The sequence below is a fragment of the Peromyscus eremicus genome, chromosome 7, assembly GCF_949786415.1.
Source record: "Peromyscus eremicus chromosome 7, PerEre_H2_v1, whole genome shotgun sequence".
Classification (NCBI taxonomy): domain Eukaryota; kingdom Metazoa; phylum Chordata; class Mammalia; order Rodentia; family Cricetidae; genus Peromyscus; species Peromyscus eremicus.
The window spans coordinates 39,756,431-39,898,447 of NC_081422.1; the positions used below are offsets into that span (position 1 = coordinate 39,756,431).

General features: G+C 49.9%; 3 protein-coding genes and 1 long non-coding RNA gene across 7 annotated transcripts in view; all 4 read left to right on the forward strand.

Annotated features, from left to right (window-relative positions):
- Nucleotides 1–19,709: 19,709 nt before the first annotated feature.
- Fxyd6 (FXYD domain containing ion transport regulator 6) lies at nucleotides 19,710–50,508 on the forward strand. 2 transcript variants are annotated; one of them, XM_059267745.1, is made up of 8 exons: nucleotides 19,710–20,312; nucleotides 44,085–44,144; nucleotides 44,723–44,761; nucleotides 44,866–44,940; nucleotides 45,763–45,799; nucleotides 46,468–46,517; nucleotides 47,394–47,443; nucleotides 49,269–50,508. In XM_059267745.1, the coding sequence occupies exons 2-7, from the start codon at nucleotides 44,090–44,092 to the stop codon at nucleotides 47,420–47,422; spliced, it is 285 nt and encodes a 94-aa protein (XP_059123728.1). In that variant the 5' UTR covers nucleotides 19,710–20,312; nucleotides 44,085–44,089; the 3' UTR covers nucleotides 47,423–47,443; nucleotides 49,269–50,508. The 2 variants fall into 2 exon arrangements, with proteins under 2 accessions (XP_059123728.1, XP_059123729.1); XM_059267746.1 differs by having other exon boundaries at nucleotides 19,712–20,312; nucleotides 44,726–44,761.
- An 8,609-nt stretch (nucleotides 50,509–59,117) lies between these two features.
- Nucleotides 59,118–66,192, forward strand: Fxyd2 (FXYD domain containing ion transport regulator 2). Of its 2 annotated transcripts, XM_059267743.1 has the most exons (6): nucleotides 59,118–59,239; nucleotides 63,960–63,998; nucleotides 64,155–64,229; nucleotides 65,442–65,478; nucleotides 65,628–65,658; nucleotides 65,918–66,192. In XM_059267743.1, exons 1-5 carry the CDS (start codon nucleotides 59,221–59,223, stop codon nucleotides 65,650–65,652), a joined length of 195 nt encoding a protein of 64 aa, XP_059123726.1. In that variant the 5' UTR covers nucleotides 59,118–59,220; the 3' UTR covers nucleotides 65,653–65,658; nucleotides 65,918–66,192. The 2 variants fall into 2 exon arrangements, with proteins under 2 accessions (XP_059123726.1, XP_059123725.1); XM_059267742.1 differs by lacking the exon at nucleotides 59,118–59,239 and having other exon boundaries at nucleotides 63,775–63,998.
- A 17,566-nt stretch (nucleotides 66,193–83,758) lies between these two features.
- On the forward strand, nucleotides 83,759–84,882 carry LOC131914938 (uncharacterized). 2 transcript variants are annotated; one of them, XR_009380220.1, is made up of 3 exons: nucleotides 83,759–83,816; nucleotides 83,995–84,026; nucleotides 84,333–84,882. It is a non-coding gene; the product is annotated as an uncharacterized LOC131914938 (long non-coding RNA). The 2 variants fall into 2 exon arrangements; XR_009380219.1 differs by having other exon boundaries at nucleotides 84,348–84,882.
- A 22,262-nt stretch (nucleotides 84,883–107,144) lies between these two features.
- Dscaml1 (DS cell adhesion molecule like 1) overlaps nucleotides 107,145–142,017 on the forward strand; it is a 316,656-nt gene continuing 281,783 nt past the window's right edge. The window contains 1 exon segment of the mRNA XM_059267747.1: nucleotides 107,145–107,262. Within this exon segment, the coding sequence (XP_059123730.1) occupies nucleotides 107,160–107,262 (103 nt within the window). The 5' untranslated portion in view covers nucleotides 107,145–107,159.

Genomic DNA, 142,017 nt, shown 5'->3' on the forward strand with positions numbered 1-142,017 from the left:
TTAGTCCATTATCATCATGGCGGAAAGCATGACAGCATGCAGGCAGACATGGTGCTGGAGAAGTAGTTGAGAGTTCTACATCTGGATCCTCAGGCAACAGGAAGATGGCCTGGCTTGGGTTTTTGAAACTTCAAAGCCCACTCCCAGTGACATACTTCCTCCAACGAGGCCACACCTCTTAATCCTTTCAAATAGTGCCACTTGCTAAGCATTTAAATATATGAACCTATGGAGATCATTCTTATTCAAACCACCACAACCTTCTAAAGGTTCCACAATTCCACCCCCTACCCCCATCCCCTGCCCCAATAACATCACTACCAGCCAACGGCTTGGGTCCTAATGTTCAGATATGTGAGCCTGTGAGGGACATTTCGTATGAAACTATAGCAGTGAGCTATACTCGTGCTCAGTGCTCCAGGGTTCATATCATCTTCTTCCTGGGTTTCCAAATGATTTCTATAGAGCCATCAGGAATTTGCTTCAGATCACTAAGGTGCAAGAAATGTCACAAATGCAAAAAATCTTAAATCAGATTAATCTGACTGAGTTGCTGCAGCCTGACTGAACACTACCCATCTTCATGTTCTTCCCTCAGAGAGTACAAGGTAGACTGCTTTCCAGGTTGGGTGTCTTCACAGGCATCACACAGATGAATGCCCAGGCGGAGGAAGCCTCCAGTCTCTGAAATTCCATACTCTGGTCAGACTCAGGCTGCTCTCCTCTGTCCAACCCCCAGCAGCCAGCCACTTCTCCGGGAGCCACACCAGCGTGCTTCTCTTAAGAGCTTTACACAAAGATGCATAACAAAAATCAAGATGAGCATAGATTTCAATAATTATGCACAGACTTTTAGGCAAATAGAAGTTTTCATTGCTCTGAAACAAATAACTGTAGGTGGCATTCTTGAATCATCTTGTTTTTGTTTTGTATGTATGGGTTTGTGTCTGTGTGTGCATATGAGCATATGAGTGTATGTGCCAGAGGAGTCCAGAAGAGAGTGTGGAATCCCCTGGAACTGGAATTATAGGTGATTAGGAACTACCTGACTTGGGTGCTGGGAACCAAACTTCAATTCTCTGCAAGAACAGAGTGTGTTCTTAACTGCTGAGCCATCTCTCCAGCCCTTCCTGGGCCATCTTGTAGTTGCATCTTTAACAAAGAAACTTCCTGTTTCTGTAGTGTCTGTACTATAGTTCATTGCTACCTGCGATGTAGGAGTCTAAGTTGTGCTGTATCCTCTCCAGTGCTAGGTGATGTCAGCAATTTTTAAGTCATTCTAATAGATGATTAACGCTGTCCCAGATGTTTTGATTCATGTTTTCCTGAAGACTAATGATATTGACAATCCTTTTTGTGTGTCTATTTGCTCTCTGTATATCATCTTTGGTGAAGTACCACTTAATTTTCTTTTAACCGTTTCTTTGGTTGCTTCTTATTAAATTTTGTGATGGTTAATCTTCATTGTTTACTTAGCCAGCTTTAGAATCACCATGGAAATACCTCTGAAGTGTTTGTGAGGGTGTTTCCATGAAGGTTTAAAAGAGGATGGGAGATCCACCCACCCTGAATGTGTCTGGAACTCCAGCTGTATACATGAGAAAGCAAGCTGAGTATCAGTTCTCATCTTTCTCAGCTTCCTGGCTGCAGACATGTGAGCAGCTGCCTCACACTGCTGCCATGGTGATGTCTTCACTATTGTGGACTGCACTCTCAGACTGTGTATCCTCAGGCTGTGCACTCTCAGACTGTGCATCCTCAGACTGCATCCTCAGGCTGTACATCCTCAGACTGTGCATCCTCAGACTGTGCATCCTCAGGCTGTGCATCCTCAGGCTGTGCATCGTCAGACTGTGCATCGTCAGACTGTACATCCTCAGGCTGTGCACTCTCAGACTGTGCATCCTCAGACTGTGCATCCTCAGACTGTGCATCCTCAGACTGTGCACTCTCAGACTGTGCATCCTCAGACTGTGCATCCTCAGGCTGCACATCCTCAGACTGTGCACTCTCAGACTGTGCATCCTCAGACTGTGCATCCTCAGGCTGTGCATCCTTAGGCTGTGCATCCTCAGGCTGTGCACTCTCAGACTGTGCATCCTCAGACTGTGCATCCTCAGGCTGTGCACTCTCAGACTGTGCATCCTCAGACTGTGCATCCTCAAGCTGTGCATCCTCAAGCTGTTCACTCTCAGACTGTGCATCCTCAGACTGTGCACTCTCAGGCTGTGCATCCTCAGACTGTGCGCTCTCAGACTGTGCATCCTCAGGCTGTGAGTCAATATAGACTTTTGAGTTCTTAATTTGTTTTTGTCAGGCATTTTGTCACAGAAATTAGAAAAGTAATCAATGCAGATCTTCAGGGTGGTACACACACACACATACACACACACACACACACACGCACGCACGCACAGCACAGGAGTCTTTTTTTGGAAATATGCTCTGCAGATACTTTCTCTGTGTGACTTGCCTCAGTCTCTTAACTGTGTCCTTATCTGAACAAATTATTTTAACCTTGTGATTTCAATTTATTAACTTTGTCTTTTTGGATTGTGTTACAGCCAAGACTGCCACATCCAAGTTCATGAGGATGTCATTTGATGTTTTTTAAAAATTTTAGTGTTTTAAGTCTTACAATCAGGACAGTGATCTACTTTGATACTGTTTAGATATAGATTAAAGTTTGGTTTTGCTTGTTTGCAAATGGACATCCAGGGATCCCAGCATTCTGTGTTGCAAAGTCTACACTTCTTCATCCAATCGTCTTTGTACTTCATCAATAACTAATTGAAAATGTTAGTACACACATATATATATGCACTCCTCATTCTGTTCCATTGAGCCATATGTCTGTTGTTGTTGTTGTTGTTGTTGTTATTATTATTATTATTATTCAGTGCTAGGAATGAAATTCTAGCATGCCAGTTACCTCAGGCATGCTAGGCAAGTACTCCATCGCTGAGCTATGCTGCCCCAGTCCTACATGTCTATGCTTTAATCAGCCCTGCCCTGTGTTAATTACTGTATGATTCAAAGCTGAGCGAAGTGAATCCTCCATGTTCATAATATTATACCATTTTTGCTTATGTTTGTTTATTTACAATCACAATATAAATTTTAGAATCAATTCATTTGTATTTATGGAGAATCCTGCTAGAATTTTGGTTAAGATTGTGTTAAATCTTTACATCGTTTTGAAAAGAATTAATCTGTCACTGATAATTGAATTTTATAATCAGTGAACATGGTATGTTGCTATATTTATTTAGGTACTTTTTATTTCTTTCAAAAATGATTACAGATTCTTTTTTTTAAACAAATTATTTATTTAGTATGTACAGTGTCCTGCCTGCATGTACGTCTGCACACCAGAAGAGGGCACCAGATCTCATTATAGATGGTGTGAGCTATCATGTGGTTGCTGGGAATTGAACTCAGGACTTCTGGAAGAACAGCCAGTGCTCTTAACCACTGAGCTATCTCTCCAGCCCACAGATTTTGTAGTTTTCAGTATGCACATCCTCCATCTAGTTGGTTAGATTCACAGCTAAGTATCTATGTGCTAACAAAACATTTTTAGTAAAATAACCATTAAAAAATAAGGGAATTATTGAACATTTTTGTAAAACTCTTTAATATATATATATATCTTTTTGAAGATTTATTTTATTAGTTTTATTAATGTATGTCTGTGTGAGTAAGTGTCATATGTTCAGGTGACTATAGAAGCCAGAAGATGTCAGGTCCCCTGGAGCTGGATTTACAAGTGGTCATGAGCCATCCTATGTGGGTGCTGGGGTCCTCTGGAAGAATTGCAAGCTCCCTCAATTGCTCAGCCACCTCTCCAAGCCTGTATGTATCTTAACAAAAGAAAAATGGATTCTAATACTTGCTTCTGGATTCAATGTATTGTGGTATATTATTTGGTTGGCATACATGAAGAAAATTCAACTTCATAAAGAATTGTTAAGTAGAAAGGTATTTGAAAACTTTTTCAGATAAATGTGAATACTTTTATTTACTACTATACACACACTCGGCAGCATGGCAGCTGAAACCATACCAAGGACCCTTCCCTAGTTATTTTAAATTGAAGTCTCTCGCTCTGTGTTATGCTCTGACTGAGTTTCACCCACGTCTAGTTTTGTGGCATCCTTTGAATGGCCATTTGGAAAACATCAGTTACTTGAATTTCAAATGTCTTTTAGTGTTGATCCATTTTATTATGCAATATCAAAATTACATGTATTAACATCTGAAAAAAGCTTTAGAGATTAGACAACTGTCAAGTCTGTGGTGAAAGAGGCATGCTTCCCTGAAAATTCCAATTTCCACCCAAAAAACCCTCTGTGATTTGCTGTAAATATTATCAGTTTCTTTCCCCAGAATGACAAGCCTATTTTGTTCATTCTAGGAAAATGACTCCCAACTATCAGGTCTAAATAATCACAGTTTGTCTGTCAATTTTCATTCAAGAAAAAATAATGTTTCATGGAGAAAAGAGGCTAGTTCAGCATATGGCTAAAAAAAAAAACAAAACAAAACAGTGCTTTTCCTTAAAATAAACATGATACTTGGACACGCTTCAGAAATGCTTTGTGCAGACATCCCTTTTTGTCACAGCAAATACTAAAAAAACTATTTGCTCAGTGTTGAGACTTAATGATAGTAATAATAAGTTTATTGCTTCACCGAGGATGTTCTTCAGTAAAACTGACAAGCACGTGAATGCGCAGGGCATAGTAATTACAGGTCTGATTTGATGCCCTGCCTTGATTCATGGGAAGGAGCCAAGACTTTTGTCTGTCATCACTTTTGTGCCATTAGTGCCAATGTTGACCAAATGAAGAGGTCAAATGACACTGGGATGTGAACAGGAAAACAGTTTTGGTCCCTGGAAAATGTCTGTGGCACTCCAGTAGGTCTCAGGCTCTAGTTTGAGGACCACTACACTGAACCCCACCACTACACTGAACCCCACCACCACTACACTGAACCCCACCACTACACTGAACCCCACCACACACTGAACCCCACCACCACACTGAACCCCACCACCACACTGAACCCCACCACTACACTGAACCCCACCACCACCACACTGAACCCCACCACCACACTGAACCCCACCACCACACTGAACCCCACCACTACACTGAACCCCACCACCACTACACTGAACCCCACCACCACTACACTGAATCCCACCACTACACTGAGCCCCACCACAATGAAACCAACTGAGACTGATTTCAGATCCTTCCTGGAAATTCTACTGGAACTGTGTTCTCTTTCCATGGATTCCCAGTGTTGTGGGAGAAGTGGATAATCTAAGAGGTCAAAGACTTTGTTGAAGAACAGGAACACTGATGTAATTGTAGCTTCACTGAGGGCACAGTTGGGGGTGGGAATGAAGAGTTGACTAGGAATTTGAGTGTTCTTAACTTTCTAGTCTTGATGCATTAGCACCCAGGTGAGTGTGCTAATACTAGTCAGAAACACTTGAATCATTTCCCCCAGACCTGGGGAAAGCAGGATTGATGTTCTCAAAACCTGTGGGAGGGTTGGGTAACATCTTAGTGGTTGGAATAAGAGATCAGAAAAATATTTTTCTCTGTTACCTGCTAGTGTTAATTATCATCTTGACAGAATCTAAAATCACCAGAGAGATAGATCTCTATGTAGGCCTGGGGGCAGGGATTACCTTGATTATGTTCACTGAGATGAAAGAAAACCTCCCCACTAAGGGTGGCACCATTCCCTTGGCTAGTATCCTAGACTACATAAGTGGGAAAGGGGAATCAAGCAGCAACTTCCATTCATCCTTCTCTATTTCCTGGTTGTGAGTGCGATGTGCCTAACTGCTTCCAGCTCCTACCTTGACTTCCATGCCATGATGAGCCAGGCCTTGAACCATGGGCCAAAATAAACTTTCTGTTCCTTTAGGTTGCCTTTTTCAAGGAATTTTATCAAAACAACAAAACACTAAGACAGTTCCTCACTGATAATCCTTCTGAATGGTTAATTTTGATATCAATATGTTGGGATTTAAAACCACCTAGGCATGTCTTCAAGAGTGTTTCAAGAGAAAGTGAAGGTTCAAGATGACTCTCCCTGAATGTACATGGTACCAGGCCATGAGCCCTTCTTGTACAGAGTACAATGGAGGAGTGAGCTGAGTAGTGTTCATCTCTCTCTGCTTCCTACTGTGGATGCAAGGTGACCAGCTGCCTCATGCTTTTGCACCACACCTTCCCCAACATACCGACCTACTATGAGCCATGACGACATATACTCTCATTATGAGCCTAAACAACCCCTTCCTTAAGATGCTTTTATCAGTTATTTTGTCTGATGTATCCTCCAGCTGAACTAATTGATGACCCTTATCCGGTAGTATTGAGTGAGTTATCACAGGCTGTAGGAAATGCTGGGAGCTGGGTAGAGAACACACACCTCTAAATAATTTACCATGGTGTCACCTCACTGGCTCTGTGTGTGTGTGTGTGTGTGTGTGTGTGTGTCTGTCTGTCTGTCTGTCTGTCTCTCTAACTCTCTCTGTCTCTCTCAGTCTCTCTCTGTCTCTCTGTCTCTGTCTCTCTGTCTCTGTCTCTGTGTGTGTGTGTGTGTGTGTGTGTGTGTGTGTGTGTGTGTGTTTTCTAGGAACCACGTCCAGGCCCTTAAACTAGGCAAGCTCCCACCACTGAGCCACCCTCCCCAGTTTGTGTTGTTTTAAAGTTAGACTGCATCTGTAATGTACTTTAGATCTCATTGCAGAAGCACTCGAAAGAGAGAGGTCTCAAACAATCCTGAAAACTAGAAAGAAAACATAAAAGTTACTGTTTATTGTGCAATAAACTCATCATATTGTCCCATATTTCATTTCATTTAATCTCTTAAAATTATGAAGTCTGTATTATTACAAGGAAGAAATTAAATTCCTTCCAGGCCTCACCATATAAAAGGAAATATTGTGAGTATTTGGGTGAAATAGTTTGGGAACTCCTTCTACATATTCATAGATAGAGGTACATTTTTATATCTGTAAGTTCATATTATATGGATGATTTGATGCCTTGATTGTTTTGTTTGTTTTTGCAACAGGATATCTCTGTGTAGCCTTGGCTGTCCTGGAACTCAGGCTAGACTGGCCTTGAACTCAGAGAGAGTTGGTGTTGGAGTGGTGTTAGGGTAGTAAGTAGTATGACTTATACATGAAACATCCCCCTTAAGAGCTCCTGATCAGAGTCTTGGTCTCTAGCTAGAGCATCCAATCACAGACAGGTAAGCAGATCATAAGGGCTCAGACACACCAGTGGACTAGTTCACTGAGGGATCCATAATTTGACAGCATTATTGAGAAGCTGTGGCAAAGTTTGGAGTTCGGGACTGATTGGCAGAGGTGGGGTCATTGAAGGTGTGTTACTGAGCTCTCTGTATGGTCTTGGGCTCCTTCCTGTCTGCCTCGTTGCTTCCTGGCTGCCAAGGAATAAGCAGCTTTCCTCCACCAAGCCCCTTCTCCATGAAGTTTCTTCCTTGCCACGGACCTAAAACCCAGAGTCAGCCAATTAGGAGCCAATAGTTCCAACTTCATGATCCAAAACACACCTTTCCTTCATGAAACCTAGGTCTGACACAGTGACGAAGCATTTGAGTAATGCGGCAGGAGAGCTCCTGATTTGAATAAATTTTAACAAACTAGGTCTGAAGCTGTGAGAAACCCAATGTGATCTCAGCTCTCACAGAATCAAGCAAACACATATCTAAAAACACAACAACTAAACTAAACTAAACTAAACCCTGCCATCGATACATGAATAGGGAGGGGGAGACGACACGGGAGGAGGTGGGGGAGGAAAAATCCTAATCACAATATATTGTATGAAAAAAAACTAAACAGAAATTTTAGAAATATATGAAGAAAAATTATGCAAAGATCGTCCTTGTTTGGCGATGGTGTTTGGAGCAGTAGGGGAGAGCAGAGAAGGTTTCATTGGAAGGTAAGACAAGAGCCAAGAGCTGGAGCTGTGGAAACATTTACAAGACAGACAGCATGAGCTATACTCAAGGCAAATAAACAATATCTCTTGTCCCACATTCACAGGGGCTCTGCTTGTCTCCTGACTGCCACAGAGCGAGCATCTTGCCCAGAACTCTGTCCAAGCAAAGGGGTTCCTGCTTTTAGCCTTAGTTCTGGTTTCTACATTTCCCCTCCAGAGGTAAGAAGCCACAGGGTGAAGAATGTAAAGAATGCTGGAGAGGTTGGAGTTCAGATGGTCCCAGGAAGCATGCAGCTTGAGGATATGGAAGAGGCAGTCAGAATCTCTTCTGTCTGAATCTGCACATCTGGATGGGTACCGGTGTGTGAGTACAGACTACCTAATTGAATAGGTTCCTACTTGAATACCTAAGGGCTGTTGGGAGGTGTATGAGTACACTGGCTCTCAAACTGAGATCTCTTGGCCAAGCATCAGGCTCCTTTGGGGGTAGATCTAGCAATCTGTGTCTCAAGCCTCCTTCACGAAGACAACACACACTCAAGCGTAGGAACCCTGGCTTGGAGGTTGTATTCGTCTGAATGCACCTGTGCGGGCAAGGCTGGGAGCTAATTTGCCTTGCAGGTGGAGATTTGCATGTGTGCATCCTTGTGACAGGGGGCCCACTCCATCTCACTTTGATCTTATCCTCTCCAGAGCTCTCCTAGTCTAGGGCAGCCGCTCTGGGGGTGCTTTGCAAATATGAAATGATGCTGATGATGGAAGCCAGAGGTGTCTCCAGCCAGCCTCCCCTGTCTTCTGCGCAAGACTTGAGATAGAACAGCCACAAGGCTCCCTCCTTTTATCACAGACAGAAGTCTAACCTAACAGTGCAGGAAGCAGGAACAAGAGAAATGACCTATTCAGAGTGAAAAAAAACCTTGTTCTTCCCTTAAATTTTGCTGGGATGAAATTAACAGATTCTATCCATCCTTGGTAAATGGCTTGGTATAGAGGTAGGGGGCGGGGAGAGTGGGAGCCAAACCTTAGCCCTGCACTGGGCAGGGTTTGGAATGGCTGATGGATATGGAAATCTGTATAGAAGAGCCCATACGACCTTCGCCATGGAAGACTCAAAACAAGGCTTTCTTTGCACCAGATTTCTCTTCTAATACTTGCCAGCTGACTGACCTTGTACTCACTGCTTTATCTCTTCCATGCTCTTTATCTCTTCTGTGTCGCCTTGTCTCTGGAGCACAGACGACAACAGGAGCCACACGACAGGCCTGTTGTGCCAACTAAATAAGAACCATGAATTGATGGGCATCAGATGCACAGTAAAGACCCAGGTCAGCTGCCTGGTGTATCTCTGCTGTTTCCTTGGTGCTGCCTGCCCAGAAAACGGTATCAGTTTCTTGAATCCACCACCTGAGCCAATTCAGAGAGTTAAATGGGGTTCTCCAGGACTCCCCAGACACAGGGCTGAAACCAATGGCTATTTCCTCCCTCTTGGAACACTCAGTTTTCAAGCATTATGCAACGATCTGACCATATAGACCACTGTCCTGCAGCTTGCACCCCCTCCCCATGACTTAATGTTTAAGCAGATGCACCATAGACAGAGTCATGGGAAAAAAACCTAGCTGCCAGGTTGCTGTGTGTGGTCAGGTATGCCACAGACCTACTAAGTACCTGGCACATAGTAGGTGCATATTACATGAAGCTCTGTCTTGGTTCTGTGTTTGCTAGTATAGGAAAGTCAAGAACAGTTATTGGGGCTGGTTAGATTGCTCAGTCAGTAAAGTGTTTGCCTTGAAAGCAGGAGGTCATGAGTTCAATTCCCAGGACCTCCATAAAAATCCTGACACAGTGATGGGTGCTTCTATTCCCAGTGCTGGAGAGGTAGAGACAGGCAGATCCTTGGACCTTTCTGGCCAACCTGCCTACTTGATGAGCTCCAGGTCAGTGAGAGACTCTGTCTTAAAAAAAAAAAAAAAAGTCACAGACAGTGCCTAAAGAATGACCTGCAAGGTTGTCTTCTTCCTCTCACAAACATGCACATGTACCTGCATGCACACCACTCATGCGTGTGTGTATACCCACACACATCCAAATGCACCTCAACATGCACATACATACATTTACAGTCCCAGTCCTGCACACAATAGAAGAAACAAATACTTACTGTGCAATTACCATTGTCCGACACTGCAGCAGCTATGTTATTCATGTTAGTCGATCTTCAAAAGTCCATGGACTAAGGATTACATGTCATGAGTACTATCGTAACACACGGAGAAGCCGAGTCACTTATCCAGGACCGACAGTAATTAACAAATTCTAAAGAATGATTACGTGAGCTCATTCCCCTCCCCTCGACAGCCTCTGAAAGCACCTTGTTCTGTGACATGGAGTCTGCAGACAAGGTTATTGATCTCTCCAATGAACACGAATTATGTGCCAATGAGGGCTGGGGAGACGGCTTAGTGGGTAAAGTGCTTGCGGCGTGAGATTGGGGATCTGAGTTCAGATCCCCAGTACCCACCTAAAACGGGGCACGGCATACCTATGTAACCCCAATAGGGACAGAAGAATTCCTGGGATCTGGCAGGCCAGCTACCCAGATGCAGTGGAGAACAAGATACTCTCCCTGCCACGAACAAGGTGAAAGATGGAGATGGACAGCCAAGGTTGACATCTGTGCTTTACCCGTGTGTCATGACACACAGGTACCCGCATATATACGGAGAAAGAGGGAGGGAAGGGAGGGAGGGAGGGAGGGAGGGAGGGAGGGAGGGAGGGGGAGAGGGAGAGAGAGAGAGAGAGAGAGAGAGAGAGAGAGAGAGAGAGAGAGAGAGAGAATTATTTACCAAGGACGTAATTATTTTGCCTATCTGCCTATCCTGACCAAAGGGAGAGTTTTTCTTGCTTCCCAGCCTGACCTTTCCTGCTACAGGCAAAAATTCCTTCTCTCTTACTCAGCCTTCAGCAAAGGGCAGCTGAGGCCAGTTTACTAGCTTGTTCCATGGCCAGTGGTTCTTAAGAGTGAGACACCAGAGACGGACTTGACTGGGTCATGTCTAGAGTCCTCCTCCAAGGATAAAGGGAGGCTAGACTTGGAAGGGAGAGAGAGGCAGGGAGACGCCCCCCTGATAGCTCATGGGGTTCTGTTCCCCATCCTGGCTGGTTACCTTCTTGGCCCTGAATGTCGTTCTTATCAGCACAATTGACCCTGAATGTCTCAGGGTAGTCTGTATCAAGGTCCCCCCACCTGGGATGACGTTCCCCAGGGAGAAGTGTACAAATCCAGCTCCGCAGCAGGGCTTTCTTGACTGCAGCACAGTAATAGCCTGTAGATCCACCCACCAGGCTCCTACTCTGTGCCTCAGCGGGCTTGTCCCCATCCCAACCCCTATCCTCCAAGAGTCACTTCTTCCAGGAAGGTGACCCTGATGAGTCCCACAGCAGAGTCCTATTCTTCCATTTTGGGTGCTATGGGTAGACACACGTTGATTGAGACAGCAATGAGCAGGACTCTCATGTCTGAAACTCATCAACAAATAGTTTCACACATTTAGGAAAGCATTGTGTTTCCTCATGCCACAAAAAGCCTAAGAAATGTGTGAATTAAGAGAACTGGACTAATTTCAGGAGACTTCACTCTAGTCTCACTGCAGCCAATCACAACCATGTGACTCTGGGAAAGTCACTTGCTGTCACAGTTAACTTCAGTTGTCAACTTGGCACACCTGGGAAAAGGGGACCTCCACGGAAGCTGCTGTCATTGGTCTGTGGCCATGTCTTTATTGCTAGTTGATGGAGGAGGTTTGGTGCACTGTGGGCAGTGCCATCCCTTGGCGGGCAGACCTGGGCCGTATAAGAAAGCTGGCTGAGACATCTGTGGAGAACATGCCAGTAAGCAATGTCCTTCCACGGTTTCTGCTTCAGTTCCTGCCTCCGGGTTCTTGTGGGAGTTCTTGTCCTGAGTGATGTAGTATGACCTGTGAGTTGTAAGATGAAATAGACCCTCTCCTCCCCAAGTTGTTTGGTCATGGTGTTTATTGCATCAATAGAGAAGCAAACTAGAACACGTGTCCTCTCTGGGCCTTGGACTCCTAGTTTCCAGGATGTTCTCTAAGGCTGGATCCTGTTGCAATCTTTCTGGCTCTAACTCCGCTGTTTCTCTTCATTTTGTCCAGTTCTGAGCCCCAGACACAGAAATTTCTTAAGCCTTGTTCTTTCTCAAGCCGTCCGATCTCCCTGAACACATGTATCCCTGACAGGCTGCTGCAGGTCAGGTCACTCTATTCCAGACTCACAGTGTCATATGTGACAGTTGTAGCAGAAGTCACTGGAACCTCAGCTCTTCGTCCCAGGGAGCGTTTGTGAAGATGCAGATGCCCTGGCTGCATCCTTGGCCCAGGTCTTGACTCACAGGACTGAAACAGGCCCCTCTTGCCCATGTCAGTCATCTGCTGTGGTCCCTCTCGTTCATGTCAGTCATCCACTGTTATGAGACTAAGTGCCCTCTGATATAGTTTAAACAATGGCTACCTTCCATCGTTAAGGTATGTTCACCATACATATTTAAGGAATTGGGATAAGGCCCCTGAACGGTTCCCAGTCAAGGTCATCCAAGAGACCTGGCTAAGAGCCTGGCTGGCTGGAAACATTCTACATGAATGAGACATCAGGACTCTCCCCTGCAGGGAATCTGTGTCTGACGTCTTGGAAGGCAGCTGCCTTCCACGAGACAAGTCTGCATTCCAACACGGAAGGTAGAAGTCACACGGTTGTCCAAAGCCCAGATTAGAAACTCAGGGATTGTTCTACCTCTTTGTTTCAGGCTCAAGTTGAGTTACAGGCAGGGATGTGGCGGTGTGTGTTGGTAATCCCAGCATTAGGGAGACAGAGATCCCTAGGGCTTGTTGGTCAGCCAGCCTGGCCTGACTAGTGAGCTCCTGGCCAGCCAGCCTGGCCTACCCAGCAAGCTCCTGACCAGTGACTGACCAGTGACTGGCCAGCGACCAGTGTGGAAACTTTATGTCAAAAGAAGGAGGAGGAGAGGTGGAGGAGGGTAAGAGAAGGATGGGAGAAGGAGGCAGAAGAGGGGGAGGAGGAAAAAGGTGGTCAGCTCCTAAGGCTGTCCTCTGGCCTCCACAGGCATATCCATACATATACATTCTCATAGTCATGTACCCCCGCCCACACACAATAATAGTGAGTCACATAGCCTAGGCTGAGGGATGGGCAGACCCCCCTCGAAGAGAGAATAGTGACAGTGTGTCATTACAGATGAGTTGGAGAGATGAGAAATGCTACTGAGGCCAGCTCTGGGCGTTTAGATCGTCATCACTGTAAAAACACTTTCCCGGTGAGCCTGATGTATCCGAAGTCTGGCAGCCATGTCCTGAGGACCTGCTTGTCATCTTCCCCGTTCTCCTCCCGCCAATTAAGGTGCAGCCTCAGACCGCATCCCAGCACTGACACTAATGGACTAATGATTGATGTGTCCTGTGTTCTCTGGTGATACCAGTCTTTGTGTTCAGAAAGTGGTCATTATATACCAATGGTCCTGATGAAGGGGGAGGGGAGAAAGGAGGCTAAAAGCGCACCAGATGTCCTTCCGCCTTCCTGTCCTCAATTTGCTCCTCGTCTAGGAGCAGGCAACTTCGTCAACTGACTCCCTGGCCTGAATCGTTGCAGCCCTTCCTTGCTTCTGAGTTAGTTCTGAATCAGGCTGAGGGAAGTAACTGAGTTCTCTTTTTGGACAATGTAGCCAGAAGGGGAAATGTTTCAGGGGCAATGTAAATGTTTAATGGAGAGAAGCAGGGTGGGGGCTGCTTTACACCCATCACTTCTCACCTGCCACATCTGAGATCCTTAAAAGGCCTGAAAGTGAAAATTACTGGAGGATGATACTTTAAATGGTGGTCATAAAAACAGGCCCTGGTCTGAGGAGTGATTATAGCATCATCAAAGAGATACTGATTACAGACAGCTGGGAGGCGGAGACCCAAGTCCTTTCTACACAAACAAAAGAGACAGGGCCCCTAAGGCCACAGACGGTGTCTGCTGAGCCCTTCTCCTGCCTCCCCATGTCCCTTCTGGATATCCTATGTCACTCAGATATAGGCTTGCCCTATAGGTCCTGATGGAACACTGGGGGAGGGGAACTCTTCTCTGCCGTGGTGGCAGTTCCTCTCTCGACTCCCTGTGACTTCCTTAGAAATCACAGCCACCAAATGGTTATTTGTTTTCCTAAATCCTCAGCTCAGAGTTTTGGGGGTGGGGATGGAGTTGGGAGTAGAAGATGCCAGAGAAAACAGGCAGATTCACATCAGCCTTCCCTGCCCAGCAAACAGGACCCGGCTGACATGTTACAGACTCCATGCAAAGCTATGGGGCACACAGAATGGAGAGGGCTGCTGAGTTGCTAGCTTTCCACCTGGCTCAAGGACTCAACTCAGGCTTCCATTCTGAGTCTTCATCCTGTGAGCCAGAAGCAAGTAGATGTTGATAAACAGGCGCATCTCCCCATGAATGCTAGCTCCAGGCACTCTCGGGGTGAGGCAGGGAGTTCAGGCACCTGAATGTGTTCACAGGCTGTTTCCCTGTGCACGGGGATGGCAGGAATAGGAAGCTATTCTGGTCTTGTCTAGGGAGCCATTATGTCTTGAATTTCCAACATCGTTATCTCCAAAAGGCAACATTGTTTCTTGTTGCTTCCATTTGCATGTACAGGAAAACCAACGGCTGAGGGATTTGCAGCGTGAAAAGGCTTTGGAGGAGTGACCGTAGACTCTTATTTGGATAACCAGCCTTGCTCTCTGGGAAATATGTGCTCCTAATTGGAGATCTTAGCAATCGGCACCTAGGGGTGATATTTCACACTTACAAGCAAGTTTAAGCTAATCAGGCAGCAACCGGCCCTCCAGACTAATGGGATAGTGGTGGTTTTTCACACTCAGAAAAAATTTCATCCATGTTTGACTTGCCTGGTGTAGTGCTGTTTGCTAGCCTGCTTTAGCTCTCTTGAGGGAAGGGCGAGGCTGTGTTAACAAAGCTGATACATGGCGTAGATGTGGTCTAGGCTAACAGTACCAGTGCTCGGGGCACCAGCTTCAAAGGCCTTTAATGGCCTCTGGTAAGGACCGTTGGTTGAGCTTGGCAGTCACGGGCTGAAGAGACAGCAAGGAGGAAGGTGTCCAATACGAAGATAAAAGTTTGTTTAGGGACAAGATCACACAAGGAGCTCATGAGTCAATAGTTACAATTATTTAAATTGAAAAAAGTTATCAAAATGGATCACCCTGCAAGACGTACTGTGAGTGGACTGATATGCTAAATCTGACCAAAGAGGCCCCGTTTCCATTAGGGCGGTCAACATACTCCTTTGAGCATAAAGCAGCCCGTGCTATATGTTGTTACAGGAGAAGCAAAGTGCTGCTCATGATGGCGGGGGCGAGAGCCTTAATTTCAGCAAGGCAGTATCTGATTTAGTTTTGCAGTAAGGGTCCCGCATGAGGGGTGTTTCAAATGCAGAAGGCCACGTGAGCCAAAGTCAGAGGGCAGGAAAGCAGGCAGTGAAATAGAAATGTGAACTCTAGGGTTGGAGCTCAGCACCTTCGGGGGGGGGGGGGACGAGGGTAATAGAGGGGTTCAGGAGACGAGGTAAGAGCAGTTGGTGGCCACTAGCTTATAAACACTAAAGGCGAGGCTCAGAGTTTGGTCCTCAAACTTACAGGAATTGTAGGAATTAGGTCCCTTTGGGACGGTTGACCTTCATTGTCAACTTGACTGATTTTAGAGTAACCATGGAAACATAACTCCAGGAGTGTCTATGAGGGCGTTTCTGGAGACCTTTAACAAACCGGGGACACTCACCCTGAACATAGGCAGAGCCATCTTGTAGGCTGGGGTCTGGATGGGATGAAAAGGAGAACATGACCTAAGCACCAGCTCTCTCTACTTCCTGAGGGTGGATATGGTCACCCAGCTGCCTCACGCTCCTGCTGTGATACCTTCCCCACCATGAAGGACCTCACCCTCGATCTGTGAGCCTAAACCACCTGTATTTCCTTATGATACTTGGCCAGGCATTTCACCACAACCGTGGAAAAAGTGACTATTACCTCTACCATACAGGAGTCGATGGAGGTAGAGGTGAGGAGACAGAAGTGGAGCCAGCGGTAGGAGGCTGGTACCGTGGATGCCCGATCAGTCATGGAAACAATGGCTCCAGGAGTGCACACAGCCGAGAGAGGACCTGGGGGAGAAGAGAGAGTGTGGTGTGATTTATTGTGGATGATAAGGTAAGCTGAGGGCAGTGCTGTTGAAGTAAAGAAAGATGTAGGGCATTTGGAGAGGTGGTGCTATGGTTTGTAGTTTAAACACGGAACGCCCCACAAAGACACGTGTGTCAAAAGGCTTGGTCTCCAGCCCGTGGCACTGTTGGGAGGTGGGAGGACCTTTACGAGATGTAGCCTAATGAGAGTCTTCAGTTCACTGAGCGTCCTTGAAGGAGCTAGTGAGAACCTAGCAGCTCCCTACCCCCCACATCTTTCCTGTTTCTCCCCTTCCTCTTCCTTCTCTTCCCCCTTTTCCTTCACCTCAGATAGCAGGAGCTGAGAGGTTCTCCTCTACCATGCCCTGTGTTCCCCACGTGATGCTCTGCCCTAAGCCCTCCAAAGCCGTGATCCAAACAACCCCTTTCTCTTTCTAAGTTGACTCGACTTAGGTGTGTGTTACATGGGGGAACGCTGACAACACACAGGGAGGCCGGAGTTGGTATGTGACATCCCTGGAGTCTTTGTTCAGAGAAGAGGACTAAGTGGAAGCTGGTGCCAAAAACGTGGCTGTTGATCAGATTGCTTTGAAATCACAGAAAGGGACAGAGGGCCCTGACACAGTTTCACGAGGGAGAATCCGGAGGAATGTGGGAAAGGTGGGGGAGGAGGACGAAGGAGCGGTTGGGAATGAGCAGGGAATCTGGGAGCTGCCCTTCTGGGGTGACAGCCTGCATAAGGAAGGGGGTGAATGAGTACACAGCAGCAACTGGTAAGGGGAACGTTTCCCTTTCTGTAGTCTGCCCCCCCAGGAAGAAACAGCACCCAATGACTTCTGGGTCTTTCTTGGAGAGCTACGTGTTAGGAGGGCCAGGGTAACTAAGACTTCTGGTCACCCCCTACCCCTTTCATTGCCCATGTGAGCCCCGTGTTCCTGGGACAAGGCAGCCTTCCCACTGGCTCTGGGAGGGCTACTTCTGCCATAGCACAAGGACCTAGGCAACTGCTTTGAGGATGGGGTTAGTTATGTGGCTTAGTGTAAGCTCTCCAGCATGGAGCAGTCGGGACCCACTCAACAGTGCGTTGTCCTCACAAGCCTGGCACTGGGCCTTTCCATGGCTCCAGACTGGGGACTCTCATGTACTTTTTGTGCTTGCTCCCAGCACCATGTGTGTGTCTCGGGGTCTGGTGTGTGTGTGTGTGTGTGTGTGTGTGTGTGTGTGTGTGTGTGTGTGTGCATGTGTGTGTGTATGTGACACCCGCTCCTGTACCTATGCTATTTAGAAAACTTTCTGTTCGTTCTGATCTGACTCCCACCCTGGCATGCAGTCCTGCCTCAACTGCCCCTTTCCTCAGGCTTCTAGAGAAGCAATTGCTTAGCAGGGATCCAAGCTCATTTCTCCATCCTCTTTCCAGAGCCTTCTAAATCCCGACTGCAGATCCCCCAGGAACTTTTTGAGCCAGCCTCTCCCTAGTTCTTGTTCAGAGCAATTTTCTTATGCCCTCAGAGGCTTCCTATTGCCCTGAAGACAAAAGCTGGAATCCCTGGCCTGTCTCCTCTGTTCACTGCCATGCGGGGATAAACACCCATCCCACGCACAGGACCTCTGCACACACACACAGCTTCTATTCCAGAGTTGGAATCATTTCCCAACCCTTCTCCACACCTCAGTTCTTGCTTCTTTCACTTCATTTCCTTAACACTCCTGAATCTCCAGCTTGCTTTGCAAATGTTATATTCTCAGGGCTCTGAACCATGGAGCCACTTGAGAAATACCCATTTCACCCATTGTCTATAAGGGACGACGCCTTTCCTTTCTCTGTCCTGCCAGCAGAGCTTGACCCAGGGCTCATGGGAGAGTCGTCCCCCACAGGGGTGTGCTGAAAGAGTGGAGCAATTGGTGACCTCTTTTAACCCCTGGACACATTGATCCCAGGAGCCAGATGTGTCTCTGTGTCTCTTTACCCCCTAGAAGGGAGATGTGACTCTCCCAGAGCGAGGCTCTGTGTTGCTTTGTAGCAGGAACAACCCGAATTCCACCTGGATAAACAAAAAAGAAGTGTTATTTGAGAGGCAAGCCCTGGCCAGTCCTCCTAGGCTTGACTCCCAGCAGCATCGGGCACAGGCCCGGGAAGTAACCTGGCCACATCCTCTGGCAGGAAGCAGCCTGAGCCAACAGGTGGTTGGGCTTTGGAGTTCTGACCCATTGGCCTGTCCTTTCCCAAACAGGCCTGCAAAGCTTGGGCTGGCACCCACTTACAAGGAGTGACTCCAAAAGACAACTCGTAAGTGGGCGAGTGGCAGGACTCAAGGGCACTGGCAGGGAGGGGCCGATCTGCTTGCCCAGGACACGGGACTAGCCAGGGATGTGGTATCATCTCTCCCACGCTGAGCACGTGGAAAGCAACAGGAGGTTAGTCCCCAGCCTCCAGAGGAAAAGATAGGGACAGAGGGTCAGGCAGCTGTCTGTAGCCACGTGGATGGGCAAGGCTTGAGCCAGACTTTGATGAAAGTGTTTTCACTGTCACAGAAACCCTAGTGACTTTGGAACTGGGCCAGGGTGGAGTCCTTTCAGCCCAATGTCCTGTGCTCAAAGGGTCAAACTATCCTCCACAGACTCCCCTGAAGCAGGGGAACTCAGTCCCTTCCTGGCAGCCGCCAGCTCCAAGGTCTCCTTGATTTTGTGTCTATTTGCTGCCTTGGGCTTTGGAGAGCTGACCACTTATTAAAATAATCCCATTAAGTTGAAGGGCCACAGAATTACCACGTTTCCCTCTTTTTATTATTTTTTTTTCTTTCTGTTTTTTCAAGACAGAGTTTCTATGTGTAGCCTTGGCTATCCTAGAACTCACTCTGTAGACCAGGCTGGTCTCAAATTCTCAGATCTTCTCCTCTGCGTCCCAAGTGCTGGGATTAAAGCTGAGCACCATCTCCGGAGACTGTCCCCCTTTTTTCCCCCACAAATGAGAAGCTGGCCTGGGCCAGGGGTGCTGGAGAGGAGGGGCGGGCTCTTGCTAGCAGTGCTCATTACTTCAGGCGGCTGGGGGGTCGTCAGGGAGTCCTTGTGATCAGACCTAGAATTAGAGATGACAGCTGCTCTCCTCAACCCTTCAGCACACGTTGACTGGCTAGGACAGCCTTTCTCACAGCAGGGCTTCCTCGATACCAACCTGCTGGGGTAGCCGACCTCTGTCCATTCTTGCAAGCTCTGACCTCATTACTTAGAGTCATCGAGTCAAACACATCCTGGAGGTTATTCTCACCCCCCTCCCCCTTTCCCAGGTGAGAGAATGGAAGACTCCATGTGTGAGTGTTCAAGGGGACGCTACAGGTAGGATCACAGAGCTATGGTGTAAACCTTCAAATCCACTTGTCATCTCGAATTTTGACTCTTAGTGACTAAACTGAGGGAGGTACTCTTACAGCCTTTTCTGACAGAGTCAGTGTTTGAGGGGGGTGTCTTGAAAATGGATTCCTGAGCAGTAAAACCTTGCTTCAGGTGAGGGCCTTGTCCCTACAGCCCACAGCTCTATTTGAAAATGACAGCTCCACCCACCTCTGGCTCCGTTCATGCAAATTGCTAACACACCCAAAGAACGCAGGTTGCGGGTGGCTGATGCACCGTGGTTTCCTCCCTTTTTTTCTGGCTCCCTCCCCCCGAGTTTACTATTTCCAAAAGACACCAGCCCTGTCACGGTGTTAGTCTACCCTCGCCAGAGGAGGAAAATCAAGCAGCTGTTGCTGGCAAATTCGCTCCGGCGCTGGGCACCTCCTCCGCGCGCGTCTCCTGTTGCTTCTTCCAGCCTCACTTCCCTTTGCGAAGAGCTCGAGAAGAGGAGGGCGCCGGCGACAGTAGAGGGGTCTGAGAGGGTCCGAGAAGCCAGCGGACGAGGGCGATCCCGGAGCCCAGCCCGTCGTCAGCCCGCTCCGGGAGGCGGGAAAGCTGCAAGCCGCGCCCACCGCCCTGCCCCCAGCGCGCCACTCCCGGCTGCTGGGACTCTGCACATCCTCCCGGGATCCGCTCGGAGGGGACCCAACGCCTAGGTGAGCAGCAGGGGAGGTGGGCAAAGTTGGCGCCTTATTCCGAGGGGAGGAGGCTCGGGTGGGGACCCGTCCCTCTAGCGCCAGGTTCCTCCGAGTCTTGTTTGTTTCAGTGGGTGTGTGCCCACGTCCTCTCCGGGGCGGCGGGAAACGGCTTTGAGGATGTAAACAAGGAGGTGAGCATCGCAAGGCCAAGGGTCCAGGGATGGGGACTCAGGCAATGGCGGTGGGCGATGCTAGTGGCTAGAAAATGCTTTCGAGGCTGCTCTGAGCTTGGATCAGGAGCTCTAGGAAAAAGGGGAGAAGACCTTTTGACGGGGAGCTTCCCTTTTGTTACTTGGAAGCTGGGGATCCTACGGAGAGTGGATATGCAAGGAACTGATAATGTGGCTAGATGTGAACGTGGACACACGAGCCACACAAAATGGAACTTGCTGGCTTGTTGCTTGTGGGGTGTGGGCGTGGGCTGGGGGAGTGGAGAGGGGGGCCTGGAGAAGGCGTTGTTGGGTTCTATGGCCAGGGGATTCATCTGACCGCATTGCCTTCCCTCGGTCTGTCAAGCCCTGTATTCCTTCCAGGGCCACTGGTACCCTATCCCCACCGTTCAACAGCAGGGCTGGCCGTGGCGGAGCCTCCCCCTTTGTGTCTGCACCCGCTTTCTTATAGAGTTGGCTGAGAGCCTGGGTCTCTGGGCGCCTGCTCCGAACAGTCAGGTTGGAAATATGGGCCCACCCAAGCTGCCACCGACCTCCAGACCCAGAGGTTGCTGTGTGGCTGGAGGCTTGGCCCCACCGATCGCCCTCAGTCTTTATTCTCTTTGTCTAACCTGGCTTCACGCGCTGTTGGAACTGGGATTTCCAGCTTTGCAGAGGGACCAGTGGGCATACCAGCCCTCAATGAAAGGATCTCTGGCTCTGGGGTTCTGTCTGCCCTCATATTGTAGATGTATGAATATGTGTATCTGTTTTCCAACTTGGCCTTTTGCACGTGACCTGTCTCATGGTTGCCATGGAAACCCCTCCACTTCCTCCTCCCTCCTTTTTCTGCCCATTCCTCACCTCCGATTGCCTCCCCTCCCCCCAATATGGTTGCCTAGATACTGGTTACCCTTGGCTTTTAAGGGAGGACACCCTATGTCTGGCCCCCACCCTAAACTGCCTGGCCCTTTACCCACCCCATCATCACAGACACCACAAACACAAACGCATACACACAGTACACACAATATCATCACAACCTCACATACCTATAACCCCACACAGTCAGTCCATTAACATAATCCACACACATAACATCATATACATTTATATCACGTGTACACTGAGTACACCTCATGAAACCACAACACATAAACACTAAAGACACCAAATGCACATCACACCACATAAACACCTAATACATCACACACCCTGCACACCACAAACACACCAACTACACCAAACACACACCATAAACATCCACACTAAATGCACTATATGCACCCCCACATACACACTAACATGCATATCACCTATATTCAGCCTTCGCTCTGTGTGTGCACACACAAACTCCACCTGTAACATAAACCATCACTTACCAACACACACACACACACACACACACACACACACACACACACACACACACACACAAGGCTGGGTGAGGCAAAGCAGAGAGAGGGTGGTTTCCTTGCTGTTCAGCCTTATCCTGGATCCCTGGAGTATGAAGAGGGAGAGGGAGAAGTCCAGAAGGGAACCTCTAACATCTCCCAGGGACCTTGCAGGAGGTGAAAGAAAGGCTTCCAGGCCTCCTTAGTAGAGGGGCACCTCTGTTAGGTGCCAGACTCCAGGGGTGAGACTGGGCACAAACCAGAATTTAAATCTCCGCCGGCTGTGTTCTTCCCTCCATGAGCCCAATAGCCCCTTCCTACTAGAGGGGGTCTTTGGAGGGGAGAGAAGTCTGCCTGCTATGGAGAACACAGGTGGACAGAAAGAAGAAGCAGAGATGTGTGTGTGTGTGTGTGTGTGTGTGTGTGTGTGTGTGTGTGTGAGAGAGAGAGAGAGAGAGAGAGAGAGAGAGAGAGAGAGAGAGAGAGAGAGAAGCCAGAGATGGAAGTCAGGGTACTCGGCTGCATTGAAGTTCAGGTCTCTCCCTCCAGCCATTTTCCGGCTTCCTGATTGCTCCTCCGATCATTCCTGTGCATCTGGGAGAGTAAAGCTGCATTCTCATGGACTGCTGCATCATAAAGACACCTCCAGGACTTGTTCTCAGATGGCAGGAGCTTGAGGGAAGAGTTCCCCTCCGGGATCCACCTGACCTTTGTTCTGGTGGAGAACCTGTTTAGTTCAGTCATTGAGCGGTTTTCAGTATCTGTTAACTTCTGGGAACACGACAGTGAGGAAAGAGACACAGTCCCCGACTCCAGAGCCTCAGGAGCATGACACAGGTGGGAAACTGAGGCAAAGGCTCACGACCAGTAGTGGTTGAGGACAGACTTCACAGGCAAGATTTTGGATCCCACACTGCCAGGCCTGCACCTCTTCCCTTCTTCCCTTGGTGGCTGTCAGTCCTTTGGAGATCAGGATGTCCCTTACAAAGTGAGGGTCCCCTCGTAGGTGTGGATGAGAGAGGCATCTGCCCCATTATATTTCCTTAGAGAGTGAAGTTGGAGGATGTGGCAAGGAGAGGTGAGAAGAACAGCTTCATGGACCATAGCCCCTCCCCCACCACATGGGAAATCAACCCACCTAAATTCCCCTCATGGAGAGCACACAGTCCTCAACCTCCACTCTCTTCCTGTCGGATGCACCAGGCCACCATCTGGGTGCAGACAGTGTCAGGTACCCCCTAGGATCACCATCTAACAGATTGCTCCTATCTGCTCCTCCTGGGGTGTGCTGGAAAGGCACAACTCACAGGAGACAGTGCCTGTGGCCCACAAAAAGCCTGGTTCTAGCTACCTGGCCCACCCCCAGTGCTATGCTTCCCAAGGGCAAATGCATTGATTCCACAATATCTTGTTGAACGCACCACAGGTCTCTTGGTGCAACCTAAAAATGGCTTGGGCTGTGCTCAAGTAACCCGAGGCCTCCAAGATCTTAGACATTTGTTTCCGCATCTGTCCATAGGGGATTTAGTCATTTCCAAGCCCTTCCTTCCTCTAAATGTGTATGGCTTCTACGGTCTTGAATAAGATTGCTTTTCTCTGTAGGTACCAGTGTGGCGGGGGCGCGGCTAAACTGAGCTGGAAAGAGACTGTCTGGCTACTCTGGAGAAAGGTGCTCTTTCACCACTGGCCAGGCAATGGCTGAGAGGCCAAGGATAAGCTGAATGGGGGAGGGACCTGGGCAAGAGTCACCTGTCCGTTCTGCTAGGACACACATGGGGCCTACAGCACGTACAGGGACTAAAGGGCCACCTCTGCAGAGTATGAGACTGGGACCAGCATTCAGTGGGTCTCTGAAGACCTCCGGACAGTTTAGAGAGGTCAGGAACACAGTGTCTTGGGTCTCTGTCCTTGGCAAGAAGCTGGACCTCTCTGGCCGAGGCAGAAGCTCGGGGCCCACGTAGCAGCGTCTTCCTTGTTTTAAAATGGAGAACTTGACCTGGGAAATATAAAGCCAGCTTGAAAACAGCATAGGAAAACATTTGTCACAAAGATGTCTGTCTGGGGTGAGGGGACAGGAAGGAAGAGGTCTGGCCACCAGGGATCGAGTTGGGAGTGTGGGAGTGCCTCTGCCCAGTCAAGAACCATGATTTGGGTAGAAAGAGTCAGAGAACCCCCACCCTCTGCAGCTTGAGAGTGAAACCCGGCCTAGGTTTTACTCGCTCATCTTTTAGCAAATACCAAGTCCCTTCAGTATGGCATGCCCTATGAGTTTCTCAGAACCCTGTAGAGCTGTGGAGCCACACTTTCTTAGTCACTCCTGCTCAGGCAGATCTAATGATTTGGCCTATCCTTCCCCCTACCTGCCCACCTCACCTCTATCTTCCATCAGGAAGGCCCTGTAACCCTCCACAGGAGGGCTCATGGACAAGTACACTTGGACTCTCACGCACAACCCCTTCTTCACACATACATAATCCTCTGTCGCTGACACATAAGCACATGCTTGCACGTTTCCACACACCTTCCCTCTTTACCTAGCAGCAGTCTGTCACCCTTGTGATGGCCTATTAAGTTCATCCTCTCAGTCACCAGATCTGTTATCTGTGGCTCCTGCGGCACCAGGCTGGTCCTGTCACAGCCTTTGTGTGTGACTGTCCACCACTGAGTAATGACAGGTACATGGTCCTACCCTTCAGGCCCTTCCTAGTCAGCTGCATCCAGGTGCCCACCCCAACCCTGTGCTCTGTCCTCTACTTGAGATTTGTTAGAACATGCTGTTCCTGCCTGTGGAGTTGGGGATGAGAGCCTTTGTAGAACCATAAATTTAGGCTCTGAGGCTTTCTGGTTTTGCTTGTTACGTCATCTTTCAAGGCTCCTCTCAAGTGCACATTCCTCCAAGAAGCTCTATCTGATTCCCAGTCAGCATTTTAGTGAGCTTACAGACATTTCTCCCCCTCCCCATAAAGGCAGGTTCCCATGGAGGAAGTCCAGAGAGCCCCTAAGTGGAGTCAGCCTCCACTGGGAAGTGTTGAGTCCTTGCCCTTGTTCCCACCTAGCCCATGCCTAAGGTGTCCATTCCTTTCTTCCCATGTATGGTCTTGGAATGCCTCTTCCTTGGCATTCTGGCAGATGCTGAAGGCTGTAGTTAACAGAGGGAGCTGATTCACCGTCCCTTTTGGGAGTTTGACGAGACCCAGATGGCAGAGATGAGGACATGAAGGCCTGGAGTTGGGGGAAGCATGATGGAATGCCTCAGAATGCTTAAAATATGCCATTGAGATTCTCAGGTGTTCTGAGCTTAGGGTGGATTATGACTTAAAGACGGTGATGCTGCCATGTCAATTAATTACTTGATCAATCAATATCTGTAGAGCAGCTGCTGTACCCAGTTGCTTGGGATCCAGAGATGTTGGCAAGTGCCTTTGGCCCAAGGCATTTATAGTTTTTTTGGGATGTGAGGACGCGTGTGCGCACGCGCGCCGCCCCCCCCCCCCCCCATATGAGAGTGTGCCTGTGCAAGCAATACATGGAAAAGGGGTAAGCTCTGTCATTCTGGGAATGGAGTGACAAAGGTCCAAGGTGAGAAGGGAGGGGACAGTTTCCTAAAACAGACAAATAGGGTCAAGTCAAGAGTCCCCTGGCCTCTATACTCTCTGGGTGTCTAGACCCAGAGGACCTTCTTTGGTCCCTCCCATCTCTGGGAAAGAATATGAATCCATGCAGAGTGTAGGTGGAAACATGAAGGCCAGAGCTGTGCTTCCAGAAGTCGGCAGCTAGCAGAGAGGGGATGATGATCCCCTGGAATGTGCTCTGCTTATGAGTAGGATGGCATGGGCCTGGTCTCTGGGCCCTTGGTCTGACAGTAACTTTAGGTTTCTGTCTTTGCTAGTGGGACTGCTCTTCTGGTCTCTATGAATGGGTATTTGTCAGCAGGTGTGTGTGTGTGTGTGTGTGTGTGTGTGTGTGTGTGTGTGTGTGTGTGTGTGCGCGCGTGTGCCCATGGCTTCTGTGTAATGCTACTGGTTACCTAGACTTGCTGGAACCAGACACAGTTGTCCTGGACAGGCAGGATCCTTGAACTGTGCTGTTGGACGGGATGGTTGGGCCTGGCTCGTGCTGGGCAGCTCATGTCAACTACCTGTGTTTGAGTTGGCTATAATGCCCTGATGTTTACAGTATTCCTCTGGGGACTAGCTAGGTTGGCACCATGAAGACTGTCTCAGTTGGCAGTGACAGTAAAGTGACCCCCCAAGCCCTAGGCCCCTGCTGGTAGGTCAGTTTGGAGTCTTCCCAGGAAGACATGTAGACATCAGGCCTGGGTTTGAGTTTTGTGCTGTGCTTCCCTTTCTGAGGAAGAGCCTAGTCCTCCAGGTCTCCTCTCTCTTTTGTTTCTTGTGGCCAACTTCCTCCCTCCCAGAAGTAACTCTGGGTTAAAGGTAAAGGCTCCTAGAGTTTAAGTAACAAGTGCTCTGCTGTGTAATACAGGGCTTTGGCCTCTGGCCCTGGCCTGCAGAGCCAGCTGGGTGTGGTGCTGGGCTCTCAGAGAAACTCTTGGGGGCCTGGGGGTTCCCCCTCTTCTGTGAATGAGGCATGGTGGAAAAGAATCCCAAGTCAGTGGAATCTTGCCAGACATGAAGGCCTCGTCCTGAAGGGGCTGGGGTTAACTGCTAGGCTGCCCAGGTGCCTTCCAGGTACCACAAGGAATTCAAGACAAAGTAACTCAGGCCACCAGATTTCCAGGCCCATCCGAATGCCACCACCCTCTACTCTCCCCTTTCCCTCAACAGCTTTGAGGTCATCTCCTTTTCAGTTCTGCTCTGGAATGCTGGGGGGATGGGGTGGGGTGGGCAGTCTGTGGAGAGAGCAATCATTTCAAGCCAGGCTCTTAAATTGAAGAATGGATGTTTAATTGTTTATTCAGTGGGTATTTAAAAATACAGGGCAAGAAAATAGGCCACAGATTTATCAGTGGCCTCTCTGATTACAACCAAAACCACTTGCCTTAAAAGACAGCTTTAAAAGCCTTGCCAGCTCTTGGCTCTGTGGCAGTGAACCAGCCATGCACTGCCTATTACAGAAGCATGTGGCATGGGAACACCTGTGTTCTGCACTGTGCCAGGGAAGTGAGCTGATGGGCTAGGCATGGATAGAGATGAAGGACTGATTTGGTTTTTTTAACTGAATATTTCAAATTCAGCTAGAAACAGACTTATTTTTTATTTTTTATTTTTCTAGAACAGTTTCAGGTTTGCAGAAAACTTGAGTGGACAGCACAGAGCTCAGTGCCTTCCTTTGTTCACAGCCTCTGCTGTCACTCAGATATTATTTTCTCGTGCCACAGTCTTTACTTCATTCTAGCTACTGTTGATACACTGTAAGCTAAAACTGACACTCTACGCGGATGTCCCTAGCGTTTATCCAACGTCCCCCTTCTGTCCCAGCATCCCGCCTCTAGGACACCACTGTGCATTTAGTTATCATGACTCCTTGGGCTCTTCTTGGTTGTGGTTGTGTGTTGGTGTTGATGACTGCGGCCATTAGAAAGAGCACTGGTCAGGTCACTGTAGGATGTTCTGCTCTGGGATCTGACCAGTGTTTTCCCATCATAGACTGGGGCATGGGTTTGGGGAAGGAAGATCACAGCGGCAAGGAGTCACTGTCATCACGTCATGTCACATTGAAAGCACCAGGTCTCCACCCAGTCATGGCCCAGTAACACAGTTCTGACCCTCCACTCCGTGAGGCAGACATACTAACCCATCAGTTCCACTCTCTCTGGCCATCTCACTGTCTAAGTCTTGCAAGTCTGGGACTGAGTGGCAGGAGAAGGTTAAAGATGTGCGTGGTGGCTACAGAATGAGGCAGGCTGTTGTACCAACCCGGTAGGTGATAGAACGCAGGGGACAGACTAAAGGGATGTTTCCCTCTAGGTGACTACAGATGAGCTCTGGAACTAGACTGGAGTCAGGGAGGGAGAGGGCAGCCTGAGAACATGGCTAGATCATAGACCCATCGTGCAGGGTCTGTGTCTCTCTTGCTTGGTGGAGTACTCTAGCTGATAAGTGGGGGGTCTAAGCAACAGTAGGTGGCCATGGTTATTGGAATGATAAAACTGATATTCTTTCTCAAATCACAGCTTCTCCCACGATGACTCTCTGCATCTCAGCCATATGGAAGTCAATTTTATTTTGTGGTTTTTGTTTTTCGAGACAGGGTTTCTCTGTAGCTTTGTAGCCTGTCCTGGAACTCCCTCTGTAGACCAGGCTGGCCTCGAACTCACAGAGATCCACCTGCCTCTGCCTCCTAAGTGCCGGGACTAAAGGCGCGAGCCACCACCGCCCGGCTCAGAAACCAATTTGAATAAATACCCTGGGCTAAGGCATCAGCAGGTGTTAACCTCAGGAATATTTCTCTTTCACAAGTAGATGTGACATTAAAAAGACCGTGTTGGGGATGGTATTGTGGGGGGAAAACACCTTCATTTCAGCTCCATGCCCTAGAATTCTCACCGGATGGGACACAAGTGATCAGTAGCTTCATGATCCTTATAGAAGGCTGTTAGCTGCCTTGGCTGCTGGTTCTGTTGGTATCAGCTATGGGCTGAGGGCCAATGGGCAGTATCCCCTGCAACTGTTCAGGACCTCGGTCCAGCTTCAGCTCACTGGAGGGTTCAGGGCTAAAGGATACGAGTCTGTGATCTGTTACATCAGACTCCTTGAACCCAAGTGACACCTTAGGAACAGCCCCCAGGTCTTAGAGAAGTCAACTTAGCCTGACTCACGCACCTTGGGGCCCAGTCTTCCCAGGGACACACTGAAATAGCCCCTTGCAGAAGGCAGTCGTTCTGCAGGACTTTTGGAAAGGAAGAAGATTGGCCTTCCTAGCTGGAGAGGAGCCCGAGGACCTCAAGAGTTGGGACACTGCTGTGCCTGACACTGTCCAGCTGCCAGGAAACGGTGTGAGAGCCTTTCTCCTGGACACGGCAGCTGTCTGTTGACTTTTCCCGTGCAGGCTCCACCCTCGTGTGTTTTCCTCTCTCTGCTCTTTAGAGAATCGTAGCAACTAGGGAGCCAGGGGCGTGGCAGAGGGAGCCCAGTGAGATGGTCCGGCAAGGACTCTGTTGGGAGGAGGATGATGCCAGACTTGGGGTTCCCTCAGATGCAGATTTTATTTTTCCCTGCAGTCTACTTTCCCCTCCACCTTTCCTGTCCACTCTGCTGGCTCAGTTTCTGTTGGGAGCACTGTCCCTGGGCCCGCCTCAGTCCCAGCTTGCGACCTTTTTCCCTGCCTCTTGGTCCTGGTCAGCACCCTGTTTTCTGGTTCCTCCTCCGGCGTACTCTCTGTGCTTTGAGGCCCTGGGGGCAGCTGTTGATCTGGAGCAGAAAGCAGTGCCTGGGGAGCCAGTGTCAGCTGCGGATCAAGCCCTCCCTGACTCGTGTCAGCGTGGGACACTAGAACCTTCCAGTGTTTATAGGAAGGAAGAAGGGAGAGGTGACAGGAGCGTTTTCCTGGCCCCTCTTCTTTTCTTGTCCCCATTTTCTGGGAAAAAGCAGAAAAGGAGGAAGGGAGGAGAGGACAGGGCAGGGCAACACTAACAGTAACGAGTCCAACAATTGGTGCCGAAGGAGCTGGTACGATGCCAGCTGCTGAACCCAGGCCCCTTCTCTTTCCGATAGGGTCTCATGGAATCCACGAGTCATGAGACTACTGTGTAGCTGAGGCCTCCAACTCACTGTTGTAGCCGAGGGTGACCTTGAACTCCCGACCTTTCTGCCTCCACCTCCTGAATGCTGGGATTACAGGTGTGGGCCACCGTACCAGGCTCCATAGCAATCTGTCTTCGTTGCAAATGGCTGAAATGGAACCTGTCCTCAATCAGGCAAGGCAGGGGCGTCACTCACAGAGCTGAACGTCAAGATTGGTAGGTTCTGCTCCCTGGGGGGCAGATGGCCTGATGCCCGTCAGAACCCTTTCCCTGCCCCCTTTTTTGCAGCTTCCTGCTTAGCTGCGCGCGCGCGCGCACACACACACACACACACACACACACACACACACACACACACACACCATGCCTCCAGCCCTGCATTTTACCACCAGACTCTTCTATCTCTTCTTCCTCGATTCTGCCGTCTCAGGCAGCAAGGGGACACTGAAGACCCCTATTCATTCCTTTTGGCCACCAGAGAGAGACCGTGAGGGGCAAACTTCCGCAGACCACAGGCTGAGGGCAAAGGGGGTCAGGCTCTCTTCCAGGAGGGGATACCACTGGTAAGAGTGGGGCTGTGGAAGCCAGACAGCAGCTGTGCCCACTCAAAGGCCGTGGCATCCATTCTCACAGACCTGGGATCGTGTCACCCGCCACCTCTTCTTACAGTCACAGGAGGAAAGCCTCCTAGAGCCCCTGTTGCTTTCTGGAGACCTAGGGCTCCCGGGTGGCAGACCCAGGAGAGCTGAGTGGTTCCCAGCAGGACACTAAGTGGTTCCCAGCGGGAACTCGGGGGCCAGGGTACTTGGGACTGAAGCTGGCATCTAGAGCTTTGGGAACGTCACCATACTTTCTCTCCTTAGTTGGCCTGTTTGTATAATGGAATCATCCTCATGGTGACCACCTCCCGGGCCACAGTCCGATTGTTGAAGGACTGCAAGCCGCATGGAACCACCCTTGTACGACATGAGCACCCGATAAATGTTGCATATTGAGATCACGGGGCTCTGCAGCTTTCAAAAATCCTTCACACATGTTATCTCACTTAACCTTTATTACAGCCTTGAGAAGTGGGTGGGATGGGTCAGTGGACTCTGTACTGCCCACCCCATGCTCCCCACCCCCTCCTAGTGAACTGCATGGGCCTGTAATCTGTCTTGAAAAAAAAAATCACCCTTTCGAGCAAACAGCTCTCGGTTCCCCCTCAGGGTGAGCTGGCAGACGTTCTGTACTCCGCAGTCCCTCTGGCTCTCTTGTGAATATGGATGAAGCTGGCGACGTGGGGAGCTTGGCTGGGAAAAGCAGGGCCCTTTCCTATGGAGTTCATTTGACCCCCCTCCCTAGGCTGTTAGGTCTCAGAGCCTGCTGGATTGGGGAGGAACAAGGAGTGGCACCTGCCAAGGGGATCTGGGTCCTTCATAGAGCCACAGTGCAGGTAGCCCACTGTGGGGGATGGAAACCCTCCTCTGTGATCTGGGGCTGGATCCCCACAAGGGCAGACTACTCTCTCTCCACCATTGGAGAGGCAGACAGGGCAAGATAGACATGTAGAATCCGGCTCTCACTCACTTTCTCTGCCCCAGTTTCTCTCCCTGTAAAATGGGTGGGATGCTAACAAGGGGGCTTCAGGAGGTTCTTCCTCATCCCACAGAGAAGTGAGTGGAGGATGGGAACTGGACTTCGCCATAAGTCTGGCTGCCTAGTGTGTGTGGGCTGGGCCAAGCGGCTGTCCCATATCATAGCTGTAACTAGTGCAAGGCCAAGCTGCTGAGAATAACAAAGAAGCTAAGGGCTAAAACCCAGAGACAGGCTGGCCACACACACACACACACACACACACACACACACACACACACACACACACACGCTAGCAGAGACTTGACGTCCTCACGTTCCTAAGAATGGTCTGTTCTGCATGTGTTAAGTGAGAACTCCCGGCGGGGACCTGCTCCTTTTAAGGCCTCCTCAGCCTTGCTCCTCTGTGGAAGAAAGCTCCCCGGGCTAAGTTGTATCTCTAAGAGGCACTTTCTGGACCAACTCCCTCCCTGTCCCAGGAGCCAGCAGTACCCCCTCAGCCTGCCTCCCAACTTCGCATCTCCAACCCAAGCTCATTTTCCAGTCAAAAGAGCCTGTCAATTGCTTCCCTCCTGCCCCTCACTGCCCTGCCCTGGCGTCCGTCAGACTGCCTTCAGTACCGCCCGGCTCTCCTGATACAAGACTGGCTGTTCCCAGCCTCCGATCACCAAATCAGCAGGCAGGGTCGGAGGTAGTCGGAGGTATGGGTTCTTGAGCCAGGCCCTACCAGTGACTGGCAGCTAAATCAGGCCTCTCTCATCGGACCTCAGTCTTCCCAGATTAAAGGCAAATATCCCAGCCTGGCCTGCTGAGATACCACATCCATCTGGAAACCTCACATCTTGGTTATTTGCTATACTCGGTGCATCCTTTTCCCACAGCATCTTTGTTGAAAGATGTGGAGATTCCCTAAGCTAAATCATGTCCCGTGGTCTCTAATAACAGCTTAGGTGACCTGTAAACTTAAGCCGTGGGGCTCAGGAACTCTGTGGCCCTTTGAAGGCTGCCTCTTGGGTATGTCCTGTCTGTCATCTCACTGGGATATCCAAGCAGGCTGTGATGATTCTGGAGTGCATGGTCCAGGGTCTGAGTCTGCAGAAGGCAGGCAGGCACCATGCAAGGGAAGGGAGGAGGGTCTGCAGGTAGGGTGAGGCAATTTTACACCATTTGGAACTTCTGCCTTATAAGGAGAGACGGTTGTCAAGTTATATGACAATAGTAGCAGGCATCCTGGTATATCTCATGGCTGCATGGAATCAGAAGTAATATAGCATGTTGCTATATCATCAACTGGTGGCTTCTCTTTCTGAGCAGCTTTTACCCAGCAATTAAGTGAAATTATGTGACTCAGCGTGGAAAGATAATCGCTGAAGGAACTCTTCCGATTGTGCTCTCTGCACGTGCGGTGGGTGACTGTGCAAACAGCGGGATGGCGGGAGAGGAGATGAACATGGAAGGGTTGCTGTCAGCCGCAGGGTGCCTGGGCATGGATAGAACGGCTCACGGAAAGGAGAAGGAACAGAGATGGAATTCTTCCTCACACCGGGCTGTAAAGGCAGCAAGCAGAATGGCCTAGTGCAGTGGCGATCAGGACAAAAGGATGTAACAGAATCCTTAACTCCAGCAGTGATGCCTTCTCAGGTGCCCTGTCCCAGCCAGCCAGGTCTTCAGGGCTCTATGCAGGGGCCCAGGGCCACAAAACAAGACAGTTCTCATATGCAAGTTGAGAGTCCCAAAATGTTCTTGAGCCTCCCTCCCGGTCCTATCCACTTCTGCCTGACTTAGTCCCCCACCTGACCATTCCTCCCTCCTCCCATCTGTTCCCCAAACTCTGGGCCTGGAAGTGAGATGACTATGCCCCCCCACCTATCTTAGTCCTCCCACCTCAGCTGAGCGCCAGGCTGCCCAGTTTCCGCCCTGTAAGGAGGAGGAGAGGAATGTGGAGATTGGGAGGCCAAGAGAAGCCAGGGGTCTTACCGTGGGGGAGAGGAGGTCAGGATAGAATTCCTTGGTTAACAGACAAACAAAGTCATCTGTGTAGGTGGTTGGCCACCGGACTCCCAGCCAGTGCCAGCTGTACCACTGATGTGATCTTTCAACGTGGTCTGGCCCGCCAAGAGGCAGTCTTGGAGGAGACTCACGCTGAGGGGGACTGCTGGTGTAGCCCAGGCCCCGGCAGCAGCTTGGAGGACGGAGACTCGGCCGCTTCTCAAATTCATGACAGTGTTTCTTTCAGCACTCTGCAGCTTGGTCGCAGTGTTTACTTTAGAATACAAAGGCAGGTCTTCGCTCTGGAGCTCGGCATTCACGATTCCCCCTAATCTGATTCCAGCTGTCTTATCAGGATTCTCACCGCCCACCCGTCGTGCTTCACTCAGACTGGGTTATTCACTGTTTTGGAAGGTGTCTGCCACTAGAAATGGAAACTCTGGGGTTGTTGTCTCAGTTCCCTCTTATGCCATACAGACATCACTGGTGGACCCAGCTTCATTTAGATGTCTTCTGGGACGACCCTGCAGGCAGCCACTGTTGAGTGAAGTACCACCCCGAGATCCGACTTGAATTGTTTGCCATCCCTCTTTGCCTTTGTTCACGTGTCTCTCTCTCTCTCTCTCTCTCTCTCTCTCTCTCTCTCTCTCTCTCTCTCTCTCTCTCCACCCTTATCTACCAAAATCCCATCCTGCTCTCAAGGTTTGGCTACAATGTCAGCTCCTCCATGGGCAATTCCAGGTCCTCTGTTATACTGTCCTTTTCACTGATAATAGCAGGGCCTTTGCTCTCAAACCCCGTGTCCTTGGTAGCCGAAGCCAAGCCTTGATCACTTTATCTATCCTGCAGATCTGGAATTCATGGCCCTCTCAAGGAGTCCAGTGTTTGTGGAATTACCTTGAGCCGAGCGTTTGTGGAGGTGACTGTTGAGGGTTCACAGAGAGTGGATGGCCACACCTGGTAGTCTGGAGTCCTTGCCATGGGTAGGGCTTTTCTTCCCCAGGAGGGCTCTACCTGCCCAGTAATTCCTCTGCTGCGAGCTGAGATGCCCAGCCGGTTCATCTAGAGATCCAGGAAGGCCCCTAAGGGTTGATTTAATTTTGTTTTACCTATGAAACAAGGTCTCTCTATGTAGCCTGGGCTGGCCTAGAACTCATGAGAAACCTTTTGCCTCAGCCTGCTGAGTACCAGGATTATATGCATGAGCCACATTTGAGGGTTTTAATGTCAGTTCCAGTCTCCTTCCAGTTTTTCAGTGTGGTCTTCTCTGAACAAGGCACAGGTATATTTTGATTGTGTGGTTTGAAAAGGAACTTGGTCTGGAAGTAGCAATAAATTTGACAGAAGAGAGAGAGGGAAGAAAAGAAGGAAGGAAGGGGGGAGAAAGGAAAGAGGATTTTATACACAACAGGTATACACTTCCTTTTTTCCTTCCTTCCTTCTTTCCTTCCTTCCTTCCTTCCTTCCTTCCTTCCTTTCTTTTTTGGTTTTTCGAGACAGGGTTTCTCTGTGTAGCTTTGGCTGTCCCGGAACTCACTCTGTAGACCACGCTGGCCTCCAACTCAGAGAGATCCACCTGCCTCCTGAGTGCTGGGATTAAAGGCATGCACCACCACCATCCGGCTTATTTTCCTCTTTGGGCAGTATATTTAAATCAGTATGACTGTCTGAACACTGATTTTTTCTGCTGTAAAGTAGTGATTCCAGCTTTGTTGTTGCAGGACTTGCCCTACAAGAGGGAAGAGAGGTACCCCTTACCAGTCACTCTTTTCTGCATATCAACCAGCACCTAAACTCCAAAACCAAAATAAATCTTCCAGCTAAAATCCTATGAAATCAAAGTAGCACAATTATGTAAAGTGTGAAGTAAATTGAAACAGAGCTGCTGAGCGTGAACGTCAGTAGGTACTGCTGCCTTCTGGAGACCCATAACACTGAGCCAGCAGGGCTGGGAACCAAACCTATGACTTTCTCATTAAGCTGAGGACCCATGGGAGGGCCTAACCTTTCTTAGGCTGGTATTGGCTACTCTCAGTCTCCATGGAAAAAGAAAAACAAAGTCTCAGAATTTCCCACAGATTTAATATAGCAAATTTGAGCTCATCATCAACAACTACTAAACCAAGGTTGTGTGTGTGTGTGTGTGTGTGTGTGTGTGTGTGTGTGTGTGTGTGTTTATGTGTGTGTGTTGGGAGGGAATAAAAAAAAAATCACTGTTTAAAAAAATCATAGAAACCATGAGGCAATTTATACTCCCAAGAATTCAGGACTTTGAAATTAGCAGATACAAAAAAAAAATTAAAAAATAAAAACTGTGAAGAAAATGTTGAAAGAAAACAATGAGGTCATAAAAATGAGTGGGCAACAAAGCTAATGAAATGACCAAGTTATTAGAAAAAGAACTGACTAGAACATATAGAAATAACATAATCATTGAAATAGGAAATTAAGTGGATGAGTGAAACAGCAGATTAAACACAGTTAAAGGGGGAAAAGAAATAATTCTGGAACAATTACCCAGCATGTAGCACAGGAAAGCAAGGGAGTGGAAAATATGAATGAGCAGCTGGATGATTTGCAGAACAGAATATAGATGTCCAACACATTTCCAAGCCACAGTCTCAGAAGAGAGAAATAGGAAGAATGCAAAGGAGGAATTACGTGAAGAGGTGAAGCCTGAGAGTTGGTCATAACTTAGGAGAAGGATTAATTTACAGACAAAAGAAATACAACAGAATACGCAGAAATAAACCCACATTTAGACTTCAGTGAAACTTGAAACAGTAAACACAGAGAAGGAGGCAGAGAGAGACACCATCTCTGAGTAACCATGAACAACAGACTTCTTGACCGCAACAGTGGAAACCAGAACACTGTGGATCGGTACCTCAAAGCACAGAGAAATGTGTGCATGGCCAAGACACCTCTCTTGAGGTGGTTGTAAGTGCTGCCTAACCTAACAAATTACTGCAAACTTACCAGCTGAGCACACATAGATCAGATATCTCATACATGGGATGTGGCTCAGTAGATAAGAGCACTGCCACACAAGTATGAAGACCTGAGTTTGAATCCCCAGCCCCAACATAAAAACCAAATGTGGCCATGAATGTGCCTGGAACTCCAATTCTTTGAGGGCTAGAGATGGGTTGCCGGCTGCCGGTCAAACTCCAGCTTCAGTGAGAGACCCTGTCTCAAAGGAATAAGACACAGGGTGATATAGCAGGATGCCTGACAGCCTCCTTTGGTCTCCATGTGTGCACGTGGGCATGCCACATGGGCGTGCATGCCCCTGCAACACATGAAAGAAAGCCTTGTTTAGCCTAGCTGCATTCCACTTCAGAATCTCACCAAACTAGTGTAGGTGTAAGCTGGAGTTCTAGTTTGACATGAAGACTGACTAGGGAGGGCTCTGCTCACTGGAAGAATTCATCTCTACATGGCAGATGAATGGAGGTCTTTATTCTCTTGCTGGCTATTGGCCAAGGGCTACTTTGAGCTGCTAGGGGCTCCCCACAATCTCTTGCCGTGTGTTCCTCTCTGTAAGCCTGCTCACAACAAGGCTGCCTACCCTTTAATATCCAGCTCGCTAAGACTGAGTCCTAGAAATAAGCACCCTGGGAGTATCAGCCCATTGCGGGTACCATGTTGCAACTCCAGCCTGATTTGTTACCTTTCTGGTTGCTGTGATGAAATACCCAGCAGGAAGCAGCCAAAGGAGTAAATGGTTATTGTGGCTTATGGTTCAAGGGGATACGGTCTATCCTGGCAGGGAAGGGTTTAGTCGCAGGAATAGGAGGACAGCTGGTCATGGTCCCTCAAACATATTTCAGTTGTAGTCAGGAAGGAAAGAGAGATGAAGCTGGTGTTCAGCTCACTTTTCTCTGTTTTATTCCACTCAGGACCTTAGCTCATTGGATGGAGTCTTACCACCTCAATTCCTCACAGTCATGCCCGGAGACTTGTTTCCATGGTGATTTTAGATCCCCCCCCCCTTGAGTTGACAATCAAGCTTAACCATAACATGCCTCTGTTCAACGGGATGGGGTCACATCAGAACATAGAAGGTTGAAGCTGCTGTGGCTCTCCATGGGATTTGTCTGTCCACCAAGAGGGAAAATGAAGACATTTTCAGATACATAAAAACAGAGTTTACAGTGAATACGTCTTTATTAAAGGATATTCTTTAAAAGAAGTTGGTCTTCACAAGAAGGAAAACAATTTGAAGGGAGACTCGGGATTAGAAAAATAGTTTTACCTGGTGAATATGTTGTAGTATTGATTTCATATCAAATTACCCACCAAACTGCAGCTTTAAATAACTGACCTTGGTTATTTTGCATAGTTTCTGCAAGTCAGTAATCAGGGAAAGGCTTAGCTGGGTGGGTCTGGGTTGAAGAGGTTACAGCCAAGCTCCCCACCCAGGTAGAGGTCATGGGAGGCTGGGCCACCTGCTTGTAAGCTTACTTGCTTGGTGGTTCAGGGCAGGCCAAATCCTAGTAGGCTTTGGGACCAAGACCCTTAATTCCTTGTCACCTGGGCTTCTTTGCAGGGGTGCCCAAGTATCCTTAATAGGCCCAACACAAGGTTCTGGAGGGCCATCATCCTTGTCAGTGAATCTGATCAAATAGTATCTATTTCATAGGAGTTTTAAAAACCAGTAACTATTACACAAAGATGGAATATAAATCAAGAAAACCACTAAATGGGGGCTGGAGAGATGGCTCAGAGGTTAAGAGCGCAGACTGTTCTTCCGGAGGTTTTGAGTTCAATTCCCAGCAACCACATAGTGGCTCACAACCATCTGTAATGAGATCTGGTGCTCTCTTCTGGCATGCAGGAGGACCACTGTATCCTAATAAACAAATCTTAAAAAAAAAATAAAAGAAAGAAAACCACTCAAAGGCCCAGCTAATGGGTGATAAGACAACTTAAAACTTCCTAGTAGATTATAGGGGTAAATTTCTTAAGTCTTTCCTGATTATGGCATATCTTAAGATTTCTGGTTCAGTTTTGGGTAAGTCAAACTGTCAAACTCATTAACATAAAAATTGAAATGATTGTACTTGCTGAGCATATATAAGTTCTCGCCAAAGAAATTCACAATAGTCTAAGCACGTGTGGAATATAACTTTTAATAACTGACAAGAGCAATTTAAGGAAGGAAGAGCTGCTTTGGTTCACAGTCTAACAGGGTAGTCAGTCACAGCAGGGAAGGGATGGCGGCAGGAGCCTGCAGCTGGCCACATTGCATTGGCACTCAGGCGGCAGAAAGAAGACAGGAAGTGAGGTGAGGCTGTAACCATCAAGTCCTCTAGAGTATTGATTCTGAACCTGTAGGTCATGACCCCTTGGGATTACATATCGGATATCCTGCATATCAGATATTTACATTATGACTAGTAAAAGTAGCAAAATTACAGTTATGAAGTAGCAATGGAATAATGTTATGGTTGGGGGTCACCACAGCATGAGGAACTGTTAAAGGGTTGCAGCATTAGGAAGGCTTAGAATCACTGCACTAGAGAGACTCACCTCCCAAAAGTTTCACAACTTTACAAAAGAATGTCACAGGCTAGGGACCAAGTGTTCAAACATGAGCCTATGGGGGTTGAGCATTTCAAATTCAAACTGCAGTAGATCTCCAAGGCCTAACTTCCAAATAGCACTGATAATGAGGATTAAATTTTCAAACAATAAACTTCTAGAAATCACAACACATTACCAAAACCATGCAAGGTCAATACAGTAAAATAAAATTCATGCACCTAAGAGCAAAAATCCTAAGACTAACACCAAGCCAAGTCCACCCATGTATTTAAAGGATATTACATTGGTTTTATCCCAGTTTTAACATTAATACTCCATATACAAAAGTTATTTGCTTGATCTGGGGGGGTGGTGGCGCACACCTTCATTCCCAGCACTCGAGAGGCAGAGGCAGGCAGATCTCTGAGTTTGAGGTGAGCCTGGTCTACAGAGTGAGTTCCATGACAGCCAGGGCTACACAGAGAAACCCTAATCAAATAAATAAAAAACAAAACAAAACAAAAATTATTTATTAGATTAAAAAGGGAAAACCCACCATATATACATAACACTTATTCATAATTAATATAAAACAAATCTTGGAAACCCAGTGTTAGAGGAGAATTTTCAAGACATTAGAACTCCATTTTAAATCAGTAATAAGTAACGAGACCAAATTTGTGTACATGTGTGTAAATGTGTGTGTGAATATGTGTGTGTGATCACTGTTTCTCTACTGTTTTCACTTTAAGTCTTAGTGCACTAAGACAAGAAATAGAAATAACCTGTGTGCCAGTTAGAAAGAGGAACCCCACTCAATCATTTGTCTGTCTATAATGAAAACCCAAAGGTATCTGGGTAAATTATTAGAAACAAAAGAGCTTAAGATTACTGTATTTAAGACAATAGATAATAATCAATTATTTTGCTCCATACTACCCAATATGTTAACATTTAAAATAGCAATATAATTTATAATGTACCCTGAGTGGATCTAACACCTATGTGAAGGCATCATGATATTTCACTAGAGAATATTGACAAGGCCCTGGAAAAGGAAAAAATGTATAAATCTTGAGGCAATTGGAATCAGGAATATGTCAGTTTCACCCAGTCGCTCCAGGTAGATTCACGACAGTTCTCATGAAAATCCCAACGTCTTAAGTGAGGTTGATATATTCTTGCATTTATATATGTGAGCAAAGGTCCGGAAGAGTGACGCAGTCTCAAAGAATGAAGAGAAAAGGATGGAAGACTCTCTTACAACATGGCAAGGTTATTAAAAAGTTGCAGAAACAGACAGAGGTATCAATTTTTAATGCAGTTACCGTCGTCCACAGGGAATACATCCCGAGACCCCTGGAGATGATTGACATCTGAAACCAACTAGTATCGAACCCTAAGTATGCTGTTTCCTAGACATATTCACTTCTGGTGATGTTTTACTGTATAAGTTAGGCATAGAAAGATGAACAACACCAGGGCTGGAGGGATGGCTCAGCACTGGCTGCTCTTCCAGAGGGCCCGGGTTCAGTTCCCAGCATCCACATGGCAGCTCAAGATTGTCTGAACTCCAGTTCCATGTGATCCAACACCCTCACATAGACATACATACAGGCAAAACACCAACGTGCGCGCGCGCGCGCGCGCGCACACACACACACACACACACACACACACACGTATGTATGTATATATAAATTTAAGAAAAGATTAACACCACCACATAGAGCAATTATATAACAACATACTATAATAACAATTCTTAAATATGGATTCTCCTTCAACGTATCTTATTGTATTTTCTTGACTAAGCACCTTATAGTTTTTTGGTGTATTTGTGTTTGCATCTGTTATGTTAGAAAGGGTTACTTAACCACAAGCACAGTAACACAGAACAGTTGGTCTGATAAAAGAGATGGTCCTAAGTGATTAATGGCGGGTAATATGTAAGTGTGGAGATGTTGGACCAGAAGGATGATTCACATTCTGGGGCAGGATGGAGTGGGACCATGAAATTTTTCACCATGATTCGTAGAATGGTGTGCCATAAACTGTATGAATCATTTATTTCTGGAATTTCCCATTCAATAATTTCAGACCACAGTTGACAAAAGGCAATAGAATCCATGGGAAGTAAGAAGGGTACTAAGACAAATTAACCAATACATCCCAAGAAGAGGCCAGGAAATACCTCACAGTCAAGCAAAAACCAGACTTGCGGTGGTACTGTTATGGCATACCATAAGGAAGGGGGCTGGCAGTTACAAATGGTTCTGGGACACCTGGTTATCAGAATGGGAGACAAGTAAGACTTAGACCGCTAGCTCACACCTCACTTCCAGTGGAATACAGGTGTAAGTGTAGCTGGGCGCGGTGGTGCATGCCTGTGGTTCCAGCCACTCCTCCAGATGCTGAGGGTCACAAATCCAGAGGTTTAAGACCACTCTGAGAAAAAAAACCTTAATGTGAAAGAATAAGTTTTAAAAATTTCAGAAGGAAATTCGTACAGACCTGAATGTGTGAAGAAATGTCTTAAATAAGACACATAAATCATTGCATGCAGCCATATTCCAATTGAGAAATTCTGTGCATTGTAGGGCAGTTTTTAAAAGTAAAGACCGGGCCAGCAAGACAGTCTAGGAGATGGTAGTGCCTACCATCAAACCTGACTACACGAGTTTGAGTTTGATCCCATCACCCACGTGGTAGGAGAGAACCACCTTCCTTCAAGGTGTCATCTGACCTACACACACACACACACACACACACACACACACAATAAAATGAATAGATGTAAAAAAAATTCTTCAGTAAAAAAATGACTCAGGCATTGAGAGGAGATTTTGGAATATTCAATAACTGAGGTTTAGTGTCAAGATTGAGAAAATTATTTGAAAATGGAAAAAAAAAAGGAAAGTCCCATCTCGGATAAAGAAACAGAAACAACAAACACCCAGATTTAACGCCACATTTTATGTCTCTAGATTGATATAAATTATGATTACTGATAATGTCAAATACTGGTTAGGATGGAGAGTAACAGAGTTAAATCACATCATGCTGGTGGGGTGTTAAAATGGTAATAACCTCCATAGAGAACAATTAAAACCGTGTAACAGTGACAGTTTGTAGCCTAAGCTGTGACTTCAAAGCTATGCTCGCTCTAGGCCGTCATTTCTGGGCTGCAGCATGAGACTTGTCAAGGGACCCCATCATATTTCTTGCAAAAGGAAACTGAACAGGGGAGTCCATCATTCACAGTAAGTGGTGTTTGGTGGCCGTGTTTTCTAGTATCCACAAATGTGTTTCCACTGATCTGTAATGTATATCCTGTTCCTTTTGAGAGTGGGTGCTCAAAATTGTTAAAAACCTCTCAACTGTATATGGCCCGCGCAGCACGCACGTAAGTCCATAGCTATATCATTTAGAGTTAGCGATGTCTTTTTAAAGAGACCAGACATCCATCAGCAAGACAATGGAGCACTACACAGTAATTTGCCTTCACAATGAAATATCACATGTTAAACATGAATTAACTATGGTTCTGTGTAATAGTATAGATAGAACTTCAGAACAATGTTGATCAAAGCATGTCTCGGGAGACTATAAATATTATATCGTAATTATAAAGCTAAAAAAGAAGGAAAAGGCTATACTAGGGGCTGGGGAGACAGGCAGTCACTAGAGTGTTTGCCTCAAGCCTGAGGACCTGAGTTTGATTCCTGGAACGTATGTTTAAAAAAAAAAAATCCAGAAAAGCCAGGTGGAGTGGGAGCTAACTGTGGTCTCAGCACTGAGAAGGTGGGAGTTAGGAGGATTGCTGGGATTTGCTGGCCAGTCAGCCTAGCTAAATCGAATCTGTCAACTCCAGGGTCAGCAAGTGACCCTGTCTCAAAAGACAAAGCTCAGGGTAGTTGAGGAAGATGTCTGACGTTAATCTCTTGGGTCCACATGCGCGTGTGCATGCCCTGTTCGGACACTGAACATTTACATATGCACAAAACCACACTAAAGTGACGTGATTGGATATATATGTCAAGCATAATTTTAAGAAGAGCAAGGTGTATATGTTCATACAGTGGGGGGTTATTCTTTCTCTGCTGTCTACATTTGGGTGGGCATGGTTCTGGGTACAGCTATGCTGCCCTCTGGTGTCTGACTGGTGAATGGCAGCAAAGCCGCTTGTTAGAGTGAGCAGGGCCGGGACCAGACTAGTCAAGTTGTAGCCAGGCTTATCCTACCCGGAAAATTTTGAGCAGCTTTGGACACTCCTGATTTGAGTTCTTCTCCCTTCTCCTCACTCTGTACTACTCTCTGAACCTGAGAGTAATGAGTGTAACTCCACTGATACGTGTCTCGGGTGAAGCCAATTGACCCTGCTCTTGACTCTGCCCATGTGTCCCATCCTGGTCCCTCACCTCATCCCCAGGATTCAGCAGCAGAGTACTCAGTGTCTTCCAGGGAAGGAGGGACTGGGGGCTGATGCTCATAAACCTTTGTCCACATTCCCTTTATTCAGTCAAGTCACCTTTTGGGAGATGATGATCTGGTCCTCTAGAGGAAGCTGATGGATACAGAGGAAACAGCTTGGGGGAAGGGGGACGCAACTTAATGAGGTCATATGTGGGTGTCAGGGTTTGCCAAATAGAGTTTGGGGAACAGAGGGTGCCTTCCACTCATTGACTGGACTACAGGTTGGTATCAACACTTCCTAGAGGCTGGAGAGACAGCTCAGTGCTTGAGAACGCTTACTGTTCTTCCAGAGGACCAGCACCCACATTAGGCAGCTCACAACTGCCTGTCACTCCAGCTCCAGGAGATCTGATGCCCTGGATCTTCTAGCCACCAGGGATGTCTGCACACATATAGCAAACATGCATAGACACACACACACACACACACACACACTATATATAATTTTAAAAAAAGACTTCCTGGTAGTCTGTTAACTGTGGGAGCTGGACCAGGAGCCCCACATCTTAATGAGGCTGGGCGATACTGGGACAGTCATCTCCAAAGTCCTTGGGGTGTTAAAGCTTTGACCCAGAAGCCCCATGCTAAATGAGTTACTGAGCCATCGTATGACCTTGGCCCTGCTGTTCCCTCTCTGAAGGCTATTTATTGTCACCAAGCTTCCGGTTACAGGCCGGCAGTGTGGACGTATCACAGTGCATGCTAAGTGTTCTGATTCATCTGGCATAGTAGAGCTGACCAGGCAGAGCTCTCTGAGTCTGATAAGGCAATGGGTACATCGGTCCTGGTGATCTGAAGTAGCTTCGGGTCACACATGCTCCCCGCACAGCTAAGGCTGGGATGAGTCCCGTTCAGGGTGATGGTTTGAGGAAGGTCTTCTGCCCCAGAGTAATGTCTTCCTCTTTTATCCCAGACACCATGGAGACGGTGCTGATCCTTTGCAGCCTGTTGGCCCCTGCGGTCCTGGCTAGTGGTAAGAGTCCATTAGGACCTAGCTGTGCCCAGCTGGCAGCCATAGCCCTTCCTGGTAGAAGGTTCTGGTCCTTTTGAATATTAGGGTTGAGAGGCAGCTTCACACCTGACCCGGGACCTTTCCTTCAGTCAGCAGAGAAAAACAGACCCTAATTGAGGTGTCGCTCACTGCTCACCACATGGGTCCAGCTGCCCTTCTGTTAATCTCTCCAGATACCTTGGGCTCCTATGGATCTGCAGCCTAGACTCTAATTGGCCCACCCTGACCATATATGCAAGTCATGAGTACCCCTTGGTCTCAGTTTCCCCATCCGTCACTAGATGACAGATAGATCTGGCCTTTCGGTGAATAAAGGGCATGCTGTGACCTCAGGACCCCACTGTGGCTCTGAGTCATACCTGCTCTGTGCCCTGGGTGTGGACTCTAACCTCTGGAAACCCATCTTCTATGATCTCCCATATCTGCCCACAGTCCTGCTTCACGAGGATCCTTTAGTGGGGCCGGGGAACGGTGGGAAGGTGAGACATCACAGGAGGCAACCATGCCTTCCTCTTGACCATGTCTCTCTATTTTCCCAGCAGCTGAGAAGGAGAAAGAAAAGGATCCATTCTATTATGGTGAGTGAGCTCAGCCGCCCTGGGGTGTGGCCCCGTCCGAGAGGGACAGGCATGTTCTCCTGGCTCTGCCCCTCCTCTACCTCATATCCCTGGTTCCTTTGCAGACTACCAGACCCTGAGGATTGGGGGATTGGTGTTTGCTGTGGTCCTCTTCTCTGTTGGGATACTCCTCATCCTCAGTAAGTCTGTCCCCTTCTCTCTGTGGCTGTTAGACAGATGGGGGCAGTATACAAGCTTAGCCATTGTGTCTATGGCAAAGGGGAAGGTCTGCCTCTCCATGGTATCTCCAGGACCAATACAGGACGGGGCACGTAGTAAGTGCTCAGTGAAACAAGGAAGGTGAGCCTAGAAAATGTAGGTTAGAACAGACATAGATAAAAAGAGCAGGCCGCTCTCTGCATCCCTAGGGCAGGAGTTTGGCCATCCCAGGAGAGCGATGCCATTCTCCTAATGCCCTAGGAATGTGTCCCTATGTGTTTCCCCCACGAGCAGTGGCGTGGAGCGCACCTGATTATTTCTGCTCACTGTATGAAAGGGCAAAGTTCATCATAGTGAGCAGGCATGGTGGAGCAGCTTGGTCCGTGGTAGCAGCCATTTGTGGCTTGTTCTCACTAAGACTGACCAGGAAGCAGAAAGCTCAGGATATATCCAGGGGCAGCTATCACCTCTAAGACCTGACCCCAACAATCCACTTTGGTTAGCTAGACCCCGCCCCAAAGATTTCTTCCTCCCACAAATAGCACCCCCACTGAGGATCAGGTATTTAGACACGACTGCCTGTGGGTTACCTTTGCCATCTAAACCATAGCACCTGGCCTCAGTTGACCCCTCCTCGCTGCTCAGGTTGCTCCATGCAGTGGTGCAGGCATTCACTGCCTGTGTCTGGCAGTGCCTTTGGCCTGTAGGGGTTCGCAGTAGATCTTCTACGGCCCAGGTGGCTGGGAGCTTGACCTTGAGCTGGTGTTGGGAGCGTGACTTAGAATGGTTTCTTTGTGTTTCAGGTCGCAGGTGCAAGTGCAGTTTCAACCAGAAGCCCAGGTAAGGGTGCCAGGGCTGTGGCCAATGGGGGCAACAGCGGAAGGGCCAGGGAGAGGCTGTAGTGTGAACCCAGTGGGTTGTCTCAGAGAGAGAGAGTGTGGGAGGCCGAGGTATGAACCTGGGAATTTCCAAGTGACTTTGGAACAAAGGAGAGGTCACAACCTGGAGGGTAGGCCTCAGATGTAAATAGGGGGAGGAATGCTGAGTAAGAACCTTGTCTGGAGGCCTTTGAGACAGCCAGGCTTGCTAAGAGGGAAGCAGAGGACCTCATGGCTGCTCTGAGGTGCAGGGCTGATACACTGCCCCTGCTTCTCATCTCTTCCTGAGGCTCTGCGCACTGCATAGACACCTGACCTCCTTTCTACACCACATAAGGTTACACCCCATTCATTAAAGCAGCCACGGTGGCCATGGACCTCAGAAGCCAGAGTCTGTGGCAGCCCTACCTGGGGGCAGACACTGAAGGGTACCCATAAGTTCTCTTTGCCTCTATCCCTATCAGTCCTGACTTCTCCATTCACCTCACATGTCCCATGGTAGAGTGTTTGAATCCTTCAGGGGGCTTGGGGGAGGATGGGTTCCAGAGGCCCTTCTTCAGTGAAGAGAATGGGGATACTCTGTAGTTTGCCCTGGACACCGGTGACAGAGTGTCTCTCCTCTTGTCCTAGGGCTCCCGGGGATGAAGAGGCCCAGGTGGAGAACCTCATCACTACAAACGGTAAATGCCATGGCAGGGTGCCAGGGGAGGGACTGGACTGGGTGCCTGCCATGAGCTGCTTTGGGGTTCAGCAGACATGCCTCTGAGGTGCCAGGAGAGGGCTCTCCAGGACCTCTGTGATGTTAGCACTGCATCCATACCTTGTTTTACCTTCACCACAGTGGCTCTGCTTTAAACCGCAGCAGCAGCTACTAAGGCTAGCCTGGGGGGAATTCTGTTCCCCCAGACAATGGCTCTGTGGCTGCCGCTAAAGGTAGTTCTAACTAAACCTCTCTAGTTCTAATAGAACTGGAGGCTCAAAGGCTAGGGTGAAAACCTGCCAGCTCAGAGAGTTAGAGGAGCAACTGGCTAACTTTCTCTCTTTGCAGACGTCCTGGAAGCCACTCCCTTCCACACCGCCCCAACAACAACAACAGTACCCCACACTAAGCGCTCCTCTTCGATACACTTCCTGTCAACCAGTTGCTAACCTCGCCTCTCTGAGCCCAGGTTAATTTTATTTAGTTAACGCAAATGCAACCCATCTTTACATAGTTAACAAATACAGCATGAACAAATGTAACAAACACATCTTGGCCTGGTTAAACAAATATTTCACAAGAGACAGACTACTGGTGATAGTCACTGTAGACAGAATACCTGTTTCATACCAGGCAGACTCCATCTTTACCTGTGTGCTAAGCCCCGAGAGGTAACCGTCATTACCCATATTCAACAACCTAGGTCCAAGTTCTTGTAACCAGTGACCGTCAGGGCATGGATTGGCACCACATCTCAGTGACTCAGAATCCTGGTATCAGGCATAAGCGAGGGTTCAGCTTGGAGCATCCCCTGGGTGAGCAGCCGCACACTACATCTGTCTGCTTTCTCTTGCAGCTGCGGAGCCCCAGAAGGCAGAGAACTGAAGTGCAGCCTCCAGCAGGAAGGTAGATGCTCTGTACCCAGTCCCCTGCTGTCTCACCAGGCTTCACTGAGTTTGGGCGGGAGCATCAGGCTAACATCTTCATGGGGCTCTTCTCACCTGTTCACTCTTAAGTGTCTCTCAGAGGTGGAGGAGGAATGGTGGACAGCCCAGTCCCAGAGACGCTGAGGTGTCCCTCACCCAAACACAATCAGGGCTTCCAAACAGCCTCGGGGCCAGGCTCATATGGTACTGTCCCAGCTACCCCAGGGATGTGACTTGGGTGGGAATCACTAAGTGAAACTTCCATATCAACATGACATTGAGAATGGCTTCCAATAGTGAGCTGAAAACCACTTACACACACACACACACACACACACACACACACACACACACACACACTGAAACTTACTATTCAAAAGTAGGGAAAATAATATGCCTCCTCCCATCTGCACTGTCCTCAACATTTGGGGCTCACTGTGTGTTCATTTCCGTTACTCACTGTAGGGTGTGCCAGAGAGTACATGGTGATTGGATAAATCTGCAGTCAGCAGGCCATATAGGAACTTTCTGGAGCCTACCAGGAGAAATAGGACATGCCGGGCTGGCCCCGTTTATAATGGAACAACTTGTAGTCAGAGAAAGCCATTCAGATAGTGTCCTAGTCAGGGTTGCTATTGCTGTGGTGAAACACCATCCCCGAAAAGCAAGTTGGGGAGGAAAGGGTTATTTGGTGTAAGCTTCCACTTTGAAGGAAGTCAGGACAGGAACTCAGGCTGGACAGGAATCTGGAGGCAGGAGCTGATGCAGAGGCCATGGAGGGGGGCTGCTTGCTGGCTTGCTCAGCCTGCTTTCTTATAGAACCCAGGGCCGCCAGCCCACATGTGTCTCCAACCACAGTGGGCTAGACCCTCCCCCATCAACCACCAATTAAGAAAATGTCCTACAGGCTTGCCTACAACCACAGTCATGGAGGCATTTTCTCAGTTGAGGTTCCCTCCTCTCAGAGGACGGTAGCTTGTGTCAAGTTGACTCCAAACTAGCCAGCACAGACAGCATGTGACAAGCTGGGCCCCGAGTCCAGGTCTCTGTGGCTATAGGTTAGGCTCACCCACAACACCCACTCACGTGTGGTCTGGATGGCAGCCCGTGGGATATACAAAGGCAAGAAAGCCAGTTTGTCCCCTCACTTGTGCCCCAGACTCCACACAATAAGGTGTAATGGACAAGTGCACACCTCTAGCTCAAGTTGTCAATTAAAGGCTTTCTCAAGCCGGGCATAGCAAAGCATACCTGTAAACCCAGTCCATGGGAGATAGAGACTGAAAGGTCAGAAGTTCAAGGTCAATCTTGACTAACAGTGAGTTTGAGGTTAGCCTGGGCTACATGGACTCTGTCTTAAAAACAACAACAAACTAAACAAAACATAAAACTCTCTTGTGTCCTGGACCCCAGCCTTTTCCATGATGGCTGTACTACCATGAACCTGTGTAGTATTTTAATTTCTTACAGTTGCCTGAACCTCCACAGGTCAGCCCCAGACAGCAGAGCTCACTGCATCCATCTTTGGGATGGTTGTCTTAAAGACACATGACCATTTAAACAGGGGTCTGTCAAAAACTCCAGCCCAGAAAGAAGCCACACCCCCACACACCGGCCTCTGTCTGCCTTCCCTGCCTCTCAGGCTCGTCTGTTCTACAGGACCTTGAGGCTTCACCTTGAGGCTTCAAGGGCATGCCATCCGGGGCATTCATGGGCAAAGGGACTGTGCTGAAGGTGGAGAGAGGACCAGGTATGGGTACCAGAAAGGATCTGAGGTTTTTAATGTGAGTTCTCTGCCTCTGCAGCCTCTGGAAGCCAAGACCAGCTGCCTGATCCTTTAGAGGCTGGTGTCAAGGCTTGAGAAAACCGGCTACTTCAGACCAGATCTTTCCCCAGGAGAAGCCAAGAACGTGTGTTCCCTGCGCCTCTCCCTGTCCCCACTAACCCCAGTCCTGTACTTAAAGATGCAATGCTCACAGCCCTTCCCTGTTCACTGGAGCCAGGGCTCTGGCCCCTTTCTGTGCTGTGTCTATGTGTGTCTGTGTGTCTGCTGACTGTGGTCTTGTGGCTACTCATCTGTGGATCTCATTGTTCCCGTGAACTATGTGTGTGCTCCCTTTCCTGGGAGGGGCTGGGCCATGCCGCCATCCATGCCTCGTGCCCTCCTGTGGCCCCCATCCCCTCTTGCTCTCTGGAGTCTGCTCTGCCCCTGAGAAGCCCTAGTCCCATCTCTGGATTTAGGTTTGAGGGAGTGTGGTACCCAGGACAGGAGTCCCCAGCTGCCTTGGGACTGAGAAGTGTGTATCATCGTTGTTGCCCTTTTTCATGGACTCAGAAGAAACTTGCTCCCGATTCCACCAGTCTTGAAGGTCTGTCAGCAGTGGGAGATGCCGAGGATTGCCTTCCTGCAGGCCTCCTGGGGTCCTTTCCCTTTTAGGATGGCCACTGCAGAGTCCCAGTTTGCCCTACCCTTTGCAGAACACCCAGGAATTCCAGGTCCAGGGCTTCCTCTTGCTTCTGGGGAATGTGCTCCTCACATACCTTCTGAGCAATAACCCCGTAGGCTCTGGAATCCTTCTGCCTTTGCCCATCTTCTCTGCTTCTGAGACTTTCCTTTCTAGCCTAATTCATGTGACCTGAGGATTCCTTCCTTCTCTGAAGCGGGTCTCTGGCAGGGGATGGCCGAGGGGATGGACGACAGAGAGCGTGGGGGTGGGTCTGCCTCTCTGCCTTGTGGTGTGGGTCTGCTGCAGCTTCCTTTCTCTGCCTGTCAGGGGTCAGAGTGGAGAGGGATGGAAGGGTGCGGGAGCAGCAGGGCTGCGGGTCAGAGATCAACAGGGTACGTACAGCCTGGGTGTGCAGCGAAGGCCAGACGTCATTGAAGGTCATCAGAGTGAAAACTCAAACCAGACCCCGCCCCACCTGTCCATTGTGTTCCCTTGGAAACTAACCAAGCCACACTGTGTACCGGGACTGCTGATCTCCGTCTTGTGATCTGTCCTCTGACAACAGAAAAATACGTAAATAAAACATTGTTTCCTAGTGGCTCCGATTGGCTTCCTTTCCTCTGAGAGTCTGAGGGTTTGGGGACCTTAAAAGACAAGAGAGCCTGTCCGAAGTCAGAGGAAGGAGGTCAAGACTGAAGGATGCTGGGGAGGTGCCAGGCAGTTTGGGCCTCTTTCACAGAGGGCTCATAAAGCCCAGCTTTGGACCCCATCTCCTCTGCTCCCCTTTCTACAGGTCCCTGGTCTCAGGTTCTTCTCACAGCAAGGCAAGTTAGAGTAGAAAGTAGCCACAGAAGCTTAGTGACATAGTGACAGAGTATAGAAAGGAACTTGTGAGCCTCCCAAAGACATTCCCATTGAGTTTGGTGACTTTTTTTTTTTAAGTACTGTTGCCCAAACAAACACAGCTGCAGGCAGATCCCATTTGAAGGTAGCAAGCTCACCCCTGTGCGCTGCCCAGTCTCCAGCCTTCTGTGTGTCTTGGGTAAAACACAACGCCTGCAGGGTGAGGAATAAGCCGTGTCCTAACCTGAGAATGTCCAGAACATCTTAGGATCTCAAGAGAACCTCTAATGTCCCTGTGAGGTTTCTGGGTTGCTTCCAACCACAGGGCTGCACAACACAGGTTTGCGGGAGCAGATGGGGCCGCCCTCTTGCTAACGATCTCAAGACCTGCTTGGGGCATTTCCCACACATGCTCTCACCTCTGCCCTTGGTGTGTTTTGCCCCTGGGGATTCTGAAAAGCTGAAGTCTTTCAGCAGGGATCAAGGTTAATATTGTCAAGCCAGTGATGGCAGGGGTTCAGATGTCTCTGGTCATGTGTGGACTTGGTAAGGAAGCAGATGAGCTCCGTTCACGGCACACTCGGGCATCAGGGAGTTCATGGCCGTGCAGGTGACTGAGACCCTGAGAGGCCCCAGACACACAAAGGATTGTGGGTATTGTGCAGGGTTACTAAACCCAAACCATTAAACTCTAAAGTCCAGTGAGAGGCTCCGACCTCCCTTTGTCGTACCAATGAGAGGGAGTAACTGTTGTTTTACTCTGTGTCTACAATGGTGACTGTGGCTTTGCAAGGTCTCTAAAAGCTCCCACTTAGTTTGCCTGGTGTCCTGGCTGGTTTTGTGTCAACTTGACACAAGCTAGAGTCATCAAAGAGGAAGGAGCCTCAGTGAGGAAATGTCTCCTTGAGATCCAGCTGTAAGGCATTTTCTCAATTAGTGATCAATGGGGGAGGGCCTAGCCTATGGTGGGTGGTGCTATCCCTGGGCTGGTGGTCCTGGGTTCTATAAGAAAGCAGGCTGAGCAAGCCTTGGGAAGCAAGCCAGTAAGCAGCATTTCTCCATGGCCTCTGCATCAGCTCCTGTTTGAGTTCCTCCAACGATGGACTATGATCTGGAAGCATAAGCCAAATAAACCCTTTTCTCCCCGACTCACTTTTTGGTCACAGTGTTTTGTCAAAGCAATAGAAACCTGGCAATGATGGCACATGCCTTTAATCCCAGCACTCGGGAGGCAGAGGCAGGTGGATCTCTGTGAGTTTAAGGCCAGCCTGGTCTATAGATCGAGTTTCAGGACAGCCAGGGCTACACAGAGAAACCCTGTCTCAAGGAACCAAAGAAATAAAAAGAAAAGAAAAAAGAACAAAAGAAAAGATACCCTAACTAAGATACCTAGCAACCTGGCTTTATCCTGAGATAGCAGATAGTCTTGTTTGTAGATTCTCTCTGATTCCCTTCAAGGCTGGTCCAGGCCACAGCAGCTGCAGGGGAGCTGGGGGTGGACCCAGGCAGTGTGTCCAGGGCCAGGTGTGCACCACACAGCTGGCATCTGGGGGAAGCTGTGTCAGATAAAGGGAGGGGCAACCCATGGCTCCTGCAAACTTGTCTGTTCCATGTCCTTTCAGGATGTAACCTAGCTAGACCGTACCCCAGGCTGTGCCCTGAGGAGGCACCTGTGGGAGGCCAGTGGTCTGGAAATCAGACCCACAGAAAGGGAAACCTTGACCATCAGAATCGTATAGTAACATCTACCAAGCTCTTTCCAGATGCAGGGGTGGGGCTTCCCGTGAGTCCACCTCCCACACTCACATCAACACTATAACTTCAGGAGGGTGGGGCTGTGCAGGCCACCCAGCCTCTGATACCCAATGCTCCACTGCTTGTGATTTGTTTTCTGCTTTTCCTTTAAGACACGGTCTCAAATAGCCCACACTGGCCTCAAACTCAAAAACAACACAAGCAGCCAAGGATGACCTTAACTTTCTAGTTTTCTGGCCTCCCCCTCCTGACTTGGGGTTACAGATGTGCATGGCCACAGCTGGCTTTTAGTGGTACTGGTGTTTGAATTCAGGACTTTGTGTGTGCCGTGTGAGCTCGTGGCTGACTGAGTTACATCTTCCATCCCTGTGACTTGGTTTAATGTGGCAACTTTACTTGGTTGGATGGGAATGCTACGGTGCCGCTATAAGGGTCAGTGAGTCCCTTGTTCTCAGTGACCTTGAGAGTCCCCCAAATTTGACCTCCCAGAACCTTCCCATCTCATATGAATTTGACCCCAAAGATGTTCAAACCTCTTTGAAAGTTGCTGCTGCTCATTTTTAATGCCACTAATCTGCGCCTGGGTCACCAAACGCTATGGCCCTCAGCCTCTTGAGTGTTTTGTTTATTTTTTTTTCTTGCAGGATGTAGGTTAGAACTGGCCAGACTATTCTTGGAAGAGGAGCAGAGGCAGAGAGCAAAAGTTAACGCTGGCAACAGAGGTGGGAAGAGGGTGCTGGGCTGAAGCACACCCCAAGGCCAAGGGCTCTGCCTGCTCCCCCCTGCCCCGCTTCTGGAAGGCAGGGCTCTGCCCTCCACAGGACTGGCTTGTGAGGAGAACTCTCCAGCTCGGGCTGGTGCTTACCTTGTCCCTTGCTGCTCACCTTGTCCCTTGCTGCTCTGCGCTCCCTTCCCCTGAGGCCCAGGAAAAGCAAGAAAGGTCAGGTGTGTTTGCCCAAGCCAGGGGAGGAGCTTTGAATATACTTGTCTTCAGGCCATAAAGAGGAGGGAACGGCCACCTCTTGCCATTAGTGAGTCATTGCCATCACCCCTAAGCTCCCAGTTGGCAGAATCAACCAGTTCCAGCCAACCACCTGCTGGTTTTCCCAGAGCCAGCACCAGCTCCATGGCCTGGAGCAACAAGAGGTGCCCTGCCAAGGGGCAATGCTGGCATTGATGTCCTGAAGGACTCGGGATAGTGGGTAGGAGGAGCGGACCTTCCGGAAGTGGTCCCTGCCTCAGAGCCTGGGCCCCTCTTCTCCCCAACTGCGTGAGCCTCAGCCCCCACCTCTCCTGTCACTTTCCTTCTCTATGACATCCTCAGGGTAGGGTAGGCCTCCTGCTGGCCGTGTGACTGAGGAAAGCCATTGAGCCAAAGAAGCCTGTACTATACACTATACATACACTATATATACACTATATATACACCATATTATACACTATATATACAAAAGAAGCCTGTACTATATACTATACGTACACTATATATACACACTATACACTGAATTCATCAGTGGTTTCCTGTTACTTCCTTGAGTTACAACAATACAGTAGACATAAGAACACACCACTGAACTTTCTACATGAAGATGCCATGTTACCAGTACTGTCAACACTGGCTGCGAAAGGACTGCCTCCTCATTGACAGCAAGAGTCCCTACCTGTCCCTTAGACCTGGGTTCCAGTCTTGGCTTGTACAAGTATTACCTGCAGCCCCCACTCTGTGAAATAGTGGTACCAAAGCCTGGCTGGCTGTGATGTCAGGAAAAGCAAAGCAGATCTTTGGAACGCTCCAGAACCATGAAACAGAGGGAGTCATTGCCACATGGGGAGGGCTGGATTCCGTCTCAGTGATGGATGGTACAGAGAGTGAGTGGATGTGGTGATCTGTGTATGCCCATAAGCCAGGACAGGATGGTCACAGGCCACACGAAAAGCCACAAGAGTCACATCTGAGGGGAAGGTATGGCTTATGTCCCCAAGGTTCTGCAAAGGCAGTGGCCACAGGGAGCCACTAGAAACAGGTCAGTTCCAGGTGAAGGCCAGGTGTGAGTTCTGAGAAAGTCAAGAATGCATTTCTCTCCAGGCTGTTCTCTGTGTAGGAGGCTGGGCTAATGGGTTCGCCCTTGCCATAACGTGGTGACCTTGAGCCTCAGCAAACATTGCCCTTTGGCAGCTCCCAGAACCACTGTGCCCCACCACTTGGGCGATCTTGAAGGCAATACTTAAGGACTGCGTCTTATGGGGCCCACCTCCTCCAAGCCCTTGATTTATAAGACCCCAGGGAGCTGGCACTTGTGGTCACAGCAGGACACAGGAGCTGGCACTCTTTAGGGCTTGGGATCTCTAGCCAGCACAGATGGGGCCTACAAGGAGCGGCCTCCTTCTCTGCCCAGTATCCATGGGGACCATACCTTGGAGAAGGGGCCTGAGCTCAGAGTCGGGGCTTTCTTGGGGCTTTGAGTTTCCACCCCTTTGAAGCTCCTCTGAGCTATGAATCGACACCACATGGAGGAAATGATGCCGGGGCCTGAAGCGCAATGCTATGGATTCTGGCAGGAAACATCACAAAGCTCTGGCTGGTGGGCCGGAGAGTCCTGTTTCGGGAAGGCTGGTGGTGAGGACCTCTACTCTGATGCTTCCTGTTGGCATTAGGGAGACAATGACCAGCTGGATGTCCCAGCCTGTGACCTCCCTACCCACAAATACAACGGGGACTGTCCACATGGCTGCCCTGAGACTTAAACCTGCCTGGAGGACTTGGGGGAATGAGGCACAGCCACTGAGGTCCCTGTCCCTGTGGGCACAACAAGGATGAAAGAGGGACCCCTCCTTCTAGCTCCAAAGACTGCCTTGGTCTCAGGGTCTTAGAGGACAAAGGAGGGTGGACCTGGGTGTCTCTTTGGGGTTCCGCTCCGGAGAAACCCAACAGAGAAGGAAAACCGGGCCGTTGCCTGCCCCATTCTTTTAAAAAGCAGCAGAGTAGCGTTTTCATGGGCCGTGGAGTAGCATTTCTATGGCCCCCTTGATCCAGACAAGACTCTGAGAAGAATGGAGGCTGAGACACTGATGGCAAGAGCATGCTCTTGTGTTTTTCCCAGGGAAGAAAGGATGCTTGGGGCCAGCGGTGGTGATGGCCGGTGGGGATCCGGCTGGGGCACTGGAACAGGAGGCAGCTGTCAGGGAGTCCTCAGTAGAGGTCAATGGGGCTCCTGCACCATGTAAAGGGATGTAGTGAGCAATCTTATCTCCTGGGGACCCAGCACAGCTTAGGGCAGAGAATGGTACTACCATGGTTGAGACCGTCTTTGGCCAAGTACTTCCCCTAATGACCTCCTCCCACATCAAGCCTCTGAGGTAGGTGTAACCACGAATTTCAGAAGGCAGGATACAGGGAGTCACCCTTCTCCTGGCTCACTGGGTCAGGAGGGCAAGGTCAGTCGACAGAAGGGTTTACAGTGGGGTTGTCTGGCTTTAAGGGGCTGTGTGCTCAGACATGGGAGGAGACACCCCTTCAGCTGCTCTCAGGGGAGCAGGAGACAGGGACCCTTTACAGGGGATTAAGATGTCTCAGAGAGGGCTCCTTGTCCCCAGCATTGGCTAAACCCTGACGATGGTCTTGGCCGGCTGGGAGATGACATGGAAGTTCTGAGGAAAGACCTAGACATGAGTAAGGTCAACTGAGCAGATCTCAGCAGCTCTTAACTTTCACCTGGGTTTTCAGGGTTGGGAGAGGGTGTGTGTGTGTGTGTGTGTGTGTGTGTGTGTGTGTGTGTGTGTGGTGTTTGTGTGTGAGTGTGGTGTGTGTGAGTGGTGTGTGTGTGAGTGTGTGGTGTTTGTGTGTGAGTGTGGTGTGTGTGTGAGTGGTGTGTGTGGTGTGTGTGTGTGAGTGTGTGGTGTTTGTGTGTGAGTGTGGTGTGTGTGTGTGAGTGTGTGCTTTTTGTGTGTGAGTGTGGTGTGTGTGTGAGTGGTGTGTGTGGTGTGTGTGTGTGAGTGTGTGGTGTTTGTGTGTGTGGGGGGAGAGTGAGTGTGGTATGTGTGTGAGTGGTGTGTGTGTGTGGTGTTTGTGTGTGAGTGGTGGTGTGTGTGTGTGAGTTTGAGTGTGGTGTGTGAGTGAGTGTGGTGTTTGTGTGTGAGTGTGGTGTGTGTGTGAGTGGTGTGTGTGAGTATGTGTGTGTGTGAGTGGTGTATGCGTGGGGGGTGTTGGTGTGTGAGTGTGGTGTGTGTGTGAGTGTGGTATGAGTGTGTGTGTTTGAGTGGTGTGTGAGTGTGGGGGTGTTTGTGTGTGAGTGTGAGTGTGGTGTGTGTGTGTGAGTGTGTAGTGTGTGAGTGTGGTGTGAGTGTGGTGTGTGTGAGTGTGTATGTGTGTGTGTGAGTGTGTGTGTGTGGTGTGTGGTGTGTGTGTGTGGTGTGTGGTGTGTGTGTGTGTGTGTCTGTGTGTGTGTGTGTGTGTGTGTGTGTGTGTGTGTGTGTGAGGGTGGGGTGTTAGAGGAGTCTGAGGGCAAGGGTGCTAAGTGCCAGCTGCCTCTCTAGGAGAAACCAGGCCCCATTACCTGCTGCACTCATGTGGCAGACAGGAGAGAAGGTTCCCTTAGGCAAGCTTAGGGGCTATCTGAATCCCTGGAAAATGCTGCCACCTCTCTGTGCTAGGGGAGTGTGAAAGTTTAGAAAGGGTATCTAGGAGGGTCTCTGAGTGAAGCCCATGAGGAAAAACCTGAGGCTGGAGGGAACACCCTGGAGGTTGAGTACTTGAAAACTGTCTGTGCAAAGTCCTGAGGCAGGAATGAGTCCAGGAAGGTCAGAGAGCCTTCAGGGGACAGTGTGTTTGGAAGGGACAGATGAGCAGAAAAGTTGAGGACAGGGTCAGAGGGGACACTAGGGTGAGATTAAGAAGGAACACAAAAGGGTGGCCAGCAAGAGGGCAAGGAGAGGCACTTGCCACAAAGCCTGACGACCTGAGTTCAATTCCTGGGTCCTACAAATTGTCTTCTGTTCTCCAGACATGCACACGATCCAGGCAAACTCTCATACATGCAGTCAATCAATCAATCAATCAATCAATCAGCAAACAAACAAACATAATAAGAAAACTTAGAAAACAAAGAGACACAAGAAGGACTCGAACTTAGAAATAGTATTCAGAGGGTCTTGGGCAGGACAGCGATGGTTTTACAAATGAAGGGCTGGATGGGAGCACAGGGTGCCTTATCAGGGAAGAGGATGTCTGTTTTCACAGCCCTGAGGCTGGGAGGGAACTCGTGGGCCTGTGGGGAAGTGGGGATCCTGCTGAGGTCTGCCGAGGCCACTGGTGCTGCCTGGCTTGGGGAATTTCCACTCAGGGCTCCAGGCTACCTGAAGGTTAAGAGTTCCACTTGGGAACACGTGACAGGGTCACTGGGTGGAGTTGCCCTTCATCTCACAAATGCCTGGGGGTAGGGGTGGGGATGCTGCCAGCTCAGAGCCCTAAGACAGAACTCAGCCAACCCAGAGAACCCGGCTAAGAGGTCAGGCCAGCATTTCAGAGTGCTTCCATCTCCCTGGGGGTATCATTTCTACACCTCTCGGGATGCTACTGTGAGGGACAGAGAAGCCAGTCACCAAGGTGATCAGACCCAGCACTGCCCATGCTCTGCTGGTATCCCTGAGGAATGGCCCATCGCGACGATCATGGGAGCCTCGAGGAGACCCTGTGGTCCAATCTTAGTCAGCCAACAAAGACTTCTTGTAGTGGCCTTGCTCTGGGCCTGTCACAGTGGCCAGGGCACAAAGACCCTGGGAGCCACGGAGCGGCTGTCCTGTTATCCCTTTGTTGACTCCTGGCGCCATCCCAGCCCTGGGGACTGGAAGATATTCTGCCTTTCATCTGCTCCCTTGACAGAAAGTTCAGCCCTCCTCAGAGGACCTCATTATGCGCCGGAACTCTTTCTGGGATCCCATGGGTGCATCCATGCAGGTGTGACATCACGAGTGGGACGTGTCCCCAGGGCTAAGTGAGGAGCTGTAGGTGGAGAGGAAGGACAGGCCACCATGGGAGCACCCTCGAACCAACTGTGGCTCCAGCCATTGCCCACTGGTGGCCAACTGCACCTGGAGCAGTTTCCTGCATCAAGTCCCCACTGCACCTGGGACAGCTTCCTGCCTGCTCTCAGGGGACTCGGGGTTTCAGAATAGGGCCAGGGGCAAGAGACACCAGGGTGGGGCCCACTGGATGGTTGGATGAAAATCTCCTGAGTGAAGGCTGGGGACTCACACCTGCCTCTGAGTGTCTCCTTCAGCTGCCAGTCTGAAACCCGGGGGCGGGGGCAACGCTCTGGTCCTGCCAGCTTGTGTCCTGACTAGTGCCCTTCTAGAAACCTTCTTAGAAAACACAATGCAGACCACTAGTTGCAGCAGCAAGGTCCTCGCAGAGGAAGGAGAGGACGCTGCAGTTCATTTTGTTGATCTGAGTGTCCCCTTCCTTTGGGACACTCAGGCCAGTGGAGGCCAGAGACTCTTCCCTACCCTCACGTGGGTCCCTTGCTCCAACCAGTCCAGGCAGGCAGGTGCAGGGTAACAATTCCCCCACCAGCCCCTCCTCCTGTCTCGTTCTTCCTGTCCCAGCTCAGCCCATCTAGCACGAAGGCAGAGTGCCACTTCTTCCTATCCAAGCCCCAGGCAAGGGCAGGCACTCCCTGGCTCCTGTGTACCTCAGACACCTCCAGCGGCTCCTGCCATGGACAGGTGGTACCTGGGTGAGTCTCCCAAGCCTGTCTCTACCCCTGCCCTCTCCAACTTGGATTCGGGGGACCACCAATCACTTCCAAACACAACTGCTGGCCCCTCACCATTGTGGGAGAAGCAGACATGGAAGAGGCTGTCCTAATAAGGTAGGACACCTCAGTACTGAGTCCTGGGCCTGCTGTGATGTTCAAGGCACCTCTGAACCAGAGGCTGGGGAATCAGTTCTTCATCAGCCTCCTCATCCCGCTGTGTGTCTATCCATCTGACTTCAGACTACTGAGTCACATCTTAGTCCCCGTACTTCCTAACTACCTGCTCTCTGGCAAGTTATGTCTGCATCTCAGTAAAACGGGATGATGATAGTCCTGTCCTTTCCTACTGAATCATGTGGTGATGGGGGGGTTACTTTCCCAATGCCTGGGACAGAAAAGTAGTTGTCATTCTGCTTTCCTGTGGCTTTGCCTACCTGTCTACCCACCTGCCTGCCCATCCATTCATCCATCCATCCATCCATCCATCCATCCATCCATCCATCCATCCATCCTTCTTTCTTTCTATCTGCCATATGTCTTTCTAACTTGCTACCGATTTTTCATCTCTTACTCTAGAGAGAACTCGTAGGGGCTTAAAAGGTAGTCACCAAGGGGTGGGGGTGCTGCTGAACTGTGTGAAGAATGGTCCCAGCTCCGCCAGCCATCTTGGGACCTGGGTATTCCAGTTCTGGCTCTCCCCTTTCTGTGTTCCAGGCTTCCCCTTTCCTTGACCTCAGTTTTTTTCTGGTCTCTGGAGGCCTATGGCACTAAGCCCCTCTAGAAATGGAGGGAAGCAAATATTCAGCCTTAGTTTCTTCATCTGTCAAATGGGGCTACTAGAGATTTAAAGGGGGGGTCTGTGAGTGCCGAGAGCCTCACATGTGGGTGCAGCCTCTCACAGGGCAGGGCTGCTGTCTATGCTTATGAACGCATGTCACTGGGCTCTGAAAGCTCGGGAGAGCTGCATGAGAACTCCAAAGCTGCACAGCCAGGGCCGTTTCTCTCCTCTCATCTACTTAGAGAGTGGTTGGCTTTCCGACAGTACCATTAAACGAGGCTGATGTCCGTCACTTTTTAAGCAATGCAGAAACGTGGTACCCACTGTCTCAGGCTATATTCTGATATGCCTGACTCAGTCCCCACACACTTCCCTGAGTCCTGTGCCCTGCCCACTGTATAGACAAAGGGACAGAGGCGTGGAGAGGCAAACACATTGCCAAAGGTCAAAGGACCAGCAAGTGGTGGAGCCAGGGTGTGAGCACAGCTACCGGTGCCCTGGCATTGGCCGAGGGGGACTCACAGATGGAGCCCCTCCCTTCAGAAGGACTGAACTGCACCAGGGGACTAGATATCATTTATCTATCTGTCTGTCTATCCATCCATCTTTTATCCACCTAGCTATCATCTCTCCATCAATCTATTGTCTATCTATCTATCTATCACCTATGTAGCCTGTATGAATGCACATATGTATATATGTATGTAAGTACATACATGTGTATGTATGTATATATGTATGTGTGTATCAACTATTTATGTATCTATCATCTACGTATCTAACTATATACCATCTGCCAGTGATAGACATTAGTCTGTTGAAGGCCAATTCTACTGTCTAGAACCCCCAAAAGTCTGTATAGTACTCACAGAAAACCCACACCATAGTTCCCAAGGGGACAGTCACGGTGAAGTGGGGGACAGCCTGGTAAGGATGGGCAAAGTGTCTGTGCCCTGGATCTGAAAGAGCAGCCGTCTGTCTCAATTCTCACTGGCCACGTGACCTTGGGTAAGGCCCCTAACTTCTCTGTGCTTCAGATAGCTCATGTCAAGTAGGGAGGTAACCCAAAAGGGAGAAGCCAGCTAGAAAATGCTCCATAAGCCAGAAGAACGAGCGTGGGCCTCTTCCTGAAAGTCTTAAGTGCATGGTGGACAGCCACACTAGGAAGGCGTGCCGGGCATTAGGGTAAGACATTAGCCAGGGATGCATTTCAGACTGAGATGTGAGTGGCTAAATGCGGCCTTAGGATCAGGATAAATAAAAGAAGTCAGGACTGGCTGTTAGGGACAGCAGTGCCACCGAGCTTCATCCTGCCGTGGACCCCAAGGTTCAGAGGACTTTGGTGAGAGGGGGAGGCAGGCCAGGCTCCTTAGGGACCCCTCAGGGAAACGTGAGTGCCCATGAGAATGTTAGCTGCCATGGTGCTATCCACAGGGGCTGGCAGGGAGCTCTGAGGGCTGAGGGACTCCGATCTGACAGAGTACCCCCACCCCCACCCCACCCCGCGGGCCATTCACAGTGAGTGCATCTTGAAACTTCCACTTCCTCAGCCCAGCTGCGGCTTCCCCAGCTGATGGAAGAATACTGTTGCTGCCCATCCGGGCCTTGCTCTCTGGAAATTTCCTTTGGGAGGGGCTGGAGACTGCAGCCAGCCCCTCCCTGCCTCTGGCTCCCCCCAGCACCCCCCCCCTCCCCCCCACCGCCTGGCTCAGCAGGAACCCCTCTGAGCACACTTAGCTTTTCTTGTGACCAGGGTAAATATTACCTGACACTGTTAATATTTAATGCCCCCCACCTCTGCCCTGGCCACCCCACGGCAGACACTATCCCTGAAGTCGAGGCTGTAGGAAGACTGTGGCGGAGCCCTGGAGGCCGGGGAAATGACAGTTGGTGATGGTGAGTGCCGTGCCCGGTGGGGCTGGCAGGACTGCCTTGGGGGCACAGCTGAACCCCCTTCCCCCTCTGGGACCGCCTTCAGTGGGCATCTGAACCCCCTTCCCCTCTGGGACTGCCTTCAGTGGGCATCTGAACCCCCTTCCCCTCTGGGACCGCCTTCAGTGGGCAGCTGAACCCCCTTCCCCTCTGGGACCGCCTTCAGTGGGCATCTGAACCCCCTTCCCCTCTGGGACTGCCTTCAGTGGGCAGCTGAACCCCCTTTTTCCCCTCCTGCTCCCTTGCCTCTGGGTTTCCAGCCAGTGGCTCTCTAAGAAAATTAGCAATCAGAAGGGCCCCAACCCCTCCACCCCCACAGTAAAGAAGCAGAATAGTAGAAGTCAGAGCAGCAGAAGTTTGTGTGTGTGTGTGTGTGTGTGTGTGTGTGTGTGTGTGTGAGTGTGCGTGTGCTTGCTCGTGTATGTGTTCCTGTGTGACTTTGTTTTTGAGACAGAATCTTGTTCTGTAGCCCAGGTTGGCCTGAACTCACTGCAAAGTCCAGAATAACCTAAAATCCACTGCCATCCTCCTGCCTCAGCCTCCCACACCCTGCCCAGTGTGACTTTCTAATTCTGGTTGGAGAACTAAGGCCACAAAGCGGGCAGAGGCTGCCTGGGTTGGGAGTGGGAAGAGCGGTCCCGGCCAGCCTTCCCCAGCTGGCTTGGGGTCACAAGAAAAGCCCTGAGTTTTGGGATCCACAGACTCAGGCCTGGAGCCCAATAGGGACCCTGCTGACCCTCATATCTTCAGGGTTCTGGCCCAGAGCGCTGGTGGGGGAGGGGCTCATCAAATGGTTCTGAAGGGGAGTCCTGGCTTGGGTGTGGCTCAGGCTGGCACTAGCTCTCCACATGACCTTGACTATGACTGAAGCTGGGGAGACTCACTGCACAGCAGCCCAGCCTGGGTCCCTGTGGCTTCTCCTCAGATTCTGGCCTTCTTGAACAACCCAAACCCAAGGTCTGGCCACCGGAAACAGCTGGGCTCACCAGGCCCTGTGGCTGACCACGACAGGGGCACAGTTCAAAGTTGCCTGGGAATTACTAACTTGTTCACTCCTTTAGAAAGGGTCTCAGCCCCCTAGTGCCAAGAGGGTCTCCAGCAGGACAGTGAAGGGTGCGGCTGGCATGGAGGGGGTGGGGTGGCCGCAGCTTTGCTGGCCAGTGCCACCAGCTAGCCAAAGGCAAGTACTCTGAGCTCAGGGGGTGAAGAGCGGAATATCTGCTTTCTCCAGGATGAAGGGGACCACAGGAGGCAGGGGCAGGGCCATACAGCATGTGGACAACTCTTCCTACATGTCACTTGAGACTCAGAGTGACCCTTTGCCTGCCCTCTCTGCGCTTCAACCTCTGGTGGGTTACAGGGGGATAACACAGTGCCCCACCGGTGGTCTGAGCCGCTCTTGCATTCACTTGGGTCTGGAGTGCCCGGACACTGAGTGCATATTCCTCACTCTTGTTAGTTTACCCTGAGGACCATGACATAGGAGAGTAGAATCCAGGATGAGTCAAGCCCCGATTCTGCCTTCGATATCCGGGGTCTTTACAAAAACTCCAGCGGGCCCATGGTTCCCTCCCCCTGTTCCCTGAGCGTAGAGGCTCTGATTTACTCCTTCATTTATTCCATAGATACTGCTCCTCCTTGAGAAAGTGGAATTATGTCAGTAGAGGCCACTAAGGAGCCTCCCGGGAACCTGCTCTTTGGCCTGTCCTTTGTCCTCCCCAGCAGGGAGCTGGGGAGGACCACACCCTCCTGGGATTGTGAGGGTATCATCCCCCTTCCTGGTCCAGCCCACCCAGATCTCCACTTCAGATGCCCCGAATCTGATCCCAGGATGTCCATGTGATATAACCTTGGGGTGGATGTCCAGTCCACTTTTCTCCAACTTTCCCCTGCCCATCTGGGCCCTTGGGGATCCTTTGAGAAGTCCAGTGTTCCCACGGCTCTGGGGTCGTGATATCTTGCTCATCCCACCCCTGGCTCTCTCCTCAGGCGGCAGCGGCAAGGGGGCAGAGGACCCATTCCACTATGGTAAGCCAGTCCTCCCCTGCCCACCCCATCAGCTGGCTCCCAGCACTTGTGCCCGGCTATCTGCTCTCAACATCACAGGGGGCTGCTGGTGGGTGGACTTGGGAGGTCTGCGAGGGGCTGTGCTTACACCACCACGCAAGTCTCCTCTCTTCCAAGACTACGAGACTGTCCGCAAAGGGGGCCTGATCTTCGCCGGCCTGGCCTTCGTCGTGGGGCTCCTCATCCTCCTCAGTAAGTGGAGACTGGTGGGGCATTTCCCAAAGTCATACAGTAAGGGCGCTTACAAGCTCCCAGCCCACACTCCACCAGCCAGAGGAGGAGTTTAGGAAGTGTGTGCTAGGGGACAGACCGCAGGCTCCCGCTTCCTTCAGGGTGCCCCCTAGTGGCCTTGGAAGGGGAAACGAAGAGGGGAGTCTGGCTGGGCATCAACTGGGGCAGGAGAGGCCAAGGGAGCATGCAGGGCGGATCCTAAGCCCATCCGGACATCTCCTGAGGTGGCCACACCTTAGCCACCCTGGCCATCAGGTGGCCTCAGCACACTGAGGGACAGTACCCGTGCCCGACTGTCAGCGTTTGAGATGGACAGTGAGACTCACGGGGAGAGACTTATGGCAGCTCCCCTCCCTGGGTGTGACATCCACCCTTCCCCGTATTGCTGGAAACTAGCAGGACTGGGATCCAGGCCCTGGGTCCTACAACTGACTTATCCCAACTCTGGGATGGAGGAGGCTCCATTTTCCCTGTTTAATGGGGACAATCTCCATCAGTCTTGTAAGATTTGAACTAGTATCCTAAGACATCTATAGGGGTGAGGGGGTTACATTAGGAAGGATCCGGGGTAGCCATGGAGGGTTTTAGGGGGAGGACAATGTCCTTAGATGTCTTCCAGCGCTGGCAGGGACAACAGCAAGTGCTCAATAAATGCTCGTTGCCACCAAAAGAAAAATACCAGAATCACAATCAGGAAGACGCTCGGTGAAGCCAACAGACTTCTGTGTTCTGGGATTCCCCCCATGCTCTGGTCCCTGCCACTCCCCCCGAAAGCTGGGCTCCTGGATCTGTCTTGGAGGGGAAAGGGGGGGCCATTTCTCAGAAGTTATGAGCCTAAGCAGGGATTTGAACTTTGGATTTGGCCTGTCCTCCTCCAAGTGTGTACCAAGCAGCTGCCCTGTTGTGCCCAACACTGTGCTGGTGGCAGCATGAACTCTGGTCCCAGCTGACACTTTCAACATGTTCACAGTCCACCACAGAGCTGGTGCAGTGAATGGTTGTTGATTGACCAATTGCTTGGTGGTCCAGCCCTATATAAACAGAGAAACAGTTAAATGTAGACTCCGAGCCCCACTGGAGGGGGGGGGGGGAGAGCAAGCCTGGCAGAAAGTTGGAAAATGGCAACAGGGTCTCCTTGGAAAATGGCAGCAAACTTTACTGTATCTTTTCTAGGCAAACGATTCCGCTGTGGGGGCAGTAAGAGACACAGGTGAGTGCTGTGGGGAACTGGCAAGGTGGGTGGGGCAGGGAGGAGGGCGGGAAGCTTTCCCTAATGAGGAGGAGGGGATCCACAATCTGGGGGACCCCAGGTTTCCCCTCCCTCTGCCTTCACCCTCTCTTCATTCTTCCCCATCCCAGGCAGGTCAACGAAGATGAGCTGTGACAGTGGGTACGTTCCCTTTAAGGGGCATGAGGGCTTGGGTAGAGAATGCCTGTGAACAAGAGACAGCGAGCAGAGAGAATTCTGGGGGCCCGGGGGGGGGGGGCTGTCCCCAATAATGTTTTAAAGTGAGGGCTGAGGTCCGAAGTGGGATGTGTGGAGTAGGGAGGCTGCAGAGGGGTCCTTGGGGATGGTAAGAGGGACAGGGACAAAAGTCCCGGCCCCAGAGGCCTCCTTCCCAGCTCAACCCCTGCCTTTGTCTTTCCAGAGCCGCCAGTGCCCACCAGTGCATGGGCACCACGGATGCCTGTCTTCCCCAGCTGTACCCCGCTGTTCCATCAGTCAGCACTCAGGCTGAAGGATGTGCCAGGCTCACTATGACCCCCTTCATGGCCATCCACTCATACCTCTCAATCCTTAACTTCCTTCCTCCCCTCCCCAACTCCTCTGACAACCCCACTTCCTGTTCCAAGTTGGGGTACATGTGCAGCCTCATCTCACCGGTTTCCAATGAATCATTCTAGCAAGTACCTGCCAATGAAAGCAGACTTGGTGTGGTCATCTCTGGGTCCCTCATCATTCACCCCTGAATAGTTGGGGGCAGAGACCTCTGCCTGACTTCTGGGTGCCTTGCAGAAGTCTGAAGGTGTCAAGTTGAAGGTGACTGGGTCTGTTGGGTCATGCTGGATGCTGCTGCTGTTGAAGCCTGGGTGCTTCCATGGGGAACTTGCTTCTTGGGTGCTCTTGGCCACCTAAGAGGTAGCTGTCTGTGTCCACATTCACGAGTTTTCCCAAGGTGCACTGCTGTTCAGGGTGGGTGGGTCTGAGAAGCCTGGTGCTGGGCCTCAGCTCATGCTCCCGGCACACCTGTCAAACCACCCTCCTTGGGTGGGTGGTGCCCAAGGAACTCCAGCTGGACCTGGTCCTCGCCATCTATTTGGGTGTTGGCTTGCTTCGTCCCTGGGCCAAGAGTGAACAGTGAGAGTGAATCCATGGTTACTGCTTCCTTCAGCCCTGCCCATCCGGGCAGAGACCTACAAAGGGGTCCATCTCCCTCTCCCTCCGTTCACATGAAATCTCCAAGGAGACTGGAGGGCTGGCAGGATGCTGGTACCATCTGGTGCCTGGCTTCCTTATCTGCATCTCAGAGTATCTGAGCAGAACCCTGGGTGACAGCATTTGAAAGGAACAGACTGTGTTTGGGTGGACCATACAGTCAGGGTGGACAGGCCATTTCACTGGGTACTTAAGCCTTCTGTCCTAACCCTTTGCCCCTAGGCTCTGAAGCCCACCTACCCACCTACCCATTCATCCCTAGGTAATTGAGGACAGTCCTTTGAGACCATTCCATTGTATGGGAGGGGATGCTAAGCACCCCTCCCCCTCAAGAAAGGCAGTGACTTGTCTACACAGGGTGACATCCTGCCTGCCTTTTTCTGTGAGAACTAAGAGATAGAGAAGGCTGGGGTGGAAGGGTGGGAGCCAGCTGAGACCAGTAGTTAACTAGATAAAGTCTGGTTACTAGGCTCCGTATCACACCACTGACAAAATGTGACCCCACCATTAAGTAGACCTTGGTTATGCTATGCTTGAGCTCCCTCTAGAGGGTGGGAGGAATGAGCAGAGGTCAAGCAGATCTGGCCAAGGTTAGGACTGGAGAGGAGCTAAGCTCTTCAAGGTTTCTGGATGCAGGGCCAAGGCAGAGTATTCAAGGTCTGTGGTTCACTACAGAGAAGTGGGAGCCCTGGAAAGGAGTCCCATTTCTAGAATGTTCTGTTCACCAGCCCATCACTTAAATGGTCTTGGGTGGGTCACTTCTCTTCCCTCAGCCTCCCACCATGTCTCCTGCTCTGTTCTCTAAGTGACCAGACCGGCACACTGGAGGTGGACCTTGGGGACTTTGCCTGACCTGGGCCTAACTGTATGTCATCCTTGAGCAGGGAGAGCTGGGCACAGGCATGAGATTAGCTGGCGAGCCTGCCTTCCTGTCCCCATGCCCTCTGGGGCCCTCACCCAGGCTGAGGCTCAGTGAGCCTGCCCAGGGCTGAGGACCACAGCTCCAGGGGACATTCTGATTCTGTGACCTGTTTCTGGGCCAGGACAGTTCCCTTCACTCTCCTGGAAGTTCACACACTGAGAGTTACTGAACTTGCCCTTCACTCTGAAGAGCTGTACTGAATTACAGAATATAAATAGAGTCTTGAAAGTGACCCTTGCCTCACGGATGCATAGCTTGGAGACCTAGAGGCCTTGGGGTGCAATTCCTCCTTCTACCACCAGAGGGAGCACACGACCTACTCAGAGTCACCTAAAATTGCAGTTCCTGAATCGCTGGCCTTCGCCTGATTTCCTGGGAAAGCTCTGGACTCCTTTTCATGAAGCCTCAGACCTCACAGCTTGAATTATCATCATAATCCTATCCCCATTTCCATATGCCCTCTTCCAAACTCACTAACACTCAAGTATGGGACACCCAGGGTAAGGGCATGAGCCCATCTTGAGAAAGGCGGTTTGGGTGGGGCCCTGTCCCGACCGGACTTGGCTTCCCGATCAGAAGCTGGGACCGAGGCTGGTTCATCTGAAGTGTGAGGACTCCTCGCACGGGCCTCCAGTTTTTCTAAAAGCTTTGGCAGATCACCCCCACCTCACCTCAGCAGTTGTGGGCTTCTCGGTTCAGTAAGGAAGAGGGTGCCCCCAAAAGACTCGTTTTTAGTAGATCTGCTGGTCCTACCCGCAGCAGAATGAGGGGCTCCTTGGGCAGAGGTGGGTCCAGGGCAAAGGGAGGACTGAGTCTGAGGGATGGAGTGCCTCCCTGCAGATGTGCACCCCAGGTGGTCGAGCTCTGAACTGCAGATGGATGGTGGAAAACCAGCCCTCACCATGAGACCTACCTGCTCTTCTCAGCCGTGACGGATGCCCTACTTGGTGAATGCCACGGCTGCTCACCTCTGTTGTTCCAGTCTGGAAGACGGATCAGCTTGGGCCTCAGAGTCCGGGACGTAGCAGCCACAGTCAGGTGTGTTAGGAGAGAGCAGCATTGAGACATGGGCTGAGCAAGTGAGAGCTGTGGGACCGTCCAAATGTCCAGCCTCAGAAGATTCTGGAAACGCAGGTCCCCTTCCAGTCTCAGGAATCCTGGGTTGGGAACACTTTGTGTTACTGCAATTGAACAGCTGAGGGACTGGGGGAAAAATCCTACTCAGAATTTGGAAGCTCAGGGTTCAGCCAGACGCTGGCGGGACAAGGGAGATGGTAATAGGGAATGGTTAAGGTGTGTGTGTGTGGGGGGGGGGGGGGGTCCCCAGTTGTCGTGGGCCTTACATCTGGGAGGCCCAGGGGCCAGCGCGCTCTTCAGGCCCCATTTGGCAAGTTTATTTCTCGAAGCCTGTTGGGCTGCTTGATGTGACCCCGAGTGTGGCCCTCCCATAATTCCATAGTGCTGTTGTCTGTCTTTACATCTCTCAACCCGGTTCCCTGCTTTGAGAACTTCCCACTGCCGCTTCTTGAAAGAACCTTATGGGGTTACTGGGAGGACTGCACGGGTGAGCCAGGCGGGAGGGCGATGGACGGTGGGAACTCCCCCTCCAGCCGGGGCAGCAGCTGGTGGCTCAGAAGGGCCGCTGAAGCTCTGTAGGCTGCAGACCACACTCTGGAAACGGAAACCGGCTTTCCTAGCAGCCTCGTCCCTCAGCCTGCTGTAGGACCTTGGAAAGGTCCTTGTCTGTCTCCAGATTTGGCTTTGGGGAGAGACAAAAATTCTAAGTTTTGGTCTAAAAATCAAGGGGTCTAAAAATGAAGGGGAAGTTGGAGTTGAAACGAATTCTCTTCCGAACCCAGGACAGTGAGTTGTTCTTAATGCGCAGCAGATGCACGCAGGCATGTGTACATACCAGCTTGCTAAGTGAGGAAGGCAGCCACCAAGACACCTGGAGAAGCAGAGGAAGGAGCCAGGCTGGCCCTCTCCAGGAGCATGCTGACTTCTCTCTGTTTGTTCCCCCAGAAAGGCCTGTCAATCAGTAACTGAGTGTACATTTACACAGACCGCCTGGAACTCAGCTTCCTGGCTCTTCAATGAATAACAGTGCAGGTCTCCCGTCTGCAAACCAAACATTCACTATGAGGTTAATAAAGTTATTCAGGAGAGGCCTCGGACCCTCAGGCAGCTACCGGGAGACACAAGCAGGAGTAGGGGGTGCAGAACGGGCCTCAGCTGTTCTGGGACCCTTCCTGAGGCCCTAATGATGTATCTTCTTGGATCTGAACGTTCCTTCACTCTAGGCCCCAGACGATTAGGTACTCCAGGGTGGGAATAATACCTGGGAGTTCATCCATGCCCCCTAGTGCCCACCCCAGTTCCAGCAGAAGATATACCCAGTAAATGCTTGTTGAGTGACCACACTGGCCGCTTAGAGTAAGAAGAATGAACCAGGAGTGACTCCCCCCTCCCCCGGCCAGTGTACAGGGGTGAGGAGGGCTGTTCAGGATGGGGTCTGGGGTACAGTCAGTGGTGTGTAGGCTCACTGAAGTGGGGGACCTTTGAGATCTATCCCAGCGACAGCCTTCTTTTCGTCCTCTAAGTCTTGGAAACCAGCAAAACTCGCTGGACCCCGGGCCAGTGACTATGTGATGGGCATTATCTCCAAGCTAACACTCGAGGCCACTGGCTTTCCTGGAACCTTCCCACCAATGCTTTGGGAAGGTTCTGTCCAGCCCCTTCTTCTCAGGACACCATGGCCAGGGATGGCAAAGTGGCTGTGCCCTAGGAGTCCACCTTCAAGATAACCAAGTACCAGAGACAGACTGGAACACCCATACCCTCCCAGTCCCATATGAGCTGAGGTATAGATGTGGCTGGCTATGTGTGGGATGTCTTCACCCCTTGGACCCTCTGCTCCCTTACCTAGGGTATCTCGGTTTCTTCCCTTGACAAGGGGGAAGGGTGATCTATGGTCTTTTATACTGAAAACAGGGAGGATGTGGGAAAGGTCTCTGGATTGTATGTTTCGGTTTTTGTGAGGAAAGGGGGTGAGTATGATTCTAGTTGTGTTGGAACTGGGGAGAGGTAGAGAAACCCATAGGCAGAGAGAGCCTGGGCAGAGGGTAGCCTGGCCTCAACTAATGCAAGAGTCTGAGCAGTCGTGAAGATATTTCTGTGTCTCCTTCATCAGCTGTTGCAACAATGGTCTCACTGAAGAACTGGAATTTCCCCAGGAATCTCCAGCTGGGAGAAGGAAAAGACTGAGACCATAGGGCCAGCCAGAGGGGAGCTGGTCTCCTGGGACGAGATCTCACACGGTTCTGAGGACTCGTCAGAACGCCTTGCAGGAGGAACTTGAGGCAGTGATGGGGCAGGGCGGGCTGGACCACACCTTGACCTGGGCCGCCCAGCTCCGCATCCCTCTTGCTGTCTATTTAAACATCCCGTCAGGACCTCCAAGGTGGACCTGGAGGGTCCCTGGACCCTTTGTTCCTCTTCTCGAATGTTGTCACGTTTCTCTGTGACTTGTTCGTCCTGTTGAGGACAGATGGCCCAGTGTGTCAGGACTGCCACGTCCCAAGCTGTGACCTCACAACACTGGATGCCATGACAGAAATTAGGCCCACGTGCCCCAGGGAATGTGCTGGTTAGGTTTTTTTTTTTTTTTTTTTTTTGTCAACTTGACACAAGTTAGAGTTATCCAGGAAGAGGGAACCTCAATTGATAAATTGCTTCCATCATATTGGCTTGTAGGCACGTCCGTGGGAGTGGGGCCACCCCTGGGCTGGTGGTCCTGGGTTCTACAAGAAAGCAGACTGAGCAAGCCATGCGAAGCAAGCCAGTGAGCAGCACCCCTCCATGGCCTCTGCATCAGCTCCTGCCTCCAGATTCCTGCTCTACTTGACTACCTGCCGGGACTTCTCTCAAAGATGGACTGTGACCTGGAAGGGTAAGCCAAATAAACCCTTTTTCTTCCCCAGTTGCCTTTAGTCAGAATGTTTCATCACAGCAACAGCAAGCAAATTACAACCAGGAGCCCCCTCTCCAGCGCTTGGCCCACGTATCGGAGGATAAGGGGCCCAGCCTGGAGGACACTCTGTGTCTTTTCTAAGAAGTCTCAGAGGTCGAGATGGACACAAGCTGGGATGGGGCGGGCAGGCTGCCGTCTTCCCTGTGAGACACAATTTGAGGTAGAGATTTCAGCACAGCCTGCAGCTCTGCCATCCTGCCATCGGACACGAGGGGGCGCCACATAACCAGCTTCTCTGTTACAAGGTTCACTGAGGACTGCGGCCATACTGAATCAGAGCAGGGAGAGCAGAGTCCTCTTCAGTGAGCAAACCTCCACAGAGAACAAGCAGAGCTGGGGGGACACACTCTGCCCTCCTCCCCCCACAACCATCCCTTCAGGGAGGGTGAACGTGACAGTTTAACCTTCGGGCCACCTGGAGGGGCTTGCCCATTCCGTCCTTCACCAACTGAGGCAAAACCCTGATGCCACTGATTCATAGACTCCTGGTGTCACCACCCCCATCTGAGCAGAAACCTGGCTGTCACCTAGACTCAGGGCTTCCCTCCTCTCAGATCCTGCGGGATCAAAGACCGGACAAGGCGGGAAACAGGTCGTGTGAAGCAGAGTTCACTCTGTGCCTCAGTTTCTCATCTGTGACAAAGCCATAGATTGCTACCAAACAGAAAGGGAATTAGCTGAAGGACAAAGCAAGTTCAGCCCTGGTCTTGTGTGCCATGTGCTTTGATTGAACATTTGAACAGCCAGCATGTGCCAGCACTGTATTAGGCCTTTTGAGAAACTAGCATGGAGATTGTCAATAAAAATGCTGATTGGGGGCTTGGAGAGATGGCTCAGTGGTTAAGAGCACTGGCTGCTCTTCCTGAGAATCCAGATTCAATTCCCAGCACCCACATGGCAGCTCACAACTGTCTGTAACTCCTGTTCCAGGGGATGTTCCTACAAACACATATGCAGGCAAAACACCAATGTACATAAAATATAAATAAATAAATTATCTTAAAAATGCTGATCAGAAACACACAGAGCATCCCTTGGGGCAAATGCCAGCCCAAGCCCCATGTGTGACTCTTGGGAAGCTGCTTATGTCCAACATGTAGAAGATGTAAAACACGGGCAGTCTTAGGGCTGTCTCTCTCTCCCAATTTGTGCACGTGTGTGTGTGTGTGTGTGTGTGTGTGTGTGTGTGTGTGTGATAATGTGTGAGTCATCGTGTGTGTGTGTGTGTGTGTGTGTGTGTGTGTGTGTGATAATGTGTGAGTCATCATGTATGTGTGTGTGTGTGTGTGTGTGTGTGTGTGTGTGTTCAAGGCAGGGGTTGGAAGTCACTGATTTAGTTGTACCCTGTCACTGAAAGGCAGACTTTGAAACTGGAGGGAGATGCCCTCAGAGAACAGCGGGTCTCGTGCCAATGGCCCCGAGAGCACCTTGCTCCTTCACCTCTTCCCAGAGGGCCAAGGGCAACTGTGACCTCATCTTCTCCTTCAGGTCCAGCTAGCAGGGATGCCCGGTGCCTCAGCACAGTGCCCAGAAAAGTCGGGAGACTAGAGTCACATCCTATTGCCGACTCCAAGCCCTGCCCTTCGGTGCCTGTGTATCATTTAGAAACCACTTGGTTTCCAGAGCCTTGGGTCCCTCATCTGTAGAACAGGACTATTGATGCCAGTTTGGTTCCAGGATCTGATGCAAACACACGTCAGGTTCTCTAAAGCGTCACTCGAGACCTAAGTAGTGCCAGATCCACCAAGACAGATCCGTACAGGGGTAACTTCATTTCACTTCTCCCAGGTCCAATAGGATTTAATACTGAAAGAAAACCTCATCGTAAGCACCCCACACCACCCATGGTTTCTGGTGCTCTTCAGGCGACACCTGCTGGCCATAATAGGTACTGTATCCTCACCTGGCCAAACTGCTGAGAAAGCTTACTGCTCTTTGAACCCATCTGTACTTCTTGCTCTTAGATTGGAAAGAAGAGGGAGTCCTTCCCTCCCAGGCAGAGACTGCCTCTCCTCCTGCCCTCCCTCTAACCCAAAGCAGGAACTAACAAGGGCACGACCAGAGTGTGAGTTTAGGACCAACCTGGTCTAGAAAGACTTGTGCTCACGGCGAGAGCCCCGCCACATCCCGTTGTTTCTGTCTCAAGAGAAGCCAGGTTGAGGGACGAAGCTCCAGGTACAGACACATAGGTGACTCAGAGAAGTCACTCGTCAGGCCAGGCCAGGGCTTTAGGACAGGCTGCCCCACAACTCACTTCCATGTCTGAATGCAGGGGTGTTTGGAACAGTGGCTAGCGTGAAACATGGGTGGGAGAGGGGCAGGGCTGGGGTGTCCCTGGTCCTGGGTACTTTGCCAGGAGGATGCAAAGTCTGCTGATGATGTCCTCTAATGCAATACAAGGTGCGCAGGGAGACGGCTCGGTGGATAAAAGCATGGTAGAAGAGATGCTTGAAAGTTGTTCTCTGACCTCCACACGTATACATCGTGGCGTTTACGTGTGCATCATGGCATTTACGCATGCACACTCTCATAATAACAAATAGAATAAACATGTAAAAATCCAAGGTGATGAGCAGGAGTTGTGGGGTAACCTGTGAAACCAGACTGGCCTCAAGTGAATAGCAAGTGTTGCTGGGAAATGGGCCGGGTGGCCCAATAGACTGCTCTCCCTGCTTGAGTATGTTTGAAATTCTGTGTCAAATCTGCTTTGGGACGGTAACAGCAAACACTGCCACCACCACCAGTGACCATACAGAGGTCATCATCTGTGTGAGGACAAGTTAGCCAGTTCCTCCGAACCTCGGCTGTACAGTGGGAATGGCGGACAAGAACCTGGCTCTCTTGGACCGCGTGAGATAAGGCTGCAATGTCCTGAGGACCTGAGTGTGGCGCCGAGCCACCACCAGGGCCTGTTACAGTCATCATGATGAGTAGCCATCCATGGCCCTGGCTAAAATTTGCCAAATGGAACAGCTGATGCCGACAAACAGTTGGTTGATTCTGCTTAGCTTCAGGGCACTAACTACAGCGTTGCTGAAGACATCCTTAAAATGCCACATGCCCCAGTGTGAGATCGTCTCAGCTGCAGACATGGCCTGTGTCCTTTTCGCCAACACTAGGCCAACCCTGGGATTTTCTGTCCCCCAAGTCCTGCTTCAGTTTTTGCTGACCGCCCCTTTCTCTGAATTCAAGCAACTCTTTCATAGTTTCCATAAACCTCAACCCTCAGTGAGAGTTGAAAAGCCGTCTATCCCAACCACACAGTCCCGGATTCACTCAACGAACGCGTAGAAAATGTCCAGCTGGAGTGTGGAGGGATGAGTAGACTGTGCAAGAGGAAGAGGCAGCCCCGCCAGTGACATGAACACCATTGTAGATAGAGGACGCCTGACCAGCAGCCATCTCTGCCAGGTGTAGGGAGAGAGGCCAGCACTCCGGAGGTGGAGGCAGGAGGATCAAGGAAGAGTTCAAGGTCATCCTTAGCTACTTAGAAAATTTGAGGCCATCCTAGGCTACATGTAATCCTAAAAAAAGGGAAAGAAAGGATTTGGAAAGATGGCTCAGTGGCTAAGAGCACTGGTTACTCTTACAGAGCCCCTGGTTCACACATGGCAGCTCACAATAGTCCTAGGGGGATCCATTGCCCTCTTCTGGCCTCTGTGGGCACTGCATGCACGTGGTGCTTCGGCGTAAATAAATATTATGTGTGTATATATATTTCTTTTAAAGAAAAGAGACTTGTTTCTGCCCTGTGGTGACTTGCCTGGTTGCCCAGCGTCTGGCTGTCATTTTAACCCATTGAGCTTGGTTTACTCTGCTTACAGAAGATGGTCCTCTACCCCCAACCCCCGTTCTGCTCTATTGACTGTGAGCCTTGGGGGCCACCCTGTTTCTCCACAGCCATTCTCCCCAGTTCAGGGTAAGTGTGAGGGCAGAAGCTCTGAGGTGGATCATCCAGTTTTATTGGTACCTTTAAGGTGTGGGGAGTGGGTGACTGTGTTCCGCTGGAAGAATGAAGAATGGGGCTGGGGACGTAGCTCGGTGGTCAAGGGCTTGCCTAGCATCCTCAAAGCCCTGAGTTCAGTCACGAGCACCACAATAAATGAACAAATAGTAAAGTAGAAGCCCTAGGGGTGTGCTTCCTTTGGGGGTCATGGGTGCATTGTATATAGTAAAAGGACAAAGATTTTTATGCCGAAAGAAGTCAGGAAGCCTCGTGCTGTGGCTGCACATGGAGTCTCAGCACCTCTCTGGCACGTTGCAGGCTCTTGGGAGAAGCCCACTTACCCCCAGCTATCCCAGGGTTTTCCAAACCCATCGACCATAAGTTTGTTTCTGTCTGTCATCTGTGACCTTCTGATGAAACACTCGGGAAACGCCATACTTGATCTTTTCACATTGTCAGCGGAGGTTGTTAAAAATGGGGTCAACTTGGCTAAGGATGTGGCATTCGATGCCACAGTGGCCTGAGGTTGGGCTCTCCTCCTCACTGTTGCCTTTTGCCTTGTGGGACTGACCCCCTACTTCACTATTACCAACGTCCCCAGTGTGTGTACGTGGTGCCTCTGGTCCCAACTCCCAATATTCAGTAAATAATGCATTTAATTACACCTCTCCCCCAACAATCCATACCAGGGCCACGGGGATGTGCTTCACCAAACCTGAAGGGCCCAGAGTAGCAGTCAGAACTGGTGGGCTCCCTTGGGGGATGACAGTTCTTGTACTCACCTGCTCAGACCACTTCTACTGCATTGGGTCTGTTCTGTTTAAAGGGAAATGTTATCCGGGCATGGTGGTGAATACCTGTAACCACACACTCAAAATGATGCCCATTGAGGCAGGGGGAATCTGAAGTTCTAGGCCACCCTGTGCTATAGAGTGAGGGGGAGGGGTGGGACAGAAAGGGAAGCCAGTACAATCAAGGGTCTAGCGATCATGTTAAGATGGAAGACAATAGAGACGGGAAATGAAGCCTCGTAAAAAGAACACTTGGGGCCCTGGTGGCTCTTCTCCATGGTGTGGAAAGCTGTCATCTGGGAAAGATCAGGCACAGAGCATACAGAAAGGCCAGGAGGATGAGGTTCAAGAGACCAGAATGTGTGCATGGTGATGCTAGGCTAGGCTTCAGGGTGAGGAGGGAGCTCTTGAACTGAGATTGATAAAGCATCTGTGTGGAGGCTTAGAGAGAGCCCAGGGGCAAGATGGGACCAGAAGAGGGGAGCCCCCCCCCCCCCCCCGCAGCATCCTGTGTGTCCCACACTCACTTGACAAAGCCTCTGCTCACTGTCAGCCGCCCTGGTCCCCTGACTCAACTCCTGACAGGAGGGATTTCTTCCTCTTCACAGTTCCTGGGCTGGGTGGCAGGAGGAGCTAATGCCATCTTCCAGTGACTTCCAGCTCTGAGGAGTGGCTCCGTCCTCAACACTGACAGCTTGTCACAGCGACAGGAGGGAGGGGAGGACATTAGGGTGGCACTGAGGCTCCTCTGTCCCAAGACTCTAAAGTGTGAGCACTATCAGGTGGAGCCTGTGGAGAAGCAGACTGGCTTTCTAGCGAATCATGACCATGGGCACTGCCTTAACATCTGTCTTCTTCATTGTAGAGGAAGAGCTCTTCCCAGGGAGGTGGCAATTCCAAGTCCTCATAGCACTGCACGAATATGCAGCTTACATATGGACTGAGGACCCTCCATCAGGATCCAGGAGATCGGTTCCTGCCCAGCTCTAGGCCACTCTGGGATCCAGTGAAATTTCCGGAATGAATTAGGATTTCTAGAGCCTGCATCTTAAGAAAACAGTCGAAGTTACAGATTTGAGAGTAGGCAAGGTGCTAGAGAGATGGTTGAGATGACAAGCACTGGCTGCTTGTCCGGAGGACTGGCGTGGCTTCCCAGTGTCCACAGGCCAGCTGACCATCATCTGTAACTCCGGTTCCAAGGTATCCAGCGCCCTCTTCTGGCCTCCACAGGCACTGCACGCATGTGGTGCACAGACATCCATGCAGGTAAAACACCCACACACATAAAACAAATCTCTGAAAAAATGTTTAGAAACAGACGCAGACCCACAGCCAAATATTAGGAGTAGTTTGGGGAATCCTGCAGAAGAAGAGGAGAAAAGATTGTAGAAACCAGAGGGAACAAGGACTCCATAAGAAAACTCACAGAATCAACTAACCTGGGCTCATAGGGGCTCCCAGAGACTGAACTGACAACCAGGAACCTGTATGGGACTGACCTAGGCACTCTGCATATATGTGACGTTTGTGTAGCTTGGTCCTCTTGTGGGACTCCTAACAGTGGGTACAGGGGCTGTCTATGACTCTTTTATTGGCTTTTGGGAACCTGCTCCCCCATATCGGGTCGCCTTGCCCAACCTTAACACATGGGGAGGTGCTTAGTCTTACTGCAACTTGATATGCCATGTTTTGTTGATACTCATGCGAGCCCTGCCCTTTCCTAAACTGAAAAGGAGGAGTGGATTGGGGAGTGGGAACAGAGGGAGATGGATGGGGGTTAGGGATTGGGAGGAGAGGAAGGAGGGGAAACTTTGGCCAGGATGTAAATAAATTTATTTTTAAAATGTTTAAAAATAGACAAAAATGTGATTGCTAATTTAGAAAGATAAAAATGATGATGGGGCTGGGAGGTGGCTTAGCTGGCACAGTGTTCGCTGTACAAGCACGAGGCCCTTAGTTTGGATCCCCCAGCACCCAGATGAAAGCTAGGAGCCACACGCACCTGAAATCTCAGTGCTGGTGAGGCAGAAACAAGAAGAACCCTGGGGCTTGCTGTCCAGGTCGTTTAGCTGAATCAGTGTGCTCCAGGTTCAGTGAGAGATCCTGTCTCAAAATATAAAGTGGGCGGCCACTGAGTGAGACGCCTGACATCAACATGTGCACATACATGAACACATACAGATCTCATGCACATACGCACACATGCACAAAAGTAAGACTGACATACTGTGAAAAAAATTACAAATATCACAAAATCTGGAGAGTTGCGGGTTTCCTTCAGGCCTGACAAGCCACCACCACATCCCTCTTCTTTGAAATGTTCTTTGTGCTTCCAAGCTTACACAGACCAGCTGCTGGTTTCATCTATTTTACACCTGATCTCCCTTGCCTTTCCCTCTCTCTCTCTCTCTCTCCCTCTCTCCCTCCCCCCTCTTTCTAGCTCTCTCGCTCTCACTGGCAGGCAGCAAAGTCCACAGGCATGTGGGACTTAAATCATACCACTGCAGCTTTGTGTGATAAAGTGAGCAAGCCTGGCATGGTGGGGCACTTCCGTAATCTCAGCACTCAGAAGGAAGAGTTCAAGTTCAGCCCGGGTCCCCTAGCAAGACCTTGTGTGAAAGCAAAGCCAGGTGAGCTGTTCTGGGGCTGCAAGAGTGTTCCTGCAAGCTGTCCCTTTCATGGGACAGAGGCATGAATTGCCTGTGAACTACCCAAATACATCCCACCTGAAGACGAGTCAGATACCTAACATTCACCAGCCCCCCTGGGATGCTAGATAATAAAAGAGGATCAGCTGTGACTGCAGATCAACTGGATCATCCCACACACTGTCCCATAAGCTCTGAGCTTAGGAACACACTCTTCAGCCTGGAAGATCCCAAACTTGGGCTGTGTCGGCCCCACAGCAAACCTGTCTCAGGCACACCACAACCCCTCTGAGCATCAGTGGCTGCACTCTGTCCCCCACCCCCACCCCCTGCCATCTTTTTAAGACAAGACAGGGTCTCTCTATGCAGTCTTGGCTGTCCTGGAACTCACTATGTAGATCAAGCTGCCCTTGAACTCAGGAGATCCACCTGCCTCTGCCGCCCGAGTGCTGTGATTGAAGGCGTGTGTCACCCTGCCTGGCCTCTGACCCTATTTTATGAAGATCTGAGAAGAAGACACGAAGCACTCGGAACCCCCAAAAGCTCTCCACAGTGACAATCAGGAAGATGGCAGTGATACAGGCTGAGCAGGCCTTCAGCAGAACTACTTTGGCTTTGAGGTCGGTATGTCTGTAGATGCCAGCATCCTGCCAAGAGCTCACCTTGAGAGGCCAGAGATACCAGTGCAGTGTGAGGACTGCCAAACTTAGGGCTCAAACCCAAGAGGAAGGCCACACTTGTGGGACTGTGACATGTGGGGGTGTAGGAAGGTGCTGGGCACCTCGTGAGACAGCCAAGTCAGTCGTTCAGTCAGCATTTACAGAGGCTCCAGGAGGGGGCCTGTAGGTAAAGCCAGGAGAGTTGGGCACCCGAGGTCTGCAGAGATGGTCATGGGAGTCCAGAAAGCCTCAATTCCCAGCAAAGGGATGAGTGCCATAGGCCACCCTGTCTACGGCAGCCAGGGCTGAGAGAGAGTACCATGTCATGCCAGAGTGCCTGTCAGCCTCACGGAAGGTTAGTGCATAGTAGGTGGAGGAAGGGGCCTGGGAACCGGAAAAGAGAGAGGTGGAAAAGGCTCAGAGGTTGTTTTTTAAAAATTCTTTTATTTTTGAGATTATAATATAATCACATCATTTCCCCCTTCCCTTTTCTCCCTCTAAACCCTCTCATAGACCCCTTCTGGCTCTTTCTAATTCATAGCCCCCCTTTCATTAGTTACTGTTTTATAGACACACGCACATTCTTGTTTTGTTTTGTTTTGTTTTGTTTGTTTTTTTGTTTTGTTTCGTTTTGTTTTTTGGTTTTTCGAGACAGGGTTTCTCTGTGTAGCTTTGCGCCTTTCCTGGAACTCGCTTTGGAGACCAGGCTGGCCTCGAACTCACAGAGATCCACCTGGCTCTGCCTCCCGAGTGCTGGGATTAAAGGCGTGCGCCACCACCGCCCGGCTCATTCTTAAATCCACGAGTACAACTTGCTCAGTCTATATAATGTTACTTGTGTATGTATGCTTTTAGGGCTGATCTTTCGGTATTGCGTAACCAGTTGGGGTGCTTTTCTCTGGAGAAGACCATTGCTCCCCCTTTCGCCATTTCTTGGTTGTCTGTAGTTCTTTGTGGAGGGCTGAGGTCTTTCCTCTGTCCGTGTTAATATGTCTGCAGTTCTTTGTGGAGGGCTGAGGTCTCTCCTCTGTCCGTGTTAATATGTCTGTAGTTCTTTGTGGAGGGCTGAGGTCTCTCCTCTTCTGTGATAACATGCCTGTTGTTGCTGTCCTTGTTCAGCTCATGTTTAGGCAGTCACGAACTATTGCAGGTGTAGTTTCTGACATTCCTAAGAGACCTGGTCTCACAGTAAACTCTCGCTCCTCTGGCTTTATAATCTTTCCACCCAGGAGTTGAGTTGTAGATGTATGAGTTGGGCCTGGCCTCCACAGTTCTTCACTGTTTGGTTGTGGTTTTCTGGAATGGTCTCTGGGAAAAGTTTCTTTGATGAGGGGTGAGGACTATACTTATTGGACCAGCCCTTGGAGAAGGATCTGAAAACACCAGGGTTTTTCCCTGTTGTTTGTGTTTTTGAGACAGGGTCTCTCTATGTAGTCCTGGCTGGCCTGGAGCTCATTATGTAGATGAGACTGGCCTTGAACTCACAGAGATCCGCCTGCCTCTGCTTTCCCTGTGCTGGGATTAAAGGTGTGTGCTACCACACCAGCAGGTTCAGAGGAGTTGTTTGTTTGTCTGTTTTATATAGAAAATAGTTAAGTAAAATTGCATGAAGAAGAGTAGATCAGAGACCTGTAGGACAACTTGGGGAGCCACACAGACTGAGTTTCTGGTTTTTGTTTGTTTGGAGTATTGCTGTTTGTGTCTGTCTATATACCTTCCACCCCAGCCCAGTCTCACTTCTAGAGAGGATTCTGACCAGGAGCCTGCATTCAGACTTCCTAGGGTCTCCCTGGGTTGGCTTGCTAGCCAGCTTCAGAGCTGTGAGCTGAGAGAACGCGGTAGAAGAGAGACCACAGTTGGGGAGACTCCAGCCTCCCTGGGGGCCTCAATAGCCCTAGACTCTTGCTGGGGTCACTGTTGAGGCAGGAGCCTGAACAAGACAAGCCTTGGAGATTCTATCCAAGGGAAGGAACGTGGCACTTCCAGGTGCTTGCTCCATGAGGCCAGAATAGATGGACAATCCCAGACACTGTTAGGACATGTGGAGATGGACAAGGGCTTCCTTCCCTCTAGGCACTCAACTTGGGTCATTTAGTGACACACACAATGTTTTCTGTAGGCCTCATAATCTATGAATTAGAATAATTCTTCCTGTCTCAAAAAGACGGACATGAGTGAAATGACTGCTGTGCAAACCGGACAGCCTGAACTTGACTCTCCGGAACTTGTGGTGGAAGGAGAGAGTCAGCTCCTGAAAGCTGACCTCTGATATCCCCGTGCCTCCTCATAATAAAGTATATCAATCTTTTAAAAAGGTACAGGTGGAAATCTTAGTATCTGTTTTACGTATTGGTGTTTATTTCTATCTATGATTAAAAATTTATAATTCTGCCCATTTTCTGCATTAGAGAGAATGCATATTTTGCAGGCACACACACATAAAACACACACACACACACACACACACACACACACACACACACACACACACGTTATGTGGTTATGTGGGGTGGATCCAAGGTTCTTGCATACATGTGTTTACTCCATATTTTTCTTCAAACCTCTCACTGTAGGTGAAGAAGCAGGCGTCCAGTGTGACTAAGGGACTTGCCCAGTGTCACACAGATGGATGATGATACTGATGCCATGAGATCCTAGACCACGATTCTGTGCATAGCATTCAAATCTATTACAAACAGGAAGGAGAGTAGGGAAATCCTTGCTTTCCCTTCTTCCAATCAATGAGTAAGCACCACGAAGGTCAATCTCAAATTAACTATATAACCCAAGTGTTAAGTTTTTAAGACCGACCTGGTTCAGTATTGATTCCTTCTATGAAAGCCATATTTATACTGAAATTGCCCAAGAATGTCTGAGCACATATGAAGGCTTTGTTGAAATAATTACATGGCTTTATTTTTGTAGAGAAGTATCCAAAATCTGTAAGTTCATTGTCTAAGTTAAACAATGAAAACATCTGTTGTTTCTTGTGATGGCCCTGTTCTTAATACAACATGGCAAAATAATACCCCCTAAATATCCATGATTAACCTGAATTGGAAAGGGCTCCCCTCCCAGTCTCCCTGTGACTCCATGAAGCTGCTTCCACTGACAGCAGTTAAGAAAAAAAAAAAATCTTTGTTCAGAGTTCCAGTGCGAGAAAACACCAGGAACTTCTCACTGCTGTTAAGTGATGTCCCTCTAAGCAATGAATCCCATGCATTTCCAGCCCAGGCAGAAGTGCCAATATCAAGTTTTGGACTGCATTCAAATCTCAGTTAAGCGCAGGTGGGCCTGTCATTAAGTGTTTGTGTTTACCTGTACATATGACTGTTTGCCTGGGCGACTCTGTTTGTTCTCACACTGGTGGAGGTAGACTTATGTGTGGGGGTGGGGGGTTCCACCCTGTTTGGGACTGTGAAAGAATTAAGAAGGAACAAACTGTCTGGGTCGCCTCCTCCTTTCCCCCTTAGGGCTCTGTCACTGCAGGAAACCCCCAAACAATGGGAAGAAAGGGGACTTCTGAACACATTTGAACCAGGCTGTCACTCTGAATGAGCTTTTCCTGAGTACCAGAGAAGAACAGAACCTAGGAAATGGCAATACATAAAATGTAGGGTCTGTCTGTTACCAGGTCCTCCCTTTGTCTCTCCCTCCCTCCCTCCCTCCCTCCCTCCCTCCCTCCCTCCCTCCCTTCTTCCCTCCCTCCCTCCCTCCTTCCCTCCCTCTCTCCCTCCTTCCCCCTCTTCTTCCCTTCTTCCCTCCGTCCCTCTCTCTCTCCCTCCCTCCCTCCCTCTCTCCCTCCCTCCGTCTCTCCCTCCTTCCTTCCATATCAGTCTTCCTTCTGCATCTGCCTATATTTCTACAGCCACTTGCCAGGGTCTCCAACTCCTTCGTTATATAGTCTTATCATAGCATGGGGTGCAAGATGACACCCTACTATCTCCAGCAAAGCAGTTTCTACCCCACAGCTCATATGAGTCAAGGTCTTTGTGAGCAAAGCCAATGACATCAGTAATATTTACTTGTGCCACGCTGTGCCGGCCACCAGGCTTGTCCTAGTTAATCCTCACATGACTTCCTGCCAAAGATGCTGAGTTGTCTCCACTTTCCAGGTGAGGACACTGGGGTCTGACACACATACATTTCCCAGGGGACTCTGCAGCAAGTGGCAGGGTTGGACCGAGCACACAGCCTGAGTCCAAGGCCACATTCTTAAGGGCGATGTTGGGAAGTCTCTTTGCCAGAGTGAGTCCCTGAACTTGCCCTCCATTAGATTTCTCTCTGTTTCAGAATAGTCAGCTCCTCTTCAAGGGGCAGACATGGTGAGTGACCTCATCCCTCAGGGAACACACAAGTTGTGTGTCATCGGCGGCCGGTGGGAAGGAGGCATTATGGGTTCTAGGGGCACTTGAGGTGGATGGAGAGAAGAGGCCTCCTTTTCCTCCAGCCTGGAGGCTCCGAGCTGGAGCAGCTGTGCCACCATCCTGGGCCCTCGCTTGGCCCTGTCCCCTCGCAGCAGACAGAGCTCTTTCATCCTGTCTGACTTAGTGGTTTATTTTAGGCACAGACTGACCAGGTGCTCTGGGTCAATAGGCTTAGCTTTAAATAACTGGATTTTTCTCCGTGAGTATCTCCTTTGGCAGGAAGGGACACAATGAAAGAAAGAGTCCCACAGGCCAGGGTGGTGAGGGAAGGAGACAGAAGACAAGACGGGAGAGAAGACAAGTGGGCTTTGTCGTTTCCTGTGTGACCTCAGACAGATGCCTGACTTTTACACCCAGTGAACCAGTTTCCCCATCTGCAAAGCACACCTTTGGACTGGGTCATCTCAAACGTCCCCTGCAGACTTACCTCTGTGCTTCTGTGCTCTACTGTGCCTTTACAGACAAGTCACCTACCCAAAGGCATGTGCTCCAGAGTGCTGGCCTAACACCGCAGAGCTCAGCCACCAGGGAGGCTGCAGAGCAGAGGGCAAGCAGCTGCTGGGGCCCGGAGACCCGGATTCGGGTCTTGTTTTTGGTGCAAGCCTGGTGATCTTGTGTGTGAGCTTCAGTTTCCCAGTCAGTTTTTAAAAGAGCCTGATGAAACTTTAATAGACTTTATGTGCGTTACACAGAGTAATTGCAGGTGAGAGCCCTTGAAACTCCCCAAATGCTATATTAAAAAATTAAATGTGTCTGGCAGTTCCTCAAAAAGTTAAACATAAAATTGTCACACTACCCAGAAATCCCACTTGTGGTTCTATACCCCAAAGAATGCAAAGCAACAGTACAGAGGGGGTTTTATAACCGTGAACCAAAAATGGAAGCAACCCAAGTGTGCATTTGATGGATGAGTGAGTAAACAAATGCTGTGTAGATACACAATAGAATACTATTCAACCGTAAAGAGGAATGAAATCCTGACACGTGCTGTAACATAGCTAAACCTTGAAAACAACGTGCTCCGGCAGACACGAAAGGACCAAAGCTAGGCACTCCACTCATGAGGAGACACCTAGAATAGTGAAATGCATAGCTAGAGAGAGCAAATGACTGAGCAGAGGAAGAATGGGAGCGATAGCTTAATGGGTGGAGAGTTTCTACTTGCTTTGATGGATAGGATCTGGATGTGGGAAGTGGCAGTGGCTGGACAACATTGGGGATTTACTTAGTAGTAAGCTTAAAAAAAAAGAGAGAGAGGTTAAAATGAGGCTGAAGAGATAGCTCAGTCTAGGAAGGTGCTCACTGTGTAAGCAGGGAGCCATGCCTGAGTTTCGATCTCCAGGTTTACTGAGAAACTCTGTCTCAAAAATAAGGTGAAGAGAGATTGAGGGGGCAAAAAAAAAAAAAAAAAGTCACCTGACATGGACCAGTGGTCTACACACACACACACACACACACACACACACACACACACATGTACCTACACACACACACACAAACATGTACATACACCACACACACAAATTTAAAAATGGTTAAAACTGCAATTTCATATTTTATGTAGCTTACCATGTTTAAAAAATAAACGTGCAGTTTTCAAATTTTAGTTTAAAATGTTAGACATATTTTGGCAAAACCTGGGAATGAGAAAACCTGTTTCTTCGCCTGAACTTGGGTGAGACATCTGGGGGAGCAAAGCCTCTCTCTGTTAGAACAGCACCCCCAGCTCCCCCCCTACCACCACCACCCTTACCATGCCTCTCAGAAAGCCAGGTCAAAAGCACACCCAGTTGGAGCCAAGTGGGTCAAGGTGGAAACAGGATCTCCAGGGCCACCTACCTGACCCATTACATGGAGAATTCCAGTGCTGGCACTTAGTTTATCCTCAGGGCTGCTTGGACCTCTTCCCTGGACCCTGTGCGGCCTCTTACCCCAGAATTAAGACAAAAGGAGACTTTGACCACATCAACCTTCCACATCAGTCAGCCACACCATGGTGCCTGCCCCGGAGCTCAGCAGATGCTCAGCTTCCATTTGGTAACTGCTGGGGTTCCCTTCTCACTTATGTCCTACCGACCAGTTTCTGGAAGTGAGAAAGCTGTGGTGATGGGGACTGGGGTGGGGATAAAGAACTCACGTTGTAAATGACTGTTCAAAAAGCTCACAATGTATGAGGTGCTAGCGTAACTTTGGACAGTGCCGGGGATGGGGTGGACTGAGCCGGCTTTTCCAGGAGGCTGACTTCTAGAAGTGACTAAAGGTTTGGGGCAGCACGTACGTTTGAGCTTTGGGGTGGAGAGTACCAGATGTCTTCAAAGATCTTAGCCGAGATGTTGGCCAGAGTACTCATGCTCTCCCATTCGTGGAGGGAAACTGAGTCCAAAAGAAACAGCAAGCAATGGCTTTGGATGATCCAGCCAGGAGAAACCCAGCGTCCTTGCCCCGTGCATGGCCGACCCTTGGCACATTTATGACATATGCCTCTCTGCGACCATATAGGCTCCAAGCCCATGGGTGACAGGAACCCCTTTCCTCTCTCTGCCAGAGAAGCAAGATCAGAGATGGTCAGGCCAGGGTCCCCACCTCTGTCCCTGAGCTTGTGGGTCTAAGGGACCCCCGGGCTGGGGCTGGAGTGGCGTTCACCACTCGGGGTGTCGCGGGGGGGCGGAGAGAGCGGCCGCCTAGCCCAGCCCCGCGGATGACAGGAGCCGGGGAGCCGAGGAGGGAGGAGCCGCCACCGTGCGCTGGGCTGAGGAGCAGAGAGAGCGGGGCGCCGAGTGCGGGCGGCTGGGAGCGCGCTGAGCGGGGGGAGAGGCGCTGCCGCACGGCCGGCCACAGGACCACCTCCCCGGAGAATAGGGCCTCTTTATGGCATGTGGCTGGTAACTTTCCTCCTGCTCCTGGACTCTTTACACAAAGGTGAGACCCGCGCTGCCGGCGGCTGGGCGGTGGAGGCGGCGGGGCCGGGATGCGCGCGGCTGGAGGCGAGGTGCGGTGCCCAGTGGGCTCCAGGTGCCCGGGTGCAGGACCCGCTCGGGTGTATGGCGCTGGGTGGGCGCGAGGGGTGGGGCGGCTCCGCGCGAAGGGTAGGGTGAGAGTCAGCTTGGGACCGTTTGCCAGCCCCCCTCCGTCTACCGTTTAGGGGCGCGCCCGTGGGGGGCGGTGGCCAAGGAACCCCTGGTTTCCCTGTCCCAGCCTGGCCGCAGTTCTGCCCTGACCCCCTCCCCCAGCCCCTTGCCCGCTCTCGCGGGTTACTGGAGCTGGGACCCCGGGGTGCCCTGCGAGCCAGGTGGTCCTCGGACCAAGACTTCATCCGGGAGCCCTCGGTAATTGGGTCCTCGGACCTAGGGAGGCTCACTCCCGCTGTAGCTTCGTGCGCCCCTCGACCGCCCTCGACCCCCGCCCTGGCGCAAATGCCGGCGCACCGCATGGCGCTTATCCGCGCCTGGCTGGGTGCAGGGCTGGGAGAGCTGGGGGTCCCGAGAGGCGGGGGTTTCCTCGGACAGCAAGTTTGTTCTTCAGATCCGAGGGTCGCCCTCACCTATATCCCACCCCCATACCCCAGGCGCTAGCCCCGGCTTCTCTGAGTCTGCCTGGCCACCTTAGGCAGTCTGCCCCAAGGTGCGAGACTCTTCGCTCCGGCGCTTGGCCTGCTGGACTAGGGGACAAGTGTTCAGACTGGGGGGCGTGTCCCTTTCCTCGGAGAGAAAAGGTTGCTAAGGGGTGGGTCCAGGTGTCCGGCATGTCCAGACCAGCTCCTGGGGCGCCGCGCACCTGATCTAAGAGGTAGCCGGGACTGAGGGGTTAGCCAGAGGCAGGCATTTCTGATCGTAACCAACCTGGGTACCAAATCGGGACCTGGCCAGCGCGGGCAGTTGAGCTTCTAGGCTGTGGCAGAGGACGTGCCCCCGGGCGCGCAGATGGCGGGAGGGAGAAGAGGCGGCCGAACTCCGCGCCCTTGCGCTGTAGAGCACAGACGCTCCTCGGCTTTACCTGCTCAACCCTCTAACTTTTCTCCTTCGCTCCCGGAGGGCAGCTTCTCCTTCTGCCTCCTTTGCCTGGGCTGGCCTGGTCCAACAATAATTCTTGCCCCCTAGGCGATGGAGAAGGGCAATCAAGAGCCCGGGAAGGGGTCTAGTCCTTTGCGGAAGCAAAGGAACCTGCCAGAACCCAAAGCAATGCCCAGTAGGTTGGGGGGAGGAGGCTAACCCCTATTTGTGGATATGGCCAGGTCAGAGTCAGTCTGATGGCCTAGTCTGCTGGGATTTTGCCCAGAAGATCCGATTGCTGGGCAATGGGGGGCCTTGGATGGTGAGCAAAGTAATAGACTTTCTCAGGCCCAGTGGGGGCCACTGGGTAGCAACACTAAAGCTGGTCTAGGTTGTTTAACTCCTTGCCCCCTGAACTGACCCCTTCATCCCACCTTAGGCAACAAGCTTGCCTCCTGCCCCCACTGCACACCCCAGTTTTCTTTCCTGGGGCTCTTCCTGCTTCCCTCCACCCCGACAGGCTGGTTTGGCTCACAGCTTTAATTACGTTAATATTAAATATACATAAGGTGAGGAGCGGCTTTCTCTCTCCATAGCTCTCGCTCCAACCCCCCATCCCTTTCCCATTTTGTCAGGCAAGCAACACAGACCAGAGCTGCTGCGGCCACACTCAACGGCTTTGTCCCTCACCTTGCCCCAGGAATAGCCCATTTCTTAGCAACGGAGACCCCTTCACAAATACCTGCAGGACACTGCCCTCCCCCATCCAGGAGCTCTGCATTAATAAATGAAGCCCAAGTTATTTGATAGGGAAGGAGCAGATGGGGGCGGGGGTGGAGAAAGGCCCTCAAGGCCACAGGGCAACAGCTGGAGGGGCAGAACCCTCTCCTACTCTAGCAGGAAGTTGCCACTTACAGTAGGTCTTGTGGGTAGACAAGAGTTACCAGGTATGGCGGCCCTGGGTGGCCTTTGGATCTGCGGATCCCTGGGCTCCCCTGCCATTCAGAGTACCAGCATCTGGGTTGGGCGCCAGGCAGCCTTGCCAGACAGGCCTATCTTTTCCTTGGTGCCTTAATTGGGTCTTAGGTGCCAGGCTGATCCCCAGGGGCCTGTTCTGCTTGGGGTGGCATGGTAGGTGGGTGGTGGAGGCGGCTGGGGGAAGATGTAATGTGGGGAAAGCAAGAGAGATGGGGCGTGGTTTATTTCTCTCCCGTTGCCAGTCACCCCCGCGGCACCAAGGAAAATGTAAATGCGAATGTTCCAGCCTGTTACAGAAAACAATATCCTCTTGCAATAATTTGTACGTCCATCTGTGAGGAGCGGGAGGCGGCAGGCAGAGAGAAGAAAACAGGGGGAGATGGAGCGTCCTCTGGATGGAATTAAGCAGTTATTGAATGTTTTAAGCTTCTGTTATTTCCATTCCTCTCAAAATACCTTTTTTTTTAATTTTTTTTTTTTTTTATGAAGCCTGAGCTCAGCCCGTTTCCCCAGAACTAAACGGGGAAGGTGTTTTAATAATCGGTTATCGAGTCTCCAATAACTGCCTTATTATTGCCAAAACAAATCCAGGTCTGGGCAGCCAGATGAACCCCAGCGAGGCTCTCTCTGTTGTTCCAGCCAACGTGCCAGCATCTGTGCTGCCCGAATTTGCATTTTTACTGTGTAAAAGAACAAGCTTCCTCGGCACTAAAATTCCTGTTTTCTAAAAGCCAAAATAATGGGTTGCATTGATTTTTTCATTTCCCACCCCAACCTCTCGGATGGGGACTCAGGGTTCCTCTCTCTGGAGAAGACCAAATTAAAAGCCTTTGTCAGGCCATTAAGAAAATCTCTAGCATTCTGTTCAGCGTCTAATTAAAAAGGGGGGGTTGCTGGGGGGCATGTTTCTGAAATCTCAAAGTGGCAAGTACAACTTAGGGGAGGTAGGTGAAGGACTAGTAAATGTCTGGGAGAGATTGCGTGGCCAGAGGGACCCCGGCTGCTGGAATAACATGAAGGAGGAGGCAATTGCCATGATGCCCGGCAAACCTTTCTGATGCCTCATTTTCCTGGGCATCAAAGCCAGCTGCCTTGAAATATTTCTGCTGCAGAACGAGGAGCTCAATTAGAAAGAAAAAGCTAGTAAGCGGTTGGGCGCAGAGGCAGTGCCGGCCGAAGTTGAACAGGTGCTGGGCACTGGCCAGAGTGGCTGTTTTTCTTTCAAAGAGGGAGGAGGTGGGCACACAGACAGTCAGGTTTGGCCTGGCGATGGTTTGCTCCAGAAGCAGGCAGGCTAGGGGGTCCCCAAACACAGGGTGAAGGTCTGCTTAGAGAACATCACAGGCATGGGGCCTTTGGCAGGGTACGGACCACAAGAGCCCTTACCTCCTCCACCTCTTTAGGGAGTCCATCCTTGTGATTTGTTTGGTTCCCTGCCTTGGCTGGTGAAATATGACTTTGTTTGGAGAGCTCTATCAGGGTGTTCAGGCCTGAGGCTGGAGGTTCTCTCCTCCCCTATGTTCTTGGAGGGGACAATTTAAAGTAGTTACAAGGGAGGATCTCTGAGTTTCCTGAAGTGCTTTCCTAGCCCCTAACCTAGTACATTGATTGGAACCTGGGTACCAAGAATAGGGTGAGCTGCAGGCGGCAGAGATGGCAGGAGGCCAGGAACCCGAGAGCAGGCTCCAGATTTGCATATAATTTGCATATGTATTTGCATGCTCACCTAGCCGGGCCAAGAGCCTAGTCCTGTGAGGAGCATCCTAATCCCAGCTTCAGTGGGAGCTAAGCAGTAGCTTGCTCCTTGTGTGGCATAGGAATGGACAGGAATGGGAGAGAAATGGCCTGGTAACTTCCACACAGTTTCCAAGTTTTAGGCCTACACACGCTTAGGGCTGGCAGAGCAAGGCCAGCAGCTCTCCCCTTCTGTACCCAAGACAGTGGTACTGGGTGATTAGGGTAGGATGGGCGACAACGGGCAGAGAGAGCCTGAGGCAGAGCAAATGTGAGGCGTGGGACATTCCCCTGGTGCCTCAGGATTCCAGTTATGGGAGCCTAGGAGCAACATTAGCCTTCTGGGAATGGAACATTTGAATGGAGGGGGCTGGGTGCTTCAGGTTGTGATTAGAGTGAAGAACCATCGGTGGATAGGATGGGGGTATTAGATCAGGCATGGTGCTCTCTCCTCCTCCAGTTAGGCAATACCCAGCTTTGGGAAGGGTGCTGGCCTCCGAGGGAGTGAAGCCAGAGCCCTGCTGCTTCTTCTATCACGATTAAAGCGGTTGGTGCCTGTGGAAGGTTCCACTGGGGGTAGTGGCAAGGCAGGCGGGCTGTGTAGAGTCTGGAGTGATGCTTGAAGGGCAGACCCTTAGGAGAGCTGTGTGATTACTCTTGGGGAGCCAGCTGAGACGTCTGTGCTGGGAGCATGGCCTAGGGATGGCCTTGTCTGTTTTTCTAGGGCCCTGAGCAAATGTCACCCTGGCAGGTGCATCTCTGAGGCCTTCTGGAATGTGCTTCTGCCTGCTTGCTGGTCCAGAAGGGTCCTGGTCTACTAGAGCTCAGAGAGTGCATGCTTCAAAGGGTGTTATGTGGAGCTCTGAGGGGTCAAGTGGGGTCTTGGAGGATGGGTGGGATTAGGAGGGCAGGGTCAATGGACTGAGCTTTGCCTCTTCCTACCTAATTCCTTCAACTCCTGCTTTTGTTTATTTCACATATTGTTGTTGATGTTGTTGTTGCTGTTGTTGGTGTGTGTGTGTGTGTGTGTGTGTGTGTGTGTGTGTGTGTGTCTGGCTTCTATGGTAGAAATTTGGAGTCAAATCGACCCCTTTGTGCACATCCTAGCTCTGCATTTACCAGGCATAAGACTTGGGGGGGCGGGCTCTCTGAGCCTCCTTTCCTCTGTCTGAGACTAAGGAAGATAAAGCACACACCGTAGCCAGAACAGAGCTGGTGCTCAATAAACATTAGGCCCCTTCTGCTTCCTACGCTGCCCCCTCCTTCATCCTCCTGCCTTGACCCCAAAATAGATTTGGAAATCCCGTCTCTCCTGAGCACTTGTATTAGCCAGCCACATCTCCAGCAAGGTCAACTGTCTTAGTCCTTATGACACTAAGAAAGACCAAGTGATGGCCAGGACAGGGGACAGGAGTTCCTTCCATCTGTCATGTCACAGGGTAGCCTTTAGGTGTCTGCTTTAGAAAAGAGTCGCAGCCGATTGGACACCTGGGTGTCCTTGGGGAGTCCAGCACCACCCTCTGCCCCATTCATCATGGCTAGTGGCAGTAGTGGAAATGGAGAGGGCTGAGGTTGAGTCTAGACTCTGAGTTCTAGCATTTGAGGGAAGCCAGGAGTGGTTTCTTACCAACTACAGTGAAGGCTGGGGCTGCTCAGTGCATCCTTACCATGCTTGGTGTAGTAAAAGCAAGAAGGAGCATCGATTTAATTCAGTGCGGAGTGTGTACAAGAGCTCCTCATAGGGTGAGCCTTCCAAGCGTCTCTGGATGTGTCTCTCCCTGCTGGGGTAAGCCTCTCTGTTGTCTAGGTAGTCCGACGTTGAGAGAATACCCATGACCTTTGGTGTTCCTGATCATTCCTCTCTCTATGACCCAATCTGCTGTATAGAAAGAACATACAACCCAGAGGTCAAGGGTTGTCCATGGCAGCTTGTAGCTTTTGGGCTCTGTGCTCTGTAAATGAGGGGAGGGGTTGCTGTAGGCACATCAACCCATGTGCCCTGTTGGACAGATGTTTGTCCAGTGCTGCTGTGGCGTGAGCAGCATTAGCCTTGGGCATCACCCATGCCACTCCAGCTGCTACTCTTCTCGTCTGTTCAGCACCCCTAGCACCCTCCCCATGCCCTTGCTCTACATGAAGCTTGCTCTGACAGTTTCCAAGGTCACCATCTTCATTAAGAACAGTTATTCAAATGCTAGTTGCATATTCATTAAGCTGATTTTTCTAAAGAGATGTGTGTGTGTGTGTGTGTGTGTGTGTGTGTGTGTGTGTGTGCGCGCGAGCACACTCATACACACATGCATGGTTAGAGAGAACGTTCTCTGTGGCCCTAGAAAACAGGCTTGGTTTGTCTATCACAGGCAAGTGGAGGTGCTTTTATTCTGTAATCTGTAAAATGGGTAGAATGACCAGTGTCCTGGCTATCTCACAGGCAGGTATCACCGCCTGCGTGCAAGAGTAAGGGGCATAAAATCAAATACTGTGTGGCGGTGCTTTGTACACAGAAAGAGACAACAGATAAACACACACGCATTTGAGAAAACACAGCAAAGCGGTTCTTGCCCTATAAATATTATGCTAATTTTAATGTATAATTACTATCGTTTCATCATAGGTAATGACAAAGATCTCACGAAAAGACAGCTGTTTGCTCCCGTCTCTCTGCATGCCCCCACCCCTCCCCCACCGATGGAGAATTTCCCTAGTTTTATGTTCTGCCATTGTGGAGACAGCTAGTGAGTACAGCCAGGCCTGCAGCAGCCATCTTCCTGCGGTTCCCCCGGCATCCCCATGCGTGTGTGATGGAAAGACTTCAGCTCCCCTGCCCTCCTCCTAGCCACTTAGATATGCTTTGAGTCTCTAACTAACGCCCCTGGGGATTACTGTCCCTCCAGAGAATCCAGTCTTTTCTGAGAGTCCCACTGTGGTGATATCATTGAAGGCTAAATTACAAGGGTCATAGATACCCTGGTTCTAGTGTGGCCTGCCTGGAACCAAGGGGGGTAGGAGAGTTAGAAGCTGGGGCCAAGGAGGATAGGGGAAGTTGGAAGTCAGCTACGGAAGCAGGAGAAGAATCCAGGTAAGGGTCATGACTGGTGGTCTCTCAAAGTTGGAAGGTACCTTGAAGGACATGGAATGCATCTTCCAGCCAGACTTGACCCCTCTGTAGCTACTCTACCTGGTTCCCTTCCTCTTCTTTTACATGTCCAGTAGCAGGGACCGTTTCCCTGAAAGATGTTGTTTCCTGGTTCTGTGGCTCTGTGTATTTTAGAGCCCATCCTTAGACCCAGCCCAGCCCTGTCATGATCTTGTACGTTCCATTCTCATCTTGGCTCCATCTTTGGATCACAGATCGAGACACAGGCCTCTTCCACTTATCACCTATCAGCCTCTTATAAAGGGACATCCTTCCCATCTGGGATCGCTCCTGTAGCTGTAGAGCCTCCCTAGACCCTCTGCTGCTTCATCAGGTGACATCATCTGTTTCATGATGCTCCAGTGTACCTGACAGAGGGAACCTCGGAGCCAGCACTGACCCCAGTCTAGGCACTGGCTAGCTGTGTCCTTGGGGTAAGTGACTCCACTTCTCTAGGCTTTGTGAATGGGAGAGATTGGAGAAAATAATCTCTTAAATCCCTCAAGTGTTAACAGTCTAAATGTGGGGTTCTCTAGGGACAACTGTGCTGTCTGAGCTGACTCCCTAGAAAGAACTTTCTGGCCATGAGAGGCCTTCCGCTGACAGGCCTTGTCTCGAAAGGGCTGGAAGATTAAAGAATCCGTCCAACTGTCAGCTGTTACTCATAACTCCTCCTGGAGCCGATGGTACAGGGGCCTTGGAGGCTGAAGGATAGCCGCATCCTCACTGGATCTCAAAGCTCTCTACTTGCTGACTAGGGGAACCATGTTTGTGTTGAGAATACTAAAAAGACCAAAACCAAACCCACCGCTGTTTCTGATGGGAATGAGGAAGCCCCTGAACAGCTATTCTCAATGACCTTTGAAAAAGTGGTCATCCCAATGACCAGAGTAGGGGCTTTCCGGCATTGGGGTGAGAGAGAAATGAAACATCCAGTACCAGAGATGGTTCCAAGGAAGGCAGAATTGCCTTGTTCCAGATTGCTGCCCTGTATCAGACACTCCTCTGTAACGTGCACACCCTTGGAGACAGTTTGCGTATAATCTAGTCTGTTGTGTGGCTGTGGGACTCAAGGTGGGTGTCCATTTGAGACACAGCTACACATGAGAAAGAGGGTAACATCAGGAACCAATCGAAATGTCCGTAAAGTGGGGTCTTTTCAAAAATGGAATTTTGAGCAATGGCTGCATTAAAGGCTTGGCATAAGAATTAAGTGAGTAATGTTGCAAGAAAAGGGCTCTTCCTTCATGGTTGCCTGGCACCAAAGAGATGCTGAAAAGCATCAGTGGCCATGGTAGTGTGAGGAGTGTGGTAACCCAGGTGTTCCTGCCTAGTTTTCTTGTTTTGTTTTTGATTTTGTCAACTTGACATAAGCTAGTTACTTTGGAAGAAGAAACCTCAACTGAGAAAGTGCCTCCATCAAATTGGCCTGTAGAGCATTTTTAAAAATTAATGATGGATGTGGGAGGGCCCAGGTCACTGTGGGTAGTGCCATTCTGGACAGGACATACTGGCTTGGATTAAAAAAACAAAATCAATCTGAGCAAGCCAGCGGAAGCAAGCAAGCTAGTAAGCAGCATCCCTCTGTGTTCCTGCTTCAGTTCTGGGTGCCCTGATGTCCCTCCGTGATGGATCTTAACCTGCAAGCCACGTAAACCCTGTTTCCCCCCAGTTACTTCAGGTCATGGTGTTCTCACACAGTAATAGAAAGCAGATGAGACAACAGGTGTGTTCCCAGATAGGAGGCAACCCGAGGGCAGGAGGCAGGAGACTTGGTCCCTGTGGCTTCATCTCGCCCAAGGACAACACAAAGTCATGTTACCTGGGAAGCACTGTGGTGCTGTCTGGGAGACTCACCCACTCCTCCCCAGAGCCCAGCCTCACACTATCTCCAAGTGCAAATGAACCACAAAAGGGTTTTCTGGTGTCTAGCTGGTCCTCTGGGGTTTGGCACGTACTGGTGGCTGAACAGAGGCCCTGTGAGTGCTCCCCATCTGGGCCCAGTTTCCCCAGCTGAGGCATGAGAACAATTGGAGTGACGCCCCATCATCTGTCTGTCCCACCTGTAAACCTTTGTGTGCAAATGCATCCATGTAATCAACCTTGCAAAATAATCTGCAAAACCTGGCAGCCCTCCTACCTAAGGGACTCCATGGGAGGCTGTAGGGGGTGGGGACGTCAGGGGAAGTGGACAGCAGGGGGACTGCTGTTGCCATGCTTGTTCATTGACCATGTAACTCTTTCTGGATTAATTCCATTGCCAAGCTCAGTTAACACACATGGTGGGAATACACATGTCAGCATAATGCACACGTCAGCATGCCCACAAGAACCATGTTGCTGGGATGGGAAACACGAAGTCCAGTACGGTACATCTGCTTTCCCACCTATTGCTACTGAGTGTAGACCGAGGACACTAACTTCTAAAATAGCATTTCTGGTCCTGTGACAGGCCCAGGATGGCTGTTGTCTAAGGCGCTGCATCTTTAACAAATTTCCAGGTGATTCTTATACATATTCATGTTCGTACACCTCTGTTTTAAGTTATTCTGATTATCACCATTATCCTGGGTGCTCAGTAAATATTTGTTGCATAAGGACTCGTTTACCCCACAAGTACTTCCTGCTTGTCTCCTATGACAATAATACTCATAACAACAGCCCCAAATACTTGAGAGGTGCCAGACACTTACATTCTCCAAAAACTGTCATTGAGGTAGATACTGTCACCTTAGTTTTACAGAGACTAAGGCACAGAGAGGCGGGGTTGTCTTGCCTGGGGTTGCACACATTGCTTATAACTGGTAAAGCAGGGATTTGAACTCAGGGAATGTGGCACTGGAACTAAGGCTCTTACCACTGTGTAAGCGCCTCTCTTGTGCCCAGGGGATGGAGTGATCACTGAGAAGGCCACTGTCCTCAGGAATTCACAGTCCTGCATAGTAAAAGGGCCCTCCTACCCCCCTTTGTTCTTCCTCTCTTCTGGTCCTCGCTCCTCTGAAGACTCGGCACCCTCTCTACCCACGCATGCTAGGCCTGGGAAAGTACTCTTTAGAACTGAGTGGGTGTTTCAGGTGCCCAGTGCTCTGGCAGACACTCCTCCATGCAAAGCCCAGTGAATGGAAGGAGTAAACATTGCAAAGGAAGAGGACTAAATGACTCATTGTCCCCGTGGAGGCAGCGAGGTGTTAATATTTCGGTCCCCTCTGGTTGTCACTTCTGATGATCGGTGATGATGACATGGGGTAATTCAGTGTGCGCCCCAGAGGAATGCTAGCAGTGCCTCACACTGCAGCCAGACACCTCCCCGCCCCACTCCAGGCAGGTGGGTGGGAGACCACTGGTGTCGCTACGGGCGACACCCGTGTCAGGTTTCCTTTGCCACGCTAATCCCCCACGTGATGCCCAGACAAGCCAAGGGTGAGCTGGTTGGTAGATAGGATGGATATGCAGGCTCTAGCTGTGACCCTGGGGGCAGCCAGATGCCTGGGGGCGATTTCTGGTTTAAAAATATTACCGTACTATTTCTACACTTCTAATCTCCTAGCGATTTGGAGCCTGTTTTATGAAACACAGCGTCCGGGTGGTGCTCGGTGTTACGTGGGTAGAGAAGATTAAATGGGTTTAAGGCTGGACGTCTGTCACATGACAGCCGGGCCCATAACTTCCATTTTCTATTAAAAATCCATTTCCCCCTTTGACCAGAAGCAGCTTTGCTGTTGATCTGAATGTCTCTCTCTTTATTTATGAAGGATTCCCCCGCCTTCCCTTGCTCTCTGTAAATTTGCTTGGTTCTGTCTGCAGAGAGAAGAGAGCTGGAGGGATGACAGCAGTTTAAGGAGAAGGCTGTGGTCTGCTGTCCTGGGATCGCCTTTCTAACTGGGGTTAGTTTAGAGAGAAAGGTGAAGGAGAAATGTCATTAGGTCCCAGACTAGGAACTCAGTCCTGTGATGGGAAAGCTCCGCTGGGCAGCCAGGTGCTCTTATCCCTCAGCTGGGTCCTGGATCCATCTCTTCCCTCCATCCTCCCCCTCCATCCCTCCCTCCCTCCCTCTCTCTCTCCATCCCTTCCTTCCTCTTTATCATCATCCTCTCTCCTCTTCTTTTTCGTTTTCACTTCTTTCTTTCTCTTTCCTCCTCCCTTCCTCTTTTCTTCCTACTCTTCCCTCTCTTCTTTTTCTCTTTTTAATTTCCCTTTCTTTCTTCCCTTCCTCCTCCTCTCCCTCCCTTCCTTCTTTTCTTTCTCCTCCTTTCCTTCTGTCCCTCCTTCCTGCCTTCTCCCCATCCCTTCCATTCCTTATTCCGGACCTGTCCACCTATCCACCTACCTATACACCTATTTACCTACCTACCTACCTACTCCCCCACCCACTCCCTCCCTTCCTACTCTATATCTCTATCCCCCGTAATTCTTTCTCTCTTTGTTGAGACATCCACTCTTGTTGTCCAGCCTGGTCTTGAGTACCTGGGCTCAAGCCATCCCCCTGCCTCCTCAGCCTCCTGAGAAGTTGGGAATCCCTGTGTACACCATTTGTAGCTTGCTGCTGCCTTCTCTTCCTGCCCGTATGATCTTGCAGAAGTTACTGACCCCCTCTGAACCTCCTCTTTTTCATTAACAGGACCCTCACTTCTCATGTCTATGCACAGATTAAATAAGGTCACAGAAGCACCTAGCCACCCCGTGCCCAGTACGTAGTCCAGCCTCCACGCAGGAAATGTTGGTCCCCTTTCTGGGACCTGGTGCCATCGGCCATGCCCGTGAGTCTCCAGAGAGATAGATGTCCAGCCCTGAAAGCTGTGTCTTGGGTCTACTTGAATGAGAGCAGTCGCCGTTGTGAGGAGGCACTTGGACAGCTCGCTTGGTGCCTTTCCCGGTTTGGAGACACCACCTGCACCCACACCTTGCACTGCTGCCCATGGCAGCTGCTGCCATCTGCAGCCTCTTCTCTCCAGCCCTTCAATCCTCCAGCCTGGGGGTCTCCACAGTTCCCCCAAATACCCACAACTCACTGCCAGTCTTTACTGTGGTCATGTTGAGCTTCTCGGGGATGCCTTTGGGGCCAGCCTCCTAGTCCATCCACCTTCCAGCTCAGAGGAGGCCGGTCTGTGCAGTAACTGCAGCACCCTGGCTTTATTCTGCAAGCTTTACTTAGCATAGCTCCTTCCCAAACTGGCTCTGTGCCGAGGCTTAGCCCCTTGCTGGCTCTCCATTGAGGAGATGTGAAAGGTAGCCTACTTCTCCTTTGCATTTTGATGCCCCCACCTTCCCTGGAATACTCTGGGACACTCAGCTGGTGCTTTGTGTGTGTTTCCTGGAGTGATGAAAGACCAGAGTCAAGGAGGACCTGGGGAGGGGCTGAGAAGGAGAAGGAGTCAGCTAAGAGGAAATGGGTTTGAATTCTGGAGAGCTGCAGGCAGAGCTGTGTCCTGATCATTTTAGGCAGCCTAGAACCTCCAGGACAGTCGGGACCTCCCACCCACACATCCTCATTAGAGAAGTTGAGGTTTTTGCCCTCCATTAGGCTCAGCAGCCCCACGAGGCGACTTCTCCTGTTCCACCGCACCCTGCTTCTTTTGGATATGAGTACAATGTGGCCCAGAAAGGCTAAGCCACTTACATAAAGTCACACAGCAGGTGATGTGAGCCTCCAGAAGACAGACAGTTCTGTCAGATTGTATCCAAGACTCTGTAGTGCTTCATCTCCTTGCTCCTTTGCAACATCACTGCTCTGTAGATCTCAACAGGAGCTGCAGCAGGAGATGAAGTCCTGAACAGGCCACACTAGACTCCCTGGGGTCAGACTGGGACCCAGGACACCTGCTACTTCCCTTCTGAACCATTGCCTCCACGTCTGTTCACCAGCTGATTTGCCCAGATTTTTCATTCTTCATGTGGCAAGAAATCTAGACACCTGGTTGGCCGTGCCTCAGTTTCCCTCTCACGGATCTGTTCACTCCCTTCCGTTGGCAGACAGGGTGAGGCTAAATTAATGTTTATTTAAGGGCTTCTGCATTTTGAGGTGACAGGTGCCTTGTGAAGGTAAAATATGAACCCAACCTAAGTGCAAAATGCTATTGTTTTACACCTGAGGGTGATGTTTCATGATGGCAATGCACTGTCAGAACCGTAAGCAGAAATGAATGGTGTGTCTAATCCTCCCCAGCTCCCCCACACTCTGAAGACAGCAGCTCGCATCCTGGAGTGGGAGAAATATGAGGCTACTCGTCTTTTGCTATAAATCTGCTGTTTCATCAGCCCTGACAGGTGGCTGGACAATCCCAGTCAATTCATCAATTAAATCTACCCATTTGTAGTTGCTGGGAACCTTGTGTCCTTGGCTCTGGGAAGAGCCAAGGCCTCCAAGTGCAGGAGGGCTGCTGTCATTGTGGTTGATGCCCCTGGTGGGAGAAGGAAGGGCCTGAGGAAGGGCTGTTCTCGGAGGCAAGGAGAGGGGAAGGGATTGCTAGTGGAGGAGATAGGAATGTGCGTTTGGGTGTGGCTGGGGTACAGAGAGGGTAGGCAGGGCTTCCAAGCCTGGAAAGCCAGGTTTCTGTGGTTTGATTCGTCTTCAGCTTGATTCAGCAGAGCAAGTAGGTCTGTCTTCTGCTTCTGGTGACAGAGAGGCTCCTGTTCTGACTCTGGCCATGTTGTGTAAATTTAGATAAGTCGGTTAGCTTCTCAGTCTTAATTTCTTTATCTGTAAACTGGAAATAATAATAATAATAATGACAATTCACTTTAGCAAGTTAAGATTAAAGACAATAGCTACCTACTACTGATAGAAATATGATGACCCCAGTGGGCCTGGCCAAAGTGTGGCTCACAGCTGACAGTGAAGTCAATGACTGCTGTCATTATTGGGTAGCTCTTGTCAACACCAAGGGCTCTGTCCAACTTCAGTCTCTTCCTCAGACCTTTACCATAAGGATTTGGGAGCCCTCTCCCATGAAGTGAACGCTTCCTGGATTCCTTTCTGTCTGAGAACTTTCTCAGTTTCTCTGTGTTTATTTGTCAGGCACAGTGGAGAATCATCCTGCATCTTGGTGAAGTTTTGCTCCTCAGTCGTGAAACTGACATGGTAGGGGTAGCTAAGTAGTTAGGTAATCTCAGGAAGCACCCACAGACCCAGAGGGATGTCCCTGATCGCTAAAACTAAGCTAAGGACTGCTGGCATGTCCAGAGTCTACTAGGACAACTTCCAGGAGAGGTAGAGGGAGGGAGAGAAGGAGATAGAGAGCTAGGGAGGAGGGAGGGAGGGAGGGAGAGGGGTCCGTGTGGCCTGGTTGTGTTTAAGGAAGCTCTTCTTTCCATCGCATTGATCATATTACAGCCACATATTGCCTATTAAGAAAGCAATGCTGGGTCAAATGCTGGGTGGGCATCCTGGAGATCCCACTTACTGGTTGGTTGAGTCTTGAGGAAGACAAGGGAGCATCTCGATCTCCTCCTTTGTAGATCAGGCTGATAATGGTCGCCCAGTCCTAGGCCATTGGGAGGATGCCACGAGGCCATAGACGCGACAATGCCAATTATTTGTTGAATGCATCTTAGTCAGGAGGGCCTCTCAGAAGGTGAGCATGGGGCCCCAACCCTGAGCACTCTGAGAAGTCTCACTGAGCCTCTGCTTAACTTGTAAAATGGCCTGATCTTGTGATCACTCTAGCCACAGGGAACAGGCCTACTACAAGAGCTTCTGAGGGTCTCCCTGAGCAGACACACTCAACCATGGACTATTACAGAGGAGGCAGTGTGAGGAGATTACCAAGCAATGCTGCCTCCCCCCAGAGCCTTTCAGCTGCTGAGGGTCCAGGGCCTGGTGGGGGGACAGCAAATGCATTTTCTGCTAAGAGGATGCCCCTGACACTGTAGCCAGGAGCCCACGGATTTTTTTTTTTTCCAGCACAGCTGCTAATGGCTTCATCACAGCTTTTTATGAGATGATGTGAATTGCTCTGGCCAATGAGGCTTAATGGCCTTCCTCAACGACCTGCCTGGTATATTCTCCCTAGAGGCTCTGCTCCGAGTTAAGGCAAGAATATTAATACAGTTCATCCGGATGTGGGCTCTCCCCCTCCCCATAAAGTTGTGGAAATTGAGGTCAAGTTGGGTCCCCCGCAACGTTCTTTAAACAAGCAGCAGCCCGTTGCTTACTCTTTCATCTTCTGGTGGAGAGGAACTGGCTTCCCACAGGAGACTAGGGGGCCAGGTTCTCTCCTCCATTGGGTTGGCCTCCTTAAAGGGGAAGGCCCCTGAGTAGGGAAGGAGCCCCCCCCCCCAATTCCTCCAACAGGAACACGAGGTTCTAAGGTCTGATGCTGGAATGGGAGGGACAGACACTGCCCTTCCTGCCAGGTAGCCCTGAGAATGTTTCTCTATGGGACTGGGGTTTGGAAGAGCATCAGGGACGGAAGGGGTCTTCCCAGGCTTGTCCACCCTGCTTACTATCCAGTTAAGAAGGGAAGGCGTGGTGATGGACGGGCAGGGACTTCTGCAGGCAGTCAAGACCAAGGCTGGGCCTCTTGTTCCAGATCCCAAAAGGTCATCTGGAAAATGCACTGATGACCTTTAGGGACCCAAGATAGCCCTCATGGACTCCCACTGCCTTCCATCTCCCAGGCTAGCACCCCACCTCCTCCACCTGTTCTCCTCAGGCAGTTATTGTGAAGTCCTTTCCCTGTGACCTGCAGCCTAGGCAGAGCACAGGACCCTACTCAGCAAGGCCTCCAGACTTCAACTCTGCAACCACCCTGTGCCCTTGGGCAATCCACTGAGTATCCTAAACTTATCTACACGGTCATGTTCTGGTTAGAATTTTTTTTTTCAACTTGACACAAGTTAGAGTCATTAGGGAGCGTGAACCTCAGTTGAGAACTGCCCCCACCAGACTGGCCTGTGGGCAAAACTGCGGGGCATTTTCTTGATTAACTATTGATGTGGGAGGGCCCAATTCCCTGTAGGTGTTCCCACCCAGGTAGTCCTGAGTTCCAGGAAAGCAGGCTGAGCAAGCCACAGGGAGCAAGCCAGTAAGCAGCATTCCTCCACGGCCTCTGCTTCAGTTCCTGCCTCCAGGTTCCTGCCTTGACTTCCCCTGATGATGGACTACAGCCTGGAAGCCCAACAAGCCTCTTCCTCCCCAGGTTGCTCTTGGTCGTGTGTTTTTATCAAAGCCACGGAAACTCTAATCAGTATAGGTGATGAGAAGAGAGTTGTGGGGCTGGAGAAATGGCTCAATGGTTTAAAAATACTTGTTCTTTCCAAGGATCCAGGTTCAGTACCTAGAACCTACATGGTAACTCTAGTACCAGGAGATTTGATGCCCCTCTGACCTCTGTGAATACCACACATGCATGTGGTACACACATATATACATACGGGCAAAAAAAAAAACCTCGTATACATAAAATGAAATAAAAACATTTTAAAACAGAGGAAGAGAGAGAGGAAGGGAGTGGGGAGGAGAGACGCCATCTCCCTTTGGAGCTGCACAAGTGAGTTAAAGAAATGGCTGGGAGCCAGGCTGAAAAGATTGGTGCTAAGTAAGTAGGGATCTAGGTATCTCAGCGTCCCTCCTGCTGTGTGTATTGCCACAGTAGGTGGTGACTTGGGACCCTTCATGCAACAGGGTTTGCGGCAGCCTCTCTCCATGGACTTGGTTCAGCACAGTAAATGAGACTTTTGATTTTCGTCACCCCTGTACCAACTAACCAAGAGACATCTACAAGGCAGGAAGTGTCCTTTTTCTTCTTTGCCATGGCCTGGTCAGTAATTGGTCCTCAGCGAGTGCTTATTGACTGGCTGGCACTTGAAGGCTGGATGAATCAGTGCCAGCCCGCAAGGCTTCCACCCACGTCTCTCCAGCAGACCCTAACCGAAGCTCTCTCCTTGCCTCCCTTGCAGCCCGCCCTGAGGATGTTGGCACCAGCCTCTACTTTGTAAATGACTCCCTGCAGCAGGTAACCTTCTCCAGCTCTGTGGGTGTGGTGGTGCCCTGCCCGGCCGCGGGCTCCCCCAGCGCGGCTCTTCGATGGTACCTGGCCACGGGGGACGACATCTACGATGTGCCGCATATCCGGCACGTGCATGCCAACGGGACTCTGCAGCTCTACCCCTTCTCCCCCTCCGCCTTCAACAGCTTTATACACGACAATGACTATTTCTGCACTGCGGAGAATGCAGCCGGCAAGATCCGGAGCCCTAACATTCGCATCAAAGCAGGTGAGGGACCAGACACCGGCACCTTGATGGGGGCTTGCTGTGGGGCCTGAACACAGAATGGGGCGGCTGGGCTGGCATTGTGAGGGTGTGTATGTGGTGTGTGCGTGAGAGCTTAGAAGAAACATTTACTTGGAGAACAGCTTGGCCATCTACTGTGGTGCCTGGACACACGCAAAGTAAGTATCTACCTCACACAGCACTGCCTGTGAGTTAAGTGAGACAGTGTTCCCCACTGAAACAGGAAACTGTTGCTGGAGCTTCGTTTTCTAAAACCCTTCTGTGCTGGCTGATTTTGTGTGTCAACTTGACACAAGCTAGAGTCATCAGAGAGGAAGGCGCCTCCATTGAGATCCAGTTATCAGGCATTTTCACATTTAGTGATCAATGGGGAGGGCCCAGTCCTTGGTGGGTGGGGCCATTCCTGGGCTGGTGGTCCTGGGTTCTATAAGAAAGTAGGCTGAGCAAGCCATGGGGAACGAGACAGTAAGCAGCACCCCTCCATGGCCTCTGCATCAGCTCCTGTCTCCAGGATCCTGCCCTGTTTGAGTTCCTGTCCTGACTTCCTTCAGTGATGAACAGCAATGTGGAAGTGTAAGCCAAATAAACCTTTCCTCCCCAATTTGTTTTTGGTCATGGTGTTTTGTTGCAGCAATAGAAACCCTAACTAAGACACCTCCTTTTCCTGAACTATATCAAGAAAAGTGCACATATTCATATGTAACTGAAGCAATTTCCATAAGGTTCGACTAATTCCCAGCACAGAACTACACCACAGCACTTCGGAAGTCTCGCTCTTTCTATCTGTGGTGTCTGTTCTCCTTAGGACAGTTACTCTCTGGACTTGGAATAATTTGGATATTTTGTCTTGTCTGTGCTTTACAGAAATGGAGGTTCACAGTCTGCCTTTTCTGGAGTCTTCAGCTTACTATTCCCATGAAATTTATCCTCACTGTTTTGTGTGTGGTGGAAGGTCACTCATTATCACTGATGTATAGTATTTCACCATGTAAATAGGCCACACGCTGTTTGTCCATCCCGCTGTTGATGGGTATTTGAGTGCTGCACAGCTCAGGGAACTGTCATTTAAGTACGATTCATGATGAAAAGCCTTAACAGTGAAAGAGCTGAATCTCTGTGGAGGCAGAGAAGCAGGGGTGATCTCTGTGGGTTAGGCCTGGAAGTGAGTGAGTGGCTTTGATCGGCTCTTTTTAACTAGGACATCACAACATACTATACTTCTGATACAGATAGGAAGTGCCTCAGATAGCAGGAAGGCACCCAAGTGTGGGCAGTGGTTTTCTTACAAGGGAGTGTGGGTGCAAGAGGAGCCTATCGTGTAGCTCCAGAGTGCCATCTGTCCTACAGCTGTGCTGGCCAGGCCCTGGTGGGCAAGTCTAGTGACAGGCCCTTCAGGATGAGCTTCTGGACTCCAGCCTCCCACCACAAAGCTTCTCTCACAAGAGCAAGGCTGCAAGTGTCTAGGCCCAGAGCTGCGGGGGGATGAGGGGTAAGCCCTGCCACCCATGCCCTTGAGTGGCCTGGGGTCAACTGTTGGCCATGCTGCTGAGGCAAGGGTTCTCTCCCATGCTCCTGCAGGTGTCTCTTCTGTATTGTTTGGCCCCTAATACAACCTAAATATTGAACTGGGAGCCTTGAAGCCTGGATTTAAGTCCAGTTCTAGCCTCCATAGCCAGGATCCCTGGGAAAGGCCTTCACGTTGCCAGTTACACTCTCCTCCTTGAGTTAGAATCAGTCTTCACAGTAAGTCTACACAAGATTTCTTACTGATGATGAGGCCAAGTCAAAGAACTATTTCCCACATGCATGGCCTTTTCTGTGCTGCTCCACAGATGAAGAAATTGAGGCTCAAAGGTTAACTCACCTGCATCCAGCGTCCCCATGCTGCTCAGAGGAGGAGCAGGGCCCACTTGTCTGATACGCTTATGTCCACCTCGGCGGCCTCCCCAGGACCCCCAGGGTTAGCATGCAACACAACTTGCCCTTGACCTCCACTACTCCAGCATCCTCAGGGGTCAGCTCCCTCAGGCCCCTTTGTGAGACTGGATGGAGGCAATGCTGCTAGACCCACGGGAGGGCTGGACCAGAGCCTGACGGCCAGCTTCTCCCCTCTTCCTTTTCTTCCCTCCCCTCCCCTCCTTTCCTCTTGCCTGGAGAAGAGGAAAGATGAAGGCCTAGGGAGGGCCAGGTCCACTGGAAACACAACCAATTAAAGAAGCTCTTGACAATGCCAGAGAGGCTGCAGGTGCTCTGCTTGCGGGGAGGATGCCAGGGCCCTAGGTGTCGCCCTGGCAACCATGGCAAGGAGAGTAGAAGGGCATGTTGCCCAGGTGTCTGCTGGGGACAAGGTCCGTAGGCAGTGGGGGCTCTGGACTGTCAAGCTCTGCTTGTCAGAGGAGGGGGTGGAAGGAAGAAGTAAGCCCCTGGCCAAGGCCAAGCTGAGGACAGGGGGTAGGCAGAGCTCTTCATCCAACCCTTAAGGTAGGGTCAGCCCACCTGCAGGATGTGACACATGGGTGGCTGCAGGCGACACCATGTGAAAGATGAACACAAGGCTGGGAGCAGGCTGGAGTGGACTCTAGAGGGACAAGGTGGTCCTAAAATCAGGCCAAAGTTGGAATAGGACAGAAGCAACAAGAGATTGGAGGGTAGTAGGGGTATGGGGACTGTGTCTGTGTCTGAGACAACCCCTGTTTCAGTTATTCTCTTCTGCTGCCCAGTGGGTACCACCAGTCCCACCAAGTGCTAAGTATCTGAACTACATTTCCCAGAATGCATTGGAATAGCCCCACTTTGTCGTTAGCTCATATAATCTGGGTTTTATTTTGGCAAATGATGGTCACCGTGCTGAACCCACTTGCTGGCCCCTTTCTCCACCACCATGACCTTGTGACACTCCTCTTTCAATCTCCCACAGTTTTCAGGGAACCCTACACCGTCCGGGTGGAGGATCAAAGGTCAATGCGTGGCAACGTGGCCGTCTTTAAGTGCCTCATCCCCTCTTCAGTGCAGGAATATGTTAGTGTCGTGTCCTGGGAGAAAGACACAGTCTCCATCACTCCAGGTAAGGAATTATGGGTGGTGGCTGGCAGAGCTGCCCAGATGGTGGATGGTGCCTGAACTTGTCTATGAACTGAGCAAGACCGTGACGATGGCTTTAGGGGCTGATCTGTTACTGCGCTATGGAGTTTTGGCAAATGAGCATCTTTGGTGTCCATCTGATCATCTCTGTGTGGCATGGTAAAGTCCATGTGCTGAGCTCAGCCTGTGCTAGCTACAGTAGTCCCACAGAGGGGGCTCTCCTTGAACTTGCCCTGACTTATGAGAACCTTCGGCAATGTCACCCGTGAAGGGTGGTAGGAGAGACAGGGTACATTTTGTACTTTGTGTGTAACTAGGGTAATGAGGCTGGATATATGGGGAATCAGGTCTAAGTGTGCACACAGGACTCCTGTGAGTTGGCTGGCATGTCCTAAGACTCCTCAGCGACTGACATCGGAAATACAGCAATACTGTGTTGTAGTTAGTCTTGGAAACCTCTCGTTGGTTCATTTTCACCTGGGAAGGATTTTCCTTCCAGCAGTAAACAGGTCTTGGAAACTCACAAAAGGACCTCTTAAATCTTTATTCAACCTTCAAGGTTCCAAACAAAACAAAACAAAAAAGAACAACCCACCCCACCCTGACCCCTTTTTCCCCTACACCACATGAGCTCCATTTCTCCTCATCTTTGAAGGGTTGTCTTTACAGGAAGAACTCTGCTCTTCCTGTAAAGTGGAGCATCCTGACCAGCGCTCTTCAAGCAGCCTGTTGGCACCAAGGTTCCCAGCCAGTTGTCTGAAACGACCCATGGTCTTCAGAGTTAGTTGAGGATGACAAGCCTCGATAGGAACCTGTTATAGAGCAGGATTCTTCATCTTGCTGAGCTCCCTGCATCCTGAGATGTGAGCAACACCTTTGAAAGAGCAGTGTTCGGGTCGGCTGAATCCAAATCATCCAGGAGCTGGCCTGGGTCTCAGCACTGACCAGTGCTCTTTGGATGGTTGTAGGGTACAGCCAGGTGGAACCTATGCGCACACATTTGTAGCTAGCATGGCAGGTGCTTTAAAAAAAAAAAAAAAAAAAAGAACATGTGCCTTGTTCTCACTACTTCCCCTCTCTCAGTTCCAAGCAGATGGCCAGGCCAAAAGATCTCTCAGTACCAGACAGGTTAGCAGCCTGGTTATAGCAAGGCAGAACTAACACTACCTACAGATGCCTTCTCTCCTTTTTGTGAAACTGTAAGTTAATGGAGCTGTCTAGAAGGAGAGCCCGAGAGAGAGAGAGAGAGAGAGAGAGAGAGAGAGAGAGAGAGAGAGAGAGAGAGAGAGAGGAGAGGAGACAGAGAGAAAGAAAGAGAGAAGAGAGATAAGGAATCCAGGGCTGCGAATGGTACTGTGAGCATGTAGAAAAAGTACTTGGACCTCCTAGGAGCATCTGGGGAAGCCCTACAGGGCTGGGACTCAGGTCCCAAATGAGACATGGCAAACACAGCCAAAGATCTAAAAAGCATCATTCAAGTAGGGAGCGCAGGCTGGTGGATGCTGGCACATCCCTGGGGAAGCCTCAGAAATGATGGATAACGGGGTTCCTGTATTTCTAGCAAAGGCAGGTTTTAGACATTTAAAGACCTTAAGGAAATGTAGTATTTCTTACACACTTGGGTTTATGGATGAAGCATTATGTCCATTAAAATAATAATTATGTTATTAAAACTTTTTGAGTACTTGCTATTTTCCTGGCACTGGGCTAACACCTTCATATGTCATATTTTAGCCTCACAGAAAGCCCAGAAGAGTGTTTTCCCCTTTCCACTTACAGAAGAGAAAACTTAGGCTCAAAGAAGGAACTCAATTTCTTCCAGATCACGTGTCGATTACCCAGATGAGGCATAAACCGAAGCAGGAGTTCCCCCAAGCTTGTGCTTTCCCTGCGTGCACACGAATGTGCCCAGTTTCTCTGAGTACCATGGAACTTTAAATGTGTGCTATAGGAAGTGAGACCTTTGGGGGAAAATACTCTATGTTGGTTTTTAAAGGGATGGTTTGGTAGAACCAAATGTAGGTAGTGATTATGAACCTAGAATCTGGGGCCAGACTGCCTGGGATGGAAGCTCACCCCATTGCTTAATAGCTGGGTGAGTTGTCTCCATTCATAGGGCTTCACTTCCTACAACTGTAGAATGGGTTTATAGGGTTGAAATACAAATATGCAATGTTCCGAATGTTGCTTGACATTCTGAGGATGTGCTGGGTTGTAGCTGCCATTGTTTAGATCGAAGCCAGTGTCCTTCATTATTTCCAGTGGTTCCTGGTGCGGTGTGTGTATTTCTACTGTGCAGCTGACCTTGTATCTCATTCCCAGAGTGGGTCTCCTAGGAATGAGAACAGTGTGGTTTTTATGCATGCATCCTCGACTCCTAATACATTGCCCTCTGAACTCACTACAGCAAGGGCTCACTCAGTGTCCATTGAGGAAGGAATGGTTGCTTGAGACTTCTGAGAGATTCTGGGAGGCAATCTGGACAGATGGGGACATGAGGACAAGCTGGTGCGTACTCGGTAGCCAGAGCAGAGCAGGCGGGGAGGGAAGGTTCACTAGTTTATGTGCCCAGGAGCTGGAGGTGGCAAGCTCCCCCAGGCACCCCTTGTAGTTGGTGCTTCAGAGCTGGCTGTCTTTGATGTCAGGACCAGGCTGGTAGCCCCAAAGGGCATAATTACCAGGGAAGTGGCCTTGATGCTAATCTGCGGGACCATGTTAAACTTTGGTAGACCGCCTTTCTTTCCTTTGGTCTTGGAGAATTTTCTTCTCCTGCCTAGCCTTCTAGCCCCAGCCATAATCATTCTAGATCCTTCTCTAGCTATTTGTTAGACCCAGAGACAGTCTTCCCAATACATTGAGTCTAACTAATATGCCCCCTGGGGGAACCCAGGGGAACTGGAAACAGTGGGGCTTGGCTGCATCTGGTCTCTGTAGGTGAGGACCAGAGATTGGGGACACATGCCACACAAGCCCTATTTCATACTTCCAGTGTTCACATGTGCCCAGTGTGCACACACTCTGCACATTTAGATAGGTGTTTTGTAGTAGCAGGATGCCGCGTCTTGCCATGGAGAAGGCGATAATCTGGTCCGAAAGCAGAGGAGGAATGCAGCATGTCAGCATCTGGAGCAGGGAACCTGGGTTAACTTTGATCTCTGCATCCATGGGGCTAGTCTCTAATGTTCTACACTTCAGGGCCAGCAGGAGCAGGTGCTGGAAAGCCAAAGGAAAGCCAGGATGCCGGGGTGGACCAGTCGAGGTCTCAGAAAGCAGCCTCCTTGGGGAAAGCATGTACCCTGGGAGGAAGGGCCTGTTGGCCACAGAATGAGAGCAAGGCCTCCTGTGCTTCTTTCTGGCGGAGCCTGGTATTTAAACAAGCTCTGGGAGTTGAGTATTTGCTCACAGGCTGCCCCTCCTGGCTAGCCATGCTGTCTTGGAGCTGGCCACCAAAGCCCTATCCAGCTTTTTGTTATGATTTCTCAGAGCTGGGAGAAGCTAGAGAGATAGCTCAGCCACTGCTTCTGTCTCCACTTGCCTCCCCAACCTCTCCTGCCTTCAGCTGTTTGCTGGGTTTCAGTCTGGCCTCCTGAAAGTGTGAGGAAAATCTTGGACCTGCCAGACTCCTACCCCAACATCCCTCCTAGAGTACCTATCGTGTGGTGGTGGTGGTGGTGGTGGTGGTGTGTGTGTGTGTGTGTGTGTGTTGTGTGTGTGTGTGTGTGTGTGTGTGTGTGTGTGAGAGAGAGAGAGAGAGAGAGAGAGAGAGAGAGAGAGAGAGAGAGAGAGAGAGGAGGAGAGAGAGAGTTTGTGTAGGAAGAGGGGGTGAAACCATCTCTTCAGAGTGGGCAGGATGGGTATAAGTGGACTAAGGGCGGTGTACAAACATAGATCAGAATTAAAGCCTTCAGTGAAGCCAAGATGTGGTTTAATTTCCCATCTGCATGATCACCATTACAATGCATGTTATTGGATATAAAGATAAATCCGGCCCTGTTCCTAATAGCTTTTAATTTCCACCAGACCTGATTATATCGATGCAGGCTCCTTGTGGGAGTTTCCCAGCATGCTCTTCCCCAGCATCCTGACTGGCTTTCTTAGCCCCAGTGGGGAGTTTTGGACACAGCTCAGATGCCAGCCAGATGTATCCCCTGCTGCCCTGGAAGATGAGCCTGGTTGAGCTGCCTTGTTAGTGTGGATTGGGGCTCTTGGATGCTAGGCTGTCACTGGGCCTTGGTCCAGCGTGGGGGTACATCAGGGACTCTGCATCTTGGGGGAGGGGATAAGCAGGGACAAAGGGGATCTATTGGGGAGGGGATCTCTCTGAAAAGACCCTTGCTTCAAGGGTTCTCATCAGACAGTGCTTTGCCCTGGTACCCACCTTTGCCCACAGATTTCTGAACCCTTCTAGTGACTGTTCTCAGACTAGAGGGTCCCAAGGTTTTCCGTGGACTTCCACACCTTCTCCTTTTTGTCTCTGCTATTTTCCTGGCCTAACTTATCTACTCATGTCCTCTTCCTATCAAGACCCTGCTCCTCCTTTCTCCTAGGACTTGGTGCCCATGTGTCCCCTTCCATGGGCCTATACCACAAGCCTGCAGCAGATATTACAGCTCCTTTGGCTCCGTTCCCATTATTGCTGTCTGCACAGGAGGATGTGTGATATTCTTTTCCCATCATTTTATCCCCGGGAACAGCATAACATTGCAACAGAGTGATAAAGATAACAAGATTAAGGGTAATGCCTATCATGTATGGTGCCCTCTTTTTGGGTTAGGAATTTCATGTATTCTCTCTCTAATCCTCACAATCACCTTTTAAGACAGATCACACACACACACACACACACACACACACACACACACACACATACACACACATCATTTATAAATGACGATATAGAGGCCCAGGGAAGTTAAGCGTCTTCCTCATGGCCACATGGCTGATTGGACTGTGGCCTGGATTGGGGGGCGGTCTTCTGGCTTATTTTGCTTCCTGCTAACTCTCTAGAGCTGGTTCCCCAGGAGAAGTCATCTATTCTGTCCTTGGACTTCAACCCAGAAGGGAGAGCCTGTCCCTGACTCCTGCACTTGCCTGGGGACAGAAGCATGTCACGAACCACCCAGTTCTGGCTGTGTGTGCAGTGAGAGGCACTAGTCTTTCTGGCTGAGAGCAGATTTCTAACTTGGAGACCAGTGGACAGAATAACTGTTCTTACGTGAAGGCTGTAGGGACACCAGCTCTTGGTTCTATTGGGAGACATAGAGAACTGAGCCCTGACCCAGGAACTGAACACTGCCCTCCCGCCTCAGCTCTGATGCCTAGAGATGGATGATCCCAATGCCGTAAACAGATGCAAACTGGCTTGGGCTCTGGAAGGCAGATTTGCTTTATGAATTACATTTCATACATGCTGACCTTAAGGCTACTTTAATCCTGTGTGTCTGCTCTAAGTTAGAAGGCTGGGTGAGGTTGGGCACAAACACAAAAGGGATGGTGGTCCCAGGAAACCTTTAAGTGGCCACAAATAGGCTACAAGTGAGCTCCCAGGATTACAGACCGTCAGGGTTGGCAAGGCCCCTGGGTCACAGAGATGAGCCTTCTCGGTGACTGGTGTGAGACTCAGGCCTAGACCTCCGCCTCAGGCCAGTTTCTTGGCTGCACATGTTTAGGGCACACAGTTTTAATCACTCATGGGGGATTTTATTTATTTACTTACTACGAGCTTCCCACTTTCTTTGTCTAAACTCTACCCATCCTCCAAAGCATTTTCAAATACCACTCTGTTCTGATTACTGCCAAGACCGGATTTGATCACCACCTTGACTGGCCTCTTCCCAGGGAGCCTCTTCCACATCCTCTCCTAGCTTTAGCAGTTCCTGTCTTGGGTCATTAATGGTGTTCTAGAACCTGTGTCGTCCCTCCTACAGGGGTGTGGTACCCTCTAGGACGTGTCTTCACCCAGCCCCTTTGCTCTGATGCCCAGGGGAGGTGGTCAGCAATGGGGATGAGTATCTACCATTGCACCCACCCTCAGAGGGGTGACAGTCCTGCCTAAGGCTGCACAGCAAATGGGTGGCATCAGCTGGATGTGCCCGGAGGAGAGTCTGTCAATCTTGAGAAAGTTACAAAGACTCGGACAGATGACCAAGATCCTGTTTTGGTTTGTTTTTTTTTTTTTTTTAACGTAGATATTCTATGATCATATCTGGTCAGCGTGGGAAATACCGGATGCCTGGATATGTGTGGTGTTACGCGTCTCTGACTGGCTGGTGCTTGGCAGTCACGTGATGCAAACCTGGGACCATTGAAGGAGTGAGAGGCACAGTGAACATCGGCCCTGTCTGCTCTGTGTGCTTAGGCCCTAGCTCAGGGATAAGTGCTCCCTCTCTACACACTGTTTGCCCCACGATTGTTATTGTGCACATTTTGTTTATGAGGATGCACAGCTAGGTTTAGGGACTTGTGCGGTGAGAGGAGAAATCACCGGGAAGAAAATGAATGCATATTAAACTGCATGTCTGCAGGGTCCTGTGGCAGTTATTTACAGGTCATCTCGTTTCATTCTCCTGGTGAGTTCATGAGGGAAACATCTCCATTTGCAGATTTCAAGAAAATGTTACCAGAGAGACCCGGCCATGTGCTCCAGAGCACCAAGCAAAGCAAAACCTGAAACTCTTGTTCCTGGACCCCAAGCTCTTTCCTTGTCACAGTGACTCTAGGGTTGTCTAGGGGCTGCCAGCAATCATTGTTTCCTTTGTGAAGGCAGTTGCCTAGAGGAAAGACAGCCGACCCCTTCTGTTTCTCTGTGCTTTGGTGAGGAAGGGAACACTGGACTCTAACAGTCCTAGATTCTTTGCTCAAGCGCAGAGAGGATGTCCTGTCTCCTGAAGTCCTTAAACAGTGTTGTCAAACACCAGGCATGAGGACACATTCCATGGCATTTGAGAGGTGGAGAGGGAAGGATCGGGAGCTTAAGACCAGCCTTGGCTGCATGAGATGCTGTCTCAAAAACAAAAACAAAAGAAAGCCCTTAAATTCAACACAGTTTGCAAGTCAGAGATAAAAGAGAAATGCGCGGGAGCAACAAAGGCACCCTCTCCCTGGTCCAGTGGCCCACAATGAAAGATGACCACAATAATAACAATGGCTAGGAAGAAGTAAATGGACAGTGACCAGCATTCACACTCTCCTATAATATGCACTCTTCCTGGATCTTGTCATTTCCTCTCCACATGCATTCTACCTAGCAGGTTCTCTTACTACCCACATTCCAATGTCAAGGGTCTGAGACACATGGAAGTCAGCCCCCTGCCCCAGACCGCAGATAGGGTCTTCAAGCAGCACAGTAGGACTTCTGTCTCGGGCTCCCTCACCATCTGGGTTGGGCTCTGCCTTTTTCTGCACTGCTCTCGGTGCAGAAACCAAGCCTGTTTGCGGGTATCCTATCCTTGATTCCTCTCAAGCACATCTGTGTGACACACAGATTTAAGGCACTCATGGCACGGTGAACCAAAGCTTGGGGTGGGGCTGTAAGGCCTTCCCAAAGTCATGCCACCAGGAGGAGCTCACCTGGACTTTGGTTTTGCAGCCTTTATCCCAGAAGCTCTGGAGGCTCAGCGCCTGTCTGGCTCCCCGGGATTCCTTCCAATGTCCCAGCAGGCAGCCTGTTCTGCAGTCATTCGCCAGTTGGTTGGTTCCAGAGCCATCAGCCTCGCTCCCCAGTCAAGCAGAAATGTCTGTGTTCACAGGTGCCTCTGGCGGTGTGTGCATGTGTCGTGTTTTGCTTTTCCACTTAGTTCATGGCAGGCGCTGCATTTCCAGAGCACCCACTGGGTGAATTTCAGCAGATTTAAGGCAGTTGTAGGCAAACGCCCTGCCCCAGGATCATGCTGCGACAGTGGACACAGAACAAGCAGCATTGTTTGGTTAAGTTGGCACCTCTGTAAGTTACCCTGAAATCAGAGCAGAATTCTTTATAGAAGGTTATCCTATACATAAATCATCATTAGACCACCTCATTTTTGTTTAATGCCTACCTAACTGTGCTGCAGTCTAAAAATGTGTGTTTAGTGAAGTCAAGGGTTGCGGGGAAATTATAGGGTTTTCAAAAACCCATTTGCTTTGCTAGTGCTCACATCAGAATCAATCTTACCTTCAGTTCTCAATCGCATTGCAAACAGGCAGCGTTGCTTGCCGAATCCTGGCATTTAATATAGGGTAGCGTTTATTCAGAAGGAGCCAACGGTGCTTGCAGAATGGCGGAGCTATGTACAGATGCCACTTCCTGCCAAGCCTGTGATTTTGAACTCTGTGGCATATCCATAAGCTGTCTCTGCCATAGTGAGAGCCACGGCCACAGCCACAGCCACAGCCACAGCCACAGCCACATGGAGATGGTGCCTAGGTTGTAAGTGCTGAGGATGAGTGGGCTGGGCTGAGGGTGGGGGTCAGCATCTGTAAGGTTGTGTATCAGCACACAGTAGGCACTTAGAAAATTTTGTCTGATAAGTAGAAGAAGGTTTAGCCAGGGCAGTGGCTGGCTCTCTGGTCTGGGTGGGAAAAGGAGTGGGTTCAAGAGAAAGAGTGCATAGTGCTGCCTGTCTCTGCGATGGCTAGGATGAAGTCACTGCTCCTGTGCATCAGCAGGGCTTGTTTGGAGTCTCTGATGGGATGAAGCTATATGACAAAGAATGTACCATTAGGGTTCAGGGACTAGGGTCTGAATCTGACCTTGTTCCTCACTTTCTATTCATGGCTGGGCAAGCCCTTTAGCCTTGTAGGAGCTTCGAAGTCACCAGGTTTTATTTGTTTGTTTGTTTTGTTTTTATATGTTTTTCGAGACAGGGTTTCTTTGTGTAGCTCTGGCTGGCCTGGAGCTCTCTCTGTAGACAAGGCTGGTCTCAAACTCACAGAGATCTTCCTCCCTCTGACTCCCAAGTGCTAGAGTTAAAGGCATGCACCACCACGTCCAGCACAGTCCTCTGTTTTGAGGATGAGAAATTACATACCTTTTTTCTGTGTAGGGGAAATCCATTTTCCATATTTAGGACATTTTTTTTGTGCAGATCTGTTCTCTACATACAGACATTTTGTATGCAGAATGTTGACTCCTCCTACTGCTAGGCAGACATGTACCAAGCCCTTGGACCACAGCTGGAGTCCCAGGGAGTTTGGGCAAGTGCTTAGGTGAAACCTCAGGAGTTCCTGGGGTGAAGACTTCAAAACCAGAGTCCATTGGAGCACCTCCTGGTGGCACACCCTTGGGCAGGCCTCACAGCCCCGTCCCTCCTCTACCCTAGGCCTTCATTTCTCTGCCTGTTCAACGAATCTGTTGGATCGTGAAGAATGAACACAGAAGTGTGAGCATAGAGTGTGAACAGGTGGACAGGAACCTATTTACAGGGTCTCATGTGGCCTTCAGGGCTACAAGCAAAAGGGTGCCGAGACAGCCCGGTGGTGTGGCAGAGCTCCCTGGCGTGTGCTCCTGTGCTGGTGGACACCGCGCATCTGACGGGGCACTGGGACCCACAAAGCTCTGTCTGCAAGCCTCCTGTGCATTAGTTCCTCTTCTCGTTGCTATAACCTGCGGAAAGCATCTTGGGGGGGGGGTGTGTGTTTGAGTTCTCAGTATAAAGGTAGAGAGCATGGGGGAGGGGGAAGCGTGTTAGCAGGAGTGGATTCAGGCAGCGGCAGCGACGGGAGCAGGAGGCTGCTTGCTCACATCTTCAGAGAGCAGAAAACAGAGAGAAGACAGGAAGCGAGGCGGGGCTATAAACCTCAAAGACCCCACCCCACTCCTGTCCATACCCCTCATCCACACACTCCCATTCCTATGATCCATGTCCTCCAGCTAGGGTCTACCTCTGGAAAGTGCACATCCTCCCTCAACAGCACCACCAGCTGGGAGCTAGGAGTTCAAACCCAGGAGGGTTTGTATTCAAACCCTATTACCTGCCTTTAGGCGGAATGCTTGCAGTGGAGAAGAGGAGAGGGTTACAGTGCTTTAACCAAGGCCTCTAAGCTAGAAATACGGTTCTCTCCCGTCTGAGGCTCCTCCCCTTCATGAACTGCGGGTTACCGAGGCTTGGGGCTGAGAGTATTGTCTCATACCCAAGCCTTCGGGGGCATAGAATCTGTCAGAGTCGGAGTGAGCCGAGAAAACAGCTGAGGAGGCCGAAACGGGTAAAAGCGAGGGCCATGAGGATGGTGGTGGAGCGCAGGCATGCGCTCTGAGGCTGTGAGTTCAGCTTCTGCCTCGGTATTTTGGTGCCAACTCGATACAGAGTGAGTTGACTTTCCCAGCAGTCTTTTTGGCTGTCTGAGACTTTGTGAAGCAAATGTTTTCCTCCTGAAAGCACATGGCTAAAGTCTCCCTGAGTAAGATACAGAATAAGGAAAAAGCTTGCCTCTAGACAGGGTCTCAACCCTTTTGGCAAACCTCCGTCTTTAACAATATTTACGTTACAATCCATAGTAGTAGCAAAACTACAGTTATGGAGTAGCAATGTAATAATTTTACGGTTGGGGGTCACCACAACATGAGGAGCTGTAGTAAAGTGTCACAGCATTAGGAAGGTTGAGAACTATCGCTCTAGAATCTAGAGCATCCCACTAAAAGGCATCTTTTGAGGAAGCTGGTTGTAGAGGCCTCCCTGGAGATGTGGCTGGACATAGGAGCCTGTAGCTGTGTGGCATCACACACTGAGTCAGTTCCTTCCCATATGCTGGCATAAGCAACCCCAACAGACTGAATTTTTAGTTCATTATTTAAGCTAGCAAATGTTTTTTGAGCACTTCCTGTGTACAAGATGCTGTGTTATGCAGACAGTGATTCCCAGGGGTCTTTGCTTGAGGACCCCAAGGGATTGGGGTGGGGGAATTCCTCTTCTCACACACCCAAGAAACTCAAAATAGATATGTATGCACATGTATAAATAGTATGCACAATATAATTTGTTCATACTGAATATGTATGTGTGAGCATTCACACACACATTGCTTTATACTCTGTCACCTGCCTAGAACTTGAGCAGTTCCCAGAGCAGAGACCTGAGGGAGACACCGTGGTTTCCTGTCATGGCAAACGACACCTTGGAGCATCCCTCTTGGCGTGCACCTCACAAGTTAGGGGTTGGGAGGATTAGGCCTTGCCTCTTCTCCAAGCAAAGAGGGCAGTTCCCATCCCCTCTTTATTTTTAAATGTTCTAAATTTTCTGGGTAGCTTTGGTTCGTTATTTAATGGGGCCTTTGAGGCACGGAATGGTGGACAGAGGAATGAGCATGAGCAGGGAACACTACTTCTGTTTTTGAGGGTCTCAATGTCTGACAAACAAGATGAGCTCAGAACACTGGTGTCCCCAACCCAAGGCAGTGTGTGATGAAGGTGTAAGTGACATTAATTTCTCTGGTCCAGAGGTAGGGAGACATCTCTAATGCTTAGATAAGGTGCCTTTCCCAAGAGTTCTGTGGAATACATCCACTGGGTAGGCTGATTCCCTAAGGGGAGAGTTGTAGACCTGCCAGATGTCAACTGTATAGTCACCTAGGAGCTTTCAAGAACACCAGTGTCTACACAGACACAGACAGACAGACAGACAGACACACACACACACACACACACACACACACACATACACACACACATCATCATCATCATCATCACAGTTGGCCTCCAGGTAAAGGAGATCACAGGAGTAAATTCTTGGAGATCCCTAAAGCATGTCTCATGCTTAGGGAACAGTCTGGCTTGACTGGAGCTCAGGAGTGATCAATGGTGCAATGGGAGTGATTGATGCTGCATGAGCCATGTGTAATTAAAGGACAATGGGGAGCCATTGAAGATTTGGAGTTGGGTAGGACATACTCAATGGTATTTCCAGGAAAAGGGAGATGGTCCTCAGCCTGAGGCACTGGAGCTCATGTCTGCCTTTGAGTTTCCCAGAGATTATTGTTAGGCAACCTTGGGGAGGTGGAACATGGATCAACCTTTCTTCCACATCCCACACTTCCATCATGGTCTAGTCCCCTTCTTGGTCCCATAATCCATAGCATTCCTAATCCAAAACTAGAATTCTGAAATAATCCCCAAATCTGAAGTGTTTCAAGCAGCAATGTTGTCTGACTTTTCCTGGGGAGACATAAACAAACGTCCATCACTCCATCAGCCACAGGACCAAAGGGAAGAGTCCACCCAAGTCTAGTGCGTCGATGAGTTTATGGGGTTATTTGCAGGAGTGCAGGTGACTCAAAGCCAAGCTGTGTCACCCAAAAGCTACCCCAGCATGAGCGAGGACTCCAAAGAGTTGTATCCCTGGAGCTTCCAGGCTGCTTCACTGCAGAGCCTCCTCTCCAGAGCAACTCTTCACTGCCTGGGTAATTTCCAGGAGGGGCCTTCCAAGTCTTTTTGCTCTCTGAACTTCCTGAACCTCATGGGTTTCACGAACTTCCCTCTGTTTCCTGAATCTAAGGAAGGAATGCTTCAGTTCTGAGGAAATTGTTAAACGACAACCAACTTGGATGTCACAAGTAGAAAATTCCGCACCTGGTCTCCTTTATGGGTCTCAACAAAAGACAGTCACACTAGAAAACACTGTGTGAGATTACCTTCAGGTTGTGGACACAAGGTGTGCTTGAAACGGAAGTAATTTTAGTAGTTAGACTTGGTTCTCATCCTGGAGACACCTCACTGTATGTATACAAGTCTGAAACATTTGGTCTCAAGACACTTAGCCTTTGGTCATAAGCTTGGTCTTATTGTGCTCTTAGAGCCTACACCGTACTTCGTTATGCATTGAATTTGATTCCCACACTGAGTCTGCAGAGCGTAGAAGCCAGTCCCTTTATTTGCAGGTAAGCACACACAGACAACTACTGTCACTCTCTGGTTTCCTGAGAAGGGCAGCTTCTGTGCTGGAGTGAGACCCCTACAGGCTTAGATGGGACCTTATGTTTCCCAGAACATCTCATCTGTGTCCTTATGCTGGGAGCCCATGATTTATGAAGATGTGCTTGGCCAGCCTGTAGACCACAACTAGCTAAGGAAAACAATCACACAACAGCTTTCTTTCTACTGACTGAGTTCACCTCCTCAAGGCCCTTTTAGGCTGTCTGACCTCATTTGATATTTTTTTATTTTATAGAAGGATGACTGAGACTCAGGGAGATGCCTTCCATGATGCCAGGGAGTAGCGGCAGGATGGGAGAGGAGGCGGTTAGGAATTGTGTGGGGTTTGGAGATAGGATAAAGCACACAGCCCTTGCTGTGTGACATCTCTTGTAAGAACTGCTTTATCCAAACTAATTCTGAATATTTAAAGGAAGGGAGGGGCCCATGCACACACTAATGCACCCACTTTGTCCTCCTGGGACCTATGTTTCTGAGGGCATCTCATCTCACAAGACATTCCTTTGGGGCTACCTGGTACTAGGCTCCAAGGTCCTCTGCAGGGCTGGACCATCTGCAGGAGGTGAACAGAGGACTTCAGAAACAGGCCTCAGATCTGGACTCTAGTCCCCAGGATGCCATTGGGCTTCAGTCTAAGAGCCAGATGTCAGGCTCTCAAGCCTTAGTCTGAGCATGCACAGGTTGGGGTCTGTAGGGTAAGGCTGGGACTAGATTGAGAACTCACACTAGAGGCCAGGTATTCAGGCGTGACCTCTTCATATGTTTTCTTCCTCATCCCTTTCTCCTTCGCATAGTTTCTTCTTACAGTCACATGCTCTCTCGGAGTATATTGGTATACCTCCAAGCAAGCAGGAAATATGCAGAAGGTTTTAGTTTCTGCTTCCTTCATCTCTAAACAATGGCATGGCCTCTCTCTGCATGTTACTTTCCTCATCTGCAAGTGAAGGACAGAACAGGAGAAGCCCTTCAATATCTTCCTGCTCCATGCAGCTCAATAAACTCTATCAAGTCACACTGGGTACTGGGGATGTGGTGACAGGCTAGTGCCCTCCAACAGGGAAACAGACAAATGGATAGAAACACTCCAATGTGTATTTTAAGAAATCCTCACACAATGGGCACAAAGAGAGGGGATGGACATAGCGGCCACATCCATGCTGATGATAGCAAAGACACTAGAAACCAGTGTAAATGAAGTCTACTTAGTATGTACAGTGAAGTACTATGCTACAGGGGAAACACATGCACCAGAACTTTACAAACCAGCCCGGACACGTTTTCGGGGAGGGTGGTAAATGGGGGAGGGCATGGTGGTGGCAAATTGCAGAAGGATGAAAGTAGTACGGTGCCCTTTGTATAAAGTTTGAAAACGCGCATGCCAGTCCTCTGTAGGGTTTCTGGGTATACACATGTGCAGCAACATCATTTCAACACGCATGGGGCAATAAACACAATAAACACCGTACTCAGGGCAGTGCTTACCTCCAAGGAAGGGGCGACGGCTCGGGGAGGAAACAACGGCTTTTCGGAATGTCTTATTTCCTAAATGGCTTCTTCTAAAAACGATCTGACGAAAACAGAGCCAAAAGAATCACAGGACTTCTTACTTTATTTTTATGCTCTTATTATTTTTTTAACATGCATGTTACAGTTAATTTTAAAAGCCATTTATTGCATGGCAGGGTACAAGGTTCTAGACGGCTGATGTAAGCTTTGGGTTCCTCTGTGATATTTCAGGACTAAGGGTGGGAAGGTGGCTGATCCTGGAGAATGTGAGGAAAGGTGCCTTGGGGGAGCTGCCTGTGCACACATCAACTGCCCAGCTCTGCCCCGCGGACATTTGTTTCCTAAACCCTTTTCCAGAGCCACCTTGGGTGGGATTGGTGTGCAGCAGTTGTTAAATAACAACCATGAAAGTGGTATAAATATGAGAGGAAGAGAAATGTATCTGCCGTGGGACCCACCATAATCTGCTTCTGTGTTTAATGAGAGCCTGGAGACCCAGCGTGAGGCCACTGAAAATTAAGAACGCCAGGAGGATTAATGGGGTTGCGCAGCCTGGTGCTCTCTGCTTTCCCAAAGTCAGGAGTTGGGGAGGATCCTAGCAGCCCTTTGTCCTTCTGTTCTGGGGACAGGTGATCAACAGTTGCCTACAGATGGATGAGCGGCCAGCTGGGGAAGGGAAAGTGGTTTGGAGATGGGAGGCCAGAGAAGCACTCATAATTAACCCCTTGGATAGGCTGCTCCCAGTTTCCAGCTCATGTTACGAAGAAAGCTGGGAGTCGGACTCAGCACACAGGGAAACCAGAGAGGGAAAAGTGATCTCCTGCCCCACCCACAATGTCCCTAGAGTCCACCTGCCCTGGGATTTGCGAAGCTGAGGGTCTCCTAGGCAGAGGCCTGCAGGGACTGCCAGCTGCTTTTCTTGCTTTGACTCCTAAAGGTGCTTACCTTTATTACAGTTTGCCCTGGAACAGCAATTGCCCATCTTCCTCTGTTTGCCCCTTCTCCTCACCAAGTAACTAGGTGGTAAATAAAGACAGTGAAACTGCTTTGTGAGACCTAGAAGGAGCCTTGAAAATCACTGAGCCCATTCCTTGGTTGACATATAAAGATGCCATTTGCAGCCTTGATGGGACCTGGGACCTAAGTCTCAAAAAGTGCCTGCTAGCTGGACATGGTAGTACATGGTTATAATCCCAGCACCTGGGAAACTGAAGCAAGAGGATCTTGAATTTAAGGTCAGCATGGTCCGGTATATAGTAAGACTCTCTCTCTCAAAACAAAAGAATAGTAAAAAAAGAAGCTTCTTTTTATACTATAGGATGAGGGCATTGGCCTCATCCTCCATGGGGTAGACTCATGCTGAGATCCTCTGAAATCGGGCTATCTCATTATATTTACAGAGTGCAGAATTAGTGCTCTCTCTCTCTCCCTCCCTTCCTCCCTCTGTCTCTCTGTCTCTCTCTCTTTCCTTGTGTGTGTGTGTGTGTGTAAGAGTTAATCATGTACCTCCTTTATCACACTTAGGCATCTAACCAACATGTTCGTCTTGCATGGAAGAGCACTCTTCTGTAGGAAGGACTTGCGGTGATCTTGGTACCCATGCACGAGGATGGTCAGACACACTTGATGTCCATCATGAAAACAGTCACTGGAAAAAAGCTCAGGATAAATCTGTAGACCTACATGTCCACACCTTTAGAGTGCTACTCCCCACAAACAGCCAAAGACAGTGTTTGATTTCTGGTTTCTGTTTGTGGCAATGCTGTTTATAACAGGGCAAAAAGATTTCAAACCCAGAATGATTAAACGAAATACAATGAAGTGTTTTAAATACATTTTAAATGTTTAAGAAAAAGATCCTAATGTGATGTTGAGTTGAAAAAAATACATAGACAGCAGGAGTCTGGTGTGTGTGTGTGTGTGTGTGTGTGTGTGTGTGTGTACTTTAGAGAGAAGTACTTGAAGAGTGTCCTGTTATTTCTAGGGAGTTGAGTGAGAGATGATTTTTGGTTTCTGTTTCATAGTCTTCTAAAATTCTCAAGTGTCTGTTGAGAAGAACTGATATGAAGGGGTGTGAAAGTCGGAACATGGTCTTCATGCTGCTTTGGAGTGTGGGTCCCTTGTACACAGTGAGCATTCCTGTCTTCTTTGAAAGCCCCTCTTTTATCAAGTCCTTGGCATGAACTAAAATCTAAAATCTGCTATCTTGGAGGTCTACCCTTGAGCCCCCCTGCTGCCTGCCCCCTGCCCCTGCACCTCCAGGACGCTTCCTTTTTTCCCCTACACCCATCAATTACCGGTAGACAGCTCTCATTGTCTCCTGAATCCCTCCCCCAGTGTCCCATTCTTCTTGTAATAGCACTCCATTCCTGTACCAATCCCCTCTACCATTTGGCAGGATCTTCTCTTATTCTAGCTATGGACTCTGGACATGCCTAGGTTTGTTATATCTGTTCAGAAACCCAGGCCTGCGTGAGTGATGTCCACTCTGGAGATGTTCTGGGCAGAGGGTCTGATGTATTGCTCACCAGCACTTCCTGACTTGGGTTTCTTTCTGTGCTACTTCTTGGTGTTGGCTCCTTCTCATCACTGGTTCTAAACAGTTCTGGGCTCTTTCCCTAAACCTCTCCATGTTCTTATGTCCAAAACCAGAATAGCAGATTTCTATAACCTAGATAGCAACAGGATGGCCTTGACCCTTCCGAGCTGCAGGAACTGGCTCACATCCTAATTTTGCATTCTTCTAAATATCCAGCATCCTTATGGAGATATCTGTGAGTCACCGGGAAGCCAAGATCCCCAGCTTGTCTATGTTTCTGACTTGACTTTGCAATTTGATCCCAGATAAGAGGAATTCCTGATCAGGGGGTCTTCTGGAAGAAGGGAGTCTATTTGAGGGTGGGCCCACAGCTTGAGGATAGGGACAAGGTGGACTCAAGCCCTGGCCCAGGCTCATTTGAGTCCGGCCTGAATCTCTCACATTAAACACGATGCTGGTAGCAAGTTCTCATTTCATGGCTATCATTTCTTGGACCAGCTTGTCTTGTTTCCCTGAGGGCTCTACCTGGTTTCTTCTGGAAAATTCCTCCTTAACCCATCCTATCTTGTTTGTTCTAAGTTACTATGCATGTAATCTACGTTCTCTACCTTGGTTTTTATAGATGGGGTTGCCTGTTTCCCTCAAAGTCCTGGACCAATTTTGTGGGGAGAGAAAGGGGGAGTTGATAGGAGAAAAGTTATCATTCTTGGGTTACCCAGGAACTGTTGCCCAAGGACTTCTGACAGAAGTTCTGGATGTTTCAAAAGTTCATCTCCTTCACACATAGGCCTCTGATCTGGGTACCCTTGGGTAGTATCTCCCAGCCTTCTGTCCTCTCCACACAAGCAAAGCAAAGGCAACATTAATTGACATACTGGGTCAGAAAGAGGCTGACAGAGACTGGAGAGATGGCTCAGTGGTTAGGAGCACTGGCTGCTCTTTCAGAGGAGCCAGGTTCGATTCCCAGCACCCATGTCGCACCTCACAACTGTCTGTAACTCCAGTTCCAGGGGATCTGAAACCCTCATGTCAATGCACATAAAATAATTTTTTTAAAAAAAGAAAAAGAGGCTGACAGTGACTAGAGTGACCAATTTCCCATGGCTCATGGGATCCTGCCTGCCCCAAGTCCTGCCCTCATTCTTCTTGCCTGAGGGACCTTGGCCCACTGTTGAGGCAGGAGACTACAGGCCTTGTATACGCAGGTGGTCGGTAGGCGAGGGGTCAGTAGTAGCTGTGCTGTTTTCTCCAGCTGGCCAGGAGGCACTTGGACACTGAAGGATGCACGGTCCAGGTAGCTTCCAGGTAGCCCTCCTCTTCTTTTTCTGCTCCCTCCTCCACAAGACTCCCTCCCAAAGAGACTTTAATTAAAAAGTCACTGTTCCAAGGACAGCTAAACTAGGGTGAGCCAGAAAACTGGCATCTTCAACTCACATCTTCCCTTCTTCTGCTGGGGTGAAGGTCCCCCATGGTGTGGTACTTCCTTTGCCTTCTTTCGACCACAGTGTGTGTGTGTCTCTCTGCTCCCACCCCCATGACTTTCCTGCTGTGCCTTACCAGTGTGGGTTCCATCCAGGCCCTGGATACAGTCATAGTTCAGGTGACAGTTGGGAGAGCTTCCTCTCTCCAGGAGAACTCTCTCGACATGAAGGTATGGAAGATCAAGGAGCCAGGGCTGTCGAGGGGGAAAGGGTGACAGAGACAGAGTGATGGCAGGGAGTGGAATTAATTCCCTGGTGTCGGATTTAATGAAGGCCTGCCTTCTGCGCTGCTTCGGAAAGGCACATCATGGAGTGATTGGTGCTGGGTGCGTGCATAGCTCCAATTAGGAGTTTCTGCATCTCACAGGGGCAGGGTATCTTTGAATCTCTAGACTCTGGGGGTTTGTCTACCCCTCCCCCTTCCAGCCTCTAATCTAGAAGTTGGATGCTCCGCTCCTCTTAAAGGGGAAGGACCCCAGGGTCTGTTCTCGGCTGCCTAGAAAGGCCTCATTTTTCTCTTTGCCGTTATCCCTTTACGTGTCCCCAGGTAAAGCCTAGCCTTCACCTTTGCAAAAGGTGCCTATACCATCTTGTTCCTTGAGATTGTGTCCCAGAATTATGGAGGCTTAAAATGCGGAAGGTGCCTTGGGGATAATCTGGTCCAGACTCACAGAGTTAGTGCTTAGAAAGCCATAGTTTCCAATATTCATTTTTGTTATTTCTTATTTAGATTTATTCATTTTGTGTGTATGAAGGCTTTTACCTGCAGATGTACAACATCATGCCTGTTCTTATGCAGATCAGCAGAAGGCATTGGACTCCCTGGATCTAAAGTTATGAGTTACAGACGGTAGTGAACCATGTGGGTGCTGGGAATTGAACCCAGGTCCTCTGAAAGAGCAACAAGCACTCTAAACCACTGATCCATCACTCCAGTGCCTGAAAGTCATAGTTTCTAGAACAATTTCATGTTCCTAGTCTGTCATTATACAGAATGAGCAAGAGCTGCATGCCAGGGACAGGCCACCTAAGTCACAGGTCCCATCTGCCAATGCAAGGTGATTCTTGGAAACCTAGTTGGGACAGTGGCAGCTCAGCTATGTGCCACCATCTTCAGCCAACAAAGTATGCAGCCATGGCCTCCCACAGCCCAGGTGTGGCCAAGGCAAGGGTGATACTGCCTGTGGGACTGAATCCTTCTCAACCACTAAGATGCAGCTTTGTGCAACATCTATGGCTCAACTTCTCAAAGCCTCCTTCTGAAAACTGAGAATAATAACACTTATCACACAAGTTAATGACAGAGTAGACTCATTTTATAAATGAATATTAAAGTTCTGAGATGAAGTGTCACACCTAAAAACTCCGAATGTGGGTCTTCTAGCCTCCTTCCAGCATCCTCTTGTGCTGAAAGCAGCATCTCTCCCCTCCTCCCCTCCTCCCCTCCTCCCCTTCTCCCCTCCTCCCCTCTTCCCCTCCTCCCAGGGACCACTTACTGTTTCCTTCAGTCTTTCCATGATGCCGAGTACTTTAGAGACTTTTTATCTTCTAATTCCAGTGATAACCCTCTGCGCTACCTTTTAAATGTATTCCCATTGCATGTCACAGAAGTTTTGAGACATTAGTTGCCTCAGGTTGTGAGCTCATTAAGTAGCTTGGGTGGGATTGGAAGCTAGGTCTGCCTGACTCCCAAGACCATGCCTTCATGTCTTTCCGTAGTCCCACCTCTGGCATAATCTCAGGCTGCAGCTCCCCCGGGACAGATGTGGGCCCGTGATGGAAGATCAGAAACTCATTCTTACAAAGGTCATTGGATGCCTCTTTGTCCTGGGTCCCAGATAGACATGGGAAAGACCCGATCAAACACCCAAACTGTCCTGGCTTCACCACAACTGGGGGCTCTTCAGTTCTGACAATAGAATTGGTGACATTTTCCAGTGATGATGGGTGTGCGCTTCTCCTCCCCGCTCCGGTATTTTCAGAACCAGAAGGTGAGATCCCTCGAATAAAGGGCATCATTCAACAGCGCACGCAGTGTCCCTGGCAAACAGCCTTTTCCCTGGCCACCAGACCCCATCATTCCCCAGTCCCCTTGACTGAATAGGTCAGGGGCCACCCAACAGACTGCCCGAAGAGATGCTCTCTAGCTCGTGTTCCCAAACAACGCCTCTTTGTCTCAGCAGCCTGCTGGTGGCCCTTTCTTCTAGGTGCACTGACCGGGAAGTGTCCTGGGCTGAGCACCTGAGAGGGGCACCATCCTCCTCTGCCTTCCAGGGCTCTCTCATAAGTCTCCATTTGCTAAAATGTGTTGAGACAGGCTTGAAGTGACATGCCCCGTCCCTTCCTTCTGTAGCAGTGGGACAATTAATGAGACCCTAATGTGTGAGCCACCCAAGTAAATAAATACAGATTATTGTCCCGCCCTGCAGGTTTTGGCTGACGAAGCTGTCCCTTTTGCTCAGCAATAGCTTCAATAATGAGCTGTTCAGCTTTTACAGGCCTTACGCTTGGTTCCCCGAGGCTCCCATCTCCCGCACCCCGGAACCAGGACTTTGGATAAAAATGGGAAGATTTGAGCTAGGGACGGAGATCCCTGTCCCTAAAAACACACATGCAGAGTTCAGGGCACTGAATAACAATTAGGTCAATGAAGTCCTTTACACAAAACCTGCTAACAAATCACATCCATCGATAATTAGCCCCTTTGAGACTCTCAGCCTGCAGAAACTCCAGTGGAGATTTGGTGGAGACACAGGCCCGGTGGAGCCTCTCACTTTCTGAGGAAAATCTCCTTGCTTGGTGACTTTCACTTGGGTGAGAGCAAAGCCAAGACCTAAGGTCAGCTTCTGCACCTCTGATTGCCTTGACCTTGCACAAGGACACTGACTTCTCCAACACTGAGCCTCTGCTTTTCCTCAGTGGCTTCCAGGGTCACAGAGGGAGCTGTAGGTTTGAGGACACATGGCTGGCTCTGTGGCTTAGGACCTGGCTGGGCACCAGAAGTGTCTCGGAAAGATGCACACTTTCTGTTACTCAACCAGAGCTTGCCTGTGAATCGCTGCCTTCTCCCCTTGCCTGACTCTCTGCCCAAGCCCAGAGATGGTGCCCAGGCTTGCTGCAGAAAGAAGTAGCTGGAAAGGGGTGAGAAACTGTCTGAAATAATTCCATCCTTCCCTGGAGACTTGGCGTGAATTTTATCTAATCACCATGGCAACAGATAAAAAAAAAGAAAAAGAAAAAAGGTGTGAGCGTATCGCCTTTGCTGTGATAATTCAGATTTATATATTCAGATCAGATTGGAGTTGGAGATTTTTTTTTTTTAAGGGAGCAGATGCAGCAGAAGGTGTGACTGCAAATAATGTAACACAAATGTTTGATGATCCTGCCCTTTAAGAAGTGGAACGCAGTTTCCTGCAGTTTTTCCAGAATATAATTATTCCATCAAACCCATTGCAATGAGGACTCATTACGGGCCTAGAGAATGCAGAGTCACGTCCGTGCCAACAACACGCCTGCGCATGCACACACACACACACACACAAACACGCATGCCTAGGCAGCTCCTGCCCTGCCCCTACTCCTGCCCTCTGCTGCTGGCTGCCCCCAGATGCTCCAGAAAGCTCCTAAAAGCCTGTGTGGGAAAACTGTGACCAAAGGACATGGTGGGGACGGCACAGGTGTCAGTCCAGGGCACAGTGACTTAAGGTCCCTTCCTCTCTCTCTGTGCCCAGTCCAGATCCTAGAATATAAGTTCTCAGAGGGCAGGGGCTGCCAACGGCCAGTCCTACTGCAAATCTGCCCAATCTGGGTGGCTAATTCGGTGTTTTCATTAAAGGATGTGATACTGTTGATTATTCAAGGCTAGGTAGTCATCCGTTGTGCTGTCACGTAAACCAGTGTTCTCCCTCCCAGACCAAGAATTTTCCACTCGAAGTTTCTAGAGGTGAGGGGTGGGGGTGTTGGGGGGTTGAGAATGAGCACTAGGGCTTCACTCAATTTTCTTTCTCATGTGCCTCACCCACCCCTGGGGAAGGCTGGCATGCACACAGCAGCCCTTGTGTTTTGCAAAGAGTACACACACCCCATAGACGCTTCATGCATATTTATTGGCATCATCCACCCCTCCTCTGCCTGACACACGCTGCAGGTACCGCCTTTCGGGAGCTGACAGTCTTCCCAGTTCCCTCGTCTCAAGCTCTGACAAGTCTCTCCAATGTTGTCACCTTCCTAAGGCACTGTTCTAGCGGAGACTCGGAGTCTTCTTCCCGTACCGCTAAAGGACAACCGTCTCCTAGCCTGTCCTTCCCCAGGCCCAGCAAAGACGCGGGTGTTTTACACGCTCTGCTCACCTGCTCATCCTCGGAAATTCGAAGCTTAATTCTAATGTATGTGGCCAGGGAGGGAGGGATGGCCAAGTGCCTGAGCATGAGGACCCTTGAGTACTCCCTCTGCTCCCAGATAGACAATTATTCTGTCTTAACTACAGATAACTGTTTACCAACATTTTTGCAAATGAGAGCCCTAGTCCAGAATGGTCACACAGCCCGTGGGGGGTTGGTGGATGTCTCTTCTCAACTCTATCAAATACAGACATTCCTATCACCCTGGGTAGAGGTTTGCCACTCTCCCACTCCCATGTTCCCTAGTCAGGGCCCCCACTGGATGGGATAGTGACTGTAATAATGACTACCAGTGATTACACTTACAGGACCCCCCAAGGTTGTCTATTCTGATGCCTCCTGTTCCTGAGTATTTGGGATTTAGCTGTGGCTCTGCTTGCAGTCCAGGAGCTCCCTCCACCATGAGCTTCAGGCTGTGTGCACTGTATACTTGCAGGAGATCCAGCTTAGCCCCACTGTGCTGGGTTCCAGCCCATTAGGAATCCCTGCCGCATGCCGGGCTCATCCCTGCTCTGGGCCTCAGCATCTTGCCAGGCGTCCAGACTGTCTACCATCTTATCCTCAGCAGATGGGATGGTTCCAAAGGCTCAGGTCAGCAGACCTCCCTTCTGGCCCTTTCCAAAGACCCCTGGTAAAGTTCCTATCTAGTCATTTACTCAGATCTCCAGGGGTGTGACAGAAATGAGTCCTGTACCCTTACCTGACCCTGGCCCTGCCTCAGGTACTCACAGAAGGCCTGCCTCCCACAGCAAGACATAGATGCTTCTGGCAGAGCACACACACACTCTGAGTGGGAGAGGCAGGCTGCAGATTGTTTGTGTTTGGGTGTAATTTATTTACCTGGGAAGGCATAGTTTCTCAGCAGCATCTGCCTCTGGCATGTCTCCAAATTCTGAGCCCAGTTCACACCGCATCTGGCCCAGACAAGACCAGCGACCAGGGGACAAGGGCCAGAGGAGCCAGTGCTCAGCTCTGAGCCTTCACCTTTCCCACCTTCCTGCAGTGGTCCTGAGGGAACAGGTTTCACCTGAAAAGGGATAGTGGAGGAAGACATCGGGATCCTCCCTTGGAGCCCAGCAGGTCCTGTAAGGTGTGTGTACAGAGATATCCTTGGTCACGGGACTTTAGCTAATAGGACCTCAACTTCCCGGCTCTGGTCTGGAGACCCTGTTCCTCTATCCAGGACAGATGGGTTCTGGGATGGGTCAGTGGGGTGCCGGGATCTTGACGCTTCACTGAGGTACAGAGAGGGAGACAGACTGTATGATGCAGTCCCTTCTCCACTCTCTGTGATTGGCTGTCCCTAAATATGGATCAGCAAGGCCTCTGGGTCCTGGCTGCTGGTCCCTTGGTACCAGTTCGCTTGGGCTGTAAGCAGTGGTTGTAGCTCCTGCCAATCCATAGCTTCCGTGCACTGTAGGCCAGGAAGGGTTGGAGCCCCTCACCAGAGCATGTCCGCAGGAGGCAGCCAAAGAGAATCGGGTCTTATGGGAAAGATTGGTGTGACCCGGCAGAGTGGCCAGAGGTGAGACGTATTGGAGAAACTGTTCGTTTCCTTCTCCCTTCCTTCCCTCCCTTATTCCAATGTCTAAAGAGGGATCAGTCTTCCTTCATGAGGACCAAGGAATGGAGTTATGGGGAGGACAGACAGCTCAATGTCCATGTGACTTTTCTTACAACTAAAATAGTCAAGTGGTGGTTTGGATTCCCGCGTGAGATGGTGAGTTTGCCATCGTTCCAAGGAATAAGAAACTTTGAGTTACCATTTGTTGAGCACCTACTAAACGCCAGATATTCCTGCATAAACACTGACAATTTAAATATTTTCTGTCATACGGTATAGGAGGCGATTGAGTCAGAGAGGTTAGTGATCACTCAGCTTGTAAGCAGTGTGGTAGGTCGGTATCCCTGATTCTCAGGCTATGTAGTGTGTTATGGGGTTTATGGGGAAGAAGCCTATCCTAGCAGGGAGAGGTGGTGCTCCTCTACTCTCCGAAGGGTCATTGGCCTGGAAATGGTCCTCATTGAACCCCTGACTCTTATCATCTTGAATTTAAACACATGTGGGGTTACCTGGGTAAGACTACAGCAGCATGTAGAACTTGACTACTAAGAATTGTATGCTACACACACACCACAGTGGATGAGGCAGTTTTTCCATGTGACCTACAGGAGCTTGGGGCAGGGGACTTGGGTGATCTGTCATGTGGAGAAGCACAATATTCTTGGGTCTGGTCTAGAGGATTTGACATACCAGACCTTCATGCCTTCATGTGTGGGTTAGATGTATAACCAGTCATTTGTTTGCGTATTTATTTCTAAACAGAATGAGTTTTCCCAGTATCATTTATGATTCCAGCCCCACATTAAGGGTTGTGTTGATGGTTCATCTGAAAAGGGATGGGGCCAGGACAGTGAATTCTCATTGTTCAGATGGTCACCCAGGCCATAGAACTCACCAGGCTATGAGACATAGATTCTTCAAGAGTCTCGGGCCAGATTGCATGAGGTAGAAATGTAAAGACATCTACTTCTAGGGCTTAGAAGCTGGGGCTAAATTAAATCAAATCTTTGTACTTAGCTTGAGGAGATAGAGAAGCATGCAGGTCAGAGGAAGATCTAAAGTCGGGCCACTGGAGTAAACATCTGCAGTGGGCATGTGGGCTGTATGTGCAGACTCATACAAGGGCAAAGAGTAGGGGCCTCAGGGCGTGTCGATGAAGACAGCAGACCGCCGGGCTTAGGGAGTAAACTGGATTGATTAATTGATTTGTTCATTTATCCATTACCACTTATTGGTTGTACTCAGGACAGACTTGGAAAAACCACATATTTTACCTCTGTTTTTAGATATGATCAGAAGCACAGACCAGAAGGAGAACAGGTAGTAAGTTTCTGGGCGCTTCTGTGGGAAACTGGAGGTTTCAGCTGAACCCCAAAGCCTGAGCAGCACCTTGCTGAGTGAGGAGTGAAGTAGGGGAGCCATTCCAAGCCATGAGAGCAGCATGCTGTGACGGTCTGGAAGAGGAGCAGACTGGCTTGGGTAGCCCCTGTGGCCCTCCAGGGCAGAAGTGGCCAGGAGTAAGTACCCCAGGTTGCTAGTAGCATACTGAGTGTGGATGGGAGACATACTCAGTCAGGCATGTACTCCGGTAGCTGAGGGGTGTCATTTGGATCTGAGGGGATCAGTCCCTCTCATGATGGCTCATAGCGTTTCCCAGGTGCCTCCATACATTCCCTCCCCAGCCCCTGTGCTGAGGCAGAGAAGCGTCTTGCCAAAGTGCTGTCCCTTGGCTACAGAATCACCTGGGGACAGCCTGATGTAAGGCCTGGGTCCCAGGCTCCTGACTCTACCTAGCCTACTCCCAAATGTCTATATCAGGGGACATAACACATGCAGAATACTGGATGATGGTAATAAAACTATACTTCTGCAGCATAATAAATAATAAAACTACTTACCATGCAGGCCTGTTCAGAGCACCACACATACACCAATGCATTCCCTCCTTGGAGTAAACCAAGGAGAAGGTGCTATGGCTATCCCCATTTTACAGATGCCCATACTGGATCTCAGAGAGGCTCAGGCATTTGCCCACTGTCTCCCATGAGTCAGAGATGCTGCTGAGATTCAAATCCAGACCCTCTGAGTGTCCATGGTTAGCCTGCACAGCACGAGGGGCAGACACAGCATCTCAGGAAACCACCTGGGAAAAAAAAGACCTTTCCAGGGGGACATCCTAGGATGCCATGGGAGGTGCAAGGCTGTCAGTCTGATGATGTGCTGGCATCCACATGGTCACCTGCCCCGCCAGCTCTGTCACCCATCCTGGCTGTGGCCTGGAGCCGGAGAAGCCTCCTGGAGTGGAATTTCTTGCTGGCTGCCCCTGGTTTGGGTTTTGCTTCCCAGCCAGGTGTTTTGTTTTGTTTTGCTTTAATTGAGTTTTTTAAAGTGAAGTATAACATATGTACAGAAAAATATGTGGACCTAAAGTGCAACGAATTTTTCCTAAACAAACGTAGCATATATAGCCCACAAATGTCCCCATAAGCCTCCTGTTTCCCCTTCCCAGCTGCTTCCCCCAACTCCCATGATAACCAGTTTCCTGGGGCCCAGCCGTACTTCACACGGGATGGGGGCGAGTAACAGAGTCTCTCACACCCAACTCTCCCTCCATCCAGCCTGTGTCTGCTTCCCTCTGGGGGACATGTGGGGGTAGACCTGGCTTTCTACCATCAATGCTGTCGGGAAGCCCCTTGTCCCAGACACCCTGGCCTCTGGACAGCACCTGCCCTGCACCGTGTACCTCTGGGTACCTTTGAACCCATGAGCCACTTTCTGACAACGTCCTTCTCCTTCATCCTTGTTTGGAGAACATTCCTCACTACCACAGATCTCCTAGTCTAGAGTGGGAAGCCAGGCTGAGGGGAGACTCTGTCCATCCCGGGTGCAGGAGTGAAGCAAATGCAGAGCCAGGTAGAATGCATTCTAGGTGAACATTGCTCCCCCGTGGGGGGGGGGGTCTAGGTGCTGGGTGGCCAGTGGCTGGGCTAATGAAAAGAGGGGAAAACACTCCTCAGCAGAGGTCTAGCAGGGTGACAGGGAGTTCCAGGATGCAGGTTTCAGGACATGTTGCTGCTGCAGAATGCAAGGGGAAGGGGCTCCTGAAGGCCTGGCCTGGCACCATCAGCTGGAGCTTGTTAGAAATATGTCTTGGGTCCCACCCTGCCCTACACCATGGGAATCTACATTTGAGAAGATATGCTGTCCAGGCTGGAAACCAGAGGCCAGGGGACAGGGACAAGGGACTATCCCACCGCAATGGTGATGAAAAGCCAGGTCCCCCGTCCCTGCCTTGGGTAGGACACAGAGCTGAGCCTTTAAGCTAAACTATCTGTTTTTGTATTCTGGCTAAACCACTCTCTGTGTGACTTGGAGCATGTTACTTAACCTCTCTGAACTTCAATTGTAACATGGGGTTCATGATGGTACTTACCTCCCAGGGTTGGTTTGAGTGTTATAGACAACCCATGTGAAATCCTTTGGACAGTACCTAGGATATAGTAAGAAACAGATATTATTCATTTCTCAGTACCAGGCACTGGGTAAAGTACTGGGCCTGTTCTCTCGCCCCTACCTTCCCAATAGCCTAGTAGTATCAGGTCTGTTTTCCAGAGCAAGAATCACTCGTCAGCTTAGAAACAGGGTGTGGGGCACACCTGTGTTCCGGGTGGCAGGGTGGGATGGGAGACTGCTCCTTCATGGGGTGGGGTGGAGTAAGGACCCCTATTCCCACAGAAGCCTGTGCTGTGATTCCCGCAGGCCAGCAACAGACTGTTGCTGTGTCTGTGATATTAAATTCCACCGTTAATCGCTAAGGATTAATTGTTAAGGATAAACACAAGGTGTTTATTTGGCTCCCAGCAATCTCTAAATTAAATGAGAAAGGAGGTTTGAGACCAAGAAAGAGGCAGAGGTCTATGAGTGAGTAGATATCCCCAGAAGGAGCCAGAGTTACCCAGAACCTAGAGACCAGGGTTCAAGGCCAGGGGCCAAGCAAGAATACGCTTATGCCAGGAAGCTGGAACTAAGGCAGTGTTTGGCAGGACAGAGGACCCCTGCTGGCTGCACACAGATGTGGACAGCAGCAAACAGCCTGAGGGATCTCAGGGCGGCTCAGGCTTCACTTGGTGTTTTGTATCTATTCTCACTTTAGTATAAGAAGCACCTTGTGAATACAACCTTCAGGGGGACTGACCCTGACCCTGACCCAGAAGCCTGTGTCCTGCACCTCAGCATAGTGCTCACACAAAGTAGGTTCTCCATGCAAGCTGGATAGATGGATGGTTGGATGGTTGGATGGATGGATGGATGGATGGATGGATGGATGGATGGATGGATGGAGGGATGGAGGGATGGATGGATGGATGGAGGGATGGATGGATGACTAGGTGAATGAATAGTTGGGAAGATGGATAGATACATAGATTGGAGGACGGATGAGTGATAGTTAGGTGAGTGAATGGATGAATGGATGGTGAATGGGAGGGTGCTCCATCAGTGAGCTATCTCTCAGCCCCTTTTTGACTAAAAAAAAAAAAAATTTGACAATATCTAAGTTACTCAGGGTAGCCTAGATGGAGAGCTAGATAGATGAGAGACAGATATATGGTAAGTGTGGATGGATGAATAGATAGATGGATAGAAGAAATGTGGTATTACCTCTAGGTGTATTTTTAGAAAGGATATACAAGAGACAGGGAGATGCCACCTGAGGTCATAACACTACAGGTAACTCAGCCAGCAAGCCAGTTGTGTTTATCACTATTTTCTGACCTGGGTCTCTTGGTGTGCCAACCTGAATTCCTCTTCTAGCTCCTTCTAGCAACCTTCTCTAATTATTTTTCTCTAATCCAAACATGATGACTCTCTGAAGACAGAATTGGATCTGAGGGACATAAACAGAGCAAATGGTATATGCATCTGTTAATAAATAGATCAACTGAGGATATCTTGTGTGCACTCCAAGTCTCGAGCCTTGGCTCCATGAATGAAGGTGCCCTACTTGGTCCCTGATCTGGACATACTCTTTACCATCCACCCACCTCTGCTCCTTCCAAGCTCAGGATGTCCCTGGACAGACTTAATCTCTCTATTATTTTTCAGAACATAAGAGATTCCTGTGTCAGGTAATAACAGTGTCCTACAATCAAGCTTGGGATGGAGCATTACTGGTGTCTCAAAAGTGGGCCACTGGCACTACTTACAGACTTGGCTTTGTCTGTGGGTCAACTCAATGTCCTGCCATTGCTGGATTGGGAGGTGGGAGTTCTGGGTTCAAACCTGCTTTCCTTCTAAAGTGGTGTGTGACTTGTCTTAAGTCATCTTGTGGCTCTGGGTCTCCTCACTGTGGAGCTGAACTGAAGGCAGCCACCCTAGTTCTTCAGGATTGTATCTTACAATTCCTCATCCATTTGTCATTTGCCTAGATTTGAGTTTCTAGAGGTGAGGTCAATGTGGACCATGAGACAGTGATAGACAAGTTTTCCTCCAAGGACAGGGTCAAAGATGGGAAGAGGTGACCCTTCCTTTCTCTCCCTCCTTGAGAGATTTTGCTCAGGGAAACCTTCTCAGGGTCACAGTCATCCAGGAGAGACAAAATTCTGGAATGCAGGGTCCAACTTGCCTTTCTCCTCTTGCTCTGCTTCCCCACCATGAAGATCCCACCGTGATGGTCCTAGACTAGCTCGGGCTATGCCCGCAGTGTGTTGCTAATGTACAGTGACATCTAGTGTCCCTCAGCACTCACTCGAGGCTACTAGTGAATCTTAGAAGTTTAGTGTCAGAATCCCAGGGCCAGTGTCCAGAAATGTAAACCTGCAGAGAAGAGGGTCCCTAAGTATGCAATGTGTGTATGCGTGTGTGTGTGTGTGTGTGTGTGTGTGTGTGTACTTGAAAATATTAGGAAAGTGCTCTATCACTGAGCTACATCTCAGCCCGTTTGCTTTTTAAAATTTTGCAAGCATGTCTCACTAAGCTCCTCAGACCAGCCTTGCAGTTGCCATCCTCTGGCATCTGCCTCTTCAGGAGCTGTGATGACAGGCCTGTGCCATCAGGTTCTACTCTATGTTTTCAGGAAAAGTCCTCCCATGTCTTGAAGCTTCAGTTTCCTCATCTGTCAATGGGAATCACACTATATTCCCATTTATTCTATAATACAAATCCCGCAAGCTTAGCACTTCCATACTTGTTTCCTGCCAACAGAAGATTTGAACTCCAGTGTGAGGTCTATTCAGTGTGTCCAGGGTCTAGGCCCATGGCCAGTCACTGTCCTCAACCTCTGGCACTCAAAGTAGTTGTATCGCATGTTAACACAGGCCTTTCGTAGAGGAGAGGCCATGGAAGATGAGGTGGCAGTGTGGCGGGAAAGGAGAATGCGGAAAGAAAGTCACCAAATTAGCGTGTAAAAGAAGCCAGTGGACAGGAAGCGGAAACCCTTCCCCACAAGGGCAGAACATGTGTGAGAAAAACCTGTGATCTCCAAGTGCTAGAGAAGACAGTGTCCTATGCAAATGACCCACGAAGGCTCAGCATGCCCATGACTGAGTGCTTCAGTCTCTGAGAGTCCAGCTCTCTTGTCTGCTTCCGCAGTTCAGAGGGTTCCCTTCTCAACAAACTTTCTATTTTCCCCATCATCTGGCTGTCCCCTGGTCCAGTTCCGGGATGAAAGAACCTGGGGATGTCAGTGGGTCTACTCCTGACCCACACTGGCCAGGGATCAGGCACCTGAGTCACCTAGATAAGAAGTCTGTGGAGACTTGTCAGCAGCATCTCCACATCATTGAGGGGTTCGTTAGCCATCCCTGCAGGTACCTCCTGGATGGCTGGGGATGCTTGTTAGTAAGGGAGCACAGAAATGTCCTCAGCTATAGTAGGTGCTGGAAATGTTTGTTTCCCCTGTGTTCTTCTCAAGCAGGGACCAGCCCCCTCCGTCTGACAGGCTTCACATCTCCATTTGGAGACGTTGGAAGATGGAAGGCCTGGAGGGATGGCGTTCGCTCTCGCCCAGGCACTTGTAGCAGGTGTGCGGTTGACCTTGGTCTAGCCCAGTCGAACGCAGCTGGGCAGCTCCTCCCAGCTGAGGCCAGCTGTGGCTCCTCGTCAGCATCAATGCAGTCATCAGCATCAATGCAGTGATTGGCAGGGACTTCATGGCTGTAGTGATTGGCAGCTCTGGCTCCTTGAAGGCGTGAGTCAAGTATCCATGGCCAGTGCTTACATTTATAGGGATCAGCTAGTACCTTTACAGCATTTGTTAGGGGCTGGAGTCAAGGAGGTAAGACACCAAGCAGAGGCAAGCTTTCCGTGAGGTATCCAGGAAGATGGTGTCTTCTGAGGGATTTCAACAGCAGTAACGATGCCCAGTGGCTGGGGCTTTGGTTGGAGAAGAGGGAGGAACTGACCATAGCATCACATAAACACTTAACACAAGACTCTTGGTTTCAGACAGTGTAGCTAGTTCATTTAGGGTTGTGCGTGGCTCTACTTTTAGCTCTAAAAACCCCACCTCCTCACAACTTCCTCCTCAGCCCTAATGCGTTGCAAACCTGGGCAGTTGGTGTATGACTTACTTTTCTTAGTTTTGTGACTAAATACCTGGCAAGAGGCAACTTAGAGGAGAAAGGGTTTGTTGTGGTTTGTAGTTTGAGGGATCAATCCACCTCGGAGAATTGTGGCAGCTGCTTGCGTTGCACCCATAGTCAGGGAACACAGAATAGAAAAGAAGTCGGGTCAGGCTAGAACCAAAACCCGTTCCCAGTGACCCACTTCCTCTTTTGAGAACCCACTTCCTAACTGTTCCACACTCTTCCAGATTAGTACCACCAGCTGGAGACAAAGTACTTCAACACATGAGCCCATGTGGGATATCTCACATTCAGACCACAGTAGTCACCTTAGTGTTAGGTCTAGCACAGGAGAGGAGGGGTGTGAAATTTGTAACCCCATGGGCCCAAGTTCACATCTCAGGCAGTGTGCTGCAGTAGGATAAGTTCTATAATCTCTAAGCTTCTTTTCTGGTCAGGAAAATGGGACTAGTCATGGCCTTCACACAGAGCTATTCCCACCGCTAGGGGAAATCACACATGCACCTGCCATTTTGAGACAGGGATTTCTGGGTGTGTAAACATCACAGCCTATTTACATAAGCCGAGGTGATGGTGGCAATACTAGGTGATCTAATCTAACAAGACTGTGAAGTCATATATGGCCTGTCAAGGTTGTTATGCAACACACACACACACACACACACACACACACACACACACACACACACAAACACACGCACATATATATCTCATGATATCCCAAGTGATGTGCAGCTGGCTGTCTAGCCTCCTCTGACTCTTCCTTGTGACCTGGGTCCCAACTTCTGGAGGCATCTTAGCTCTGGGTGTTAAGAACATCCTTTCAGAAACTTTGCCCTGGCTCTTGTGACCATAGACAGTTCACAGCCCTCAAAAAGCACGATGGTTATACACTCAGCTGTTTAAGCAGTGTGGAGATGGACCGTGGAGCGGGGGCAGTGTTGGGCCTATGGACTGGGGACCGAAGACCCTAGAGTTAGAATCAGCTGGTAGTTGACATGTCTACATGCCTACCACAGTAGACAAGACAGTGTGGCTCCTATATCCTCACCATGTTTCTGGTCAGTCTCAGCTTTATCCATTATAGCCGCCACATGACAATCAATGTCAGACAGGGTGACCAGATCTTCCTGGTGCGCCTGGGACTTTCTCATCCACTGTAAATGACTGTGCATCTCATCCCTGAGGGAACCATTGGTACAGAGTGAACAACTCAAATAACTGCACAGTATAGAACATGCTGGGCATTAGTGTGCAGTGAGGTTGATGTCAGTTGGAGAGCACTGGCTAGGCATGCCTGTCAATATCCAAGTTTGGGGGGATTAAAGACCTTTGATCTGTCTTACCTCAGTCTTTCTGACCTCCAAAGCCAGTGTTCTCAAACTTGCATGCACATCAGAAAAACCTGCAGGTTCGTTAAAATACAGATTGTTGGACTCCAGGCTCAGGGGTTCTGACCCATTGGGTCTGGGATGAAACCCAAGAATTTGTATTTCCAACATCTCAGGGATGCTAGTGGTCCCAGAGCCCTGGGCATGTTTTTATAATAACCCATGAAATGGAGTTCAGAGACCAGACTGGAGCCCCATCTCAGCTTTTTGCTAGAAACATCTATTTAGGAATGGCACCTCACCCCTAGGAGACTTGGTTCCCTTTCTGCATTGATTGGGAACGAAAACACCTAGTTTTAGCACCCTGAGACAACATTTGGAGAGTCAGAATGGAGGACTATGTCCAAGTGCTCCTCATGTTGCTAGCTGTCAGTGTTGCCTGTAGGGTGAAATCTCTGGCCTGTCAGTGCTGCTCTTGGTCCCCTCACCAGCAGGTCTACCTGTTGTCTTCTAGAATGTGACAATGCAGCTTTGAATCTTCTGTCATTACAAGTACTAGTAACATGGTGCACACCTTTAATCCCAGCACTCGGGAGGCAGAGCCAGGTGGATCTCTGTGAGTTCGAGGCCAGCCTGGACTACCAAGTGAGTTCCAGGAAAGGCGCAAAGCTACACAGAGAAACCCTGTCTCGAAAACAACAACAACAACAAAAAAAAAAAAAAACCAAGTACTAGTAACAGTCTGTAGCATTCCCTTTCCCAGCATCTTGGTACAACTCATCAGAGCTAGCATTCCACAAAGAGGTGTGGACACACTGTGGCCAACCTGCACTGTGACTTCAGCCCCCACAAGAGTGAGGGCTGCTTGCTAGCATGTCATGAAAGTAATCTAGCAGAGGCCTGAACAGTGTGGAAGTCCTTTCAGAGCAGGGAAGAAAGGCCCAGGGAGGGTAACCCAAGTTTGTCTGTAGATCTGATAAAGTGAGTAGGAGACCGTGACTATTTCTCTCTCTCTCTCTCTCTCTCTCTCTCTCTCTCTCTCTCTCTCTCTCTCTCTCTCTCTCTCCATTGTTATATACATGTTCACTATACATATTTAGTATAAAATATGAAAATCAGAGGTCAATCGGGCGTCTTCTCCTGTTGTTCTCCAGTTTATATTTTAAGACTTGTCTTTCACTGAACTTGGGGCTAGCCATTTTAGCTAGACCAGATAGTCAGTGAGCCCCTGAGATCCACTTGTCTCTGTGTCTCCCCCATTCAGCACTTTGGGTTACAGACGTGTTTCTGACTTAAAAATCTTTTTTTTGTTGTTTTTTGTTTTTTTGAGACAGGGTTACTCTGCATAGTTTTGGATCTCACTCTGTAGACCAGGCTGGCCTTGAACTCACAGAGATCCACCTGCCTCTGCCTCCCGAGTGCTGGGATTA

Coding starts and splice junctions, on each gene's coding strand:
- Fxyd2 (XM_059267742.1), top strand. CDS start 63,830: ATGTCCAGTCCACTTTTCTCCAACTTTCCCCTGCCCATCTGGGCCCTT. Junction 63,999..64,154: donor AGAGGACCCATTCCACTATG/GTAAGCCAGTCC, acceptor CTCTCTTCCAAG/ACTACGAGACTGTCCGCAAA. Junction 65,479..65,627: donor GGGGGCAGTAAGAGACACAG/GTGAGTGCTGTG, acceptor TCCCCATCCCAG/GCAGGTCAACGAAGATGAGC.
- Fxyd6 (XM_059267745.1), top strand. CDS start 44,090: ATGGAGACGGTGCTGATCCTTTGCAGCCTGTTGGCCCCTGCGGTCCTG. Junction 44,145..44,722: donor CCCTGCGGTCCTGGCTAGTG/GTAAGAGTCCAT, acceptor CTATTTTCCCAG/CAGCTGAGAAGGAGAAAGAA. Junction 44,762..44,865: donor AAAGGATCCATTCTATTATG/GTGAGTGAGCTC, acceptor GTTCCTTTGCAG/ACTACCAGACCCTGAGGATT.